At 41.0% G+C, this 127177-nt stretch overlaps 2 protein-coding genes and 3 long non-coding RNA genes across 10 annotated transcripts in view; 4 read left to right on the forward strand and 1 right to left on the reverse strand.

The window, feature by feature from the left end:
* Nucleotides 1–42222: 42222 nt before the first annotated feature.
* Nucleotides 42223–79411, forward strand: lztfl1 (leucine zipper transcription factor-like 1). 4 transcript variants are annotated; one of them, XM_082184019.1, is made up of 10 exons: nt 42223–42460; nt 43215–43339; nt 43442–43636; nt 62326–62383; nt 62885–62956; nt 63044–63109; nt 63441–63518; nt 65683–65841; nt 77979–78082; nt 78189–79411. In XM_082184019.1, exons 1-10 carry the CDS (start codon nt 42458–42460, stop codon nt 78205–78207), a joined length of 879 nt encoding a protein of 292 aa, XP_082040145.1. In that variant the 5' UTR covers nt 42223–42457; the 3' UTR covers nt 78208–79411. The 4 variants fall into 4 exon arrangements, with proteins under 4 accessions (XP_082040145.1, XP_082040146.1, XP_082040147.1 ...); XM_082184020.1 differs by having other exon boundaries at nt 65764–65841; XM_082184018.1 differs by having other exon boundaries at nt 42224–42460; nt 65665–65841.
* On the reverse strand, nt 65850–74708 carry LOC309509378. Its single transcript, XR_014209881.1, has 3 exons — nt 73861–74708; nt 67643–70731; nt 65850–66609 (listed from the first exon to the last, which is right to left on the reverse strand). It is a non-coding gene; the product is annotated as an uncharacterized lncRNA (long non-coding RNA).
* Nucleotides 79412–79957: 546 nt separating the features above from the next.
* On the forward strand, nt 79958–82856 carry LOC309509381. Its single transcript, XR_014209884.1, has 2 exons — nt 79958–81470; nt 82022–82856. It is a non-coding gene; the product is annotated as an uncharacterized lncRNA (long non-coding RNA).
* Nucleotides 82857–102471: 19615 nt separating this feature from the next.
* ccr9b (chemokine (C-C motif) receptor 9b) lies at nt 102472–106073 on the forward strand. 3 transcript variants are annotated; one of them, XM_082184012.1, is made up of 4 exons: nt 102544–102644; nt 102945–102985; nt 103724–103847; nt 104598–106073. In XM_082184012.1, exons 3-4 carry the CDS (start codon nt 103845–103847, stop codon nt 105639–105641), a joined length of 1047 nt encoding a protein of 348 aa, XP_082040138.1. In that variant the 5' UTR covers nt 102544–102644; nt 102945–102985; nt 103724–103844; the 3' UTR covers nt 105642–106073. The 3 variants fall into 3 exon arrangements, with proteins under 3 accessions (XP_082040137.1, XP_082040136.1, XP_082040138.1); XM_082184010.1 differs by lacking the exon at nt 103724–103847 and having other exon boundaries at nt 102474–102644; XM_082184011.1 differs by lacking the exons at nt 102945–102985; nt 103724–103847 and having other exon boundaries at nt 102472–102644.
* A 20234-nt stretch (nt 106074–126307) lies between these two features.
* LOC309508722 overlaps nt 126308–127177 on the forward strand; it is a 1570-nt gene continuing 700 nt past the window's right edge. Inside the window, exons 1-2 of the long non-coding RNA XR_014209692.1 lie at nt 126308–126889; nt 127025–127099. This is a non-coding gene — a long non-coding RNA (uncharacterized lncRNA). The remainder of the gene's footprint in view (nt 126890–127024; nt 127100–127177) is intronic.

The following is a 127177-nucleotide window of genomic DNA, read 5'->3' on the forward strand; positions in this document are numbered from 1 at the left end:
AGTCGTTACAATACATATATGTCCACATTTTCATAAAACAGCCTTGTTACATGGACATTGAAACATTCAGCGACATGTAAACATATTACATTTCAGTTATTTAACTTAATTTACCAATCTACCAACCTGAAACAGGAGAAATAAATGAGACAGGGCAAAGTCTGCGTCCGTTTCTCATCTCGCTCAGCAGAAAGAGAAAGACCGCAAAGCGGGACAAACTGACGTAACGCCCCGGGAGCACAATAAGCGCCACACTGCCCCCTGCTGACGAACTCCAGAATTACTCCTGATTTCTATATAAAATATACTAGCGCAAATAAATGGTAGAAACAGGTTAATTACCCCTGAACAAAGTTCAAAAACATTTCTTTATAAAATTACAAAAATTACCACAAATGTGATAACAATTTACTGGGCATCACACGCTCCCTGACAAAAAAAAAAAAATGGCTTCTGACATTTCCAAAAATCTTTATCTCAAAACTGTTTAACCCTTTTAACTCTTAACTTTCATTCTCAAATCTCTATTCAATGAACAAGCATAGTAGGTGGAATGTATGTGGCTGGAGCTTGGTAAGGATATGGTAAGTATGGTGTCTGAAGGTAATGGAGTGGATACGGATATGGCATACAATAAGGCGATATGTACGGAAAGAGTGAGTGCGCAGGTGTAGTGTGATGAGATGCTTCTATGACAGGTACATAAGGTGCTGTGTAACCAGTCATTGAATTAACTGTGGCGTGTGCCTGAACTGATGGTTCACCTAATGTCTCATATGTGAGGAAATGGCGTGGCCTTCTCTCACGAGCGGACCTTCTAACATCTGACTGAGTGTTTTCTACAGGAGGGGTCAAAGGTCGAACTTATGAGTCAGAGTCTTGGTATCCATTATTTTCTTCTTCCTCCACAGGTTCAGTGCATAAAGGTAGGTTTTCATCACCGTTGTGTCTTGTCTCAGTCGGGTTTTGTAAGTGTTCAGGTACAGTATGACTTTCTCTTCTTACAGATGTCGGTCCTGACCCCCGAATCTCTGGATACCTGGTGCGTTGCTCCTGGTAGATAACAGGTCTTTCCTCTGTCCTTACGATTGGTCTCCTTAGCCAGTATCCCGTGCCAGAATCAGCATCTGAATCATTTTCACTATCCTCACTCGTGTCTGCTTGTCTTTGAGTGTCTGTCATTCTGTCTTGATTTTGTCTGTTATGTGTTTTCTTCTCAGGGATAGGTCTGGTGTCAGATGAAGTAACCTCAACCGGTAAGTCGTTCACCAGCAACAGGAGATTACGGTGCAGTGTCCTGCTTTTCTGTTTGTTTCCAGTTTCAGGGCAGACAACGTACACTGGATTCTCGCCAAGTTGACGTTCGACTATGTATATAGTCTTCTCCCAGTACGCCCTTAGTTTCCCTGGTCCTCCACGTTCACTAAGGTTCCGGACCAGAACTCTGTCCCCTGGTTGCAGTACCACCCCTCTTGTCTTCTTGTCATATGTCACTTTTCCCCTTGCACTGGACTTTCTACTATTCTCACTAGCAATGCGGTAGGCTTCTGTCATCTTTTCAGCCCATTTCTCTGCAAATCCTCTAGGTGAGTATGGTTCCCTTTCTCCAACCAATCCAAACAGCAAGTCGACTGGGAGATGTGGGTGACGGCCGTAGAGGAGGAAAAACGGTGAGTAGCCGGTTGACTCGTGTCTGGTGCAATTGTATGCGTGTATAACATGCGGGAGGTGATCCTTCCACCGTAGTTTCTCACTATCAGTCAATGTTCTAAACATCTGGAGAATGGTGCGGTTCAACCGCTCAGCTGGGTTGCCTTGTGGGTGGTAGGGCGACGTCCGCGAGTGGCCAACCCCTGATAAACGCTGCAATGATTGGAACAGTTTGTTCTCAAATTCACGACCCTGGTCATGATGTAGTTTGGAGGGACACCCCAACCGGGGTATGAAATCATTGAAGATGCGCTCAGCAGCTGTTTTCCCGCTCTTGTTCTTTGTGGGGTATGCCTGAGCAAATCTAGTGAAGTGGTCAATTACTACTAGGATATATTCATATCCTCCACAACTGGTTTCCAGATGCAAGTAATCAATACACACAAGCTCTAAAGGGAAATTAGATGTGATACTGCCCAAAGGAGCTCGAGTGTGTGTTGTGGGTTTCTTAGATCTGATACAGGGACATCTTCGGGTGACATGGTCTTCAATTTCTTTCGCCATAAAGGGCCAGTAAAATCTTTCCCGAGCAAGATGGAGTACTCTTTCTGTGCCTACATGACCCATCTCATTGTGTAAGTACTTCAGAGCTATTGACCTGTGTTTCAGAGGGAGGACTAACTGCTTGTGCTGGGTCATCCTTCTGTACAGGAGGCCGTCTTCAAGGTGCAACTTACTCCACTCATGCAGCAGCTTTCGGGTGGCTCCACTTACAGTTTGGCGTATGTCATCCGTCAGTTTTGTGTTTGACTCCTTTAATTCAATAATCTTGCCTATTGCTTGATCCTCTCTTTGAGCTTTAACAAGATCATCATGGTTGATAGTTGGCAGGTGACAATGAGGTTGCGGAGGATTCGGGGAACGCATGTTAAGTGCTGCAACCCAGGCCACATCCTTCCGTTCTGCTGCCTGACTCCCATCCCATGTAGCACGTACTGCCTCGTTCGAGAGCTCCTCTGTACAAACCACCTCATATTTCCCCATGTCCAATGGGAGCCGAGACAGTGTGTCTGCATCTCCATTTGATTTTCCAGGCCTATACCTTATGTCGAACCGGAAGTCTGATAGTTCTCCCACCCACCGATGACCAACAGCGTTGAGTTTTGCTGTACTCATGATATAGGTCAGGGGGTTGTTGTCTGTGTACACAGTGAAATGGGGAGCGTAGTACAGGTAGTCCCGGAACTTTTCACACACCGCCCATTTCAGTGCGAGGAACTCCAGTTTTCCACTGTGCAGGTGATAGTTACGTTCAGCCGGTGTCAAAGTCCTCGAGCCATAGCCAATGACTCTCAGCTTTCCATTCTGGCGCTGATAGAGGACAGCCCCCAGGCCCTGGTCTGAAGCGTCTGTATGCAGCGTGAAAGGTAGGTTGAAGTCAGGATAGGCTAAAACAGGTGGAGTTATAAGGAGGTCTACCAGTTGCTCTAAGGCTTCCTGATGTTGAGGAGTCCAGTCAACAGGCTCTCGGGAAGGCAGCTGTGGGCGTTTGGTGGTTTTCCCACGTTTTGGAATCTGGGCTTTCCCTGGCTTGATTTGGAGCAACTCATAGATTGGTTTTGCGATCCTGGAAAAATCCTGGATATATGAGCGATAATATCCTAAGAAACCCGTCAGTTTCCTTACCTCACCAACTGTCTGTGGTGTCTTGCTTGTCAAGGTTTTGACTGCCTCAAAGTCCCTTGGGTCTATCTTGACACCATCAGCTGACACAAGGCGCCCGACGTACCTGACTTCTTGTCTGAACAGTTCACATTTTTCAGGCCTCAGTTTTACTCCATGTTGTTGAAGAGCCTGGAGCACTTTACGGAGAGCCTCCACATGCTCATCGAATGTTCTGGCATAACAGAGCACGTCATCCAGATACGGGATGCAGCACTCATCCCTGAGTGTGCCTAGCACCTCCTCCATGCTCCGCTGGAATGCTGCTGGGGCGTTTGAGAGTCCGAATGGGATACGGACCCATTCGTAGAGGCCCCACGGGGTGATGAAGGCAGTCAAGTGACGTGAACCCTCGGCGATGAAACCCTGATGGTAAGCTTTTCCCTGGTCGAGGATGCTAAACTAGGTATAGCCCCCCAGTGTATCTGTCAGATCTTGTATTCTGGGCAGCGGATGTCGATCAGGTACAGTCTTTTTGTTCAGGAGGCGATAATCAATACAAAGCCGTAGGCTGCCATCTTTCTTCATCACACAGACAACTGGGGCAGCATATGGGGACTTGGACTTGACTATCCAGCCTTTCATCAGCAACTCATGCACGTATTCCTTTACCTCTTTAAACAGTGGCTTCGGGACTGCTGAGTATGCTCTCTGCACAGGAATTTCATCTGTGAGGGTGATCGACATTTGTAGGCTTGGTAAACATCCAATATCATTGCTGTCACGTGCGAAAGCTCCGGCTTCTTCACACAGCATTCTGTTGACTTTTTCCCTTTGTATCTCATCAAGGTGACTGAGGTTGATGGAAGGTTGCCATGACGATGGATGGGCGTCCACAGGTGTTGATACAGCACTGTTGACAGTCACTGTGGGCTTGGGTGTTTCAGGTGAGTCTATGGCGGTCACTTTTTCAACGCAGTGGATGCTACCAAGTGCTGTCTTTCTCGGCAGATTTACTGTATGTTTAGTGTTGTTACCCACGGGTACAGCTACATAGGGTTTTCTTGGATTTTGTACCTCCAACAGACCTTCACCCACGTCCAGTTCTGTCACTTGCACATTGTTGTCATCCGGCTCAAATAGGAAGACTGTGTCAGATGTACTCATGTGTGGAGGAAGTTGGCACTTGACCCAGACTACCTGACCTGCTGGGATAACAATGTCCTGTCTGCCTGTCCGTAGGTGCCCGCACTGCACAGAGGGTTTGCTGGCTTGGATGAAGCTCACCATTAGCTCTGCCTTCTCTGCTGGTATACACAAGGCATTACAGAGTAGGACGACGAGGGTTGAAATCAGCTTTTCAGGTTGTTCTTGTATCATCTCTTCCAGCACGTTGAAACCTAGCAGTGGTCTCTCCAGAGCAAGACTGCTGACAAGAAAAGGCACAGTGATTGACAGATTAGGGTCCTCATTCCCCATCAAATTGACTGTAAGGGCAACCCACCCATCAAACGGGAGGACGTCACCGTTCACCGCATACACTCTTAACTCGTCTTCTTCGCCAATTATTTCACTGAGTGGTCTGACAGGAGTGTCAGGTAAATATCTACTCTTCCAGTCTCTATCAATCATGCTAACTTGAGCGCCAGTGTCTAGCAGAGCACTGACTGCTAATCCATTTAGGTTACAATGGGTGAGAGCTCTCCTTCCAATTAGTTTGGCTAGGCGTTCCCTTTTGCTGTGTGGTAAGTCTGGAGTGAATGGACTGGTTTTCTTGTTTGGTTGTTTCTGTTTCTTTTCTGTGATTTTATCTTTTGTGTGTGTTTGAGTCTTTTGTCAGTCTTTCATTTTCAGGTTGATCAATATAACAAGTGTCGGGTTGGGACAATCGCTGAGACCCGGTCACTGTTTGTCCCTCGGCAGAGACCGGTTCCAGTTTCCCTGACGTGTTGGTCTCTTTAGGCAACCCACTGCCCGGTGGCCTTCTTCACCACAGTGAAAACAATGAGGACAGTCGGGACGATTTTCTTCCACACACTTGTCACAGCCATATGGTTTCTCTCTCCTGCGGTCTCCTCTGCCTTTCCCATTGTAGCTGAACTGTCCTGCCACCGGTGTCTGCATTGACTGTCTCATGAGCTCAACCATACCTGTAAGCTGTTCAAGTTTTTCTGTTAACTGCTGGATCACATCTGTTTTCGGCACCTTGTCCTTTACACTAGAACACTGTGCAGCGTTGACTTCAGACTGAGCACTGTGCACATTTGTTAGTCTTTGGCGGGTGGCGGGACCTAGCCTTCGCTGCCTTTCACTTTCATCACACATTACCTTCTTCATCTGTTTCAGGATTGCCTCATCCGATACTCTGGTGTCTACAAGCAATGGCTTCAGCTCTCTGCGGACATCATCATGTTTATGACCTAGGCCCTGATACACGGTGTGGAGAAACACATCCTGCACTGTGCATGCACTGTACTTGACATCTGTGTCAGCATGTTTGGAGGCCAGCATGATCTTCTGCTTAAGTCCTATGACTCTGTATAGGAACTGTTGGGGTGTCTCAGTGTCTTTTTGTTTGGTGCACATGAGCTCCTGGAACAGCTCGGTGTTACTTTGCTCACCCAGGTGGGAATGGAGGAAGGCTTTTAACTCTTCTACAGTCAGATCATCCTTATTCATCAACATGTCTTTAAAAGTTCCTGGCTTGATGACTCTGAGGACAGCTCTTACAACCTCTGCATCACTGAACTGCTCCTTTAAACCATCTTCCATCTGCCGACAGACACTATTATAGCTGAGATCTGACCCCTGGTCCCCAATCTGACCCCCCTGAACCTTCAGTTCCCTGCGATGAAGGTAAGACAACTCTCTTAAGGAGAGCAACTGTCATGTGTCAATGGTGTCGAGTTTTCACTTAAACCTCTGGTGCCTGCTACATTACTACTCTGTGAGGGGAGTCCTATCTTTACAGATGACTGAGGTACAGACTGTGGAGTGGGTGTGTATTTGCACTGCATCATTTTCTTACTCAGCTCCTCACAACTAGTAAGTATTTTCTGCAGCTCTGTGTCATGTGCGTCACTAGCCGTAGAGGGTGTCACGTGGGTTGTACTAGAAATCCCAAAATCAGTAGCATCACTTCCATCAGTTGGGTTAACATTATCATTAACATGACTTACATCCCCACTGCCCGATACATCAATTGCTACTGCAACTTGTGAAGTACGACCCTGAATAACTGTGTTGATTACCTCCCTTAAGTTTAATAGATGTGCCATCCCAGAATCCTCTAACTCTAGTAAAGCCCCACTGGACATGAAACTGCAAATGTACTCAAAACAACCCTCCTCATCTGTAGGATTGACGCGAGACTCATCCGTTCCTGGCACTGCACCCACTGACTTGGCAATCTGGAACAGTTCATCTACGGAAAGAGTGAGCAGGGTCTTTTTGATGTCCCACACCAACCTTTTCCTCTCACTATCCGCCATAACTGCTTCCCAATTCCACGCACTTGGTCACCAAAGTCCAGGATTACAATTCACGCGCTGTTCTTGTCGAGTGGTGATTTCAGCACTGCACAGTCATCATTCGTTGTTCATTACCGGTAACCTCTTCATTAGTAGACAGGATCGATGTTATTTGTAGATTTCTTTCACTGGCTGCAGCTCGCTGGTTGCATCAGGTCACTTTTGGTCCGAGGTTGCAGTATCACTGGATCAGCTTCCGGCCACAAGATGGGAGTGATCCCGGACAACGAGCCCCCAATAAACTGTTACAGGTACCGGCTGGTATCATGTAAACAGCTTATATGCTCTCGCTCTGAAACAGGAGAAATAAATGAGACAGGGCAAAGTCTGCGTCCGTTTCTCATCTCGCTCAGCAGAAAGAGAGCCAAGAGGATTTATTACACAATCACAATTAAAATCCTACTTGGTTACAACACACAATGTCTTCTGATGAAATAGACAGTTTCAAAAATAAAATACAATTTGTCTTTTCTCAACTTTCAGCAATTACTGAGATATAAATTGTATTTGATTAAATAAATCAAAATGATAACCACTGTTACCTTGTAAGTTGTCTCTTTTCAACTTAATATAAAACCTAGCTTATGTTACCACTTGCATTTAATTCCTAAATGCATTTTCCATTTTCAATTAGCAATCATTTTGACTCTTCCACAATGCATGAGCTGACAAACTTCTAACTTGTTTTTAAACCACTTTTAGAATAACGTTTGGTTTTAACACTAGCTTTTCACATATTACACAATATCATACATTTCAAAACTATTAAACCTTACAAAAATGTTCAAAGAACTAAAAATAAAACTCTGTTCGACGTGACGTAAATTACAGATGACGTCACCGGGCGCGAAAGTACAACTGCTGCTATATATACATATATCAGAATCAGAATCAGAATCAGAAAGAGCTTTATTGCCAAGTATGCTTGCGCATACGAGGAATTTGTCTTGGTGACAGTAGCTTCCAGTACACATACAATATAAAGTGACAAGACAAGTGACAAGTAACATAGGTATAAATAAAAAATAGAAAAAATAAAAATAAAATAAAAATAAAAGATTATAAATTATAAATATATATAAAGTTATAAGGTGCTATAATGAAATGTCTGAGGGAAGTATTGCACATGTTTGTTCCACAGTAGGGGAACATTTAAGTGTTCATGAGGTAGATGGCCTGGGGAAAGAAACTTTTCCTGTGTCTGGTTGTTTTTGTGCTCGGTGCTCTGTAGCGTCGACCAGACGGTAACAGTTCAAACAGAAAGTGTGCTGGGTGTGACGGGTCCAGAGTGATTTTGCGAGCCCTTTTACTCACTCTGGATGAGTGCAGTACTTTGAGTGTGGGAAGGGTAGTGCCAGTGATTCGCTCAGCAGTCCGAACTATCCGCTGTAGTCTACGGAGGTCGGTTTTGGTAGCAGAGCCGAACCAGACGGTGATGGAAGTGCAGAGGATGGACTGGATGACAGCTGAGTAGAACTGTACGAGCAGCTCCTGTGGCAGGTTGAATTTCCTCAGCTGACGCAGGAAGTACAGTCTCTGTTGGGCTTTCTTCACAATAGAGTCTATGTGAGTGTCCCACTTCAGATCCTGAGAGATGGTGGTGCCCAGGAACCTGAATGACTCTACTGCAGTCACAGTGCTGTCCATGATGGTGAGTGAAGGGAGTGCAGGGGGGTTTCTCCTGAAGTCCACGATCATCTCCACTGTTTTGAGCGTGTTCAGCTCCAGGTTGTTATAACTGCACCAAAGAGCCAGCTGCTCCACCTCCTGTCTGTACGCAGACTCGTCACCGTTCCGGATGAGTCCGATAACAGTAGTGTCGTCCGCAAACTTCAGGAGCTTGACAGAGGTGTCTTTAGAGGTGCAGTCATTTGTGTAGAGGGAGAAGAGCAGTGGTGAGAGAACACATCCCTGTGGAGCACCGGTGCTGATGGTGCGGCTGTCGGACGTGATTGATTTTGCCCATTCTGACTAGCTGTTGTCTGTCTGTCAGAAAGCTGGTGATCCATTGACAGATGGAGCTAGGGACAGAGAGCTGGGTCAGTTTGGTCTGGAGCAGTGATGGGACGATGGTGTTGAAGGCAGAACTAAAGTCCACGAACAGAATCCTTGCATAGGTCCCTGGTTTGTCCAGATGTTGTAGGGTGTAATGCAGTCCCATATTGACCACATCATCCACAGACCGGTTTGCTCTGTAGGCAAACTGCAGGGGGTCCAGCAAGGGTCCAGTGATGTCCTTCAGATATGCTAACACCAGTCTTTCGAATGACTTCATGGCCACAGATGTTAAGGCAACAGGTCTGTAGTCATTGAGTCCTGTGATCTTTGGTTTCTTCGGGATTGGGATGATGGTGGAGCGTTTAAAGCAGAGAGGGACTTTGCACTGCTCCAGTGATCTGTTGAAGATCAGTGAGAAGATAGAGGCCAGCTGGTCAGCGCAGGTTTTCAGACAGGCTGGTGAAACACCGTCTGGGCCTGGTGCTTTCCTTCTCTTCTGTTTCCTGAAGATCTGACGCACATTATCCTCACTGATCTGAAGTGCAGGGGGGGAGGGGAGGGGGATGGCTGGAGGTGTTGATGGCTGTGTAGAGAGATGGTCAGGGCGGGTATGGGGTGTCTGATCGGGGGTCTCAAATCTACAGTAAAAGACATTCAGCTCGTTCGCAAGATGCTTGTTGCTGTCGATGCTGGGGGATGGTGTCTTGTAGTTGGTAATGTCTTTCAGGCCTTTCCACACTGATGCAGGGTCGTTGGAGGAAAACTGGTTTTCCAGCTTTTTGGCATAGCTCTTCTTAGCCACTTCAATCTCCTTTGTCAATGTGTTCCTGGCCTGATTATACAAGATCCTATCCCCACTCCTGTAGGCATCTTCTTTGACCTGACGAAGCTGTCTGAGTTTTGGTGTGAACCATGGTTTATCATTGTTGAATGATAAGTAAGTCCTGGTAGGGATGCATAAATCCTCACAGAAACTGATGTATGATGTTACAGTCTCTGTGAGCTCGTCCAGATCGCTGGCAGCAGCTTCAAAAACACTCCAGTCAGTGCATTCAAAACAGGCTTGTAAGACCTGCTCTGTGTCGTTGGTCCATCTCTTTACAGTCCTTATTACTGGCTTAGCAGTTTTAAGTTTTTGCCTGTAAGTTGGTAGAAGATGAACCAGGCAGTGATCGGAAAGTCCTAGAGCTGCTCTGGCGACGGAGCGATATGCATCCTTTGTTGTGGTGTAGCAATGGTCCAAAATATTATTGTCTCTGGTGGGGCATGTAATGTGCTGTTTGAATTTAGGCAGTTCACGTGTGAGTTTTGCCTGATTAAAGTCTCCGAGAATGATAAGAACAGAGTCCGGGTGTTGTTGTTCTGTTTCTGTGATCAGATCAGCCAGCTGTTGCAGCGCCGTACTCACGTGTGCTTGCGGTGGAATGTAAACACTGATGAGAACGAGCGAGGAAAACTCCCGCGGCGAGTAGAACGGCTTACAGTTAATGAAAAGCACTTCCACATCAGGACAGCACATCTTCCTTAACACAGTTACATCAGTACACCACCTTCTGTTGATGTAAAAGCATGTCCCACCACCGCGCGTTTTCCCCGTTGACTCCATATCGCGATCCGCTCTGAACAGCTGAAAGTCCGGTAGATGTAACGCGCTGTCCGGAATGGCTTCGTTCAGCCAGGTTTCCGTGAAACACAGAGCAGCAGAGTTGGTAAAGTCCTTGTTTTTGCGTGAGAGCAGAAGTAGTTCGTCCATTTTGTTAGGGAGAGAGCGGACATTCGCCAGATGGATGCTAGGCAGCGCCGTTCTGAATCCGCGCTGCCTGAGCTTCACGAGTGTGCCGGCTCGCTTCCCACGCCTGCGCGTCTTATACTGTTTCCACAGTGCAGCGGCGCAACCGACGACAATGTTCCGCAAAACGCCAGAAGAATCAAAAACTGGTTGGTGATCAGTTGGTGTGCACTGCCGAATGTTCAGCAGTTCGTCCCTGGTATAACTGATAGCGAATGACAAACATAAAACAGGACAAACTAACAAAAACAGTGTAACAACTGGAGAGCTCAACACCGAGGCAGCCATCCGCGGCGCCATCTTGGATCAATGATCGCGCCATCTTGGATCAATGATCGCGCCATCTTGGATCAATGATATATGTCCACATTTTCATAAAACAGCCTTGTTACATGGACCTTGAAACATTCAGCGACATGTAAACATATTACATTTCAGTTATTTAACTTAATTTACCAATCTACCAACCTGAAACAGGAGAAATAAATGAGACAGGGCAAAGTCTGCGTCCGTTTCTCATCTCAGGACCAGCGGGCAGCATACTAGAGGCACGCAGCTCGCAAGTGGTTTTCTCTAGAATACCTTGTTCTCCTGATATTTCAGTGCTATATTTTAGTCAAGGTAAGGCCATCTTCGATTCTCTTGTTCTTTTGTAAATTTTAATTTCACATAATCCTGTATTTCAGTTAGACGCATTGGCACTTTAGAGAAATAGCCGCGAACGAAACACATGTAAATGTTTATAGCAATCTAATTTGCACGTAACTTAAGCCCTTGCTCCTAGCACTTTAGATTTGACACATTTTGCCGTTATTGACTTAATTGCCCGAACGAAACAGCATCTGTAAGAATTGATAGATATAAATAGAAGGGCTTCAGATCACTTCAATAGGACCAGCGGGCAGCATACTAGAGGCACGCAGCTCGCAAGTGGTTTTCTCTAGAATACCTTGTTCTCCTGATATTTCAGTGCTATATTTTAGTCAAGGTAAGGCCATCTTCGATTCTCTTGTTCTTTTGTAAATTTTAATTTCACATAATCCTGTATTTCAGTTAGACGCATTGGCACTTTAGAGAAATAGCTGCGAACGAAACACATGTAAATGTTTATAGCAATCTAATTTGCACGTAACTTAAGCCCTTGCTCCTAGCACTTTAGATTTGACACATTTTGCCGTTATTGACTTAATTGCCCGAACGAAACAGCATCTGTAAGAATTGATAGATATAAATAGAAGGGCTTCAGATCACTTCAATAGGACCAGCGGGCAGCATACTAGAGGCACGCAGCTCGCAAGTGGTTTTCTCTAGAATACCTTGTTCTCCTGATATTTCAGTGCTATATTTTAGTCAAGGTAAGGCCATCTTCGATTCTCTTGTTCTTTTGTAAATTTTAATTTCACATAATCCTGTATTTCAGTTAGACGCATTGGCACTTTAGAGAAATAGCTGCGAACGAAACACATGTAAATGTTTATAGCAATCTAATTTGCACGTAACTTAAGCCCTTGCTCCTAGCACTTTAGATTTGACACATTTTGCCGTTATTGACTTAATTGCCCGAACGAAACAGCATCTGTAAGAATTGATAGATATAAATAGAAGGGCTTCAGATCACTTCAATAGGACCAGCGGGCAGCATACTAGAGGCACGCAGCTCGCAAGTGGTTTTCTCTAGAATACCTTGTTCTCCTGATATTTCAGTGCTATATTTTAGTCAAGGTAAGGCCATCTTCGATTCTCTTGTTCTTTTGTAAATTTTAATTTCACATAATCCTGTATTTCAGTTAGACGCATTGGCACTTTAGAGAAATAGCTGCGAACGAAACACATGTAAATGTTTATAGCAATCTAATTTGCACGTAACTTAAGCCCTTGCTCCTAGCACTTTAGATTTGACACATTTTGCCGTTATTGACTTAATTGCCCGAACGAAACAGCATCTGTAAGAATTGATAGATATAAATAGAAGGGCTTCAGATCACTTCAATAGGACCAGCGGGCAGCATACTAGAGGCACGCAGCTCGCAAGTGGTTTTCTCTAGAATACCTTGTTCTCCTGATATTTCAGTGCTATATTTTAGTCAAGGTAAGGCCATCTTCGATTCTCTTGTTCTTTTGTAAATTTTAATTTCACATAATCCTGTATTTCAGTTAGACGCATTGGCACTTTAGAGAAATAGCCGCGAACGAAACACATGTAAATGTTTATAGCAATCTAATTTGCACGTAACTTAAGCCCTTGCTCCTAGCACTTTAGATTTGACACATTTTGCCGTTATTGACTTAATTGCCCGAACGAAACAGCTGTACTCACTCAAGCGGTGAGAGCATTATCTGTATATCTGTGTAATTTGCACGCTGTCGCGGAAGCGTCAGCGGAAGCGTTCAGGCTCCTCGTGTGAAGACCGACTCGGGTAAAGACCAGCGACTCTACCTGCGCGACTCCACCGAGCAAGGACACCTGAAAGGCACTTACGTATCTCCTCTTCCCTTTTTCTTCCCTCTACTTATCTTATTGTTCACCTTAATCAACATGTGCTTTCAATACATTCCTGTTATCTCTCGGCAACGTCCTTTCATCACGCGCAATAGACAGCGCAATATTGCCAATCTGCGTCCCATCCTCACATACTCCTCTCTCTCTTTCCGTGGGTCTATGGAATTGTCAGTCAGCAGTCAATAAAGCTGACTTCATTCCAGCCTTTGCATCTCATTCTACTCTTAGTATCTTGGGGCTGACTGAGACCTGGATTCGTCCAGAAGACTCAGCAACCCCTGCTGCTCTCTCTAGCAATTTCTCCTTCTCCCACTCCCCTCGCCAGTCTGGGAGAGGTGGGGGTACAGGGCTTCTCGTTTCTAACAATTGCAAATACTCCACGCTCTCTTCTCTATGCAACAACAACTCATTTGAATATCATGCTATTACACTTACAACTCCCATTAAAATCCATATTGTAGTCATTTATCGCCCCCCCCAGGTCAGCTGGGTAACTTTGTAGATGAGCTGGATGTGCTGCTGTCCACTTTCCCTGAGGACGGCACCCCACTACTAGTCTTCGGTGACTTCAACATTCATCTCGAAAAGCCACATGCAACAGACTTCACCTCTCTCCTAGCCTCTTTCGATCTCAAACGACTCATCACCACAGCTACTCACAAATCAGGCAACCAACTGGACCTGGTTTACACACGCTACTGCACCACAGAAAACATCCTGGTGACACCTCTCCACGTTTCAGATCATTTCCTCATTACTTTCAGTCTACAACTCTCTACCCCTGCACCACCACCCCCACCACCAGTCACTTTCAGACGAAACCTGCGCTCACTTTCCCCCTCCCATCTTTCCTCTGCCGTATCATCCTCTCTTCCCCCACCCTCACAATTCTCATCTCTGGATGTGAATACCGCAACGGACACCTTATGCTCCACTCTAATCTCTTCTCTAGACATTATCTGCCCTCTCTCCTCCAGGCCAGCACGCGCTACTCCCTCTAACCCCTGGTTATCTGAGGTTCTTCGGGAACACCGGACCGAACTCAGGGCAGCGGAGAGGAAATGGCACAAATCAAAAGACGCATCTGACCTGAGTATGTATCAATCTCTCCTCTCCTCCTTTTCTGTTGATGTTCATGCTGCAAAATCTTCATACTTCCACAACAAGATCAACAGCTCCTCCAACACACGATTACTCTTCAAGACATTCAACTCTCTCCTCTGTCCACCTCCACCACCACCCGCCTCCTCCTTAACTGCTGACGATTTTGCGCACTTCTTCACCAACAAAACAACAGCTATCAGCAGTCAGTTCTCAGCTCCACACACACAGGAACCCAGACCGACCCCTTCCACAGCCAATACCCCTCTGTCCTCCTTTTCTTCGCTAACCGAGGAAGAAGTATCTACACTTCTCCTCTCCAGTCACCCTACCACCTGCCCGCTTGACCCCATCCCCTCACACCTTCTACAAGCCATCTCTCCCACACTTCTACCATCACTCACACACATCATCAACTCATCCCTCCATACTGGCACCTTCCCTACAGTATTCAAGCAGGCTCGGGTTACTCCACTGCTCAAAAAACCCACGCTAAACACATCATTTGTAGAGAATTACAGACCTATCTCTCTCCTACCATTCATTGCGAAGACACTTGAAAGAGCTGTCTTCAACCAACTAACATCCTTCTTGTCTCTAAACAACCAGCTGGATGTCAACCAATCTGGCTTCAAGAAAGGACATTCAACTGAGACTGCATTACTGTCAGTCACAGAAGCCCTACGGATCGCAAAAGCTGCTTCTAAATCTTCAGTCCTCATTCTCCTGGATCTGTCTGCTGCCTTCGACACGGTGAATCATCAGATCCTTATGTCCACCCTCTCATCACTGGGCATCACAGGAACTTCACTCCACTGGTTTGAGTCCTATCTCACAGGTAGGTCCTTCAAGGTCGCATGGAGAGGTGAGGTATCCAGAGCACATCAGCTGACCACAGGTGTTCCCCAGGGTTCAGTTCTTGGTCCCCTCCTCTTCTCCATCTACACCACATCACTGGGACACATCATACAGGCACACGGTTTTTCCTACCACTGCTATGCTGATGACACGCAGCTCTTCCTCTCCTTTCAACCAGATGATCCCACAGTAGCTGCACGGGTCTCAAGCTGTCTGGCGGACATCTCCACATGGATGAAGGAACATCACCTGCAGCTCAACCTGGCAAAGACTGAGCTTCTCGTCCTCCCTGCCAATCCGTCTCTACAGCACGACTTCACCATCCAGCTAGAGTCATCATTAATCACCCCATCAAGATCGGTCAGAAATCTTGGTGTAACGTTTGATGACCAGCTGACCTTCACAGATCACATTTCAAAGACAGCTCGATCATGCAGGTTTGCACTGCACAACATCAGGAAAATCAGGCCTTTCCTAACTGAGCATGCAACACAACTTATCGTCCAGGCCCTGGTCATCTCTAGGCTTGACTACTGCAATGCTCTTCTGGCTGGACTTCCAGCATGTGCAACCAAACCCCTACAGATGATCCAGAATGCTGCAGCTCGTCTTGTCTTCAACGAGCCCAAGAGGGCCCACGTCACTCCTCTGTTCATCTCTCTGCACTGGCTACCTCTCGCTACTCGCATCAAGTTCAAGGCACTGACGCTTGCTTACAGAACTATCACAGGCTCAGCTCCCTCCTACTTTCACTCACTCCTACGAGTCTACATCCCTACCAGACACCTACGATCGGTCAACGAGCGACGTCTCGTGGTTCCATCACAGAAAGCCACAAAATCACTTTCCAGAACATTCTCATTCACAGTTCCATGCTGGTGGAACGCTCTCCCCACCCTCATCCGGAATGCAGAATCCCTGACAACATTCAAAAGACAGCTGAAAACCAATCTCTTCCGTGAGCACTTAACCTTATAGAAAAAAATAAATAAAAAAAAATGTCCTTTCCCTTTGAAACATCACTTATCAGGCTTATGCTACTCTGAATAATACCTGAACTTCGTATTTTGAGCACTTCTTGCGTTGTTGTTGCTTTTGCCTCTTTATGATGACTCGCTGAATTTTGTCCTAATTTGTAAGTCGCTTTGGACAAAGGCGTCTGCTAAATGACTAAATGTAAATGTAAATGTAAATCTCGCTCAGCAGAAAGAGAAAGACCGCAAAGCGGGACAAACTGACGTAACGCCCCGGGAGCACAATAAGCGCCACACTGCCCCCTGCTGACGAACTCCAGAATTACTCCTGATTTCTATATAAAATATACTAGCGCATATAAATGGTAGAAACAGGTTAATTACCCCTGAACAAAGTTCAAAAACATTTCTTTATAAAATTAAAAAAATTACCACAAATGTGATAATTTACTGGGCATCACATTATTAGTTTATCAAATTTGGTATTTCTATCTGTATTTATGAAGCATAAAAAACTACTCACCTGTCTTTGCTGTAGTGACAGAAGATGGGTTTCTGTTTTCGGTCCGTCTTCGCCTTCGCCACCACAACAGCTGTTACGGGCAGCGGTGTTATTTTTTTGCTTCTTGGTTTATGCCACTGTTGTGGCAGGCTTGTGGAGGACTGGGCTGACACACTGTTAATATTTTGGGCTTTACATAGGTCCAGGGTATAGATAAGACCAACGACATGGGCGCAGAAACCTGTGGAGCTAACCACACGTTGTGTCGTTACAGCACACTACTAATGTTACGGTTAGCTAACACTTTGCTAGAATGACTTACTGAATGTGACGTTATAAATGTATACTGCTTTTGCTTTTTTATTATTTTAATAGTGAATAGATAGTTATATACCCAGCTTTACAGGAACAGTGTTGTTCTTTAATGTTATTATCCTCAGTCTCAATCGCCAGGTGATGCGGTGGTTCACTTTTTCCCTGTGACCTGTAGGCTATAGCTTTAATATTTATTTTGTTTTCATTTCGAGTCACGTTCACGTCCTGAATATATCCCTCGAAAGCATATTGTAGACCTTTCTGTCTGCTTCTGTCTGAAATCGAGTAATTTTTCCAGAAATGATTTACAATTTCCACAGGGAGTGTACAAATTGACAGCGGGAGCGCCATGGCTGGAACCGGTAGCTTGTCGGGCATAGCGACAGTAACTAAGGGGGGCGGGACTTTGCGAAGGGTGAATTATCCTGCCGTGTGAACCAGGCTTTACTCGCATAAGTTGCGCTTTACCCTTAAGTGGAATCCTTATGTTTGTTTGCCCAGAACCTAATTGTTTTACTTTATAAAGTTTTAAATATGAATATTTTTCTAACACAAACTCATGGCTTCGCTTCAGAAGGCCTTTATTAACCCCCCGGAGCCGCTTAGAGTTCTTATATAATGGATAGATGCACTTTTTTGAGCTTCAATCTGATGGTTGCAATGGTTGCAATCCACTGCCATTATGCAGCTTGGAAGCGTCAATGTGTTTATTAATATAACTCCGATTGTATTCGTCTGCAAGAAGAAAGTCATACACACCTAGGATGAGTAAATCATGGGCTAATTTTCATTTTTAAAGTGAACTACTTTAATACTATGTGTAGTTAGGATTCTGAAATAAGTGTAATGTTTCTCTACATATCAGAAATATACAGAGCCACTTATTAGGGGTGGAACGCTAAACAGAAGTCACGGTTCGGTTCATACCTCGGCTCAGACATCACGGTTTGGTACGAGTTTGGTACAATGGAGGAAAAAAGCAAAGCAAAACAAAAATGCAGAAGGCTTGTATGGGATAAAATTCCCGCCAAATATATAGCGGTCACGTATAAAAAAATAATAAGCGTGAATCAAAAATTTAAAAACACATGTAAAAATATATTGCACAAACTGAAAAAAAGAATGCAAAATGATCAGAATAGCAAACAACGTGGTCACGGATCAAAATATAATAAGCGTGAATCAAGAAATAACAAGCATGAATAAAAACTTTAAACACATTAAAAGTTATTTTGCAGAAAACTTAAACTTATGGTCATGCTTTCTTAAAAAGTATGTTTTCCTTGGTTTTATTACTGTGTTCTTTGTGCTTTCTTGCATTTTCTGCTCATATTTTACTCTTTTTGTACGCTTGTGCTGTTTTTCTCTTCGCTCTTCTTTCTATGTTCTGCGCTTGCTTTCCCAAATGTTGCAGTTCGAGTTTCATGTAAATTAGGGCGGGCTTAAGCGTCACCATTGGTCCACTAGTTCTAGATTGACAGCTACTCCTCTAGCCAATCAATCGAAGAGGGGAGTTGACGTCACACCAATGCGACTCGTGGCTACTGATGCTTATGTAGGAGTACAAGCTGTTTATGTTTGTACAATTTCTTCAATTCCATTATAATATACTAAAATGTTATTTTTCTAATACTTTTATATACTGTTCAATTTCTTATTTGTGCTTTGTTATGTGCATTTATTAAATTAATTATTTTCGCTTGGCATATGCACTTCATTCTGAGTAAATATAACAACAAAGAAGCACTGCTGCGCTCTCTTTTATTTCATTTTTCTTTAATCCTTACTCTTTTTCAGGAGTGCTGCACTTACTTATACAGGGGAAGACGGCAGTTCAATTTAACTTTACAAAGACTTTCAAGCAGTAAAGCTATCTGAACTCTGGACATGAATAATTAAATTCATCTTTTTTGAGATACATGAGAATGTTAATGTGCACACTGGTAATTGGTGTTAAACAATATTACTTGGCTCATGATGTCAATATGCTAAGGCTGCTGTAAGTAAAACATCCTGCAGTTATGAAACACTACAATTCGTTGCAAAAACGAAGTTAAAAACGGCCATTGTCTGAAGACTTTAGGACTTTGACCTGTCATCGCTACGCATTGCCTACCTTTTTTTATTAACCACGCCAAATTTGACAAGATTATTGAAAATGATTGTGTTACAGAGAAGATATACAGAAACCAGTTGAATTTAATACAGTGATTTATTACAAACGTATTGTGTTTACTTACATAGCTACATAATTGCATATTACTTTAGGATTAATGTTTTAAATATAGCTTAAAATTTGAATACAGCAACATCTCCATCAGCGATAGGTAACGTTGTTTCTAGAGTGCCGCTGTCCTGCAGATTTTAGCGTCAACTCCGATTAAAAACCTGACCTGTCTTAAATATCCTAAAGACGATGATTAGCTGGTTCAGGTGTGTTTGATTAGGGTTGGAGGAGCTAAACTCTGCACCCAGGACCGACATTACCCATCCTTGTTATTGATTAAATATGAAAGTAAAACGGCCAGTAGGTGGTGGCAAGTTACTGCTCGGAGAAGATCGACGCTCGCGGTGCCAGGTCCAGTGCATTAGAGGTGAATGATGGATAATCAGACAGGCATAACTGTAACAGGTCATCGTTAGGATGACGAATTTAACGATACCATATTGCCAGGTATACGTATATACCGGCAAAAGGTTGAGTTGCAGGCACACATGCAGTTTAAAGGTGTCCTGCCACGGACATTTTTTTGCCAACTGAGTTGACATTCATCTTCCCCTGTATAACAAGTAAGCATCAGTAGCCACGAGTCGCATTGGTGTGACGTCAACTCCCCTCTTCGATTGATTGGCTAGAGGAGTAGCTGTCAATCTAGAACTAGTGGACCAATGGTGACGCTTAAGCCCACCCTAATTTACATGAAACTCGAACTGCAACATTTGGGAAAGCAAGCGCAGAACATAGAAAGAAGAGCGAAGAGAAAAACAGCACAAGCGTACAAAAGAGTAAAATATGAGCAGAAAATGCAAGAAAGCATGTTTCTAAGTTCTAATTTTTCTGCAAAATAACTTTTAATGTGTTTAAAGTTTTTATTCATGCTTGTTATTTCTTGACTCACGCTTATTATATTTTGATCCGTGACCACGTTGTTTGCTATTCTGATCATTTTGCATTCTTTTTTTTCAGTTTGTGCAATATATTTTTACATGTGTTTTTAAATTTTTGATTCACGCTTATTATTTTTTTATTCGTGACCGCTATATATTTGGCGGGAATTTGATCCCATAGGCTTGTGCATGTCTCAGGCTGGACCACCAAAGGAAAATAAATTACTTAAGCCTTGTATTTTTTAAATAAGTTTTATTTATAAAGTAAGGCATAGAACCAGTTTATTTGTAGTGCACTGACAATAGTTTTATATAATTAGTTTATTAATTAAATTAATAAAAAGACAAAGACCTTGAGATATGTTTGGTAATTGTACCTGAATGAATTGCATTGAATTAATTTGCTACATTTCAGATTAATATATTTGTTTTCCTTAATTTTAATTAACAGTAACTTAAACACTTTGCAGTTTGAATGATGTCCTGTATTAACAAAATGACGGAGTATGTTTTTATGTTTACACTGTTCGATCGCACCCCTCACACACACACACACACACTCACAAATTTCAGTAAGCACTTAGCGACTTTTCGATCGCCTCTCTCTCCCTCACACACACACACAATATATTCCAGCATTGCAATCTTTACATCGCAGCCAGCTTCAGAGCTAAGGGGCTACAGATTAGGTGTCCCTAAAGAACCCACATATCTAACAGTAGTTCCGCATTACATTCATTAATTTGCACACAAGTTTTATTAATTTTTATACCGTGTATTCTCCATGTAAATTTATGCGCCGAACCGTGACGCCAGTACTGTTTCGGTTCAATACGAATACATGTACTGTTCCACCCCTCCCCTACCACTTATATTATCAGAAATTAGAGCTGAAATTGTTGAAAGATTTTGATCTCGATTCAAATACCCACGCAATATTTTCCTAAATGACAACGATTTGTCTTAAACCTTTGTCAAGTAAGATCACAGGGAACATTTATATCTGCGTTGGCGCTGTCAGTACCCACATTTACATGGAAATGTTTTGTTTCGATCAGAATGAAATCATTCTGATTGATGAATCTGAACATAGTTTTTACATGAATGCTAAGTCATCAGGTTGATGTGCATTTATAAGTCACAAGCTTCAAATCTGATTTAATCTTTTTGATGTGAACATAATATGCAGTTTCCTGCTGTTGTCACAAACTAACCATCCTCCGTTGTTTTAAAAAGCAGACTTATATTTACCTATTTCAGGTCCTTATTAGGAGACGCGGAGTACACAAAGCTTTGCCGTGTTGCTTATATTAATCAAGCAGTAAAAAAAACAATGCCCAGATGCCCAAAACAAGGCATCTGCAGATGAGAGTCCGAAACAAGCACTTGTTGGACAACGTTGTCCTGCACTATTTCACAGAATGATGAGTGGGAAGATCATTTTAGATTGACACAACAGTCATTTATTATATTCTTAAATATTACAACAACATCAGCTCTTAATTCAAATGATCACAGAAGTACTGAGATAAAAGTTTATAGTTCAGATATAAACACGGTCTACAGTAGCAATCAAAATAGAGTAAATCAACTTTTGCAAGAAACTTGACACTTGAAACTTTAATCATTCATTCTAGAGATTCGTTCAAAAACGCTGATTCATCCAGTAATGAAACACGTATTTTAGTCATTAAATCATTCATTCAAACTTTTTTTTTCATTCAGATTAAACATTTTAAATCGATTGCAGAAATTAACATTTGTCAGAACCTCTAGTAAATTACATGTTATGTTGTTAATTTATCTGTTCAGAATCGTGATCTCTGTCTGAAACACTAAAAGAATCAGATTCTCATTTTAACTTAATTCTAACTTGTTATTAAAACTGTGACTCTTAAGTCGAGCCATCCTGGAAATTTAAGAATCATCCACACCTGTGATCACCTCAATTATTTTCCAAAGAAGAATATTTTTTATATTTTTACTTTAAAAGCAATCATAAATCATTAGCAATAAAAAATAATTAAAATACTTTAATTATGCATAATTTTGTCGGCCCATTCTATCATGGACTGAGAATCTGATTGTGAGAAACTACCTAATATTAAAATGTCTTGAGACAAATAATGTATTATTATTTTTGTTTATAATTTTTTTTTAAGGGTTAACTTGTATCAATTAATTAATTGATGCTTTCAAACACATTGCATATTCATACTTTATAAACTGGTTTTATTAATACAAAATTAGTCTGAATAAATAAACAGTAATTCTCTGTTGATTTCCCAAATGCCCTTCCAGTGACATTCCAATACCATGACCATTCCAATTAAAGTTTAATGCTGTTTTTGTTTTTTTTATCCTGAGTAAAAGTTGTTATTCTTTCATAAGGTATTGTGACATGTGTAGTAAGTAACATGATTTCTCTAAAATCATAATCTCTAAAAAAACAAATTTGTTTTGCAGAGGCTCTTAAGAAGACTGCACAGATCAACTGGCAAGAAACTGAGAGGGAACTCTCAAAATAGTCTGGGACAAGAGATGGAGGAGGACAGTGTCCAGAATGCACAAATGACTGTCTGCAGTGTAAGCTGTACTGATACATGTGTAGTTGCTGCTTCTTCTAACTGTCCCCTATTTATTTCCTGTTCAAATGTTCAGTAACTTAAAAATAGTGGTCAAAAGTCAAGTTTGAGCTCAAGATTTTTTTATGTACATAATTTTCATTACTAAAACATCTATTTGCCAGATCAGGTCTTGTGTTCACGAAATGAAAAGAACAAACATACGGTCGCTTCGGTGGTTTCTTCAAATCCACCGGTGGTTTCTTTCTTTAACCACAGGCGAAGGGATTCCTCATTCTTCGGCGGGGGGTAACGTTAAATGTCGTAGGGCGCCTCGCAATTACATTCAGCTCTCGTACGCGTTCGATGATTAAAACACTTCTCCAAGTAAATCTTACTTTTGTACCAGTTATTATGACAACCTCTAACTGCACAAACAATCCCGGTCTTCCTCAAAGCCATAACGATGAGTTAGTTGTTACGAATACTTGTTTAATTAACCTCTACGGTGAAAAGTGAGTGACTGGAAGTGCCTGAAAGGAAGTCTCGCACAAAAAAACATCAACTGGCTGTGTCCGTATTTCCGTTAAAAATAAGGTGAATACACGTTGACGTGCAATTACATATGCAGAGGGAGCATGTGAAACCCGAGCTAGGGGTTCTAGCAGACCAATCACAGCCCTTGTGGTCCGCGTAGAATAGACGCATTACATTTTTGGAGAGGTGCCCGTCAGAGTACGCCAAAGCTACGGCGTGATTTTGACGCATAAGTTTAAATTGGGTTTAACGCTCGAGAACGTGCTCTACGCTACTTAAGAGAAGACCATTGGCGAAGTGCTGAAATATAACCTTATATGGAATCGTATCCTGAGCGTTTAATCTAATAATCATCATCGGATGTGGATTAGCAATCAAGACAAGTCTATATAAAGCACTTACCAACAGGCAGAGGCACAGACAAAATGGCTGAAAAAAATAAATAAAATAATAAAAACAAGCAAGAAAAGATACCTTTCAAAAAGATGAAATGTCCTTCTAGAGTGTTATGTATGTTATATACTTAAAGTGAAGAATAAGACGACACAGACACGAGGTGACTTTCACAGTAGGGTCTCCATTGTTTACTTCATGGTTTACTTGACTGAACTTGTGAATGACGTCACCCAGGTACGGGTAGCATAGCCATACAAAATACATGACATCCCCCCTCTTAAGTTTAGAACTATTCAGCTTGTAACCATTATTACATATCTGAAATAAACAGTTATACAACCAAAATATAATTTCTTTGTTTATGAGCAATCTTATGAACATTGAGCTCATTCTTTTAACTGTACAAATTATTCAAACAAAAACAAAACTCAGGTTACTACAGCGTATTTGTATAGTACAAACCACTGTTCAGTCCTTCTACCTTGAGGGTATTTTCACTTGTCTACCTGACCTGGTAATGTATTCATGTGGCTGAGACTCAGGCAATTCTGTGTTTTGTGTGTCCTTGTCAATTGTAGATGACTGAGTGTCAGTGACCTGTGAGTCCATCTCACTATAAGTGTCATTGACTGTGTTGTCTGTTGCTGTTGTTGTGAGACTTTTTTCTCCAGTCTTTAGAAGATGTTTTCTGTTTCTCCTGTATGTTTTCCAATCTGGAGTTTGTATGATGAAGGATCTTGGTTGCTCATGTCTTTTTACAATTACTGCAGGTTTCCAGACATCTCCTCGTTGCACTCTCACTCTTTCTCCTATGTGGACATCTGGAAGCAGTCTTGTTTGTCTGTCAAAATAGGCTTTTTGCTTGTCTTGTCTTAGTTTCAGGTTGTCTTGGATCTGTATGTTGCTCTTGGGTGATAACAAGGTGACTGAGGTAGGTATTTTGGATTTCAACCGATGTCCCATTAGTAACTGTACTGGTTAGTACCCAATACCATCCAATGGCGTGTTTCTGTATTCCAACAGAGCAATGTAGGGGTCACTTTTGCCACTCTGAGCTTTCTTTAACAAGCTTTTTATGGTTTGAACTGCTCGTTCAGCTTGTCCATTCGACTTGCGTGTCCTGGGCTGGACGTTCAAACTCCCACACTTTTGAAAAGTTACTGAACTCTGTGCTGGCATACTGTGGACCATTGTCCGAGACTACAGTATCTGGTATACCATGCCTCGCGAACATCGATTTCATGGCCACGATTACACTCTGAGCAGTTGTGTCAGACAGTTTGCTGATTTCTGGGAATTTAGAGTAGTAATCAACAGACAGTAAGTAATCTGAACCATTGTAATGGAATAGATCTGTGCCAATTTTTGACCAAGGTCTTCCTGGTATTGGATGTGATATCAATGGTTCTCTTACGAGAGGTCTCTCGTACTGCGTAAGTATCTTACGCTAGGGGAAAATCCCTTTTCCGCGAGATATTGAAGCCAAAAAATTATCCTTAATTTTGTATTATTGTAAAATGCGTTGCGGCAGCATACAGACATAGGCAAGACGGCTCGTGTGCCTATTGGCTGTTCTGCGGCAACTGCAGCAGCCTATCGAGCGAGGCCTAGCGTGACGTCAGACCCAATGAGGGTGCTTCGCGCCCACTGCGTCACGTCCCACCGAAACGGGCGTGGCTTAGGCCTATAAATCCAGCTCGCAGGCAGCTGATATCTGATTTTTCATCTCTTCAGCGAAGCACACGCATCGCTGGATCCGGAGAGAAGCCGCGCCGTCTGAGGAAGCATTTGCAGCGGGTAAAAACAGAAGTAGCACACCTACTTCGAGCCGAAATTTTAAACTATTGAGCAAAGGGGCCATAGAGCCGTTATCTCAAGCTCAGAGCGAAGGAGGGCTATACAGCAGATACTTCCTGGTACCGAAAAAAGACGGGGGTCTCAGACCCATACTAGATCTAAGGCAACTGAACAGAGTGCTTGCAAAGCGACAGTTCAGAATGCTCTTGACCAGAAAAATCCTCGCGCAGATTCGCAGAGGAGATTGGTTTGTGTCAATAGATCTGAAAGACGCGTATTTTCAAATACAGATAGCGTCACGTCACAGGCGATATTTGAGATTCGCCTTCGAGGGCCAGGCATATCAGTACACAGTCCTACCGTTTCGACTTGTCCCTAGCACCCCGTACATTAACGATGTGCATGGACGCAGCGCTCGCACCCCTCAGACTACAGGGCATGCGAGTATTGAACTACTTGGACGATTGGCTGATTCTAGCTCAATCTCACTCGGTGCTCATAGAGCACAGGACCATTTTACTCGATCACCTCGAGAATCTGGGTCTCAGAGTCAATTGGGCGAAGAGTTCTCTGTCCCCCAGACAGATAATATCCTTTCTGGGCACAGAACTGGACTCGCTGTCTATGATAGCGTGACTGTCACCACAGCGCGTACTAGAAATTCAGCGCACAGCGAGCTCTTTCTGCTGCGGCGCATCTGTCCCGCTCAAGAAATTTCAGAGGATGCTAGGTCTCATGGCCTCGGCATCATCAGTACTTCAGCTGGGCTTGCTTTGCATGCGCCCGCCACAGTTCTGGCTGAAAGCGCGAGTGCCGCGCCGAACGTGGGCTTCCGGTCTGCTTCGTTTCAAGGTCAATCAGAAATGCATCGCAGCTCTGAAACCTTGGAAAGCAAACGACTGGTACCAATCAGGTGTAAGCCTGGGGACTTCCTCGAGTGTGAAGGTAGTGTCTACGGACGCATCCACCTCGGGATGGGGAGCGCTGCTCGAGGGCAGACCGTTCTTCGGCCAATGGTCAGAACGGGAGAAGCTTCTACACATAAACTGCCTCGAAATGCTGGCAGTAGACAACGCGCTGACGCGTTTTTGTCCCCAAATACGAGGACACCACGTCCTGGTCCGCTCGGACAACATGTCAGTGGTGTCCTACGTAAATCGCCAGGGCGGCCTCAGGTCCCGAAACCTGCACAGGCTGACAGAACGCCTCCTGGTGTGGGCTCAGCGCAACCTGCTCTCGCTGAGAGCAGCGCATGTGCCAGGGCTCCTAAACGTAGGACCGGACAGACTGTCCAGGAACAATGTTCCGACAGGCGAGTGGTCTCTACACCAACAGACAGTCCAGCTGCTGTGGAAGAAATTCGGCAGAGCGGAAGTAGACCTGTTCGCGTCTCAAGAAAACGCTCACTGTCTGGAATTTTTCTCCAAGAGCAGGGACGCGCTGGCTCATGTATGGCCCCGCCATACATGAGCGGATCAGGGAAGAAGAATGCTCACGGATCAGGGAAGAAGGATGCTCAGTGCTACTCGTAGCGCCGTTCTGGAAAAACCAACCCTGGTTCCCAGTTCTGATGCAGCTAGCGAGCACTGCCCCATGGCCGGTGCCAGTGAGGAGGGACCTCCTCTCTCAGGCCAAGGGCTCGATTTGGCATCCGCGCCCAGAGCTGTGGTCCCTTCATGTTTGGGCCATCAACGGGTACCCGCTGACCTCCCAAGCGGAGTGTTAAACACGATCCCGCAGGCTAGAGCTCCGTCTACTCTACGTCTCTATTCCTCGAAATGGTCAGTGTTCTCCAGCTGGTGCACAGCTCGTGGTGTGTCGCCCCCAGACAGTGGGGTGACGGAGGTTCTCTCCTTCCTACAAGAGTTGTTGGACAAGGGCAGGACCCCTTCCACGCTCAAAGTTTATGTGGCAGCCATAGCAGCGTTCTCAAAAACAACGCTTGGTCAGTCAATAGGAAGGAACGATTTAGTCATCCGTTTCCTTAGAGGAGCTAAGAGACTGAATCCTCCCAGACCTCCCTCAGTCCCTGTATGGGACCTTTCTACGGTGCTGGAAGCCATGAAAGGTGACCCATTCGAGCCTTTACAGACGATTGATCTTAAACACCTGTCTTTCAAGACAGTGTTTCTTCTGGCTCTCGCTTCAGTGAAGCGCATAGGGGACTTACACGCGCTCTCAGTAAGCGTGACGTGCATGGAGTTTGGGCCTAATGACTCAAGAGTTATACTCAAACCTAAGCACGATTATGTTCCAAAATCCCTCAACACACCGTTTAGGGCGCAGGTCATTTCCCTGTCAGCCCTACCGGTCTCTGACGAGGAAGGAGACGCGAGCTTCCTTTGTCCAGTCAGGGCATTAAGAGCTTATGTGTCTCGCTCATCTGTCTTCAGACAGACGGAGCAGCTCTTCGTTTCGTTCAGCGGGCGTTCCAAGGGACTAGCCGCGTCGAAACAGAGCCTATCCAGATGGATAGTTGACGCCATTGCGCTGGCGTACACTTGCAAGGGTATGCAGTGCCCGTTGGGTGTCAGAGCGCACTACACGAGAAGCATGGCTTCATCGTGGGCCTGGTCAAGTGGGATTGCCTTGCAAGATATATGTATGGCGGCAGGCTGGGCCTCCCCGTCTACATTTATAAGGTTTTATAACCTAGAGGTTCCCGCCTTACAGGCCAGGCTGTTGTCGGTCTAAATATACCAGTACTGTCTGTTCTGATGCAATCGGTTCAGAATACTGTGTCTGCTGAGCACTGCTCGATGAGCACTGCTCGCTGATCGACCGCAAAATGCTTATGGGCAAATGAATAAGACCCACAATTTTCCATCAGTTCAGGCCGTACTCCGCCCTGTCTGTATGATGTAATTTGCGTCTGAGGGACGCTGCTATATGTGGAAGAGCGCGGCTCCGCCCCTCCCTCTTCCCGGACTCCCTGTGAGTTCCCCTGGTGATTATGCACTATATGAACCCCGGGCTTTCACCCTTGGGTCTTTGGTGTCAGATCCTAGCACGCACGGCGTTTTACATTGGGTCCCCTAGTGTAAGATACTTACGCAGTACGAGAGACCTCTCGTAAGAGAACGTACTCGGTTACTAACGTCACCTCGGTTCTCTCTAGAAGAGGGAACGAGTACTGCGTATCTTGCCGTGCATGCACACGCTCTGGTTAGCTTCGGCGATGAAAAACCAGATATCAGCTGCCTGCGAGCTGGATTTATAGGCCTAAGCCACGCCCGTTTCGTCGGGATGTGACGCAGTGGGCGCGAAGCACCCTCATTGGGTCTGACGTCACGCTAGGCCTCGCTTGATAGGCTGCTGCAGTTGCCGCAGAACAGCCAATAGGCACACGAGCCGTCTTGCCTATGTCTGTATGCTGCCGCAACGCGTTTTACAATAATACAAAATTAAGGATAATTTTTTGGCTTCAATATCTCGCGGAAAAGGGATTTTCCCCTAGCGTAAGATACTTACGCAGTACTCGTTCCCTCTTCTAGAGAGAACCGAGGTTACGTTAGTAACCGAGTACGTTCTCTTGGATTACTGTTCTTGTGTGTGTTGCACACTGGACATTGGGAGACAAACTCTTCAATCTGCGTTGACATGTTCGGCCAATACAGAACATCCCTGGCTCTTTCTTTGCATTTACAACTCCAAGGTGTGATTTGTGAATTTTCCTCAGCATTTCTTGTCTCAGTTTGTTTGGAACTATGAGCTTTGCAGATTTAAAAAGAAGTCCTGATGTGAAGCTTATTTCTTCTTTGAATGTCCAGTAGGCTTGAATCAGTTTCGGAACTTCACTTCTTTCCTTGGGCCATCCATCCATGGTCATTTTGCGCAGTAGTTGCATTTCTTGATCAGCAGCCGTTGTAGTGCGGGAAACACTTAGCTTTTCTTCAGACACAGGCAGATATGTTGTTATCCAGCAAAGCTCTAGCTCTTGACCAAGCAAGTCTTCTGTATGCTCATTCAGATATGCACGACTTAGTGCATCAGTAATGTGCATCTCTTTGCCTGGTTTGTAGGCTACCTTTAGGCTGTACCTCTGAAGTCTGAGAAGCATGCGCTGTAATCTAGGTGGAGCTTGGTGCAGTGATTTCTTGAAAATACTTTCCAGTGGTTTGTGATCACTTTCAACTTCCACTTCCTTGCCGTAGATATATTGATGAAATTTCTCACATCCATAAACTATGGCAAGTAGCTCTTTTTCAATTTGCGCATATCTTTTTTGGGCATCCGTGAGTGCACGCGATTCATAAGCCACTGGTTTTTTTATCTTGCAGAATGACTGCTCCGATGCCTTCTGAGCTGGCGTCAACTGAAAGTGTCACTGGTTTCTGTACATCAAAGAATTTCAGTGTTTCAGTGTTGTCAGCAAGCTCTTCATTTTTGTGAAGCTTTCTCTTTGCTCTTCCTCCCAGTGCCACTGAACGTCATCTTCTAACAGCTTTCGAAGAGGAGCACTGACATCAGATAAATTTGGAATGAATTTGGATAGGTATTGCACCATACCCATGAATCTCATGAGTGCTTGTTTGTTTTCAGGATGTGGCATTTGCACGATGGCTCTCACCTTTTCATCATCTGGCTTAAGACCTTCTTCTGAGATGATGTGTCCAAGATATTTTATTTTTGATGTTCTTATCTGGCACTTGCTTTTGTTTAGTTTTAGATTCCATTCTCTTGCTCTTTCCAGCAGCTTGATGAGTCTTTGATCATGTTCTTGTGTTGTCTCTCCCCATACTAGGATGTCATCAATGACGTTGACCACACCTTCAAGACCTTCTAACATCTGCGCGACCGCACGCTGGAAGACTTCACTGGCTGAAGACACACCAAATGGTAAGCGAAGAAATCTGTACCTCCCTATTGGCGTGTTGAATGTGCAGAGTTTCGAACTCTCATCATCCAGTTTTATTTGCCAGAAGCCTTGATTTGCATCTAGGACTGAAAATATCTTTGCTTTTTGGCATGCTGGATACCACTTCTTCCACTGTCAGTAGAGGGTAATGTTCACGTTTTATCGCTTTATTAAGGTCTTGTGGATCTATGCATATGCGTATCTTGTTTGGTTTCACCACTGTTACCATGCTGTTCACCCACTCAGTCGGTTCGGTTTCCTTTACAATTACTCCCATGCTTTCCATCTTGTGTAGCTCTTGAACTATCTTGTCCTTGAGCAGGGCTGGACTGGGACAAAAAATCGGCCCGGGCATTTTGGCCCAGACCGGCCCACTATATGATCATAAACACCACCCATCTTTGCACGCCCCTTAATTATATGCATACCAACTCCTATTCGTTAAAACCACTAATGCCATGTAATGAGTGAGTATAGGAACGAGTGAGAGTTAACAGATGAAATAAGTAAAAAATTGACATTTATTAATACAGTTGAACTATACTCCACAGTGGTGAATCCTAAAATAAGCTATAAGCTGCATTGGCATAGCAATACAAGTGTTTCTTACAGGATTTTTAGTAAAACTGTGGTGGGTGGACCTCGGTCCTTCTAGGGTGGTTCGGGGGAATGCTCCCCCGTGAGAAAATTTTGTGCATTTTAATGTTAAATTCATCAATCTGGTGCACTTTGAGAGTTCAAAATTAAAAGCTCCAACCCATATTCAGTGTGCAAATTAAACAAAGAAAAATTCAAACCTCTTTTAGTTACAGTCTATTTAGTATGTCTATTTACATTACACCTACTACATAATAATAGTTATAATATTAATCCAATGACAGTAATAGCCATATTTTGTCAAACAAATGCACTAAAAAATAAAGGAAACTTTCATAATTAGTTCTGTACCAATTTCTATACTTGAAAGAGATAAGCACAGGATCTTTTATTTTGACGCAAACTGCATCAAGCTTTTATTTTGGCGGAAAACATGGTTTACAAACGCCTCTCATTAAATTTCTAGTGAATTGCGTAATCGTCAACTATGCAGATGTGGAAATAATCTGTAACTGGGTTATGGATTCCTACACTCATGACATAGCCTAAGTGTTTTGAAAGTAGTTCTGCTTACCGCGGACTCTACACTTTCTCATCTCTCTCCTGATCCTCCTCACTATCATCATCTGCCACAGGAGCTGATGAAGGGCAGAAAACATATATTTTGACACATAAAGCGTCTGCTTTAAGGGCCTGGTTCTATTTTTTCACGCTATTTCTCTGCACATTCCTTGCGTTTCTTCTCTATCTCGCTGACTATTTTGACAGATACACACTGACATTGCTGCACTCTCGCTCACTTGTTTAAAGTTGTGATTGGGCCAGCCCAGTGTCAATCAAGAAAAGAACCAATGGGCCGCTGATCTACGTGTTTCATGGGCTGGTCTGTCAGAAAAAAAAAAAACTAACACTGACTTTTTTTGACCAATGCATTACACCGGCACAAACCCAGCGCCGCCAATTAAGCAAAACAAATGGGCCGCCGATGTACAAATTTTATGGGCCGTTAAAAAAAATATATATATAATAATAATAATAATAAAAATTATGTATGAGTATGAGATTTATCGGCCCAAAAAGCACGTCGGCCCACCGGGAAAATGCCCGGTATGCCCAATGGCCAGTCCAGCCATGTCCTTGAGTGCTACAGGAACCTTTCTTGGTGGATGAATCACTGGTGAGACATTGTGGTCTGTTTTGATGTGATGCTCAATTGGTAAACAACCAAGGCCAGAAAACAGGTCGTCAAAGTTTTTCAAAGGGTCATCTTTGATCTTTACTTCATATATTCTTCTCACCATGGGTTGTGCGTCCAAGAAGTGCAGGTACGTTATGTAGCGCCCCCAACAGTTGTTTATGGGGGAAGGCTAACCTGAGTTCTTTTAGATTTAGTAACCAATCAAATTCTATATTTATTTTTATAAGGGCAACTGATTAATCAGGTTGCTGTGGTTCTCAAATAAACCCGAGTTATAAAATGAAAATGAAATAACAATAGCAACAACAATTGAAACAAATAAAGCCCTTTACTGAATATAAAATAAAATAATCACACAAGAATATGAATTAGTAAACAACCAAAAGATGATTGACAGTGTAATTCCTAAAACTAATAGCCGGCAAAAATCTAATAATCCAATACAAAAAAATACCACAGTTCTCGTAGCAGGCCTGAATCGACGCTCGGGTTCGTTGTAGCCTAAAACTTGTGGCTGCTTCACTCCGTAGAGCACAAAAAAAAAAAAAAAAAAAGAATGCGCTCACCACTTGTGTGTTGCACAACAGCACCGTCTCCGTCGATCGCGTGCGTTGTCTCGGTCCCAATGCAGCTCTCTCGATGCAATCGAATGTCCCAGCCCCGGTCCGTTTAGTCAACAAACAGGCAGTCTCTCCTCCCACGCCGCGCACGCGCTCGCAGCCAGCAGCTCGCGTCAAACTTCAAACTGTCCGTAAACAAACTGAATTGAGCTCTTCGTCAAAGCACTGTTCAGCATTGAGATATCACCCGATAGTTCGTCAGGATTAGTCACCCTAATCTATCAGATGTTACCAGAGAAATTTGTAATTCACATATTCCGGTCTCTATTCCTCGTGCTCTTTTTACACTGTTCTCTTCGTCGTCTGACGTCATTCCTCTCTTCTTCGGCACTCGCACAACACAACCAGTAAGCCTATGTAACTTTCACTTTATAAAATAAAGTAAACATCTTACATGTCTTGTAACAATAACAATTTACATTTCTTTTTACAGAACTGGAAAAATATACAATATGAAAATAAACAAATTTAACAAACCACTGACTCAGGTCTATATTATCCAATTTTCCCATAGGTTACATTACCATCGGCCACTTGAAATTGAATATTATGCTTTTGGTTTCTGTAGGTGAAGGTAAGTTGAACTTGTCCCACAGGTGACATCTTGTGGCCAGAATATGTAATTAGGTGACAGGTGGATTTTTGTAGTTTTCTTCGAGTTTCCAGTGACTTGAACATATTGTTGGGTATCATATTACATGCTGCCCCTGTGTCTAATTTAAATGAAACGTTCTTGTTGTTTATTTTCAGGCTTTCAGTCCATTTGTCTTTTTCATTCTGTGTTTCAGTGGTGACTGTGTGCACATTTTTCATTGTTTGTGTTGTTTGCACATCAATGGTTCCAACAAAGAAATCATCTTGCTCATCACTTTGTTCAGCTTGTTCTACAGTCTGTATTTTCCTGGTGGAGACTTGCATTCTGCACATTTTCGCAAAGTGGTTTCTTTTGTTGCATGCTTTGCAAATTTGTCCATAAGCTGGGCATTTTTTGTATTCATGTTGGTAACCACATCTTGAACATTTCACATTTGCTTTGTGTTTCCATTCCATTCCACTTTCCATTGCATGCTGTTTACTTCTCTGTTCACTTTGCACTGTTTTTCCTCCTTTTTTCTTTATGTTTTTGACACTGCTTATTTTATTCACGTCTATTTCTTCAACTAGCATTTTCGTCTGATTTGACGTTAGCTCGTTGGCCCGGCAGGTGTCGATTGCTTTTTCCAACGTGAGGTCTGCCTCACGCAACAATCTTGCACGCACATTGTCGTCTCTTATCCTGCATACGATTCTATCCCTGATAAGTGAATCAGTTAGATCGCCAAATTCACAGTCTTTCGCCTTGTGTTTAAGATCTGTGACGTATGCATCAATTGTTTCTTCAGAACTTTGCGATCTCGTAAAAAACATATGGCGAATGTACGGCATATTCTTTCTGGGCTCACAATATTCTTTGAATTTCCTTTTTAGTGCATTTATTTTATTCACCTCTCCCTCCGTGAACTGGAATGTGTTGTGCACTTTAATGGCTTCTTCACCCGCAATATGAAGAAAAGTAGCACACTGCACTGTCTCTGATTTATCTGCCAGGCCACTCGCAATGAGGTACAACTCGAATTTCTGAAGCCATACCTTCCAATTCTCCGCCAGATTGCCGTGAAGAGACAAAGCTGATGGTGGCTGCAGTAGCGACATCTTTTCAGCTGTGCTTTTCTTTTCTTCTTCTTTTATTTTTTTGATCCGTCTTCTGACACCATGTTATGTATGTTATATACTTAAAGTGAAGAATAAGACGACACAGACACGAGGTGACTTTCACAGTAGGGTCTCCATTGTTTACTTAAAGCTGCAGTTGGTAACTTTTGTAAAACATTTTTTTTTACATATTTGTTAAAACTGGCATTATGTCCTGACAGTAGAATATGAGACAGATAATCTGTGAAAAAAATCAAGCTCCTCAGGCTCCTCCCAGTGGTCCTATTGCCATTTGCAGAAATACACCGCTCCCAGTAAGAAACAACCAATCAGAGCCAGGAGGAGTGTCTTAACAGTGTCAGTCAAGCTTGTGTACGCGCTGATCACACCCCTCTCTCGCACAGCGCGCTGCGCGCACCATCGTTCAAAATCAAGATTGCCGGTGTGCCGCGCAGCTGTGCTAATGGCGGACAAACAACCAAAACTGCCAATTTCTCGAGTGGCACCAGGGGCCTGTACCATGAAGCCGGTTTAGGTGGCTAGCCAGCTATGTTTCAGTTTAGTTTCCGCCAACCCTGGGTTTTAGGTACTATGAAAGTAGCTCGGCTTTAATCGGTGTTCGTTGCCATGGTATCTTACGCTGCACGGCTAACCTGCTCCGGGGCAGGTTATGTTCTGGATTCAAGATCTCAGACTGAAGTTTGACCAATCAGCTGAGAGCAAAGAAATATAGGTGACGTAACTTATTCCCAGTGTCTGTTGCAATGACTTCACCTTTTCTTCCAAATCCTGTGGACATCTCAGCGCAAATTGTTTGACGAGCACTTCGTAGAGAAAGTTTTTAGCCAGACAAAATCCCCTTGCCTTTCCTGATAGTTACTTGTATGAAAGATACAGATTTTCCGCGGAAGGAATGTCTTATCTTTGCGAACTTCTTGAGCCGCACATAAAGAATTTAACACGTCGAATTCATGCACTTACTGTACCGCAAATATTGCGTTGCGTTTTTTTTGTTGCAAGTGGTACATTCCTGCACGGTGGGTGACGCACAGAAGCTCGGGGAAAACACGGTTTGTCGAACCATTCGTAAGGTGGTCCTCGCTCTGCAGGAGTACATGAATAGTTTCATTAATAGTGTTCCCCGGACATTTATCGGCCATGTCCATAAAAGAGGGCTTTTATAAAATTGCCTTTAAGATATATTGATAGGGTGACATCACATGAACACATTTTATTTTTATTTTTTTTTCAAAAAGCAAATTGCACAAATGTACTATACAATATAATACATGTTAAGAATTATTTTAAATCTTTATTATTATTCTGTTAATCTTATGATAGGATTCCCTAGCTTTCTTAGTAGTACAAATACGTTCTATATTTATGTAAAATTATGTATATATGTATGTGTAGCCTATGTGTAATATAGCCTATAGCCTATTTTTATAATATATAAAAAATGTGCATGTATAATTTTTTATATATTACAAAAATAGGCTATAGGCTATATTACACATATAGGCTACACATACATACATACATAATTTTACATAAATATAGAACGTATTTGTTTAACTTACACATTAACAATCAGCAATCTTTCTCCAACAGTCTTCTCTTGCTTTGGCACCAGAGACCGTATTGTTTCGAGCTTGAAATACATATTTAAATTCATCGTAATTCTGAATGATTATCTCTTGCTCCTCCGCGGGAAATTATATCGCTCACGCTCTACCTGCGATTGGTTGTTCAGTGTCGACGTCACTCTTTTATGTGCACGCGCGCGTGGAGTAATCATAGCTTAAGGATCAAAGCCTGAGTTGACAGAGAAAGTTGATGAGCTGCATCATGGTACCAATAAAGCCTGATTGCATCGGTTTGGTTTTGTCAACTCAAAACTAATCCTGTAACCCCGAGTTTGTTCAGCTACCTTCATGGTACAGGCCCCTGCTCATACAACAAAGACAGGTAAACAGAAAATGACTGATGACGATAAACAAGCGCGTCAGAGCCCATTGACTCAGTGTCAAAACTATAGCCGCATAACATACAGATAATATGTCACACAGTGTGCTAAGCAACAATTGAAACCTGCTAATTCACTGGCTTGTCATGTTGCTAAAATAATGTACTAGCAAACCTTATTTAGCATTACACATCGCTAGAATAATTACTTAGATACTGTAACGTTACCATTATATTATCTTGCTAGCTATTTATAACTTATAGAAAGAGTGCAATGTTATGAAGACATTACATGCATTGCAAAATACGTAATGATTTGAGGACCAAGTTTGTAGTCAAAGTATGGGCAGGCCATAGTCAATGTAAAGCATATTGTTGATGTTTCGTCCCTACCAGTGAATGTGCGATAACTGTTTATCCGCAGTCATCACAGGCCCTGTTTACTAGCCTGCGCGTTCACGGCAGGCTCCGTCGTGGGGGAGGAGCTGTGGAGGGAGGGCTGTATCGCAGCAGAGAGCGAGGGGGAGTGACCTGTAAGCTGTGCTTGTTCAAATTTTCAGGCTAAGTCAACGTTTTCTAAAAGTTCCCTACTGCAGCTTTAACTGAATTTGTGAATGACGTCACCCAGGTACGGGTAGCATAGCCATACAAAATACATGACATAGAGCGAAACAAAGATGTTATTTTCAACAGATTTAAAGGACACCATACAAATTAGGAAAGAAAAAAAACAACTGGGAGGATATTGCAACCAAATTAGCTGCAACCAGGGGTGTTCAAAGATCAGGGAAGGCATTTATTCTTACATACATGGCAAGGGCATTGTCCAAAAGGCAGGTTGGCAGGTAGCTGTGGTCACACACAAGTGCAGAAATGTTTACAAAAGGGGATGGAAGCTCCTCAGATTCTTTTACAGTGTGAGAAGATGACATCTCAACAGCTGATAGGGACACTGTCTCATCCTGTGGTGCCACGTTCCCTGAAGTGCTTGGAGAGACACTGCATTGGACCATGAGACGGCGGAAAATGACCTGCAGTAGGACTGTTATTCCATCCCCCTAAAAACAAAGTACACACACACACACACACACACACACACACACACACACACACACACACACACACACACAAAATCTCCAGTTGTGTTCAGATAAACAATGAAAGTAATACACGTCTGTGATGGAATTAGAGGGAGTAAATTATGACAAATTTTCTATTTCTTTTAATCAAATTTTCCTTTTCTGTGAGAGACAGAGAGGTTTGAATATGACCTGGGCCATAAGGCTCACAGCTGTTCTGGGTTTAACTAGAACAAATACTCACAGCATTAGGCAGAGGAGGATCAGTCCCTTGGAAATGCTGAGAACTGTCCATTGAGGCTTTCCTCAGCTTTCCTTGAGGCTTATGTAGCCCTGGTTGCCACGGGCTAAAAAGGAACTAAAAATATAAACAAATCACAAATTATGTGATCTCTATCAGATCCTTATAATCTAGTGATAATAAACCTACTCTTTGTAAATGAGTCGTGAAACTGAAGACTGATGGTTTATCTCCATCCCTAATTCTGACAGTCTGACCTGTCCTGTCAAAGTCCTCCGACTTGAAGTGCCCACTGCATAGCACAGAGGACTTGCTTGCGGAAAAATCTCCCCTTCTAACAGCTACTTACCACTGTCTCCTCAATTGTTTGTCTTTGTGTGAGAAAAGTTAGCTAGCCATCTAATTACAGTAAGATTCACAATATCAGTCACCTAGCCGAAACGAGTATGTGTCATAAAAGTCGGTTTTAAGAAAATATAGATGAATATCTCAATTACAGGAAATTTATTAAAAAAAAATATATATATAAATAATATAAAATATAATATAAGCTAAACCTATAATATAAATCATGCAAACTCCTGTCTCAACTTTCACAGCTATCTAGTGATATCGCTAACTATTTTAGTTTGACTGACTCCGTCCGGTGGCCAACTACTATAGGTATAATTATATAATGATCAAATACAACCAGAAACAAATGTTCAGTCTTACATGTGAAAGGTAATTCCCGGAGACCTGTTTTCTATCTGTTATCAGTTTTCAGAATCAGATTGAGATTTATAGCCAAGTATGCTTACACACACTATAATTTATCTTGGTGACAGAAGCTCCATAGTACAGTGAACAGACAGAATGACAACAACAAGACACAGATAATAAAAAAAGTGGAAAGAAAAAAGTGATTTTATATATATACAGTAGACAAAATAGACAATATATACAGATTCATTCAATTCATTCTTAGCTTTATTCCACTGAGCAAGCAGAGTACAAACAGTGTTTTCAAGTGATGACATTTGAAAACAGCAAAGTACTGAGTCATCAAAAATAAATTAGCAGTGAAAAAAAGAAAAAAAGAAAAGAAAAATAAATAAATTGACAGGGGGGTGTTACAGGTCTACCAGGTTTCTACACTACACTTCCCATCACTCTCCTCTGTTCCCACCTGCATCTCCAGCGTCTTCATCTCCATTGTGTCCAGCGTCTCCAGTGTTCTTTGTTCCAGCCATCCATCTCACTCACGATCAGTCTCCATACCTGTAAGAAGAACCATTCCACTCATCGTCTGCACACCGCTGTCCAAAGTGTCATTGTTCATATCACTTACCTGCATTCTGTCTCCGTTCAGTGTTGTCAATAAACTCCTGTTAACTTCATTATCCATCTCTGTAGTCTGCTTCCGTAACAGAAGACCGGACCAATTACCGACAGACAACAATACGGGCATTCTCCTCAGTCCCCTCGACACGGCCGATGTGCTTCTTACCATCTCCCAGGACCACCGCCCGATTGAGACGTACATAGAGGAATTCCTCCACCTCGTTCACCAGGTGTCCTGGAAAAAGGCAACCCGGAAAAAGGCAACCCTCAAATCCCTCTTTTGGATGGGTCTGGACGATCCACTCTTCAGGCAGTTTCCATCTATTGCCACCACGTGTTCCTTGAAGGAATACATCGACAACATCTTGTGTGTGAGTGGATCGTCCTACACCATAGGAGAAGCAGATTCGGATTCCCTTTCCGTCATGGCTGCTGCCCTTCCAGAACTTTGTCCCGTCATGGCCAGTCTTGTCTCGCCGAGACCGCCCTTCCAGAGTCTCGTTCCTTCGAGACCACCCTTCTAGAGTCTCTTTCCGTCAAGGCCACCCTTCCAGAGCCTTGTCCCATCATGGCTGCCGCCCTTCCAAAGTCTCGTTCCGTCGAGATCACCCTTCCAGTCTCGTCCCGTCGAGACCATCCTTCCAGACATAGGCGGAAATCACGGGGGGGGCGGGGGGTTCAGGACCCCCCCATCTAAGGGTTGTCCCCTCCTTAAAATATAATTAAAATCTGTATTGTAAATAATATAATGATATATACTTAAAATAATTGTTTAAGTAGTAAAACAATACAAATGCAAACAGGGCAACAACAAAAAAACGTTCCGTCGAGACCACCCTTCCAGAGCCTTGTCTTGTCATGGCCGCCGCGCTTCCAGAGTCTCGTCTCGCCGAGACCACCCTTCCAGAGTCTCATCCCAAGATGGCTGCCGTCGCACCTGAGCCTTCATCCAGGATGGCCGCCACCGCGCATGAGCCATTGTGCAAGATGGCCGCCGCCATGCCTGAATTTCCAGTCTCTGTCCTCCTCCAGAGTCCAGCGGGGAGCCCGCCTGAAGGGCCGTCTCTGCCATGGCCGTTTTAGCTGGTCACCTGCTAATCCGACATCGCACCCACCTGCTTACACCAGTCTAGGCTCCAGGGCACCTGCCCCCCCTCCCCGGTTAGATCATCTACAGTGGGGGAGTACTGTTACAGGTCTGCCAGGTTCCTGCACCACACTTCCCATCACTTTCCTCGGGTCCCACGTCATTCCTGATCACACACACCTACACCTCATCACTATCATCATCATCACCACCACTATAAAGACACACTCTTCACCTCTGTTCACGGTCCGGTCTCGTTCATACGAAGAGGATTGGATTACCCTGCTATCGCTAAGCTTATTTCTCCAGCGTCTCCACTCCAGCGTCTTCATCTCCATTGCCTCCAGTGTTCTTTGTTCCAGCCATCTGTCTCACTCACAATCAGTCTCCATACCTCGCCTGCACACCGCTCTCCAAAGTATCATTGTTCATATCACTTACCTGCATTCTGTCTCTCCACTCAGTGTTGTCAAACTCCTGTTAACTTTATTATCCATCTCTTGAGTCTGCTTCTGTGACAGGTGGAGGTTAAAAATTTATAAATATGTGATATGTATTATAAATATACTGGTATACTTATCTACGACATTAGACTTTGTCTAATGTCGTCACTCCTGTGGTCGCTGTACTAATGATTTTATAATGTCTAAACAAAATCTAAACAAGGGACCCCACTGTCACAGGGGGACGAAGGGCCCTCGCACTATATTAATAGTGCAGCTCTAGTATGCCATAAATGTTAATCTTTTTTTCTGTTTGAAATTGATTTTTTTCAAAGACCGTTGTAAGTGCAACACTATGGAGGACGAAACCTGCAAAAACAATAAATAAATAAATTAATTAATTCATAAAATTCTACATAGAAAAATATATAAATACATAAATGTGCAAATAAATTCATAAATCCACATATTCCTGCATAAATAAATATATCAATAATTAATTAATTGTGCAAGGAGATAAATAATTAAATAAATAAAACGAATGTTAAGGAAATACATTTTTTTTAAAGGAAATGCTAAACTGAAAGTTTACATGCTAATGAGAGGGTGTCAATCAAACATCAGAAGGCGGTCTCTATGCTACACTGCCGGTGGCTGACACTGTTGAAAATAGTAGTAGGCTATGCTATCTGCTGATTATAATCTCTTCATCAGAGTAGATGCATATATACACGCTTTAGGTTAGGGCAGTAAAGTTAGTTTTAGGTTTGATATTCCTGCATATTCGCCTAGGCTGCTAAAGGGACCGTCTGCAAATTCCACTCACAGTCCATAAACGTCCAATCATTCATTCAAATGAACGATATTTACAATTATAGTAAATGACTTGTGGGAACTGACTTACTATATATGAGCTTCTGCCAATATCTTGCTTGTACAGTAAACTATTATTTTTATTATATTTAGAAATAAGCCTACTGCAACTCACCAAAAGTTTTTTTTTTTTCCATGTTTCAAAGGTTCGAGTATGTTCCTAGTGACTAGACTGACTTACTACAGGTTAAATTGTGCCAATACCTATCTTAATGTATGTACAGTACACAATTCTATTTTAGAAAAAAAAATACTGTAATTCGCCAAAAGGGTTTTTTCATGTTTCAAAGGTTGTAATACGTTCCTAGTGACGACTGTTAATTAGAGTAATTTTTTATGAAAAAAAAAATAAAAAAAAAATAATTGTACTGTAGATACATGAAGGGAGGTATTGGCACAATTTCACCTGTAGTAAGTGAGTCACTAGGAACATAAAAAAAAAATTAAAAAAACCTTTAGATGAGTTACAGCAATTTTCCCCCAAAAAATAATAGTTTACTGTACAAGCGAGATATCGACAGAAGCTCATACAGCAAGTCAGTCTTCCCCACAAAAAGATATTTGCATTTAATACCTAGTATATGAGCTTTTTTTTTTTTTTTCATGTTTCAAAGGTTGTAGTAGCCTACATTAATGACCAGATTGACTTACTATAGGTGAGATTTTGCATTTCTCACCAGTCATAAGAAATAAAGTCATAAGTCAGTCTGGTCACTAGGAATGTACTACAACCTTTGAAACATGAAAAAAATAAATAAAATAAAAATAATAATAATAACAGGTTACTGTATAGGCATACAGTACCTAACAAAAATATTTTCAATGGATAATGCTAGAATTACCCACTTACCCCAATTGTGGACTTTGCTACTAAAACAATTACCTACAAACTAAGCAAAAATCTTTGTTTTGTAAAAAGTTTTGCAGATTTCCGTGTGCAGCGCGCCCTCTGCCGTCTGCAAATCTCTCTCCAGTGTGATTAGTAACACAGCAACGCTGTTCCGTTTCCAAGCGCAACCTAAAAGCAAAACAGTACTCTTCTAGCTACCGTTCATTGCAAATCTTTCAGTCGTGAACATCATTCCCACTTTATTTTCATGTCTACTGATTATCGAGCCTTATGTTAACGCAATATATTTCATTCTAGAGTCGTTTATTTTCACTCCTTGTCACGATAAAACTCCGCATCACCCTGCTGTAATGGTAAGTAGCTTAGCCAGCTAACATTAGCTAATCTGATGGGAAACTAAATAATAAATCATAGCCTATGTGTGGCTACATTTTACCAGTTTATTAGCATACGCGTTATATCTGAATATTAAATGGATGCGATCTAAAAATAAGCAGTTTAAGAGTGGGAAAAGAGTGAATACTACTAGCCCGATCTAGAAGATGACACCAGTAGGTAATGTTTTCAGGCCATTGAAACCAGTAAATGCAATGTGAGTTTAGTGTAACATAATACTGATATATTTTCTTTATTATAAGCAATATCAAATCATAAGCTGTTCAGAAATCAGCGTAATTTGTGCGAAGGGGTTATATATAGGCCAGTGCAAACAGTAATCACTCCCCTATAATGTCATTATTGATATAATTAACCAGTAAAAGTGTTTTATTTAAATGCTGTTTTAATAAAAGACACCTATAGATAACAATACATTTAAAATGACTGAATTGGAAAATGCAACTATCACATCAACTCCTAATTTGCTTGTTTGACATAAGTGTATTCATTTAATTATGTGTACATTTTAAAATCTTTGTAAGTCAGCTTCAAGGTTGTTTGAATTTTACAATGATATAATATTCTTATAGCTCTTAGTACAGTGAGTTGGTGTTAAAGTGTCATTCAGCCAGAAGAGGGCGCTGTTTCTCTGTAGTAAGATTTCTGCCACAAACTTTGTCTGTAAAGCTGTTAGCCATTAAATACAATATCCTGTGGCTTTCCCTATAGGCTGATTTTGGGTTTAATGAGCTCCATCAGAATGAGGTGATAAACTACATGCGCTTTGCCCGCTCTAAACGGGCCTTGAGACTGAAGACAATCGACTCCTGCTTCCAAGACTTGAAGGACAGTAGGTGAGAGAATGCAAGCCTATGTCGTTTGTGTATTCACAATTACTCTCTTTCCATCTTTAAATGTTCTTCTCTGACTCCCCCCTCTCTACTTCCATATTAAAGGCTCATAGAGGAGACTTATACAGTGGATGAGGTGTCTGACATGCTTGACGGGCTGCAGGTGCTGGTGCGTGGAGAAGTGGAGATGGAACTCATAAACACAGCTCACACTAACGTGCTTCTGCTGCGACAGCTCTTTTCCCAGGCGGAGAAATTCTATCTGAGACTGCAAACAGACATTTCTGAGCTGGAGAACAGGTGAGGAAAAGGAAGAAACGATTTGTTGTTACTTCCATTTCATTGCAACTATTTAGAGGAGAAACAAACGATCTGATAATAGAAATGTATAGAAGTATAGTAAAAGTCTTTTTCTTCTCAAATAATAAAATAATTTTATAAATTTAACAAGGTTTCTGCGGTCCTTCTTAAAATGTCTTAAATTCTTTAAAAATAGTTAAAGGGCATATCGCAGATTTTTTTTGTGTGCAAAATTAATATATAACCTTGTATGAAAATACCATATGAAAAGTTAATGCAGGATTAAAATGTTTTACAAGACATGAGGGCACAAATTTAGTAGAAAAAGTGACAGTGTCCTTGACCGTTAAAATGTGTTTTTTTTTGTTTTTTTAATCTGGCATATTACGTAGTTTGCCGTGCTCTGCGTTTGCTCAGTGCAGAGTAGGTTGGTGTTCAGTAGGAACGATCGTGATTCAGTGTATTTTCCGTTACACATAGGCCTGTCGCGATAGTCAATAAATCAATTAATCGCACGATAAAAAAAATGAGCTCGATAATTTTTCCAGCCGCGATAATTCCATTTGCATGCTTGTTTGTTTTCCTCGTCTCTCTCTCTCTCTCTCTCTCTACCAAAGATACTGGATGACCACTCTCGGTTCCTTTAGCGTATTCATGGGTTTCATCAGGTCCCTTTCCACAGGTGTATAAAATCAAGCACCTAGATTATGAACGCAGACTGCATTGTGCTTGATTAATACACCTGTGGAAAGGGACCTGATGAAACCCATGAATAGGCTACGTGCACAAGCGCCGTGACGAACTTCTGCTATTGTCAGAAGTCGGCATATCAGTTTCCGGTTTACGACTGTCTTCATCGGCATCCGCTATAAACAAACAAGATGAGTGCTGCTGTTGTACGAAAAAAAGAGATATAATGTGCGTGACACATCTAAGTTTCTAAGAACTGTAGGTGGATCTAACGCCCGTTTCACACATACTCCCGTGTGCGGTGCAGGAGCAGCACGCGCTATAGTGCTTCACATATGATGCGTTTGCAGTGAATAACTGATCCGCGGCAGTACCACAAACACTTACTTACTATTTTTATTTAAAATCCAGAAGTTATGCTGCAACTTTTATTTAAAAAAAAAGTTTTGTCAGCATTGCGATTCTCTTTGTACACATATACACTCTTTAATGGACGCATGCACGTTTAAACACAATTTAAACAACGTAGGGCTATTATTCCATGCATTACTTATACTTATATTAAGTTGCTCAAGCAAGTGGTCAAATATTTAACTGTAAATTAACAAAAACAGCCGACTCTCATGTCTTTTCTTTTGCATTTAAATTTTAATAAAATAAATCTTGCATGTCACAAAGAACTTGTTTTTCCACCTCCACCAATGAGACGAGTGTTGTTCATATGTCACCTTGTTGAAGTAAATTGTAGTTTTCCTTGCTTTACCCAGGTCTTCTAAAAGTAAAAAGATGACTGTGAAAAATAGTAGTATATAATTAAATGCATTTATGGTGAGATTACTACATTTTATTTAATTAAACGCATTTATGGTGAAATTACTACCTTTTCAGGTCAATCTTTGTTCATTTTGACCACGAAACATGCGCTGTCACTTTAATTCAGCGCGTGCAGCACAGCAGAAATAGACTCGGTGTGGGAACGATCTCTGCACTGCTGTATACATACCGCAACTGGAACGGATCGACGGACTGCAACCGTGTGCAGTGTGAAAGCTCTGACCTGTTAACATGGGTACGTAAGAAGCACTGCTGTGTGTCACTTTGCTCTGCTTCAAGTCGCTAACCGCAATTTAAGCTTAAATTTCGCTGCACGAAACAGTCATTTTGGGCGACGCGCAAGTAAACCGGAAACTGATATGCCGACTTCTGACAATAGCGGAAGTTCGTCACGACGCTTGTGCACGTAGCCTATAGGAGGAGTGAACCCTCTTGTCAGTTGCATGGTCTTTGTGTGGGGAGGCGGCGCTTGTCAGTCACATGGTCTTTGTATGGGAAAGCGCCGGCGGGACTGCTTGCGGCGACTGCCGGGAGAGAGAAAAGACGCTAGTGAGTTGGAGGAAAAAAAAAGAAAAAGATGGAATTGGTTTCAAAGCCAAACGCGACAGCGAGCCCGATCTCATGAAAATGCCTATCTATACCACGAATATTATTTCTCGTGCCATTTATACGCCAAAAATAGTTTTTGCGTGCATATGATACGCACTTTATGGCGTGTAAAGCCTTGGTTATACTTTCGCCTGGCTCCGCAGCGCGAGTCACCGCAGACTGCGCGCGCACCTCCGCAAACGTACGAGGCGTTTATACTTGACGCGCTCGCCGTTGTACTATTCTGTGAAACGATAGGGGGCGACTCGAGTAATTGTCCTCTAAACCATCAGGAATCAGCGGTGAGAAGAAGAAAGCTACACACGTGACAATGTTTATTTTAGTATACCACCACCAATACCACACTACAAAAAGAATCGTGTAAAACCCAGTAAACCCTGAGATTATTACTCGTGACAATAAAACAAAATATATGGATATGAGAATGTGTATACAATATAACTAAATTAACAATCTCTAACATATTTTCTAATTTCACTAAACATTTCATTAAGTTTCGTGAACATTTTTATTAAACATGGACCTTTATGTTAATTAAAAATACTTTTTATGCTATTGAATGCTCATTTTTTTAATGTAAGCAACTAATTTAGACGTGCAAACTGGGTGCCGGTGTGGTGAAAAGTTTGAGCTCGGACAGATTCGGCTCGAAGTCGTTCATCTTCGGATGCGGCGCCGCGCGCGTTGTTACAAAATCTGCCGTGCACACCGCCAGGCGAAATGGGCCCTTGCGCACCCAACGCGTCGAGTATAAACCAGGTTTAATACGCACGCACTCCTCACCCCTAATCCTAACCAAGTATTTTCAGTGCGTAGCATATACACGCAATAAAGTGCGTGTAACAGTAAGTTACACAATCACTCGGGCGTTTAGTCGACAAAGTAACAGGAGGACAGTGCAAAATGGTGTGATATGGCCTGTTGAGGCTTTTTAAATTTTTTTTACAAAGGTCCTAACCGGCAGTTTTGCCTGTTATGGAATGTATCACTATTTATGTCTGAGCCTAATGTTTAATATTTTTTGAAGTGCAATTTTGTTTACATCCATTTTATTTATTGTTTTTGGTATTTATTCAAGTGAATTTTTTTGTTAACAGACACTGAGAGTCCATTGCTTTTATTGTTTTTGGTTGTTTTGTTCATTTTTTTGTGGATATTTAAAAAAAAATCCGTTTTCAATGTTTAATATTCTTAAGAAATAAAAGTTTATAGATCTTTGAAAAGGTGTACCTGCATTATTATGCCATTATCATTAAATTAGATGAAAATGGTCTCGAACGACAATATTATCGTTTATCGCAATAATTTCTTGGACAATTTATCGTCCAGCAAAATTTGTTATCGTGACAGGCCTACATTAGGTGTGTTTCAGCTGCGGCTGGATGTAACCGGGCGGTGAGAGTTGCCGCGTGAAGACGGGGAGGAGCTGAAAACGGAGATGTGAAGTCGTACACTTTATGCTTCCCGTAGTGACTGTTCACGTGGTGTTTGCATACTTTATCACAGCTAAAGTGAAATAAATGCAATATTTGTCAAATACACAAATGTTTCAGATATGTTTCCATTTAATACTTTATGTACTGCTAAATACAACGTCTATTTGTACAAGAATAAAGTTCAACAAAAGCCTATACTATTTAAATACCAATGTAGTGGGGTTTTATTTTGATAAACATGACACAATATTACATCGCGACTACGTGAAAAGAGATTTTACTGTTATAAAAACAGATTTGTGAACAGTAGTGGAACTGAAGGTGTTCGAATAAACACGAAACACACGTGATAGTTGTCATGTGGTGGATTCGGCCAATTGTGGAGCAGTTGTGTCGTCATCAGAGCTCGTGCAGCCGCTCTGGAGAAGCTGCGCAGAATGAATCAGCCGGCTGCTTTCGTGGTACTTTGACGGCATACGTAAAGTCATGTTTCGTCGGTGCTGTCTCAAGTCAGACACAACTTCTAACCGGCATGCAATCGGTCTGCGCAGCGCTGTGTGAAGTCGAACAAGCCTATTGTATTTCAATTTAATATCGTCATGGTAAATTATTGTGTTTGTGGCGGTTGCAGGTTGTCGAGTCCACAGGTTTCCTATCAAGAAAAAGGACGGTGCTATCTTCTGTGCCTGGAAGCGTTTTGTGCAGGTGAAGAGACGGTACTTCACTTCTGCATCTGCTTCGAAAAACGCGGTAGTGTGTAGCGTTCACTTTAGACCGGAAGATTATCATCCTGGCAATATAATGGAGTTCAACAGAGTCAGACACTGTACATTAAGTCTGGGGGTGACATTCTCCACTAAGGCCCTGTATGCATCCACCTCCCTGCAGCACTGACTTTCCTCATAAGCACCTATGAAACGAAAATGTGTATCGGGAAAATGTTTATCTCTCCCTCCCACTCTCTCTCTCCTCTGGTGATGAGAAACTGCTATATCATGTAACGTTAGTGTGGACGGATATTAACGAGTGTGACATACTCCTGATCAAAGCATATTAGTTTCTGTTAATGGTAAGTATCAATACTCCTAGATGACCAACACTAGCTTTGCTATTGCCTGATACATGATAATAATCTGTACAATATTCTGATCTGAGCATAGTGTTACATATCGTCAGCTAACGTATATATATACAGTCGTGCTCAGAATTAATCATACCCCTGGTAAATATGATCAAAAATGGCTGTAAAAAATAAATCTGCATCGTTTATCCTTTTGATCTTTCATTCAAAAAGTTGGCAAAATCCTAACCTTTCATTTAAGTAAAAGAATTGAAAGTGGGGGGGAAATCACATTATAAAATAAATGTTTTTCTCCAAAACACATTGGCCACAATTATTCATACCCTTTTATTAAATACCTTTTTGCAATCTCCTTTTGCCAAGATAACTGCTCTGAGTCTTCTTCTGTAATGCCTGATGAGTTTGGAGAACACCTGACAAGAGATCAGAGACCATTCCTCCATACAGATTCTCTCCAGATCCTTCAGATTCCCAGATCCATGTTGGTGCTTCTTCTCTTCAGTTCACTCCACTCATCAGGTCAGGGAACTGGGACGGTCATGGCAGAAGCTTCATTTTGTGCTCCCTAACACATTTTTGTGTTGATTTTGATGTTTGTTTTGGATCGTTGTCCTGATGGAAGATCCAACCACGGCCCATTATAAGATTTCTAGCAGAAGGTGTCAGGTTTTGATTTTTTATCTGTTGATATTTGATAGAATCCACAATGCCATGTATCTGAATAAGAAGTCCAGACCTCCAGCAGAAAAATAGGCCCACAACATTAAAGATCCAATGGTATATTAAATTGTCCACATGGGGTACTTTTTATCCTTGTGCGCACCAAACCCATCTAGCGTGTTTGCTGCCAAAAAGCTCTTTTTTTAGTTTCATCTGACCACAGAACCCTGTGCCGTTTGAAGTTCCAGTCGTGTCTGACAACTGAATATGCTGGAGTTTGTTTTTGGATGAGCAAGGAGCATTTTTCTTGAAAACCTCCCAAACAACATGTGGGGATGTAGGGGTTGTTTGATGTTTTTTTTTTTTTTTTTTTTTAATAGGCTTTCTGACCCCAAGACTCAAGTAATCTCTGCAATTCTTTGGCCACTCAAACTTTCATCCTCACCGTCCATTAACCTTTAATCAGTGTTTGGGGTCACACAGACCCCAATGGATTTTTCCTTCATTTTTTAAAAGTGTTAACTTCATCTCAGGGGCATGAAACTCTGGAACTTTTCCTAAATAATCTATCTAAACATGCACAAAAAAACTGGGCTTGATTTGGTTGTTCTAAAGGTGTGTAAAAAATTTTTTACCTTTTAAGGTGTTTGGGGTCAAAATGACCCCACATTGAAAATGAATGGGAAAATGAAAAAAATGACTTTTTTTTATTTTATTTGTCAAAAAAATAAAAGTAAATCCATTATAAATCTGAAAATTTCTACATAGAAACCAAGGTCTGGTCCTAGAGCATAAATAAAAAGTAGAGCGAACTTTCTATCTCATACACACACACACACACACACACACAAACACATAAACAAACACACAAATGTTATGTGTTTGCAACAGAGAGCATTTTTACAGAAATTGGCAAATAAAATAAACAAAACTGGCATAAATCTAAAAGAAATTACATTTAAATCAAGGTCTGGTCCTAGAGCATAAACCCAAAGTGGAACGAACTTTCTATCTCATACACACACACACACAAACACACACAAACACACACAAACACACACATGTATGTCACTGCAACAGAGAGTATTTTTATAGAAATTGGCAAATAAAATAAACAAAACTGGCATAAATCTAAAAAAATTTACATCTAAATCAAGGTCTGGTCCTAGAGCATAAACCCAAAGTGGAACGAACTTTCTATCTCATACACACACACACACAAACACACACAAACACACACATGTATGTCACTGCAACAGAGAGTATTTTTATAGAAATTGGCAAATAAAATAAACAAAACTGGCATAAATGTAAAAAAAAATTACATTTAAATCAAGGTCTGGTCCTAGAGCATAAACCCAAAGTGGAACGAACTTTCTATCTCATACACACACACACACAAACACACACAAACACACACATGTATGTCACTGCAACAGAGAGTATTTTTATAGAAATTGGCAAATAAAATAAACAAAACTGGCATAAATCTAAAAAAATTTACATTTAAATCAAGGTCTGGTCCTAGAGCATAAACCCAAAGTGGAACGAACTTTCTATCTCATACACACACACACACAAACACACACAAACACACACAAACACACACATATATGTCACTGCAACAGAGAGTATTTTTTTAGAAATTGGCAAATAAAATAAACAAAACTGGCATAAATCAAAAAAAAATTTACATTTAAATCAAGGTCTGGTCCCAGAGCATAAACCCAAAGTGGAACGAACTTTCTATCTCATACACACACACACACAAACACACACAAACACACACATGTCACATATGCAACATGGAACAAGCTTGTTGAATGAATGATTCTCTATGGCCCTCTATGGGATATCTTTGGCCATTGCACTTTAATTCCTTTCCTATAAGAAATAAAGTTTTTCAACTAACCTTTAGATGGCAGTGTTCTATCCCTAACACATTGAGCAATGTCCAGAAACTATTTATATTTAATTATGATCATCATTTAAGTGATTTTTTCTTTTAAAAATCATTTTTCATGAGCCAATTTATGGCCTAGTTATGTATTTGTGCAGTAAATAGGTAAAAAACTTCAACATTTCCACAAAAACACAGCATAAATGGATAGTTTAGAAGTAAATAAAAAAAAAGATATATAGTTTTCCATATAAAAAATTATATTTCCTTATGCAATTGCTCTTTAAAAGTTTGGGGTCAAAATGACCCCAAACACCTTAAGTGTTGTCCTTTTTTAACAGTGATTAAGGGTTAAGACAATATAGACACACGTCCTCTTCCAGGAGGATTCGTAACACCTTTAGTTGATTATAAATTCTTAATTATTGCCCTGATGGTCAAAATGGGGATTTTCAATTCTTTAGCTATTTTCTTACAGCCACTCTCTATTTTGTGATGCTCAACAATCTTTTGCTGCACATCAGAACTATATTCTTTGGTTTTACTCATTGTGATGGATGATTAAAGCCACACTAAGTAGAAATTATGTTTTTGTCAAACAGCGACCCCTAGAGTCGCTGTGGAATACTTGCACTGTCGTAAATTATATTATAACATTTTTACATGATTGCAGCTAAATCACAAGTAAATAGTCTATAGTCTAGGCCTACTGTATAATTTAATTTGTGTTGTTTTTATTGGGAATGTAAACATTACAAAATGCCAGATAACATCAATTAAGTTAAATGTACGTCGCATTATTTCATAACATTGGCCGTTATGATGTCATTAGACATGATTATTGCAATTTATCATAGTAGTTTGCAAATTGTGCTCGTTTACACTATTTACAACCTCTACGTTAGGCTTATTTATGAAAATTATGTGAGATATTGAAAGCTGTTCTCATGAAAATCGCAGGAATCAACGTCAACAGTGTCGTCTGATATATCCCTCAGGACTACGTGATAAATACACCTCACAACACCTGAGTTCAGCTGGCAAACTAATTCGTGAGGCATAGCTATCTGATTTATCAAAACGATTCCATTTACACCTGGTCACATAAATGTATTTTTGCGAAACGGATTTAAACTCGATCTTCAATTCTCGCGCTATATGCAGATTTAAAGGTCCCATGACATGCTACTTTTTGTAGGCTTTAATATAGTCATTAGTGGTCCCTAGTACTGTATCTGAAATCTCTTTCCAAAAATTCAGCCTCAGTGCAGAATTATAGCCACTACAAGCCAGTCCCAGAATGAGCTTCCTTCAGACAGGCCGTTTCGGTGTCTGTAGCTTTAAATACTAATGAGGAGGAGAAAGGCGGCGCAAGGTGGAGGGTGGGTGTGGCCTTGACCATGTTGCGCAACGGTAACGTGGCGTGCATGTTTACGTTTGATATAGCAATGGCACGAAGACACGCAGTCTTTCAAGCATTTCAGTTTGACCCAGAATCTGATCCAGATGGAGAAGCAACGGATGAAGAAGTTGCAACTCAGCGGCTCCAGCAGGACGTTTCCGAATGGTTAGTTTAAAATATTATGTCTGGATACGGTACTTTCTTCGGATGGTTTACAGTTATCATCATGTAGCTAACGCTAACCTACTGTTGCCTTTTCATGAGAGATCTGTAACGTCTGTATTTATCTTATTACAATTACATCAAGCTCTGCGATCTTGAAATGCGGATATCGCGCGCACCATATAACCAACAGGAAAACGGTTATCCAAATAACAAAGACGTGTACAACACTCGCGTTACAGTGGGTGTATTCACACACATAAACTGCATAGCTAATGTTTCAGCCACATTCTACGAGTAAAATCTAGGTAACCATAAACAGTAAAGCAACACACTTATATATCATTAGTTGACTTACTTGTCCGAGGTGTGTAGCTGAGCCAAAGAGAGTGATCCAGACTTTAGTTTCAGACGTTCAGCAAGCCCAGCTCTGTATTGACCCTTCGGTGTTCATTTGTACATCCAATTATTGAGCAATTGTTATGCTTCGCTCGCTCAAAAGCCATGATATCTCTCGTGGACAAACTAAAATCGCGCGCACGCGCGTTCTACTTCCTAGCTCATTTTCTCATGGGCGGAAAATATTCTCTGGGCGGGCAAAGCAAAGACAGGGGAGGTAACATTTCCTCCTTATGACGTCATAAGGAGGAGATTCAAGATCAGCGCATATGAGCCTCCATTTTCTCAAAGGCAGAGAAAGATAGCAAAAGCATGATTTACACCAATTGAAATTTTTTGAAACTTGGGGACCATATACAGGCTAGGGGAACTCATATTAATGTTAAAAAACCTCAGAAAGTGAAAATTTCATGTCATGGGACCTTTAATGGAGTGCACGTCACCGAGATATGAGCTGCATTTTATAGATCATCAGCTAAAATTTCTAAATCAAAGACCGCAATAAGAGAGAGCAGTAACAGCCCTGGTAAGATCATTTCGTTTCTTTACTTTTAATGATGAAGATTGTGTGTTAAGCGTCTGCGACTTACTTTCACTTTGATTTGCGATAGTTGGCACGTTGGCTTGATGCAGTTGCTCATCTGCGGTGATGCGTGTTCCAGCGCGTCGTCATATCTGGATATAACATATAGCCTATACAACGCTCTCACACGTTTTTTTTTAGCATTTTTGGGAGGAGTACAATTTACATATGTGGTTTCAACAACCATATGCATTTACACTTGTCCAGTTTCGTCTGGAATGCGTCTCAGATCTCCTCCTGAAGTGGTTTGAGGGATCGGATTCAAATCCGTCTCAAATGCGTTTCGGAGGGCATTTAAACCTGGACTTTTCACGATCGGATAGCTATCCGATCTGAGAAAATGCATGAAGTGGCCAGGTGTAAACAACCCCCATGACAAAAACATACGCACGAAAGCCGAAAACAAACGCTGGTTGGCCTCTCACGTCCAAATTTGACGAAGTGGTGGGGGAAGTGACGTATGCCGTAAAGCAGTCGAATTTTGTAGTTGTTTTTGTGCTCTTGTTACTATCCGAACACCGAAGTTACATAGGCTGCGTTCCAGTCCAAAGTTGTCATGCCCTTCACTTGCTAACTTCCCTCCGTCTCGTTCACTCGGATGTACGTCATTGCGAGTGCCCACTACTGGCGGAAACTGCAATGGGCTGAATTGGAACGTCCTAAGCCCTTGATCACTTGGAATCAGCTATGTAGTTGATTTATTATTTACATTTTTTTCCCTTTAAGAATTTGTTTAATGCAGCATCCAAATGTTTATATGTGTGTTTGGGTTGTTTTAAATAAATATATATATATATATATAATATATCATAGAGTTGTCTGTTGTGGTGGTGATAAAACGAGATCTGTGGTGACGTCACAATCGTACTGCATTGTGGGACATATAGGTGCCTGAAGTGTACATATGAAGTAGACTCGTTCCCTCGGTCAAAATCGAGGGAACGAGGGTCTGTCCATCTAAACTTCCCTCGTCCACTTCAAGAAGTGGAACGCACTTCAAAATGGCGGCAGGGATTCCCCCGAGGGGAAGTGCTTATGCTGGGTACACACCAAAAGATTTTTTACATCTTATAAGATTTTCAAAATGTGACAGACCACAAACATGAGGACAAAAAATCCTAGATTTAAGCGTTTTGCTCCTATAGTGTGTGGTGTGCCATGATGTGACAAAGACAGCACACCACACACAAACAGATTTTCAACCAGAGTCTCGACTATGAACACAGGAAATCTCGCAAAATATCGTGAGACTTCAGAATAAGCATGACGGACGATATGCAGGAAGAAATTGCGATAGTGTTTGGAATGATTTTCACAGAAAATTCACGTGAAAAAACCATTGTACCTACCATTATATATAACCTTTTATACAGAAATATATTCATTCTTTATTGTCTTTATTTATTCTTTATTGGATTTATTGTCTCTTTAGAAAAAGTTATTTAATCCCTCTAGTCTATAGAACCTCACTGAACCCTTAACACTCAGCTTTTTTTTTTTTTTGATTTTTTTTTTTTTGATTTTAAGAATTATACAATTACAGTCAGGGGGGTACAAAGAGTAAAGCCGATAAACAAACATAAAAAGACATATACATAAACAGTGACAAACTTAAAAGTTAAACAAAAATTTGAAAATGTTTACAGATTGAAACGCACTTTGCAGCTTTCTTATTTTTCAAACCCAATATTGTGTTTAGGTATTGTAAAATTTCTGCTCTTAAAATGAAAAACAAAGGCTTGTTTCCTCGAAATTTACACTTATGAATACTAAATCTTAACATTAAGCTTCCTGCAAGTGTGTGTGTGTGTGTGTGTGTGTGAGAATGACCGTGTCTTCCATCATCTCGCTTTCTGATTGGATATTGTTTCGTTTCACGTGATAATCTCCAGAGCGTGCGCGTGTTTGTCCTCGGAGTTCCCCCCACACATCAGGATTTCTGATCGTAAATATTAAACATGTTTAATATTTACGATTCGCGATCGGAGTGGCTCCGACGTTCTTCCGAGCAGGTTCGGACACTCTTAACACACCTCACACCAAGGGAAAATCTGATAAAATAATCTGTTAAACCATCAAGATAATCGGGACATAGCTCGGATTGTCGGAAGGGGAGAAATCGGCCCAAAATCAGCCCGATTATCTTTTGGTGTGTACCCAGCATTAGGGAAGTTCGCAAGTGCATGTCTAAAAGTGGACTGGAACGCAGCACTTGTGCCAGTAAAAGCGATACAGACCCTGTCAGGCTATGGCAGACGTGTCATTCAACCTATTGTAAGTCGATGTACCATCACAAGGATCTTGGAAATATATTATGAAGGTTGAAAAGTTACATAGTGTCGCTTTAAGGGAATTTGGCCTTTGTGTTTCCTCATATTTAAACTCCTGTGAAACAAGAAGTCATAGCTGGACACCCTGGTGTGCTAAAAAAGGTAAATATTAATGGGAATATACTTCAGAGATATTTTATTCATAAAAAAATCTAGGGGTATGAATAATTGTGGCCAACGTGTTTTGGAGAAAAACATTTATTTCATAATGTGATTTCCCCCCCACTTTCAATTCTTTTACTTCAATGAAAGGTTAGATTTTTGCCAATTTTTTGAATGAAAGATCAAAAGAATAAACGATGCAGATTTATTTTTTACAGCCATTTTTTATCATATTTACCAGGGGTATGATTAATTCTGAGCACGACTGTATCTATGAGCTAACTGGTCTCTCACCAAGACACCTGCCCTGTTCTCCACAGGTTCTCCTCACACCAAAACTCAATTTGTTTCCTCTGACCGTTGTTCTGTCTAATCCTGGCCTGTCCCTGCTCCCTTGGCCACATAGCAGGCTCATAATTGTATGGCTGTGGTCCGTCAAACGAGTAAACATTTACAATTTCCTCAGCATCCAAACTGTCATTGCAATCCATTGTTTTCCTATTGTTTAAATTGGCCGCACTCTCTCCCGTTACATCACTTCCAGTTTGGTATTTTTCAGATACGGAAGTAAAATTTTCTCACAAAAACGACTCAAGAAGTCTTAATAGCGTATATATTTAAAGAAAATTTTGTTTTCTATACAATGACTCACTGGGGGCTCTAACCAGCAATATGCCCTTTAATGTCCAGCCGTTATTAAACTTCTAAACGCTATGATTGAATTAAATAAAAATGTTCTCTGTATTGTCAGTAAGTAAAATGTGCTGCCTGTTGCACATTCAAGCTTGTATATCAGTCTTGTTTATAATTAAAAGTCTCACAAAATGCACAAAATCTTTTGTCTGGATATTTTTGGTATTGTACAATAATGATTGTACAGTAAACTGTATCTGACATTTAATTCAGCTTAAAATCTCCCAAGGCTGCCCTGTCACAGGAAGGAAAGACTTACTACATTATTTAACACATTTAAATGTATTAATTGGCTTTCCTTAAAAACATAATAAATAAAGTTTAAAGGGGACATATCATGCTAAATCCAATTTTTTAGCCCTTAAATGCATTTTGTTGTATATTTGGAGTGTTTAGAAGTACAGAAAAGTTGAAATTAGTCTCTTCAGGTGCTTCGTTGATATCTTTATATTCTGTTTTGGTCATAATTTTCAACCTGTTCCGATTTTTCTATTCTCTATTACGTTTTTTGAACTATTACGTCACAGTATTTGCAGCGGAACTGCCAAATAAGGACACCTACTCCCGGCCCAACACTTCGAGCAATCCTCCATTTTTATTTCTCGCTGTGATTTTGTAGTCTGAGCTCAAGGATGCAGAAGTTACGAGAGAGTAAGTCAAAATGTTCGGTTGTTGGATGTAGTATCCCACACGCTTCATTACACCATCTCCCAGCATCAGAACCTCTTCGAAGTGCCTGGTTGAGTTTTATTTTTAACGGAAATGTACCCATAAAGTCATTTTTGTGTGCACGAACGCGAAGCAGTTCAAGGATAACTACTTCAGCAACAACAGGGTTTTTCCTGCATTGAACTTGTTTTAGCGCCTGCCAAAGCGTTTTTTTTTGTCCCGCCAAAGTCTTATTTGATCGGTGAGTAATGTAGATGAACTGCCGCGCTTGTGACAGGGCGCATGTTTAAAGTCGACATGAAATCAAAATTGAACCTATTTACTTTGTTAGCTGTTAGCGGTTGAACCTATTTACTTTGTAACCTATTTACTAGTCTTGTGGTGAACAATTAATCCGTGCAAGTTAAGACACAGAAAAAAATTGTTTGCAGTGGTAATCTTTAATCAAAGTCTGAAAAGTTACTTCCGGTCTGGAATGGCGGTCCCTCTCTGATGACATAGGCTTGACGGCTTGGGTTGAAAAACGCTTAACCACTCCCCTTTAGTCTGCTATGAGCGAGAGATGGAGAGGAGGAGCGCTAGAGTAAAACCCGCCCTCTGTTCAATATTCCGTTTCACTGGGAAATACGTCACTACACTGGAGAAAAGTCGTTTGCAACTTCCGGTTCACGGGGACTTTAACTGAAAGAACGAGCAGAGAGAGAGAGACCCGGTCACACTCTCTCTCTTCCGAGCCAGGCGAAAGTGTAAACAAGACTTCGCCGTCTCCAAACTAGGCGCTGTCTTGCTCTCTCTCCCTCGCACATATTAATAAAAATAAATCGACACGGTGGTAAAAGGTCGGAAGACCAAACTTTCATGTGGAGCATTCGGAGATATTTTCTTCCTGAATTACTGTCTGAATTACTGTGTGAATTGTGCTAAATAAGTTGCCTTATCTTTTCTGAAAAGCGTTCCGGGCATTAAGCTGACATAAATCAACACTTTAATAAAACGAAAAAACTATCCAATGATGAAATGTTTTCTGTGTTGACACAAATCTTGGATGTCCAAAAGTTTCTGTGCCGCTAGATAATCGTATCTCTGCTATCAAACTACAAAAATGGCCGAACGGGGTGGAGTTGAACCGAGTGTCACCTCTGCAACCTGGAGAGGGGGCGGGGTATGAAGTGTCTCATTTGCATTTAAAAAGACCGCACCAAAACGAGTTGCTCTCAGATGCACATCAGAAAAGGGGTAGAAAAGGGGCCTGTGGAGCTATAATAATGAGGAATTCAGACCCAAGCATTACAGTTCCGCTTTATATAGACCACAAATGTATGATTTATATGTAAAAAGGAACGATTTAAAAGCATGATATGTCTCCTTTAAAATAAGGCTGTGGCAGGGGCCAACTAGCGGTAGTGCTGTGGTTGGGAATATATATATATATATATATATATATATATATATAATTAACTAAATTAAATGCATTTTTATATCAATTTATTTTTATATGCATATATATATATATATATATATATATATATATATATATATATATATATATATATATATATATATACATATACATATACACATATATATATATATATATATATTAAAAATTGTCTCAAAACATCCATTTCGTAACAAATTTCTAAATAATTAGAAAGTAAAAAACATTTGTTGCAAGTCCTTGATGCACTTCGATACCCTAGTTCTTCACAAAGTTATCTGGTTCTAGTTTGATAATAAAGGAGTGGATTGTTCATCATTAACTGACTGTTAACAAAATGACTGGCTATTCGCACTAAGTGCAAATAGCAATAGATTCTATTTACACCAAGTTAAAATAGCATATTTTCTTAGCGATAGATGCTATTTACACTAAGTGAAAATAGCAATAGATTCTATTTACACTATGTAAAAATATTTTCTTTGCAATAAGTGTAAATATTAGTTATGCTATTAATACTTATAAATAGTAGCAAATACCATTTGCAGCTCAGTGTTGTTGTACGTTATTTATGCAATAATACAATTTATTATATGGATGCTACCTTATTGGGACAATTAAGCCCTCCCTACTCCTACCCAATAAACATTTTATTATTAAACACACCTTAGACCTTTTATTTCCATTTTCTATTTTTTCTATATTTTGTTTTCATATTTATTGAACATAAATGCCTTTCAGATCTGATATGTGATGGGAAAAGGGAGTGGTGCGGACTCGCCTTTCTTCGTCGCGCCTTTCTTCCTCGCGCCTTGCCCCAACACTATAGCTATGTTGACAATCTAGTGACAACCTATCATCTTCTGTAATTTTGTCTGGCACAACCAGACGTCAGAGGGCAGAGTTAGTGTAAATGGCCTCTGCCAACAAGGCGGGCTATTTGCACAGTGTAAATAGCAAGCAAGCAAGCAAATATTATTTATATAGCACTTTTCCAAACAAATCAATACAGTTCAAAGTGCTTTACAGGCAAAAAAATAAACAATAAATACAGTAGATAGTAGACCCAGTAAGATACAAAAATAAGAATAAAGTTTATAAGGATTTATAAGGCATACAATAGTTAAAAATGAAGAAAAACATATAAAATATCTAAAAAGCATTATAAGATATTACAGGTAGGCCAGACTAAAGAAATATGTTTTTAATTTAGACTTAAAACTATTTATATTTTCAGCACGTCTTACTTCTTAAATACTTACTTAGCATAAATAGACACTCCGTAACAAAATTGTCTTGGTTTTGTAATTGTTTTTAATTTGACTCATGCTAACCACTAGATTGAATTAGAATATTTTGAAGGGCTTAGGATCGTGATCTCATATTTGTGACCCATGCACTTTTGCTCCACTGTCAGAGTCAAAACCACATCCTTCCTACTCCTCTGGTCGGGCCTCATGCTTAAAGGTCAGCTGAAAGTTAAACTTTCACTCTCTGATTTTTATGTTGATGATGAAGACATCTGAGAGGTCGTCAGGCTAGGACATCTGGAATGCCTAGTGGTCTTAAGGCCTGTTCGCACCAAGGACAATAACTATAACAATAATGATAAAGATATTTTTCTAAAAATCATTCTAAATACAAAATAATAGCAGAGTCCACACCACAACTATTACAATAACGGCACATAGAAAAGGTATTATTGAAATAACTTGCAGATTTTTTTTTTCCAGCTGATGAATGATAAAAATATTGACAGCCAATCAGAAATCATTCTGCTTTAGAGCTGGAGCATTTAAAGTGGCAGATGACTAAACTGTAGCACACAATTAGAATAAATAGAATGATATTGTCCACAGGTGTGGACGCTAATATAGTTATATTTATTTTTAGTTATCATTGAAATCCAAATTTTTCTCACTTTATTTATAAAGCACCTTAAAAAACACAGTGTACCAAAGTGCTGTACAGTTTCAAAGGAATTAAATAAAACAATAAAAATACAAAGAAAGAATTAATCAAATAAAACATGAGAAAGAGATAAAATATTATAAATGCATCTAATCCAAACCAATAGTCCTTACAAAGTAGCAAAGGCCTCATCAAACAAATTACGTCTTATGGGTTTTAAACATGTTACAGAGGTAGATGATCTGATAGACATTGGTAAACCATTCCACAACTTTGGGGGAGCAAATGAGAAAGCGCGATCTCCTTTGCCTTTTAAGCGTGACCGAGGAATTTCAAGGAGCAGCTGGTCTTGGGATCTCCGAGATCTCTGTGAGCAACGAAAGTTTATAAGCTCAGAAATATGTTTTGGTGCCAGTCCGTGTATAGGCTTTAAAAGTATACAAAAGCACCTTGTACTTTATCCTAAATTGAACTGGTAGCCGCTTTGAGGAAATGATGTTTAGAACCACTTTATCCACAGGGATACTTCACTAAAATTAAGTCATCATTAGGTGGTTTACCTAATGGTTGTTTGAACCCATTTGGTTTTTTCATTCTAATCCTCACACAAAAGCTATTGTATGACTTTCGAAGACTTGGAATATAGTGTGATAGGCTGCTTTTATTATTGTTTTTGTTGATAATGAGTAGAATATGAATTTTTGTCCTTTTAAAATTATGCACTGTGCAAATTGCAAATTATGCACTGTGGTCAGTACTGAACTAAATTTGACCAACAACAGTAAAAATCACAAACACAGTTCTGAGAGAGCTAAGCAGCAATCACACACGTAAACACTTTTTTTTTTTTTTACTTTTGTTTACTGTAACATGTCGCTTGTGCAGTATGATGGTGTTTGTGGCTAAGTGTGTTTTGTCTCCATTACTTGCATAAACAGCTGTATGCGTTTGTGTATGATCCTCCCTCCTTGGTACATCAGGGATGGGCCTCACACAGGGAAAACACCCATATCTGCATGTGTACACCGCAATCTTCACAGACCGCACGCACAGCCAAATGTTTTGCCTACCACAAACTGTTTTCAGAAGGAGAAGGAGGGGCTTTATTTTCCATTTAGAATCATGTAACTGACATGTACGTATGTGTTTTTTTAGAGGCTCTTCTTCTCTTTCCCTTCTTTGACTCCACCCACAACAGAGAATCCGAGCAGGTGCATCTGCTTTTGTGTCATTGATGTGTCTTTTCTGTGGCTTACATCAACACATAACATCAACTTAAATTAATTAATATTTTTCATACATCTAAAAAAGTACTTATACATTTTTCATTATTTATGTTTTCCTTAATGTCCATTAAAAGGTCCATTATGTATTTTGAGCTAAAGCAGTCATCCTCCTTTGAATATTAGAATTAAACGGACCATTTGACTAAAGTGATCAAGAAAAATTTATTTCAGCCACTCTTTCCTAATATTGATGTTCATTTTCCTACATAATGTTCAAAAGTATTCTGAAGAGAAAGACTGGAGAGAATGGACGGTCGAATGGGCTACTTTTATGATTGTTTTTGTCTTTTTGGAGCTTGACAGCCCTAGTCCCCATTCACTTGCGTTGTATGTAAAAGCAGCTTGGACACTCTGTTCAAAGTATCAAGGAAAAGTGTGATTTCTTATGGTTTGACTCCTTTAAAATTAATTATAACAAGGATAACGCTCATATATTGTGCAACATTCATAATGAATCCTTACATGTCTCTCATTCCCCCCCTTTTTAATTTCTTCTCTTATTAGAGAGTTACTGGAGCAAGTAGCTGAGTTTGAGAAGACTGATTTCAAACCTAACAGCAAGGTGAGCTCATTGCAGGTCTTGACAGGAGACTTCGGTCTCTGATAGGTGTAGTCAGTTATTAAGTTGTTTTATTTGTAGCAGCATGCACAAAATTCACACATTTTGCAGGTTAAAGTGTGACATACGCCTTTTGTCGTTCTAGATTGTCATGGTCACAGTTCTTAAGAACAGCTTGTCATGCTAGTCTAATGATAACAGCAAATATAAACAGTCAAAACATAACTTCCTTTAACATCTTGTGGCCATATAACTTTAGTTTCTGTCATGGTCAGAATCAAATGAAAAATTCCATGAAATGCATTGTTTATTTAGCAAATTTAGAAGTACATTAGATGAGCATATTTAAGGCTTCAAAGCTAATGAACCACAATGCTAATTCTGATGATAATTTTTTTTATTTCATATGTCCTAAATAAACAAAGACAAAAACAAGGACTATATTTTAAGAATGCTTCCCCATGGTGAGCTACTACCTTCAACATTTTCTTTGTGTGCTTTTAGGTAAATCAGGAGTCCAGTAAGCCAAAATTAGCACCGTTGAATGAAGGAGGTGTTTCTGAACTACTCCAGAAGGTCATTTCTTATTAAATTGGAACAAGTACACATGTACTGTAAATAAATAAACACTAACAGAGAAAGTCTTTAACTTTTTAATTTTAGGAGATTTCCAGACTACAAGAGGACAATGACAAATTGAAAGCTAGACTCAGAACTTTGGAATCTCAGGTAAAGAAATGATGAAAATAATAATAGTAAAAACCCAGAATGTCTTAGTATATTGGTAAACGTGATATATTCTGTGGCCTCAGAAAGTATTTGCACACTAAAAAACATTTTCTCATATAAAACCCAACAGACATATTTTTGTGAAATGTTTAGCTTTAAAAGTGAGCTTGTGCTGTGTTTCTTTAAAATAAAAACCACTTGCTTTGATATTTTGTATCTAATGCCATGCCATTCAGACATTTTTAATTGTGGCTTAAGAGTCCAAATAGTTTTGGGCACCACTTTATAGTACATTATTATCTCTCATGCCTGTATAATGATTGCTTTGTAGGCCATGAATGCTCTAGATGACAAGTCCAAAGCAGAGAGAGCCTTGAAAGCCCTTCAAAAAAGCCAAGGAGATCATCAGGTATAAAACACTTAGCCAAGTTGGCTATTTTAGCCTTCAGCTTCATTATCGGTAGACCTAAACTTTATTGTTTTGCAAATATATGTGGCATGGATTTGATTCCATTGTAGACATTTGGATTGTGTTTGAGCCTTTGTCAATGCCCCTGTGAACACACAGAGAGTGATTTCCCTTCGTTGGCATATGACTTCTCATATTTTGTTTTAGTGCTGGGCGGTATGACCAAAAATCCACATCACGGTATTTTTCTAAATTACACCGGTTTCACGGTAGGAATGACGGTTTTTTTTTGTTTTTGTTTTTTTAAGCATGACTGGGTATAAAACCCATTTTTCACTGAGTGAGAGAGGAAATACTGCAGTAGATTGACTTAGAATGCCCTATTTTACTGTCATGAGTGAATATTGTAGAAGAAAAAACCACACTAGTACAAAGAGGTGCCAGCAGGAGGCGCTTTAGGAGCGGCAGAAATAGCGGTTTCCCCGGTAACGGCTGTACACAAAGCAGCAGCGCTCATAAACGCTGCTTTATCAGGAAAGATAAAGAAAGATTCAATCGTAATAACAAAGAAACTTTTCTAAAGACCGTCAGTTCACTTCAGATACATTCATATAAAAACACCCGCGCCGCGTTTTGATTTTGAAACGTGCAGTGCTCATGTTTATTCAACGATGTCAATGCCAACCACAAATAGATTTTCCAAAAGGCTGTGTTGATATTGTGAACCAATGTATGGGAAACACTGTAATATAATTTGACAGCTATCAATTATAGTTTAACCTATCCATCTTCAAAGTCACGCTTAGTAACACGTGCATCACCACAGTGAAAAAGGACCACGCCGTGTTCCGATCGTTATTAAAGCGACATACACCGGTATTGCGGTAGTTTAAAAATTCATATCATAACAAAAATAAACACCGGTATTCGGTATACATGGATTTCTCGGCGACGTCATCACTGCAACCAGGAGGCAAAAAGACCCGCGGTCTTCGTACCGGAGTAAAGGGTTTAGGCATAGTGGTGGTGTTGTCGTTAAGTCAAAATGCCAAGGAGTTGTTGCGTAATTTATTTACATGCAGGCCTATCTGTTGTGTTTTATCTGCTCATTTAAATTATACACGTTGCAAGTAATTCCAAATCTAGGCAAATGGAAGAGTGGGACAGAAGGAGGAAGTTGTATGTTATATTCTTTCTATTCATAATTTGACGAACTGCACGTGACCACATAGCACGTAGTTGTATGCATCAAGGGATTTGTACGCTCTAATCATTTCTCTTGTATACACACTTGGTGTCTGAATAAGATAATTATATATATCAGGCCATACAATTGCTGGCCACTTCTTGTCATCCACAATCCAAAGATCGTCATGTATTGCGTAGGTAGGGATCCGGCAAGATCTCACCATTGCTGAGAGTAAGTTTTTTAATATATTAATCGCCACGGTCGGAGGTACTAAAGCTTCCCACAAAATCCATCGTCAAATCTTTGATTTACAGTAAAGTAACGTTATAGCCTATGTGTGCAGTCATGAAATGTTGCAGGTCGTAAAGTAAACAAGGTTAACTTATATAAAAGCAAATTCGGCTCTATAGATTCTGCACTGCTAACATTGGCTAACTTACTAACTTAGTCAAACATAATTCATACATGCATCACAGTATGTCCGGATTTTGATTCGTAAACAGTTGGACGTTTTACATAATGTTATATTAATATGAAACACAAACAAACAGATCCAACTCTGAAATTGCAGTTTATTATTGAGTCAACAAGAAATTACAAACAATGCGAAATCTACGTTAATTACAATGTTCTTTTACAACTCTGCATAACAGATAGCGTTTTTTTGCCTCCTGGATGCGCGCGCATCCGGTATTGTTTGTATACAAGAAACCCGTGTATGAACCGGTACACCGCCCAGCACTATTTTGTTTATAAGATTTTATTTCTCACCATTTCCGTTATGACTTTCTGTTTGGCTTCATGGGAACTCTGTGGTATGTGCTGTTTTATTTATTTATATATGTATCTGTCAAGTGCACAGTACTATATGTGTTGTAAAGTTTTTTTTTTGTGTGTAAAGTTTAGAAACAGCAGTAAAATTGACAAAATATTTACAGACCTTTTTTTCATTGGTAGTTTGCAATGTCTGCTCAGGAGATCGCAAATCTGGAAGGCACAGTTGCAGCAATGCAGGCTGACTTTGAAAAGACTCTGAATGCAAATGTTGCTTCTCAGAAAGACCTGCAAGACAGCCTGGTATCCGCTAAACATGACTTACTCCGTGTCCAGGAGCAACTTTCCCTTGCTGAGAAGGTATTAAGGCCACCACATTGCAAATTCTGATTCAGCGCTGAAGTGCTTATCAGACACTAATCTGAATTCTGACCTGACTGTTCACACTGAAATCACAATGCAAAAATCAGGTACAAATTCAGTATATTTCCACATATGAATGAAATCAGGGCCCGTATTTATCAAGCCTCTGAGTATTACTCCATAGAACACTGCTAAGAATTGAGTAAAAAAATTCTTGGCTCAAAGCTGCGCTTAAAAGTTAGTTATCAAGCATCTCAGTTGTAATTTATGTTAAGTGTAGGAATAAATCTTAAAGGATAATTCCGGTATTTAACACCGTCTATTTTGTAGTTTGTTTTGGATGAACTAGAGTGGTGGACACAGAAATTTTGACGATTGGTCCTGTCTCGACTTTTTGACTCTTTTAGAATCGCCTTTGACCGCTTCAGAGTGGCTGTCTATGGACATGCACGAACGTCCTTAAAACAACCCTTAACGTTCGTTTTCAAAACTGTGCAACTCATCGAGTGGTTAGTGGTGTTCGTTGATGATTAAAAACAAATATATCGGCGCAATGTATGATTTCAATCCGTGTTATTTGCTATAGTGGAACTATTTTTTCAGATACCCCACAACCGCGTATAAACTTCCGCTCGATATTTGAGTCTGAAGCGTTAGCACACTCCCGACCACTTGATGGCGACAACCACTTTGCCGTACAAGGACGCTGTACGGAACTCGGTGTCTAGCGCTAAGAGCACAGTTGCTCTGCTCACGCTAGCATAGCTGCCAACTCTCACGCATTCACCGTGAGACTCACGCAATTGACACTCTTCACACGCGCTCACGCCACACATCCATTTTCTCACGCACAGAAAAATCGCGAAGCAAAGAGGACACGGAGACCGACAGACTAGACAGAGCAGGTTACTTATGATATTAAAAAAATCTCAGCTCTCAGATTCTGTCACTTTTATTACGAAATTCAGACAATAAATACCGTTTTGGCGCTTGTAAATGTGACGCGACAGATCCCTAGCGGCACGTGAACCGATCATCTCTAGCTGATAGTAAATAACTTTAAACACGAATGAACACTGTTGAAAGATACAGTACAACTTACCGAAATGTATATTCCTCATACATAATATCGACCAATCAATCAAACAAAGGTGTCAATAAAACAGCTGGAGAACAATCATGTCACATAACATTTACCTCAGGAAAGCCATTTAATGACCATAATATAGGCTATAGCACGTTAGTTGCCTAGAAAAAAAGAGCTATAGAGAGTATTTGGCTAAATATGTGTACTATATTGCATATTTATTATATTTTTACTTATATCATTAAATAAAGTTGTTATTATAATAAAAAAAACGCATTATATTTCATTTGTGTTATTTTTTAACCTTAAATAATACTGCCAGCTGATAGGGCTCTCTGTATGTTTACAGCATTAGGTGAGTTGTTTTTTTCTTGAGAAAAATGAATGCCTATCTTGTGTAGCCTACCTAATATTTATCCAAATGAGTCAATATTAAATCAAATCACAATAACTGAATTGAATTGAAATAATAAAAAAGCGTAGCTTACCAGAAATTGAACCATGTAAACATTGTAACATGTTGTCGCTAAACCTAATAAAATTCAGTTTAGTTACTAAAATGTTTTGACAATCACAATACACTTATTGTGATGCAATAATTTTTTTTATTGAAAAAATAAATAAAAAACAACCCCCCCCCCCCCCAAAACATAAATCTCACTCCAAGCAAAACTCAAAAGTTGGCAGCTATGCGCTAGCCTTCTGAGAGACGGAGAACTGAGCAAAAAGACTACAACCAAATGTAAACAGCCCCCTTTTCCATTTCCGGTAGCGCAGTAATATCAACGAGCAATGAGTCCTCCAACAGAAATCAATGGGATTTTACAAAATGACAAATAAAACACGACAGAAACTGTATTTCGCTACGCTATTTGTTTTTAATCATCAACGAACACCACTAACCACTCGGTGAGTTGCACAGTTTTGAAAACGAACGTTAAGGGTTGTTTTAAGGACATGTTCGTGCATGTCCATAGACAGCCACTCTGAAGCGGTCAAAGGCGATTCTAAAAGAGTCAAAAAGTCGAGACAGGACCCATCGTCAAAATTTCTGTGTCCACCACTCTAGTTCATCCAAAACAAACTACAAAATAGACTCAAGGTGTTAAATACCGGAATTATCCTTTAAAGGGATACTTCACCTCTGGAAAGATGAATGTGTATTTAAAATAAGTAATTTATGTAGAAGAAATGTGAAATAATTTTTGAATTTGGAGCTTTCTAGACTGAGAAAAGCCAGAAAATGTATTTTTGGCTTATGTGGATGAAAGACAACAACTCCCAGAATGCACTTGCTTCGCTGCCCTAGGAGGCCACTCCCAAGCCACGCCTACCGGTAAGAGAGCGCAGTTGAAAACAGCAAGGCTAGGCTACTAGTGAGACTCCGTGACGAGTTTGCCCGGCTGGGATTTCGAGATCGCCCAAAATGTCCGGGATTCGGCTTTTGCGTTCTACAGTCGCCATTCATTATGTTTACTGTGGCGAGCAGGACGAGGCTGAGGGGCGCGGGAGAACGGCGCGAGCCCGGTGGCGTGATTACTGAGACGCACAGGTCTCGTATCTCTCACGGAGGAGCGGGAATTTTCTTAGCAATGTTAAAACGCACATCAACCGATCACTTGTTTAGCGTTCATGTAAACACTACATTCAGATTCACCAATCAAAATGAATTCAGTTAGATTGAAACTGCAGCCGCCTCCTGTTCCTCCATAGCCCTCAGCTGCTCGTCGCTATATTGTGGCTCATAAAGGTAGCCACGAACATCCGTTTCTACCATAACTTCTTCAAAATCCCAATCCTCCATATTGCATCTGTCTGCGTATTCAGTACCTTCGTCCATGTTTTCTGCAGGTTTCTGCCGGTGAAATCAAACGCACTGGCACTGATCTGTGATAGGTCTGTTAGCGCATTAGGTCCAAGCCGCTATGGGCGGGTTTGAAAGGGTGGGAACTAGTGCTTGTAGTCTCAACAGAAATCCCCCCCTCTTACACTTCCTCCGACAATGACGCAAAATGACGATTTTTGCGTCATTGTGGGAGGAAATGTAAGAGGTAAATACGGATTTCTCCCGTCTCAGGGGAAAATGAGAGAGTGTTGCACGACCATTCAATAGTAGTGTTGCACGGTGTACCGATACTTCAAAAGTATCGCGATACTCGGAAATTAAAAAGGTCACGATACCTACATTTATCAGTATCGATACTTAAAAAAATTTTTAAAAAAAACGCCTCCCTATGGACGTCTGTGTTTTTTTCCTGACGCACGCAGCAAAGAACCTACCGCTGTCAGTGTCATGTGACAAAACACTACAGCGAGATGGCTGCATGTGCGAGCACAAGTGGTCTATGAGGTGTGATTTGTGCACTTTTTGGCGATCGCTAAGCAAACTGAGAGGTGAACTAACGTGTATACGCTCGCCAGTCGTCTGGCCAAAATCCCATAGTAATAAGGCGTCAGACGTAAGATATGAGACGTTAGACGACACGGTCACGTGTTGGAGCTGCGCTCAAAGTGCGCGGCGACGTGGCGGCGACGGAGCTGAGAAAGGATTTTTTTTTACTTTGTGTCTGGATAACGTACGTGTGGACAAACGTCTGGATAACGTACGTGTGGATAAACGTCTGGATAATGTACGTGTGGATAAACGTTTGAATAACGTACGTGTGGATAAACGTCTGGATAAACGTCTGGATATTAACACTTAGGCTAAATTCTATTATCTTTCCTATTGTACCTTTTTAATTTGGGATATGATCATAACACAATGTTTTCATGTTTTTATGGGTTGTACTACAGTGTAGACACTATTAGTAATATATATCTCATTTATATATGTTTATTTATTCATTTATATATGTATTTATGTGTGTGTTTAAAGGTAATATTGCTGCCTATGTAAATCAAAAACAGAAGAAAGGTAAAAAAAAAAAAAAGAAAGGTAGCCTATAAATAATTTTTTTAACTGGTCATTAATTTACCTGTTAAACGTAATGTTTTATGGGTTTCTCTGTCTGTTCTGTATATGCTGCATGTCTCCTCAATCAAAACCATCTGATTCAGATCAGCTCATTAATAGGGACTTTACAGAAGAGACATGTAAAATGTGTGTTGCTGGGGTGACTTCAGGACTCAGGGTTGGTAATCCCTGTGTACCAGCCCAACAAGCATATATAGTCTGGAATAAATATGCAGGGCACAACACTGTTTGAATGTACTGTGAATGCATGGCCACGGGAAATAGGGGTTCTGAGGGTGCTGCAGCACCTCTGCTGACAGAACGAGAATTTAAAATGATATGACTTGAAATAAAGTTTTTGTTTTTCAACAGGTTTTTAATTTTCCACCTTTATTCATAAAATTGTTCAAAATATAATTTCGTTTTTATATGATGTCAAATGTGGTTTTGTGATTTTGAGAAATATATTTCAAAAGTCGATCTGACGTAAATGACGTGACGTGACTACGCTAAAATTAGAATATTCAAACGAGAAAACAAACTCCGCTAACTATATGAGGAGTCAGAAGAGAATATCTGATTTCTTTACAAATCCATCAGAATAAAAAAAAAAGCAAATCTAAAAATGAATCGGACTATGATATGATTTGTTTAATTGTCATCTTATGTCAGGTTTCTTAAATTAAATCAATAAATGAAATCAGAATGCAAAGACACTGTGTATGTTACTAATACAATGAAATCAGTAGCCTATCAATACAATCCATAATTGGATGGATATCCATCTTATTTCTCCATTTTATTTTTCGTGTTCGCATTTATGAGGAAAAAACAATGTTATGGGCTGAGTTTCCCGATAACGTTGTCTCTTAGAAGACTCTTAAGGTATAACTTAACTTATAGTGCAGGTTTGAGAAGCCCAGACTCACACCTCACACCCGCTCTGATGTGCACTTCACACATCCACCATCACCTCCTGCAACCCCTCTCCTCCCCCCTTCTGCCATCCAACCTGAGCTTAAGGTCTGTGTGGAGGACGTGAGCCGAGTCTTCAAAAAACAGAAGACTAGGAAAGCTTCAGGCCCAGACGGCATCTCATCTGCTTGTCTAAAAGCCTGCGCTGACCAACTGGCCCCAGTCTTCACGCAGATCTTCAACAGATCATTGGAGCAGTGTGAAGTTCCCTGCTGCTTCAAACGCTCCACTATCATTCCGGTTCCCAAAAAAACTAAAATCACTGGACTTAATGACTACAGACCTGTCGCTCTCACGTCTGTGGTCATGAAGTCGTTTGAAAGACTGGTGTTGGCCTATCTGAAGGACATCACTGGACCCCTTCTGGATCCCTTTCAGTTTGCTTACAGAGCAAACAGGTCTGTGGATGATGAAGTCAACATGGGACTGCACTATATCCTGCAACATCTTGACAGACCTGGGACTTATGCACGGATCTTATTTGTGGACTTCAGTTCGGCCTTCAATACCATCATCCCTGATCTTCTCACAGCCAAACTGACTCAGCTCTCCATGCCATCCTCAATCTGTCAGTGGATCTCCAGCTTCCTGACAGACCGGCAGCAGCGAGTGAGACTGGGGAAGCTCACATCCAGGACCCTCACCATCAGCACTGGCGCCCCCCAAGGGTGCGTTCTCTCCCCACTGCTCTTCTCCCTGTACACTAATGACTGCACTTCTAAAGACCCCTCTGTCAAGCTCCTGAAATTTGCAGACGACACCACCGTCATCGGTCTCATCCAAAATGGTGACGAGTCTGCTTACAGACTGGGGGTTGAACAGCTGGCTGTCTGGTGCAGCTATAACAACCTTGAGCTGAACACGCTCAAAACAGTGGAGATGATTGTGGATTTCAGGAGAAAATCCCCAGCACTCCCCCCTCTCACCATCATGAACAGCACTGTGGAAGCAGTGGAGTCATTCAGGTTCCTGGGCTCTACCATCTCTCAGGACCTGAAGTGGGCAAATCACATTGACTCCATTGTGAAAAAGGCCCAGCAGAGACTGTACTTCCTTCGCCAGCTGAAGAAGTTCAATCTGCCACAGGAGCTGCTGATCCAGTTCTACTCAGCCGTCATTGAGTCTGTTTTAAGCACTTCCATCACTGTCTGGTTTGGTTCAGCTACCAAATCGGACATCAGGAGACTACAACGGACAGTCCGGACAGCAGAGAGGATTATTGGTGCCCCCCTGCCAACCCTCCAGGACCTGTACTCTTCCAGAGTGAGGAAGAGAGCAGGTAAAATCATCACAGACTCCACTCACCCTGGACACCCCCTGTTTGAACTGTTACCGTCAGGACGGCGACACAGATCACTGGCCACAAGAACATCCAGGCACAGGAACAGTTTCTTTCCACAGGCCATTTCCCTTCTGAACACTTAACATGCCCCCCAAGGCATATGCCTGCAAGTGCAATACTCCCACTGTCTAGTGCAATATTCTCTTAACTCAGGTGATATTTATATTTATATTATTCATACTACTCAAAATACTGTAAATATGTTCATAATCTGTAACACAGCACTAGACTCCCACTGTCTAGTGTAATATTCTCTAACTCAGGTGATATTTATATTTATATTATTCATACTTCTCAAAATACTGTAAATATGTTCATAATCTGTAAATGTTTATTCAGACTAAACCCAACTGTGACCCCTTTTTTTTACTTTTTATACTATTTTATTTTATTTTATTTTTTTATATATTTTATTCTTAGAATTTGTATTACTATGTTTCTTGTTGTATTTGTATTTGTATATGTGCACTGGAAGCTTCAGTACCAAGAAAAATTCCTTGTGGGTGCAAGCACACTTGGCAATAAAGCTCTTTCTGATTCTGATTCTGATTCTTAACTGAAGGTATACCATTTCTAGGCGTGTTCCCCGAACTATACCTTAGGAAGCTGCTTAAGATATACCTTCTTACGTGCGACGTTACCGGGTGCTGTCCTGGCGATGGTGCTGAATCTGCTGATATCGACGACTCGAGAATCAGTTATTCTCTCGTCCAGGGGCTGTTTATCTGAGAAAGCGGTGTTCTTTATAAAAAAGCACTTTAGAAATAGTTGAAATTGCATTTATTAGGACTCATGGGATATTATAAAAAGTAATCCAAACTATAATAGCATTGCCTACATATTTTAAAATTGTATCATATATTGCTGCCATAATAACCATTTAAATTTGTATGTGCTTTCTTCTCTTTCCCATTTTTGTTCGCTGAGGTGGAGCTGCGATGAAATATTGTTCTTGTAAATACTTTCAAGCATTTCAGTAATAAAAGTTTACATCGTACGTACGGTGCTCGGCAGTGATCAAAAAGGATTTAAACAGTGAATTTTGAATCTCTTCTTGAAAACGCAGAGATGTGGATTCAGATGGCAATTAAATTACCACACGACCTGTTTGTCAAAAAACAGTAGGTACTAATTTGGCCAGGGATTTTTACGCGGGTTGGGTGAGAAAAAACACTGATATTATGGATTCGGACGGCACTAAAATCACAGACTTACCCCTGTAAATGTTTAAAATACCATACGAGCCCATAATAAACAATATCAGCGTCCGAATAGGACTTAACTGACAGTAGCCTATGCTTTCACTGGCCTTTAAAAGCGCTCTTTTATTAAAATACATTTATAAAATTGTATTATATATAATAATATAATTAAAATTCTAACAACAATCAGTGTAATGACAATTTTATTCTTTGCATGAAAACACTTGAATTAGCCTAACTGAACACTGTCTGTGTGTATTAAAACTTCAGAATTATATTCATATAGCCCTGCAACAGTGATAAGGTGAAGCTAAGAGTGGTCCAGACCAACCTTCCGAAAGTATGACTTACTAAGAACGTTTCGGGAAACACGTATTACCCATAAGGTACAGCTTAAGGTGTAACTTAAGAACGACGTAGCGTTAAGAAGGTTTCGGGAAACTCAGCCATGGACAGTTCTCCGTTACGGACGTGAGCGCTCTGAAAGCGGCACTAAAAGACTGCTTTAAAACGTTCACAGAGACCTCAAACAGAAAGCACAAAGCCTGTCTTTAAATTTAATTTTGTTTTGTATTAATTGTATCTTAATTTTAATCAATGTTTCATCAACCAATTGGCTGGATTTAATAAATAAGAATATAGCAGACATATAATCACGACACGGAGGCGCCGGCGCGTGAACTGGAGCTTGTCTCATAAATTAACGAGCATCTTAATTGAATCTTTGTTTTATTATTTTATTAGTTTTAACTAATTGTTAACTCAACAAATTTAAATAATCGCGTCAGCGCCTCCATGTCATGCAGTGCGCGCTCCGCACAAACACTTGGATATGCACCTAATAATAGCGAACATTTATCTGGATTAACCTTAGGTTAGGTTAGTGGTTCTCAACGGGGGCGTTGGAAGCAAGATTTTTGAAAGGGAGGCGTTGTGTTAATGTGTTCATGAGTTTAAATATAGCCTATAACGCAAATTTTTGTTCATTTGCTTTTATTCATTTTAAGCATTTAGTAATTTAGTTGTAATAAACACTTTAAGTGGGCTATTTAAAACGTGTTAGGACTATGTATTTGTTCAATTATGTTGTAAAACATATGCACAGACAGAGTGTGATATCATATTGTGTGTGCACGCGCATCTATGCACGTGAAAGAATACGTCAGCAGCGCTTAAAAAAAAAAGAATTTGTCCGCAGCAGCTCTACTCCTGACCGCAAGTCCACCGTCAGTGTTGTGTTCATCTCTATTGCATTACGATTGAAAGCCGTATCAATAATGTCAAAAATATGATGTGCAGTCAAGTTCGATTTGACCCCCCGATCCCCCCTAGAAGGCCCGAGGTCCACCCACCACAGATTTACCAAAACTCCTGTGAGAAACACTGGTATTGCTACACCAATGGGGTTTAAAGCTTGTTTTTTGAATGAATCACTGTGTAGTATAGTTCAGTTGTATTAATAAAAGATAATTTTGCACTTATTTCATCTGTTAACTCTCACTCGTTCCTGCTCGCTCATTAGTTTGGGGGTGGGGGGCGTTCAGGGACTTGGATATTGGATAGGGGGCACTGGCCCAAAAAAGGTTGAGAACCACTGGGTTAGGTTAACGTTAGAGCGAGCGGCCATGCCAGACGGATAAGTCCTTTTCATGTTTAACAAATCAAATCATGCAACTGCCTGGCTTGCCCGCCCTATTGGGTGCCTCTGCATATTTTATATGGTTTTAAACATTTACTTAATCATAAATTCTGAGTGTTCACATATAACTATGCCCTCATTCATTTGTATGATAATCTGTAAATGAGTGTTGTTTGTTTGGGCTGGTTACTATTGGGATGTTGTTAAAAATCCAACACCCCGATACAGATCCCATCCCCTTTAACACCTTTTTTAAACTAGGCATTTCATTTAGACATGTTTACTAAATGTACATGCTTGTAGGCAGTAAAATCTGTCAAATACCAACTGCAAGACTTAATTAATTGATTTACCTTTTTCTAACTGGCAGCCTTAAGTAATATAGCTAACACTTGTTGCAGTCCTACTAGGCCTATATTAAAACTTGCGTAAATATAATTATACTAATTAGGCTATTATTATTATACTGATTAATAGTGTCTACACTGTTGCCCAACCCACAAAAACATGAAAACGTGTGTGTTATAATCATATCCAAAATTAAAAAGTACAATAGTGAAGATAATAGAATATAGCCTAAGTATTAATCCAGACGTTTATCCACACGTACGTTATCCAGGCGTTTATCCACACGTTTATCCACACGCACGATATCATACGTCATTGGTCACGGCAAGGTACGCGACGATCGACACGATGATAGCTTAGTTTGCAAAGTAAATGCACAAATCACACCTCATAGTGGTCCACGACTCGTAGAAAAAGATGACGCGAGGAGTGACATATGGAAGTACGTTGTCTACCTTGCTCTGTTGCACGGTGCACCGATACTTCAAAAGTAAATCGGAAATTAAAAACGTCACAATTCCTTAATTTATTAGTATCGATACTTCTAAGAATGACCGCGTTCCAGATTTGTAAGGCCGGCGACACACTGGCTGCGTGTCGTGTCCGTTTTTATTTCGGCTCCCATGTTAACTGCCTGCGTGACACGCGTCTGGGCGCAGCTCAGCTCGAGACGCGCGGAAAACGTGTGCATGCTAGAAATAGAACTGACGCCTATTTTTCACGCGACACGCAAAAGCGTGTTGGAAGCGTTTCCAGGCAAAATAAAATAGGAAAAGATGTTTCTGTCATTTTGACACGAATACATATTAATAAATGACATTTTCATGTTTGAAAGTTTTGACATAAATACAATATAAATGTAATTGAAAAAAATATTATCGATTTTTAAATATTGCACCTCTCAATACAGAACGAATTATTCTGTAGCCTATTTTGCTGTCAACACTGCCGACGTTGTCTTTGCTGCTATATATTTATGTTTAACATTAAGTATAGGCCTTCCACAACTCTCTCCCCACATGTCAAATATATCACCAATGAGGCTTATCATATGTTACCAATATTAAACATTGTTTAATATAATCGCTGTTCATATTTTTATTCAAAGTTCAGAATCAAGATAAAGCTCTTATGTTTCTTATGATAAATGAGATAATGCTGCTAAATTTATAAAAATGTTTACCTTGAATGTCATTGCTCTAATTTATTTTTGATATTTCATATTTTGTTCAAATGTTTAATATATCTGCTGTTCATTTGTTCATTTATTAGTGTGTTATATGATTAGAATGTTGTCCCGGTTTTAAAATAAAGCACAGCAATGATATTTGAGAGTGTTTCTCCCTTTTCAGGAAAAGTATCGAAAATGTATCGAAATCGCAATACTTGACTTGGTATCGGTATCGAAACAATAATTTTGGTATCGTGACAACACTATTCAATAGTATGACTAGGTTTCTAACAATGCAAAGCTTAATGCAAATTAAGAGATGATCTTAGAGATGATTCACGACACTTTGCTGTGCCACAAACAGGATTTTGGATGATGACATTGGCATGGACCAATCACTGAATAGATTTCCTTATTTAAGAATATTCTCAGATAAATTCATATTGAATGGTGAAATTCCTAAGAGGAGTTTACACACATTTGACAATAAATAATTTTCAAGAGAATACATAATGATATCCAACCTGATCTCATGAAATGCGTCTCTATAGCACGCATTGTGTTTATCATGCAATTTATACGCGAAAATGAGTTTTTATGTTCGTATGATAGGTACTGTAAACCCCTTGGGTAGGATTAGTGGTGTGGGGTATGTGCGTATTATACGTTTGGGTAGGGTTATTGGTGTGGGGTACGTGGGTATTACACGCCATAAAGTGCGTATCACATTTTCGCTTATAAATTGCACGGTATATAAACAATTCCGTTTGATTAACTGCTAGTCGTCAAACATTCAAAACGTTCTTCCCCTCCTAAAAGATTTGCGCACGTCTCTGTCTCCTCAGTGCCATCACAAGCCCCTACTGGCTACTCCTAACCACTTGAGAGACCTCTCAAGCTGTTTTAAATAACTGGGAGAGTAAGAGTGATTCTTAGCTTTAAGAAATTTGCTAACTTGCTTTTATACTTAAGGTTGAAAGTAGGAGTAAATTTCATGAATTCCCAGCAGTTAAGACTAAAATGGTACTTTGAGAAGCTTGATAAATACGGGCCCTGATCACAATTGGAAATTTTATTCAGTTTTACTTTGGCTACTCACCTTAAAAAAACAGATGACAGTAAAAAAATCAGCTTCAGTCTCAATCTTTAAATTTCACTCAATTAATTAATTTATTCTGACAATAATACATTTTAATATATATAAATGTAATTATATATGATTATAATTAATTATTATACATAATTACACATTATTTAATATTTATATTTTTTATAACTTACAATAGCTGAAAAAAATCTTTAGAACTTTTAAGGTATCATAAGTCAGTGGTTCATAAATAGCAAATCAGTGGTTTATAAATCAGTGAAGCTTTATGCGTTTGATAATACATTTTGTGTTTATTTACCAATTAAGGAACTGGAAAAGAAATTTCAGCAGACGGCTGCATACCGCAACATGAAGGAGATTCTCACTAAAAAGAATGAACATATTAAAGATCTGAGAAAGAGACTACAAAGGTATAATTTCACTTCGGATGTTATGACCATCACTAAAATGTCATAAAACTTATTTGTTTTTAAATGACACATTTTGTGAATTTGTTGCATTTTATTCCCTTCACAGGTATGAATCAGATGAGTGAACATTTAACCCACAGGACACATATGAGGAGGTCAACAGAGGGACTTTTAATACATATTAACGGAAGTGGTCATTTTTGTCTATAAAGGTATACATTTCAAAAAGGCAAAGGACCAAAGTATGATCAACAAAAATGAGCTGAGATTCTTACACAGTTCTATGCCTTCTTATGTAATTCCTCATCGGCGAGATGATCACTACGTATCAGCTACAACTTGTTGTACAATTTAATGGTTTACAATAGTTTAGAAATTGTATTCAGACGTGACACAACAATTGCTTAGGTATTTATCACCGGTTCTCTCTGTATTCTTCATTGTCTACGGCTGGCTACCTGAGAGGTGCTTTTTGCAAGTACTTCCATGTTTTTGCACAGAAGATTGTGGGTTCACGTTACTAAAGAGGAAATGTAATGTCCAAGGCTTTGTTCTCACCTTTCCTAGAGGAATACAGCTTGACTCTGCTGTCAAATTCTTGTTTTTAGGTCCAACATACTTTGTTTTCAAAAAAGTATAGCAATTTTTTCATTGTTTTCTATTTTTTATGAATAAATGAATCTACTAGAACCTTTATCTGCTACCACAAGGACATAACCTAAACAACAATTTGTAGATTATAACATCTTGTAGGAAATATTGGTAATTTTGGAATTACCAAAATTGAAATGATGGCAATTATGCCAATATTGAATATTGAAATTATGGCAATTATGGTAATATTTGAATACATTGCAATTTTGATGAAATTGTGTATATAATTAAGAATAGTTCATTCTTTTGTTTTATTTGCCTGGCTATATACTTCATTAAAATATGTTTATTCCCATTCTGACTCACAGTGAGGCACTAGTCCACATACTTTGTTTTGACACTTACTCCTCAAATTATTGTGAATCTTTTAAGATATTCTGTAAACTCAGAGACCAGTGAAACGTATCTACATATTAACACTACAGGCCAATTAGAAGCTGAATGCAGTCTTTACGTCACTGGAGACACCAGTGCTTTTAAATATTTCCTGTATTGCGCATTCATTGTATATTTATATGCTATCCACAGTATATTTTTGTAAGACCTTTGTCCTTTCCCCTTCAATCAGTAAGGGTCACTGTAACAGCCATGTAGGAGTGATATTAATATTTCTAGTGATGTAATAGTGTGAAATGCAATGGTTCACTTGAGCTCATAAAGTTTGCTTTTGCAGCATTTTTGGTCTGATTTATGATTATTTATCATCAGTTAGTACTTTAGCAGTTGTTTGTAGACCTGGCAGTTACTAGTTGTAATTATCTGAATAAACAATTCACTTTTAGTTTAAATAAGGGTATATTTATGTGGCAGGTGAACAAACACCCATCACATGCATTATTTAATATTTTTTATTAATCTGTTTATTTAAATGTATTAAATTTATTTAAACATGCATCATTAAATCAGCTGTGGGTCACTTTGACATGCCTTACCAATCCGCCACGCATGCTATGGGACATGGGCTAAATTTAGCCAAAGTTGAAGTGGCCACAAATGGAACGGACTGAGGTGGCTTAACGATGAGGCTGCCATCATCAACCCAAATGTTCTTTGAAAACCCTTTAAAGCAGGGATGGGCAACTTCGGTCCTGGAGGGCCACTGTCCTACAGAGTTTAGCTTCAACCCTAATCAAACACACCTGAAAGCTAATCAAGGTCTGAACAAGGTAATCAAGGTCCTCAGGATTACTAGAAAATTACAGGCAGGTGATTTTTTTCAGGGTTGGAGCGAAACTCTGTAGGACAGTGGCCCTCCAGGACCGAAGTTGCCCACCCCTGCTTTAAAGGCAGTGATTTTCCTAGTTCGATGAAGTGAAGGAGATGATCTAAATTTAAGGCACTTCCTTGATGGTGGGTGCCCGCATTGAGACTGAGTTTAGCTCTATTCCCAGGAATGAGATACTCTGAGTGGGCTGCAGTACGCTCTTTGTGTATTGATTACAAGCCAATCATCCAGGTGATGTCATATAATGGGATGGCGGAGGTGACATCAGCTCCCTTGTCATACCTATTACTAGGTACCGGATCTAGTTGAACACGTGCAATTTAGCAGCGCAGATCTTAGAGGCACTACCTCTATTGTTCATTTTGTGAGAAGTGTGTGAATCTCTGCTCATGTTCTAAGCTGATACAACAGACATAATAACTGCATTGAAACCGGGCGGTCTGTGAATACTCGCTTATCACTGTCTTTTTTACATTTACATTTGGCAGGCGCTTTTATCCAAAGCGACTTACATTGCATTTCAAGGTTCACATTTTTACATTCTTATCAGATCTTGCTTTCCCTAGGAATCGAACCCATGACCTTGGCGTTGCAAGCGCCAATGCTCTACTGTTTGAGCTGCAGGAAAGCGTGCTTAGACAGAGGTTGAAGCACTTTGTTCTGAGTACCGAGCAGTTTGCTGCTTGAAGCTTCTTTTACTGTGTAAGTGAGTAGTACACTGTGACATCAAGGCAATTCCTATTGAGCAACTTTCTGTTGTATACAAGGCCATTAGCCTTTAAAGATTAAAATTAAGCCTTTTAGCGATTAAAGAAAGAAGAAAAAGACCCTGATATTGATAATCTTTGTTTATTTTAACTATTGAATTTCTTCATTTGCAAAATGGTAAAAGACAGTCGGCTCTGTTACCCAACATGAGAACGTGAGACACAGTCTGAAACCGACATGCAGATTGTACAGCGGCTGTAAGCATAATCAGCACTATACTCCCTTATGGAAACAGACACACAGCAGGTGCTTTATCACAGAAAGGCTATGAACGGCAGCAATGTTGGCGTATATATATCGGTTAGTGCCCAATGTGCCGCACAAGTCCTGAAAAGTGAAGCCAAAATGTTTCGATCACCCCCAGGTGGCTGGATGCAATATAGGTTAGAAACCCCGCCATCTCCATATAATCTAATGGGACGTGAGACAAACTCAGCTACCTTCAAATAAATCTTTTCCAAAGATGTTTCAAAAAAGTTTGGTTTTAGTTAGTTATTTGATGCTATAAAAAACGGAAGTGTGATGTCATGATTGACCGCTGAGATTGACAGCTTCTCTGAGCGAAGTAGTCACTGAGGCACCAACATATTTTTTCCCCTGGGATATTCTGGAGGATATTGAAGCTTTAACTTTAATTTCTACATTTCCGTAACTTGACTGTTCTGCAGTACTAACCGATTCTGCAGGAGTGTGGGTGAGGCCTTGATACCGTGGCTCCACCTCGCGTTCACTACTGCACTAGTCTCAGCCTCAGACGTCACGCCCACGGAACGTTGGCTAAACGTCTGATGCATATGGTACACTTAACTGGAAACACTTCAGGAATGTCGAAGTCGTCATCTGATTGGTTGAATTTTATCGGATTTCCGGGGGGCACGAGTGTCGCGTTTATTTTCGGTCCGCCGGGAAACAAATGTCATGACGCCAAAACCCCTCGTGGAAAAAGAAAGCCGTTGTTTTTACAACTGAGACAATGAGCGCTTACCACGATCAACTAAACGCTGTATTTTCAAAAGTATGTGAAGTTCGCGGCTCCATTGATGCAGTAAACTTGCACAAGGTTCTTGAATGAATAATTTATTAGATGCACGTCGGTCTGTTATTGTAGGGACATCAACATTATATTGTCACGCCCCTAAATATGACGCGGTACAAAACAAACTGTGATTGGTTGTGTTACATGTCAGTCAAACGTCCTCTTGGGCGGTCCTTGGCCAAGAAATGCTGCGATAGAGTCCAGACCTTCTGCCGTCAGTCTGAAGGTCTGGCTATGCGAGACTACTACTCCACAGACTTGGGCTCCGAGTTCACTACTACGCAGTCTAGGGCTCCAAGATGTCAGTGCCATATTGGGACATTGGCAGATTCACTTTTCGACATTGGAAGAGAGTGAAGGTGCGTCGTCCATCTTTTTTTACAGTCAAATGGTTAGTGCAAGCAGAACTACACAACCTTATGAAAACAGTGGCATAGCCAGTGTTTTATCATAGCAAGGCAATATAGTATATAGTGGTTCGTGTAAGCAACACCACGCAACCTTATGAAAGCAGCGGTACAGTTGGTGCTTTATCATAGAGAAACAAATAAATGGGGGCAGCGCCGGTGTACATAGTGGTAGTGTAAGCAACACTACACGTCCTCTCGTGCAGGCTGAGGCTGCCTGCTTTGTATACGACAGCTCGTCACTGAGGCCGGGGGGCTGGTTATATGATATGAACAAGTAAGCAGCTGCAGCAATTTGTGCCCTATACAAGGTAGAACGCCACGCTGAGGCTGCTTTTATCATAGGCACATTCTGAGAGCAGGGGGCATGCGGAACCTTTTTACATCATGTGATTGAATGAGTGACTCAAACATTTTGTGCTAATAAGGCAAAACGCCGCTCTGAGGTGCCGCTTTGCCGGCATGTTTGTTTGTTTGTTTTATTTGGATCCCCATTAGCTTCAGCCTAAGCTAAAAGCTATTCTTCCTGGGGTCCTATCTTCCATGGGACAATACAATTTATGACATCACATTACACACCATACACACAAGACATTACACAACATTTGAAAATACATATTGTACAGTTAACGCCATTGATCACAAAAATAATAAATAAATAATAAAACATAAATAAAAATAAAATGTCGCTACTCCGAATAGATCTATATCAAGAATAAGATAACTAAGAACCCTATAACAATATCTCCTTCAATTAAATTAATATTAACTATTTAAATTTCTTTGAAGGTAATATTTCTTAAGTAATGTTTTGAAACCATACAGAGTGTTTTGTTGTTTGATAGTATTTGGGAGAGAGTTCCATTCACACATCGCTCTGTACCTAACTGAACGTTGAATTGATTTGGTTTTCACTATAGGTCAAATAAAACTACCTCCTACTGCATGCCTCGTTGGATAATGATGTGTATCAATACTAAAGGATAGTTTTGTATATAAAGTGAAAGGTGTTTTGTTTGTTGTAACATTATATAAAAATACCATTAGTGAAAACACCAATCTATTTTTAACTTTAAACCATGAAAGGCTTTCATGCATTTTGTCAACATTTGATCTAAACCCACATGAGAGAGCCACACGTGCAGCTTTATTCTGAATCACTTGTAGTTTTTTTATATTAGTTGATGAAGTATTTGACCAAACCAGAGCAGTAATCAAGGTGTGAAAAAAACAAAGCATGAAGTGCTTGTTTAACGATCTGTGGTGTAAAATGTTTTGCACACCTTTTAATAACAGACAAAGTGTTACCCATTTTAGTTAACAATTTCTGAACATGTCTGTCCCAACACAATCTATTATCAATCATCACTCCCAAAAGTTTAGCCTCTTCTCTTTGCTCAACAGAATTTTGCTCTATGCTGAGTTCAAGTTTCGGTTTGGAAAGTAAAGAAAAAGGAGTTCCAACCACTAAACAGGTAGTTTTAGATACATTGAGAATCAGTTTGTTACTCCTTATCCAGTCCACCACTAACTGTAACTCTCTTTGTAGTTTTGTATTTAAATCGTTTTGTAATAAATTCCACTTTAGAACCTCTAGAACCTCTGACACTCTTGAATTTAAAGCTACATGTTTTACCTTCCATCATCTTATTTATCAGTGTATTTGATAAATCTGTCTTGTATGGCTGTGTAGTATTTTTAAGTTTATTTATTTTATTTATGAAATAATCATTAAGATGATTCGCTATATCACTTGGTTTAGTATAAAATTCACCTTCATGTTCTAAATAAGCTGGAGTTGATTTATTGTTTCCTCTTAATATATTATTCAGTGTATTCCATAATTGTTTACTATCATGTTTTATTTCTATAATTTTCTTAGTATAATACAATTTCTTTTTCTTCTTATTTGCCTTAATTACAAAATTTCTAAGTTTACAATATATTTGCCAGTCCGATTTGAATTTAGATATGATTGCTGCTTGTTTAGCTAGATCTCTCTTTCATAAGATCTTTTCATTCTTGATCCAACCACGGAGTGTTGACGTTTCAAACAGTAAACTTTTTTTATTGGTGCATGGTTTTCTACAATTGTCATTAAAGTTTGATCAAAAAGCTGAAATGCCTTCTCTGGATCCTAGAATTACCTCTGACCAGTTTATATTTCTAACATCATCTTCATATTGTAAATGATTGAATCTTCTAAATGACCTTTTCATTATTATTTTTGGACCCGATTTAGGAACTTTTGTTTTCCTTACAATTGCAATAAGATTGTGGTCACTAAAACCAACTGGCACTGATAAGCAATTTGAGCAAACTTGTAGTCTATTTATAAACATGTGGTCGATACAGGAAGCTGATCGAGTGCCATCCCTTTTTTTACACATTCTAGTCGGTTTATTAAAGGTGCTCTAAGCGATGCCACGCGTTTTTTAGGCCAAAACATTTTTTGTCACATACAGCAAACATCTCCTCACTATCCGCTAGCTGCCTGTCCCCTGAACACACTGTAAAAAAACGCGGTCTCTGTAGACACCACAGGCTCCACAAACGGCAACAAAAACAAACTGGGCTCAGCTGCACCACGAAACACAACAAACAGTGTTCCAGCCAATCACAGACAAGAAGTATTTGAGGGTGGGGTTTGGGGGGTTAGTGCGCGTACACATGAAGGGGGTGTGGAGGAGAGACGAGAGAGAAGCATGAAGAGGGAAGTTTGAATTATGGTCAACACACGACCAAAGAGACGATGTTCCGATGAACAAATTGCAAAGAAGAGGGACAAGGATAAGAAACGCGCGAAGTACCGAATTTACATCGGAAAAATCTTCGAAAGGTGGCGAGAACTCCGCCGACAGAAGGGCTTCCAATCCGACATTCAGTTGCTCTGTTTTTGCAGAACAGGTGGGTAAATCCATTTTTCTTTCTAAACAGACGTTCATGTTCGCCAAACCAACACAAGGATGTAATTAGCTAGAACGGTGAATACACAACATATATGTTTCTAGCAGCTAGCGATCAATCTCTATTGTAAATTCACAGTAGGGCGACAATTTGTGTGAATGATGTTTTCATCCACTGTTATGAATTTGAATGTTCATTTATAGGCTATTGACAACTTTGACTAAATTTGTTTACGACGCCGCCGTTGTTTATGCTCACTGGGAAACGCGAAGCTAACGTTATCTTGCTATTATTGTGTCCTTGTATGGGAGCTATAGTTATAACCTCAGGTGGCAAAACGATTTTAAGATAATGTTTCTCTTTTTCTGCATTCTGTTCTGCAATATATAAAAGCATTTATCTAACTTGGTGACATTACACATTGAATGAAGTATCAGTAAAACTTAACTTTGTAGTGTCTACTTTGACTTTCCTTTATGCCGGAAGGGAGGGGAGGAGGGAGGAGACGGGATGAGGAGGAGGGAGGCTCTAGCTAGCCTCCGTTTTGTTTGACAACAATTCAAATGTCAACAAGAAGTTACGACTCCCTGCATCGCTTAGAGCACCTTTAATTATCTGTGATAATCCACATGCTGTTGCTGTGCTCATTAATTTGATTTTCCTAGGACAGTCAGAAGAATTCCAATCTATGTTGAAGTCATCCATTAAGTAAGTTTCCAAATTCATACTGCTAGCATGATCTAACATATCACATATTTTGTCCAAATATTCACTATTAGCATTTGGAGGTCTGTAATAACACCCTATGAGTATTGGCTTTAGATGTTTCAGACTAACTTTTAACCAAATTACTTCAATACCAGAATACATTAAATCTGGCATCACTTGGACAGGTATATGATGTTGAAGATAGCAACTCCTCCTCCATATATATTCCTATCATTCCTAAAAATGCTGTATCCATCAATCATTAAAGTTGCATCATCGAATGTAGAGTCTACATGAGTTTCAGACACTGCCAATATGTGCAAATTATTTGGTTGCAGTATATCTGTTAAATCACTCAATTTATTTCTAAGACTGCATATATTAATATGGGCAATTTTAAGACCTTTCTTTGGTAATTTATGTAACATATTAAAGATCATATTTCTTTGGATTCATACTGTTAGATTCTATATCGGAGCAAAACAGTTTACAAAAAACGACTAAATTAAACCACATACATACTTAATTACCAGACAGCGTCGGTCCAATCACTTGATTGTAGTAGATGTCTCCCGATTTCTGATCTTGGAAGTATTTTGTGTCTCCATTAAATGTTATAATCAGTGTCGCCGGATAAATCAAACCGTGTTTTATTCCTGCCTGATGTAATTTAATTCTCAGATCTTTAAACAGATCTTTAAACTCTTGGACACTTCTGCTGTTAAATCCGGAAAGATTTTGACATTCATCCCTTTGAAATGTAGGACTTTTTCTTGCTTTGCTATTTGTAAAATAGCCTCTTTCGCCGCATACCTCTGCATCCTGATGATCATCGGTCTCGAACCATGTTTTGTAACAGGCCCCACTCTGTGCGCAATTTCCACTTCAGGTTTATAAAGCAGTTTATCTTTAAATACCTCATTGAAGAGGGACTCCATGAATTCGGTGGGTTTTCCTTTTTCCATATCCTTGTCGAGGCCAAATACTCGGAGGTTAAATCTTCGGCTGTGACTCTCCAACTTTTCAGTTTTATCTCTCAGTTCTTTGTTTTCTTTCTGGAGAGCTTTACACACACGCTCCGCTTCATCCATTCTGTCGTGCATGCCGGACAAGCCCGACTCCACATCAACGAGTTTGTCTTTACAATCCTTCAGTCCGAGTTTTAGTACATTAAACTGAGGTTGTAATTTAGTCATTGCCTCGTTTATTTCTTCCTTTATTATTGCACGGATCAAGGCAGCTAATTCAGCTTTATTCACCTGCGCAGCGTCGCTTTCCATTTCACTCTCAGCTGATCCTCTCCCAGCTGGAACAGGTGAGGTAACAATAGGGTTGGAGATAACCTGCGGTGCTTTTTTCCTCGGCATCCAGTGATCCTTTTCCTCGTCTTTACTGGACTGATTTTCCTTTGCATCAATAGTTCTTCATCAGGAGGAAACTTTGGAATCTTTAATTGTTTTAGGAGTTCAGCGTCCTTGGTGTTCCACGCGCTCACTCTCTGCAACCGGACATGACGTCACTGCTGTTCAATGTGGAAACATGTGACGTTGTGACAGCAATGTGAACCCCTTGCTGTTATAGCCGCTCGCAGCTCCACCACAATGGGTGGGAGCATTTGAAGCCATGTTTGTTTCTTGAAGAATTCGGTGAGAGGAATGCGGTCACTTAGTTGGCGTGACCTCATAACCTCAGTTCTTAAGGTTCACATCTGGTTGAAAAACAAACTCATGCAGCACTGCTTCTGAGATAAAATCACTGAAAGAAAAATTGTTGCAGGGGAGCAACAATCCGGCCACTGATATACACAGCGTATATCAACAGCAAGCTGTAGATGGATTCTTGAAGACAGTTCAGCTGTCTGAAGGAGAAAGATTCTGAGGCAATGACTATTCAGTGCCTCCTTATAAAGGCCAATTCATACTGCACCGACAGACACAGAACAATACCGACAGACACAGAACAATGCCGACAGTCACCAGATTACAGCACATCACTTATTAGACATTCTAAATCCAATTCAGCATATTCAATCGGTGAGAACAAGCTCCAACAGACACTGACAGGGGTTACGCACTGATCCGACAAAACCTGACGAAGTGTCCATTGCCTTCTGTTGGTGCAGTGTGAATTGGCCTTATAGCGCCAAGGCCCGCCTCCAATTGACCTATCGTAAGCCCCGCCCCCCCCTTAGTTACTGTTGCGACAGCTGTCAGTGTGAAAATCTTGTCCCAAGATGTTTTTGATGAATGTTGGACACAGAAAGACCACCTCTCATAGAGGAGCATTCATGTGGGACCTAACTATGCCATGGAGGATATATAAAAGATTTTAAAATAAATATGGCGGGTAACAACATTTATTTGGCAGCGAGGGTTTACAGATAACAATGCAAGCGGGAAAAGCCTCATGTTACAGTCATCACGATCACAGATGGCAACATCCAGGATCAACACTGTTCATGTACTGCAGGGTAAGATTAAATTAATTTTTCTTTTAACCAGTTTAATATGGAGAGACAATGAATTGTAGACCAGTCTGTACATGACGTGAGAACAGTTAGCTATTTAGGTTTGTACGTTAGCATGGACTCACTAAATTTAATTGTAACTTATAAGAGTAAGACAACCAGAAAATTAACGTTTTCGTCTTCATTGGGATTGGGGTTGAATCCTTAGGGAACCAGGTTACTGTGCCCACATCATTGGATTAATACTGCTTAATCCAAAGCAGACATTTTGCTCTGTCTTGTTTGGGTTTAGGAAATGGAATAAAATAAATTCCATTGCCCATCCTCTCAGGATAGCTGGAATCAGTGATACAAGTACCACAGATACATTGTTTTACCATTTTTGTAGCATAAACACCATCAAACCGATGAGAGCTTTTGGATCTTCCAATGTTTCTCTAGGCGCTGAAACCTAAATATGTCTGTGTTCTGGTCCCTATGCAACGGTTACGTTTGAGGGGAGGAGCTTACCAATAGGTCAATTTGTGTGCTTGAACATCATTAGCCAATCGTGCAGATTGGTGTAATTCAATAGGGCTTCAGTATTTCTCTGACACTGAAGTTTCCCTAAAGCATCAGCTGTACTGACACAATGTCGAGTGGACCGAAGTCAAAAGGGAACAGTAGTTATTCATCATTACTAAGCCCTTCAACCCTGTTACAGTAAGTTTGATTTTATACTGTAACCGTAATTTCTGGTAGTATTGCACCCATGACAATTCTATAATTTGTGCCAACTGTCTAAAATGCTAAATGTTCTCATGCTAATGTGCCATGTTTAGTAATCTGGCCCCTATCTCCAATTTGAAGCTACTTAAGGTAAATAGATTTTGTGGGTTCAGTTTAAGGCCTTTGAACTAATACAAACTAATACACACCACTGTTCATACATATATACTCATACAGAGCCATCAAAACCCACATGCACTCATATTATAAATCAGGAGAGCTGGGTTACTTGACAGCAGACTGTGGCTTTGAAAGTTTCACTATAAACATTCACTACAAACATCAAGGGGCTTACCACTTGGTACTCTTTTTAACCCTGCCAAAAACACTTAAAAGGCTTGAGCTACAGTGTGTGGTTTTATATCATGGTGTTCAGAAAGGCCAGTCTTTACCTCTGTGTGCCATTGTAAAGTCTGGAACACGTTTTTTACAGAATTACCCTTCACAATACAAAACACATGTGACCCATCAGAAACATAATAGCCATCATGCTTTCACAAAGGTAAACGAACACATGCATTATTATGTAAACAGGAAAATTGTGTGTCAGAAACATGTCAAGAAGTAACTAAATGTGTGCTCTAGCCCCCTGGTATGGTGAGACGCTGTACAGTTCAGGCGTAATCATGGGACAAGTTGTCAGGAGGATGCTGTTGCAACGGAGGCGTTGAGCACGGGCTGGACAGATCAGCTTTTTGTGCCTGGATGGATACAGAAAAAAGTGTGACACATAAACTGCCTGGAACTGAGAGTAGTTCATTTGGCATTAGAATACTTCCTCCCCCAAGTGCATCACTGCCATGTTCTTAGAAAATGGACAGCACGGATACACTTATGATGCCTGCAAAAGCCAGAGAGAACCCCTTCTATGTGCCAATCAATATCGTCTCTCTATCTGAGCTGTGCATGTTTCCAAGCGCAGGCTTAGTATGGCAGTCCAGCCCAGAGCTGTGGAACTTGCATGTATGGTCGGTCAGCAGAGCCTGCCAATATCACAAAACTCATCACATTGAGTACTGTGCACAGGAATGGACTCCTTTTTCTAGGTGTTTATATGCTCATAAATGGAGAGAGTTTATGAACTGGTGTGCAGCACAAAATGATGACCGGGTAAATTGTCCCATGTCAGCCATATTATAATTTTTACAAGAGTGCTTAGATTGCAGCTGTGCGTCTTCTTCGCTCAAAGTCTATGTCAGTGTTTCCCAAACGGGGTCATGATGAATAGTGCAATAGAGTCAGAGAAAGCACTGAAAGCTAGCTATCTTGTGGTTGAAATAGTAGCCATGTAAAAAAAACTCCACACAATTGGTTGCTGAGGACTGTGATCTTACCAAGTCAAGTCAAGTCACCTTCATTTATATAGCACTTTTAACAATATGGATTGTTTCAAAGCAGCTTTACAGAGATAATAGGAAATTACCGTAACAGATTGTTTAGGCTTTACAACAGCTCTAGAATAAAGTTATAGTCCAGCTAAAGTTAGTTTTGATTGATTGATTCTTTTCCGTTGCGAAGATCATTAGTTATAAACTTAGGGGCTGCTAACAACACCGTTCTAACAGGAAAATCCTTAACGCGCTCCGGCCGCCTATCCGCACAAAACAGTGCCTGGTGTCTCGAGAACACACTCCCTGAAATAGGTTTGAAGGTGCAAACGATTATCCGTTATCTCTGTGCAAACCTCAAAAACGCAAACCCACGAAAACGCAGATGCGTATTACGTGTTCAGTCCAAAGGCATGCGCGTTTGAATATATATGTGCGCAGGCGTGTAGTCCTTCTTTACAAATCAACCCTCAATAAACTACTTGTCTGACTTTAAAAATGTATAATACAGAAAAAAAAATTGTTGTGTCTGCGTAGCCACGCGAACCGGAACTATCCCGACCTCATTTTATCTGTACTGAGGTAAAAGGGAAGGGAAGGAGGCCTTCACAGGGGATGGACTGATTGACACTTCAGAACTGCGTTGTCATCGTGTCCAGGCGCAGGTCCTTAGATCTGGATATGGCCTGTATCCGGTGGACTGCGGTAAAGCCAATGCGACATCTAGTGTATATATCTATACCCGCCCGCGCTCTCAGATCATTTGGACGCAGCTGTGTTCAAGAGGTAAAAACGATATAAATACTGTTCGTTTTCTCACACAAACCGCTCATTTCGTGTCTTGGGCCATCAATGTGTACTTATGATGGGGAATTGTTTAATTTGGACGATGGGGAATTGTTTTAATTTGGACTCTGTGCATGCTCTTTGAGACAGTGACCATCGACCTGCATTATATGACTGACAGACAAGAACGGTTTGACCTAAAAATATCAAAATTGAAACTACTGCGGAAAAAAAGACACCTACATCTTGGATGCCCTTGAGGTAAGCTAAAACATACCAAAATTTTATTTCAAAGTGAACTATCCCTTTAAGCACCAACACTTCAAATTAATTATATTTGAAACTAGACTTCTTAGTAATTTTGAAAACATTACTATAAATGACTATCCTGACGTCGTCATACTCAGATTCTAGTCAGAATATGAGTCTGATACTGCTCCATTGGGCTGTGATTATGGGGCATGTTTCAACTGAACCAGGAAAGAAAATGCCTCTGCACTCAATTGGATAGACCTACAACCAATCAGAGCAACGGAGTAATTGACGTATGTTCTTCATTCATCTTTCCGATCGACAAATGCCTTGATCGTGGTTCTCTGTTCCTCTTTTAAAATTAATGCGCTGTCGATATCTTCTATAACAGATGCGATGGCGGAATCTACACATCTCAATTCTCCAGCGGCAGCCATTTTAGTTGTAAACGAATTCAACCCAAGCGCTCTTTGGTGACGTGGATGATTACGTTACTGTTGATCATCTGTCCATCATCGTATAAAGCCCGCTCTGACAATTTGATTGGTCCGAACAGCTCTGGTTCGAGGATAGTTGCTCCACAACGGATCAAGTCCAGACCGAACTTCCCAACCTCAAATGTTGTGGCCGGGGCTAAGTTCGGCTGGCATCCAGGCTAATAAATTACAGCAACATGTAACCCTTTGCCTGTCAGACGAGGTTCATGTTTATAACCGTAATCTTGTGGGGTGGACTCATTTAAAGTAATGTAATTGTTTGGTTTTAGCCAGGTTTCTGTCAAACACAGCACATCTAGGTTATAGTTTGTAATCATATCATTAAAAATAAATGCTTTTGGAGTAAGGGATCGAATATTCAGCAACCCAAGTTTTATCATTTGGTCATTTGTATTATATCTGTTTTTTATTTGTTGAATATCAATTTTTACCCTTAGATGGGTTCGGAAGTTTTTGGTATTTACTAATTCGGGGAACAGACACAGTCTCTATATGATATCTAGGTGAAAGAGGCTCTATGTGATGGGATTTATCTGTCCTTGGTGACGTGAGACGGCTGGCAGACGGTCGGTTTAGCCAGTCTGTCTGCTTCCTGTCTGAGCCCAAATTCATGTTTGAGCTCTAAGGGTGCTTTCACACTGGGCTCGTTTGCTGCAGTCCGAGCCCGAGCGCGATTGTTCCCCGGCACCCCCCGCAGCGTTGGTCTGGTTTCACACTCAAATTGATTCTATCGAACGCTGGTGCGTTTGCGTGCATCTTACGCCATCGCAAACGTACACGGCGCATGATAGAAAACAGAACACGGTTCAATATCTTGTGTTTTTTATTTTATTAATTTGGTGCTATTATGCACAGCTGAGTGAACAACACATGTTTACTGTGTGTGTGTGATGCATAAGGTGGTTTTCTACTGTTTGCAAACATTTGCAGCGTTCACATTAGCGATTTTTCATGCGAACCGTTCCCCGTTCCGAACTAAATTGCCAGTGTGAAAGCGCCCTAAGACTATGTGCCATATTACTAGAGAGAAGAGCAGCACCATCCCAGGAGGGATGAATACCATCTCTTTTCAAAAGGTCAGGTCTGCCCCAAAAACTTTTCCAATTGTCTATGGATTCTATATTATTTTGCGGACACCACTTAGACAGCCAGCCATTGAGTGAGGACAATCTACTAAGTATCTACTAAGGCCAGAGCAAATTACAGTGCCTGAAATCGTACTTGCGAGTTCACACACCTCTTTAACATTAATTTTGGCGATCTCCGACTGGCAGAGTCGAACATCATTAATGCCGACGTGAATAATAATCTTAGAGAATTTACGATTAGCATTAGCCAGCACTTTTAAATTTGCTTTGATGTCAGGCGTGCTGGCTCCCGGCAAATATGTGACTATGGTGGCTGGTGTCTCTATTTTCACGTTCTGTGTAATAGAATCGCCAATAACTAGGGCACATTCAACAGGATTCACAGTGGGTGTTTCACTGAGAGGGGAGAACTTGTTTGTTATGGTAATCGGAACGGAAGAGTGGTGTTTTGTCCCCGTGACTACAGCGTCTCACCGTCTCACTGTCTCACCGTCACCCAATTGCCCTGCTGCAGGGGCTCTACAGCCAGAACCGAACAATGTACAGAGTTCACTAAGCTAGTCGCATCCAAAGCAGTATCTAAAAGCCCTTGCACTCTTACAATTAACCTGCAAGTGACAATAAGAGGTCACATGACTCACTATGTTTGTTGACTGATCCTACTCACCTAAGGTTTGATGAACTCAAAGAGAAAAAAAAAGAGCGCACGGATGGCACGCTAACAGGCTAGCGAATTACTAGTGTGTTGTGCTAGCAATAACGATTTAGATTGAAGCTAGCGATGTCAGGTTAATGTGTGGTGTTGAGTAAACAACAAGGAATGATAGTAAATAATGATTCAAAACAGAAAGATATACAAAGCTTACAGACGCAAACCAACTCAACAGCAGCAACGAGGCAGACAGGAGCAATCAATCCTTTTGGAGTTAAGAATTTTACCAGCATGCAAAGCCATTGTCAACACCATGCAAGCAGCGAAAGAAATGGCAAAGGTTCCCCTATAAAACAATATAATTATCACGTGAATAGATGATCTTCAATGTTGAAAGTGTGGTTTAGGAAAAAATCTGATCCAGTGGGACATTTTCCTTGACGTGAAAGTGAAAGTGACAATAACCCATACTTGGAATTTGACCTCTGCATTTAACCCATCCAAGTTAGTGCACACACATTAGGAGCAGAGTAGTGAACACACACACTGCAAACATGGATACACACCCGGAGCAGCGGGCAGCCTGTGTGGCACCCGGGGAGCGATTGGGGGTTAGGTGCCTTGCTCAAGGGCACCTCAGTCATTTCCTGCCAGTACTGGAATCGAACCAGTAAACTTTGGGTTACCAGTCCAACTCTGTAACCATTAGGCCATGACTGTCCCAGACTGCCCTTGGCGCTGGATGAATCGACTGACTTAGTGGCTCTCGAATTTTCTGTAAAAAACAGTCCAAACTTTATTATTGCCATTTCTTCTTGCCTGTCGTCCGCCATGTTTGTTTACTTTAAAGTCACCGTTTGACCACAAGAGATTTTGCGAGATTTCCCGTGTTCACAGTCGGGGATCTGGTTGTTTGTGAAAGGAATCTGTTAGTTCAAATTCTACACTATAAGAACAAAGCTGTTAAATCTACGATTTTTTTTTATCGTCATGTTTGTGGTCTCTCACATTTTGAAAATCTGATAAGATTTTAAAAATATTTTAGTGTGGGCCAGCATTAAACAGAGACGATACTTTGTAAGTCTGTAACCAATTTTAGAGGCCTCAGGAAGTCAAGTAAAATGCCTAAATAACCCTACAGCACAATGGAGATGACTCACTCATTTTACTATTAATCAAACTAATTTAATTTGAATTCAATCATTAACATGTAAATCAGATATACAGTGGGGAGAACAAGTATTTGATACACTGCCGATTTTGCAGGTTTTCCCACTTACAAAGCATGTAGAGGTCTGTCATTTTTATCATATGTACACTTCAACTGTGAGAGACGGAATCTAAAACAAAAATCCAGAAAATCACATTGTATGATTTTTAAATAATTAATTTGCATTTTATTGCATGACATAAGTATTTTATCGCCTACCAACCAGTAAGAATTCCGGCTCTCACAGACCTGTTAGTTTTTCTTTAAGAAGCCCTCCTGTTCTCCACTCATTACCTGTATTAACTGCACCTGTTTGAACTCGTTACCTGTATAAAAGACACCTGTCCACACACTCAATCAAACAGACTCCAACCTCTCCACAATGGCCAAGACCAGAGAGCTGTGTAAGGACATCAGGGATAAAATTGTAGACCTGCACAAGGCTGGGATGGGCTACAGGACAATAGGCAAGCAGCTTGGTGAGAAGGCAACAACTGTTGGCGCAATTATTAGAAAATGGAAGAAGTTCAAGATGACGGTCAATCTCCCTCGGTCTGGGGCAACCATGCAAGATCTCACCTCGTGGGGCATCAATGATCATGAGGAAGGTGAGGGATCAGCCCAGAACTACATGGCAGGACCTGGTCAATGACCTGAGGAGAGCTGGGACCACAGTCTCAAAGAAAACCATTAGTAACACACTACGCCATCATGGATTAAAATCCTGCAGCGCACGCAAGGTCCCCCTGCTCAAGCCAGCACATGTCCAGGCCCGTCTGAAGTTTGCCAATGACCATCTGGATGATCCAGAGGAGGAATGGGAGGTGGTCATTTGGTCTGATGAGACAAAAATAGAGCTTTTTGGTCTAAACTCCACTCGCCGTGTTTGGAGGAAGAAGAAGGATGAGTACAACCCCAAGAACACCATCCCAACCGTGAAGCATGGAGGTGGAAACATCATTCTTTGGGGATGCTTTTCTGCAAAGGGGACAGGACGACTGCACTGTATTGAGGGGAGGATGGATGGGGCCATGTATCGCGAGATCTTGGCCAACAACCTCCTTCCCTCAGTAAGAGCATTGAAGATGGGTCGTGGCTGGGTCTTCCAGCATGACAACGACCCGAAACACACAGCCAGGGCAACTAAGGAGTGGCTCCGTAAGAAGCATCTCAAGGTCCTGGAGTGGCCTAGCCAGTCTCCAGACCTGAACCCAATAGAAAATCTTTGGAGGGAGCTGAAAGTCTGTATTGCCCAGCGACAGCCCCGAAACCTGAAGGATCTGGAGAAGGTCTGTATGGAGGAGTGGGCCAAAATCCCTACTGCAGTGTGTGCAAACCTGGCCAAGAACTACAGGAAACGTATGATCTCTGTAATTGCAAACAAAGGTTTCTGTTTCAAATATTAAGTTCTGCTTTTCTGATGTATCAAATACTTATGTCATGCAATAAAATGCAAATTAATTAATTAAAAATCATACAATGTGATTTTCTAGATTTTTGTTTTAGATTCCGTCACTCACAGTTGAAGAGTACCTATGATAACAATTACAGACTTCTACATGCTTTGTAAGTGGGAAAACCTGCAAAATCGGCAGTGTATCAAATACTTGTTCTCCCCACTGTAGCTTTTATCAAAATTATAAATATGCAGTTTGAGTTTATTCTTTGAGCATGAAACTAATCTAAATAAAGTCATATTAAAAAGTCACTTTATAAAAAACAGATATGGAAACTTCAGTGCTGCTTGATGCTTGAAACTTTAATGCTGCTTGATGCTGTTAAGGCACTGGGCCAGAGCCTGAAACTTCTAAATGGAGACATACACATACGAGAAAGCTATTTTGGCGTCTTAACTTTTTAATTTGTTTCAAACTAAACACACTAATGGTTTTACTCAATGCCAAATAAAAACTTCCGAGCATATGCCTTATCGTCAATACATCAATCTGAGAATCAAATCTCAGCACAGAGTGCACACAAGAAACAGGAAGTGGTTTATTGCTGCTGTGCTTCTCAATTTTATTTCCTTAGTGGCACAAGATTTTGAAGTAGGCAAATTCCAGAAAAAAAAAAACAATAATGAAAAATAATAGGGTAATTCTTAAGGGTAATTTTTGAAGTGCTCACGAATTCTGACCATTATTACTGCTCTTACGCGGTACAGTTCTCTGTACTGTGCCAAAAGACCACTAGAACTCTAGGGGATTTTTGAGTCACCAAAAACAACTCAGTTTTAGATACAGTGGCTTCACAATGAGCTTTTGTGCTAGTGGACACTTTCATGATGCGATTAGAAAGTGTTTTGGTGTGGTTGAATTTTATTTAGTTGTCTGGCCAGCAGGGAGTATTTATTATTATTATTATTATTATTATTATCTCTATTATAGAACTTGAACGAACTAAGTACATTTTCTAAATTGTGGAGCTAAATCCCTTTGGTTTGGGTACCAAGCAGTAATTTTAGTTTTTGAGTTTGTTTAGCGTTGTTAAATACAGTGATGGGAATAACGGCGTTATAAATAAACAGCGTTACTAACGGCGTTATTTTTTTCAGTAACGAGTAATCAAACTAATTACTGTTTCCTCCGTTACAAAGCTTACTGTTACTGTCAATAAAAATGCGGCGTTACTATAAGCTCACTGAAGCGGTTTTCATCCGAGTAGGCTCTCTCTCAGCCATAGGAGCTGCAAAGTTTTTTCTCTGGTGTGTGTGTTTATGAGACTGGACAAAAGCGAGGCGAACGCCGCGAGCGTGCTCGAGAGACCGAGTGTGTCCGAGAAAGCGCTCGGCAGTGCGCGAAAGAGATCGAGTGTGTCCGAGAAAGCGCTCGACAGTGCGCGAGAGAGACCGAATGTGTCTGAGCAGCATAAATACTTTATTTATAAATAAATTACACATTTCAGCATTAGAATAATCTCTGTAGCATGTTTTATTTAGTTTATATAACATAAACTCCAAAATAACCTGCAGGGAACGTTCAAAGAAAACATCTTTGTTTGACCGGTTGTGAACACGTGCGGCAAACACGACTAGAATTTGTCTAAAATAACCTCTGATGATGACGTTCGCTGTAGGTTATAAAAATAAACACCCAAAAGATTATATTTTATTATTATTATTTATGCTGGTACATTGTTCAGTATTATATTGAGAGAACTTTTTGTTAAACTTAGCCTACTATTGTGAGGAAGAAAATACCTCAAGTAGGCTATACAGTATGTCTACCAGTTGAGTTTTATAATTTTAATTATATGCACTAGTGTATGTGTATGTATTTTTTTTATTACTATTTATCTATTTTTGGTACATTTCTTTAGAAGCATCCTTTATTTTTAGACTTATTTGTTGGCCAGTTGTGGTCTGTGCAATAAATATTAAAAGTTCTAAACCATCTATTGTGTTTTGTTGTTCCACTATAGTAATGATAATATTTTAATATTTAAGTTAATAGGTGTCTCTCACATTGTCCCATAGCAACATTAATAGTGTACAATGTTTTATAATAATAAGATGTTATATTTAGTGTCCATTTCATTCATTTAACATTTCACATTGGGGGTATCCAAGACATTTCTTATATTTAAACTTTTTTTTTTTTTTCTAAGTAACGCAATAGTTACTTTCCCTGGTAATTAGTTACTTTTGCAATGATGTAATTCAGTTACTAACGCAGTTACTTTTTGTGAGAAGTAACTAGTAACTATAACTAATTACTTTTTTAAAGTAACTTACCCAACACTGGTTAAATATACTGTAACTTTCAAAAGCGGATGTTGACTACCGAGAGCTACCACTTTAGCTAAAGAAATAAGTACGGTGGCCGAGAGAGCTCAACGCGCTGCAACTGAAGAAGACACATGCAAATTGAAAAACATCCGCAAATTAAGAAAACATCTTCATCAGTTTTACAACACATGTGTGCTCCAAATACTCACACCACAAACAAATACAGAAACAGGCTGCAAAAGTTCACAACACAACCAAGTACAGAAACGCGCTACAAAAGTTCACAACACAACCAAATACAGAAACGCGCTGCAAATAGCACAGACCACAACGGAAACATTTCCTGGTTACTCCAATAAATGACGAACCCGGCTGGGACATGCTTATTGCTCGTGAGCATCCCTATGTCCTACTCCCTTCGAAGGGCAGACAGCAGAGCCCTTGAAGTGGGGACTTTGGAGTGAGCAGGGCTGCGTTTGTGTGCCATTATGTAGCCGTTTGGAACGCACTTGATGAAAGGAGCAACGAAAGACAACATAATTTCCTCATTATTTTCACCTGGGATGTTCCCATGACAACGCAGCACCATGTCCATCAGCTGAATAGCTGTTATTACCAGAATTTTCTGTATTTGGTTGTGTTGTGAACTTTTGTAGCGTGTTTCTGTACTTGGTTGTGTTGTGAACTTTTGCAGCGTGTTTCTGTATTTGTTTGTGTTGTGAGTATTTGGAGCACACGTGTTGTGAAACTGATGAAGATGTTTTCTTAATTTGCGGGTGCTTTTCTATTTGCATGTGTTTTCTTCAGTTGCAGCGCGTTGAGCTCTCTCGGCCACCACAAATAAGCCATGTTACAATTTTGCCAAAATGTCGCCACAGTCACAGTTTTTCCAATGAGCCCAGGTTGGTGAAATACATTATAAAGCAAATGTTAAAATCAGACAAAAACAAAAAACAGCTTGGTTACTTGGCAAACTTGATCTGTCTTCCAGGTCTTTTCAGGTCACAGCTGCTTTATGTGCACAAGGAGTAGGAGACCAGTGGTTCACAAATATTCTGTGTTTTCATTGCTCAGGTCTTAAAACGGTCGTTGGAGGCCATTGTTGTTTTACCTCAGTCTGTTTGTGGTTATGCCCTGTGCAGAACAGGTCTCGATCTCATACCAAATCTAGTATTTAGATGAGTCAGTGCATGCATGCCATGCGACTGAGCTTTCAGTTTAACTATTGTGAATAAAATGTGGCGTAACGACTACAGATAAGTTTCACAAGTAGTTTCTCACAGAAACAGTTTCTAACTCTAAATCTCTCTAACCTCTGACAGATACACACTGTACGATTTTGGCCACGATTTGGCCATCTGAGACAAATTTTGCAAATCCCAAAAGATTCCTCTGATCCTAGAATAAAATCAGAAGTTTTTAAACATTAGTTTCACACGTTCACCGATAGCCTATTAATGACCGTTGCGATCAAATTTGACCTCTCAGAAGACTTGACTCACAGTCCTGCAGTGTGACGTTTCCAATGACGACCGTCAAATTGTCTTAATTTTTCAAGACAAGCCATGAACAAAATTGACATTAGAAATTTCTTTGTAGTCTCCATTTCAATCCCACTTGTAATGCACCGCACTGTCACCGAACGTGTCATTGATTGATGATATAAAACTCTGAGTTTTCTTGTGTGCGTCTGTTTTTAATGCCTTGAATCTATTCTTTCTGCTAATCACAGGTGATTTCTTTTGGCTTATGCACACTTCTATTAGCATTGAACATGTCACATCCTGTGAGAACACTTTCCCAGACCCACTGCCCGGTCCCGGACATGGCCGTTTCATTCTGAGTCACTGTGGTCTAAACTGAGAAAGAAAAACGACAAACCTGTGGGCACGACACCTCACCATCTTAATACCATGTTGGGTTCCTTCGCAGAAAAAACAACGTTTTGTACCTGAAACTTTCAAATCAGGTTTTGGTGCTGAAACCCCTGTGCGTATGGGCAACTTTCACCACAAGCAGACTTGGCACTGTTTCTTGAGAAAAGTTAGAGCACTAGAAAAAGGTGACAACATTAGGTTACACCAGCAAAATACATTTTTAACGGGTCAGATCAGGTTTAAATAGCTAACAATTGTTGCAATGTTCTTACAACATATCTGCAATCCTCATCAACACCAGTGACCATTTAATCCTGAGTTGTATTGAGTAAAGATCTGTTTAATCCGTTTTTCAAAAGTGCTGTGCCTCATGACAGGAAACATACAGAAGGAACTAAGAAGGAAAACAAAGTCCAGAGAAGAACAAGAGAAAGTGGAAGTGAACATGGCCTAAGGGTTTTCAAACCTGTCCTGGAGCACCCAGGACTGCACATTTTATGTCTCCCTCATCTAACTGTAACGCAGGGTCAACATAGTAGGGATCCATGTGCAGATTTGTTGTAAACAGAAAACGAGGATGAACAAATAAGAAATGAGAAGGACCCAGTGCTGGGGGTGCTCCAGGACAGGTTTGAAAATGCCTGGCCTAAGGCCTTAACTCCAAATTGAATTTTCCAAATCTGTTGTATCTGACTGACTATTATATAGTGGTGTTATAAATAGTTGTAAAGGGGCAACTCAGGCTAGTTGTCACATACATAAGTTATCTACTTAACTGAAAGGTTCTGAGTAAAAATCCTATTACCCTTTTGTGGTTTTAAATGATGTTTTCAAACTCCTCAGGGTATTTCTATGAATGTCAAGGAGCAGGTTGTCACGTGGGTTTTATATGTTAAAAATGTACTCCAGTCTATTAATTATACGGTCATTTCTATTTATCAAAATAATGGTCTGAAAAGGGTCCATTATATATCAATGCTTTTACGTTACTCCGCAAAACTTTTCCACTCATAGTAAATATAGCCATATATTGCCATAATCTGAATCGAGTATTCAGACAGACAATGACATAAAGTGCAATCAAGGACATGACCAACACTGGACAGTTAATCTTCATGTGACAGCTGTTTATTACTGTTCACGTGACAGTTAACGGGTAATCAGTGCTCAGAGGTATGTTTAGTTCTAGAGAACGTTAAATCAAAACTCCCAATGAGGGGAATTCTTGTACATTACATGAATGTTAAATCTAAAAAATGTTGTTTCACTTTCCTCTTGTTTTTTATTTTGTTGGTTTCTTTTCCTCCTCTCAAAGCCCTAGTTCTAGTATTCCTATATTAAATTATATTGAACATACAAGCATAATAGGTGAGTTGACTTATTGCATTAGTTCAAATAGGCCTACAAAAATGTGTTAGTGTTTTAATCTGTTCGTTATCAATTACTAGTGACAACTGTTTGCAAGGTTTATTTACATCATTGTCATCGATTTTGATGTCACATTTAGTAATGTATTGTCTTGTGATGTGCTTGTTCCTCTTTTTAAGAGATCAGTTACCCTTTTGTTTACCCGATTGTTGTTGTGTTTCATGTTACATGTACCATGTGTCTCATGTGTAAGTCTTAAGGTATATAAATGCCATGTATCATGTCGATGGTATAAAACAGTATTTGCTCCACATTTAATCTGAATGATAATGAAAGCAGATTTTTAGTCTTGACAATTTAAGTTGAGTCAAGACATGTATTTAAATAATTAATAATCTACACTAATGAACACTTCTGTCTAATAAACACTTCATTAACTTTTTCTTCAAGTACATGTTGAAAGCAGCCCCAAGTCAGAAGGTTTCACCTTTTGAGTCATGGGGATATGTAATAACAAATAACGCATCTCCATAAAGCAACTTCAGTCAAATGACAAAGGATGGATGCAACAGTTCAGAGCAGAAGGCAACGTATCTGTTTTTCACCAAAATGCATTTTTTTTGTACATCATCTTTGCAGAACTGTCATATGACACCGACGTGTGGAGCCTCGGAAGGGGCCGACGTTACTATGCCCTGACACGTGACTTTGTGGTTTTATAAACAAGTTAAAGACAGCAGGGGAAACTTATTCATCACTGAACCGTTGTAATACTCTTGGTTATCTGTTGTGATTCTCCTGAGAGACAGAACATGGATGTCTCTACAACCTCAGGCTGTAAGTATCAAAAATCATTTTATTTTTTGTGTATATAACACATTGTTTAAAGACTTTAGGAATATTGGCATATTAGTTCATTATGTGAGACCTTTTAGCTGCTTTGGTCTTATTATGTGACGAATTTAAATCATTGAATCAATGTGATTCGAAAATATTCTTTGTGTATATATTGCCTGAGTGATTTGTGGTTACATTAAACAACACTTTGTTCATTCATTCATTCATTGCTGAAGGGCTTTGAAGAGACTGTTTCACTCTTCCATATATTTTCTAATCACATATTTTGTCTCTCAATAGATGAAAGTGATGCGTTTAATTTCACAGATTTGACAGACATGGTGAGTATTATTATATATATATATATATATATATATATATATATATATATATTATATTATATTATATTATATATATATATATATATATATATATATATATATATATATAAAATACAATTTTTACACTCAGTAAATATAGTATTATTTATTTATTTACATTACTGTCGTAAATGTGTTATATTTTGTGAATTTGTGTAAAAAAGTTTGATGACATATCTAGTCAAATTTTGCATCAATAACACTTTTAAACTTTAAAGTTCTAAAATGTCATCAAGCTATTTTGTCATAACGCAACTCTTCAAGTCAAAAGTTAAATGCCGCCCACAGCAAATGTTTTCAGTAAGCAGAGGTTAAGCTCTGTTTCTTTTAGTGCTGCATGCTTTTTTGGACATTTGATGTGTCAGTCAAGTGAAACTACTTATACTAATCCATATCTTTGTCCCTTATTATCTGATCCACCTCTTGGATTGAGATCATACAGACAGATTTGGCAGTTACCACATTGTGCAGTTTTTAAACAACACAATGAAAAATGTTTCCATGGTGTACGTCACATATCCTTTATCTGTTATCTGTATGTATGTCAGGATGGAACAGAATCTAGTGTTTGACATGCTCCGAAGGGGCTGTGTTTATGTCGACCCCCAGGGCGGGTGACGCTCTATCTGTTTGTGCACGCTTCAGAAATGGGTTAAAAGAGGATGTGGATGCGGTGTACTTGTGTGGTTTCTCCAATAGAGACACCTGCACCTGATCTGAGCTGCGGAACATGTTTCGTAAATTTAGATTGTCAAAGTTCGCAGGGGCGTGATGTCACACTGATTCACGCTTTACTGATCAACTGGATTACAGCTGCAAAATGGTGAGAGACTGTTGTACCACTGTAGACAGGAAGTGGCTGTCAGTTGAGTGGAAGATCTGTCTGAAAAGACAGTGGGAAACAAATTTCTAAGCTTCATAGTCAGCATTCTGAGAGGATTTAGATGAAAAACTAATAAGAGAATTTAAAGGAATATTAAACCCAAAAATCTTTTAAATGTCATGTCGTTTCCATCCCATATGACTTTCTTTCTTCTGTGGAACATGAAAGAAGATATTTTGAAGAATGTACATTCCACTCTTTACCATATAATGAAGATGACTGAAGGCTCTGTTGACCTCTAAAATTATGATGAATGCAATAAAAGTCGTTAACATGACTCATTCATATAATATTCCACGTCTTGTGAAGCTCAACCCGAAGCCATATAACTGCTGAACAGACGAAAATTATATTTAAATATTTTTTTCTCCGCTGTTAGCATCCATTACAATATGTGCCTTAAGACAAAACTAAATTATGTTGTGATGTTAATGGAACATGACTAATTGTGACACAGTTTAATATTAGTGAAAGTGCAAATATTTCAGAATATAGCGCAATATTTATTTTCATTACGGGAAAAACAAAGGCCATTATGTCCCTCAAAACTTCTCCTTTTGTGCTCCATGAAAGAACATTCCTTTAGATGATTGGTATGTTTTGTTTTTAAGTAAATCTGTAAATCAAATGAAATGGAAAGTGCACAGAATTCGAAGTCCCTGAATATATCCTTTTTTATTTTTATTTCAGACGACTGATACTGATGACTATGAATCAGACCTGGATGGAATATGTAACAAAGAACTAGTGCGACAGTTCAGTAAGACCTTCGAACCCCCTCTCTACTGGATCATCTTTGTTGTGGGGGCTTTGGGCAACCTACTGGTCGTCTGTATCTTCACAACTGTGAGAAACCGGCTCAAAACCATGACCGACGTCTACCTGCTGAATCTGGCAGTGGCTGATCTTCTCTTTCTTGGCACATTGCCCTTCTGGGCAACAAATGCCGCTCAAGGCTGGGTGTTCAGCCAGGCCATTTGCAAAGGAGTTTCTGCAGTCTACAAAATTAACTTCTTTGCCAGCATGCTCTTACTCACTTGCATTAGCGTGGACCGTTACATTGCCATCGTCCACGTAACCGAAGCACACAATTACAAAATCAAACGCATGCTGTATAGTAAGATAACTTGTGTGTTTGTGTGGCTCGCCTCTTGCGTCTTAGCTCTACCGGAATTTCTCTTCGCCAAAGTGAAAAATATAAGCCCCCAGCTCAGCTCCTGCGTCATGGTATACTCGATCACAGACAACAACCATACTAAAGTCTTGGTGTTGGCTTTACAGATCTGTGTTGGCTTCCTACTCCCATTGCTAGTCATTGTTTTATGTTACTCAGTCATTATTCGTAAACTCATGCTGGCTCGAAGCTTTGAAAAACACAAAGCTCTGAGGGTCATCTTTGCAGTTATGGCTGCTTTTGTTCTGTCACAGTTGCCATTAAATGGATATCTGATTATAGAAGCAGGCCAAGCCAACAATGCTACAATAACAGACTGTGAAGTCTCGCAAAGCTTAGATATGGCTGGGCAAATTGTGAAATGTCTTGCCTACACACATTGTTGCCTGAATCCTTTTCTGTACGTCTTTATCGGGGTTCGCTTCCGGAAGGATCTCTTGAGCCTGCTTCAGCGCATGTCCTGTAGCCTTGGACTGGCCGACAACAGCAAACTCCAACAAGTTCCCAAGAGGCCTTCTGTTATGTCCGACACTGACACCACCCCTGTTTTTTCTTTATAGACCTGTCTACTGTACTTACTGTATCGACAACTTTTTCAAAAGCTTTGTCTTCATCTACAGAGTGTGTCATTTGCATGGTAATGGCATGATAGACTTATTTTTCAGAGTTATAGGTCCTTATAACCACAAACATTATTGTTCAAGGTCTATGAAATGTGCTTTATCATGGTACTATTCCTGTATAGTTCTCTGGGAGTACATGATGGGATATTGTGGAAATGTATGTACATAAATTCTGTTCATGAGCTTTTAACCAGCATTTTGAGGATGATTCCTGTTAGAGCAGTATAATGTGTCCTAGAGGTATACTATTATGCTTTTCATACTTTTCTAGCAATGAAATGTTGCAAAAATATTGTAAAGTGTACATATAATTTGAGAATTTGTTGAGTGTAATGGATTTCATTTTGCATTAAAAAAGTGGGATAATAACACGTTGAGTTCTGATTTATTTTATTTTATTTTGTTTTATAAAATCTCTATTTACTCATGGGTGATTCATCAACTATAGAGCCATGCAGCTTTGGTCCCATGAACCTTTAGAAAACTCTCTCAAAATTATATATATATATTTTTTACATTCTTACTAGTTTAAATTGTCGACTTAAACTGTTGGTTGTAGAAGAACTGTGGGACAATCAACAATTTAGAAAAACTTTCACAATAAATATTGGAACTGTTTATGATTATTTCAGTATCAATCACGTAAATTCATCAGTTTCTCCCAAAATACAAAAGTGTCTAGTGAACTGGGAGAAGAGTAAAATGTATAGTTTCCTACACAATGTGTATATGCAATGAATAAAACACTTCAACAAATTATAGCCTAATTGAAAAGATTATTATTGCAGCTTCCATAGACATCAGTGTATGGAATTTGTAAATACAAATTAAATAAACTTAAACTTGTTAAATAACAAACTATACTGGTTAATTTATGACTGTACAAACAGATGGTGTGCCACAAGACACAACCACAAGAAATAAATGGCATGAATACAGCTTGCTGAAAGAATCTGACGGAAAGCTTGCTAAAAATCTTGCTTGGTTCTGAAAATAATTTATAGGGATAAATCAGGATTCAACCAGGGGTGAATTCAGGTTGATTGGGACACTTTTTGCCATTGAGATGACTGGAAAAAAGTATCCCAAATAACCTGAATTTACCCAGCAGGAAAGTAAATATATAAAAGTGTTTCATGTTTTATAAGAAACATGAAATTAAATGGTTATAATTTACTTCCCTTCCTGTCGTTCCAGACCGTATCATTTTCTTTCTTCTCTGGAACACAAAAGATAAATTTTTATGAATATCCTGGCCCTGGTTTAAAAAACATATTTCAATAATATTTCCCATACAAATGTTGCAAATTATATTTTCTGTTAATAATGATCTTGCTAATTATCATATGATTTTCAAGGCCCCCAGGTCTTGTTTTTGTTCAATCCCATGAAAGCCACATGGTGTTTTTTTTAGCTGTGTGTAACGTATTTTCTGTGGTAATCGAAAGGTTTCTGAATGTGGCTTCTGTGCACTGCCATGTCTTCACTATGACTATTATGTCTGGTGTGGATTGAGAAAACGTTGAATAATGAAAAAAGGTCTGGTTGCCATGCACGTTGGGTTATGGTAAAGCAAAAGTGACACAGCAGTTTCAGATGGTAAGATGCATAATGATACCATGCATGCAGAGTATATTGCAATGACATATCAGCTGCCACAGCAGAGATATGGAACTGTAGGAAAAGACCATTGTAACGCGGCCGGATCGCTGTAGGTTAATACTCAGCAGGATTTGATGCAGAGAGATACACCTTCATAATTTTGGTTCAACAACCAGAAGTCCATATTCACAGTGGCTGCAACAGTTAAAGAGAAAATGACTACATGAAACAGGTGTTAACTCTTTCCTCGCCATTGACAGAAATGTCCGTCATTTGTGAGACAACGCTTCCCCGCCGTAGACGGAATTTTCCAGCAATCCGTGTTTTCACTGTTATACAGTAGGGGGCGCTATAACACATCTTCTGAAAGAGTACTGTAACTACTGATCAAAACGTGCGAGGAAGATGCAGAAACAAGCGATGTCACATGTAATCATATGCATATGTAAAATAACACGATCAACAACATTAAACAGCATATAAACCAAAACTGTGTAATGTTACTGAATGAAATGTCGGCCCAGGATGAGCTAGGGGTGTTGATAGACTCAATCTACTTCATCTGGCTTTTGATCATCATTCTGCATCCCATCCAGACGTAGTCTTTGACAAAAACGTGATTTTCTCAGCTTGTTGCTCAAAACGTTGCTTTTTTTTTGAGACACTTACCCACATTCAAGTGTTGAAAAAAAAAGTAATGCATGAAGCTAGAATAAAACGTTTTTTATTTGTTCGAAAACAGAGGGTCTGTTATTTCTTTTGATAAATTGAATATTCGGATATTCATTCAACAAAATATTCTGGGGGCCATGAAACATAATCTTTGCGAAAATTACAAAAAACGCTGACCGTGGCTGGGAACTTTAAAAAAATGCTGGCATGGAAAAAGTTAAACAAGTGAGAACTTTCTATTTTCTTTCTTGCAAATAAAAACAAAAGGAAAATAATGAAAACTGATAACAGCAGTTTCAAATAAACATTTCACAAAAATGTGTTCTTTATAATGGACCTCTTGAGTTTAGTTGCTTTTTGAGGTAAGATACTATCTTATATATTAATTTCTATTCACTTATTTTGAATGCTATTTGTAACAATTCATAATATTTTCTCTTCCAATCAAATAACTATTTATTATTATTTTAAAACCTAATTTATTTATTTGTCCTGGAGCCAAATTAGCTGTATTAATTAATTTATTCTATGAATTAGGTTAATTAGATCACTTACTCGTTTAGTTAAAACTTTAATCTTCTCTAGTTAAACTTTTTTCTTTACCTTACCTCACCTTTGGAACCAATTTCACTTGCAGTGTTGGTCAAGTTACTTGGAAAAAGTAATTAGTTACTGATTACTGATTACTTCTCCAAGAAAGTAATCCAGTTACTTTACTGATTACTTATTTTCAAAAGTAATTAGTTACTTTACTAGTTACTTTACTAGTTACTTTTCAAAAACATGATGCACGAAATGAATACGCTATAAAGCAATATACCTTTCAGCCTAATTCTATTCTTTCTGCATATTCCATCATCTAAAATTGAATCAAATGAAACATTCTTTTTTAAAACTTGTTTTATTAGTGTCAGTATTTTAACTTTATGCACATTGCATCAATGACTCACTCATTAAGACGGTTGCCTGCCGCCTCCTACTGGCGGTTTATAAATATTATTTCTATGCACAAATAATATTTCTTATTTGTATATTCAAAGAATATTTTAAATAATCTCATTACATTATTTAATGCAGTTTATTTGATTGGTAACAGCCCTTTAGCATCTTATTATTCTATTTTAATTTATTGATCAAATTTACGAATTTTAAATGAAAGATGAAGCAAACGATTAGGGAAAAATGCCCTTTATAAAGGTTAAAATATCATACATATGCCGATTTATATATGTTAAAGATGACTGAACTGATGAGAATACTGATTCGGAATAAATTATATTTACAACACACACACACACAAAAAAAATCACATTTTTTTCCTGTTCAAACAAATGTTTTTACGCAGACAAGTGAATGACCGACCGAAGGACAAATGAAAAGGCTTAAATGTTGAGCCCTGGTATATATAAACCTGTCTTTAGGAAGCCATAAGTTACAGTGGCAAGAATAACTTTGTGAAACCTTTGGGGGTGGTGGACAGGGTTTACATTAAGACAGGAGTTTGCCTTAATCTAGTTGATCATGCATTTCTTTTCTTTTATTCCACAGCTGATGTGTGCAGTTTTTTTTATTGCTTGCATTAAAATAATTTTCTCTTGTTTTGTTTTTTAATTGCAGTATTTTTCTTCTGCCATTCATGCTTATCAGCTCCATGCAATCTTAAGCTTTTCTTGGTTCAGCTGCACACAGTCTGAAAAGGTTTTTTGGCAGTTTACTAAAATAAAAGAGCCATTCTAAGAGCTGTTGACTTTTCTACCTTAAGAACGTTAAACGAACAACTTAAAAAGGCATGACAAATCATAACATAAGACTGACATCACTCACAACGTACCAATTCATTATCCCTCATGAACAAATATAACGTCTGATGTTTGCATGCATGCATACCAGTTTACCATTACGACATCGTTCATGAATAAACATGACGTCTGAACACGGACAAACGGTGCGTGTTGACGCGTCAAAATTCACGCGTTTCGTTTAAAGACTTTTGAACGCGATTGCTTGCCATAGTGTTTACCACTGACTTCGCGGCGCTCATGTCATTGTCACTCACGAGTCACGGCTCACGTCACGAGACAGTCTCGCAGTATAACGCAGTAACGCAGCCTGCTTACGGGGAAGTAACAGTAATCTAATTACTGTTTTTGCAATTGTAATCCCTTACTTTACTCGTTACTTGAAAAAAGTAATCGGATTACAGTAACGCGTTACTTCTAACGCGTTACTGCCCATCAGTGTTCACTTGGAGTACCAAATGTAACACTTGTTACCCAATGTTATTCTAAATATAACCTTTGGATTGCTTCTTTTACAGAATCCCTTTTATAAAAAAAAAAAAGAAAAAAAAAAGAGAGAAAGGATTCACATGTAAGATGACCTTGTTAGCATCAACTAAATGCTCATTCAATTTTGATGTTCTTGTGTAATGCATACAGAGTGTCCAATGAAGAAGCAAATTGGAACTCAAATTCAGTCCCAATACGATTGTTAACTCTTTTTCTAGTTTTCCGCTCCTATTCTGTTGTGTTTCAGCACTCTGTTTGGTTTACAGAACAATATAGTCCTAGAAGTTGGTGTGGCACCGGAATAGAATACAGTTCTTGTTCACTACTGAGGTAAGTGTTCAGTGATGTATAAATGTATAGTCCTACTACTCTTGACATTTTAGTATATTACACTTCCTTTTCAGGTTCAGGCATATGATGGGTGGCTGGCCAGTCCTTGCACAGCATTTTGACACTTTTTTGCTCATCCGCTGGAACAATTTGGATCCGAGATTTCACCAGAAAAGTACAAAAACAGCTTATTCGCTCCTACAAACTGCGCTAGGCGCACACACCGACACGCAATGAGCGTCTGGCGACGGCGCACCAGGATTAAAAAAAGAGAACTACAAAACAGCATTTTAACCCTTACGAAATGTACCATAATCATTTTTAAGTAATAAATATCCATAATATCCAAATATCCAATGGTTCACAGCCGTCGAACTAGGTTGACAGTCAGGGCCGGAGTGGGGCCACTTTTCAGCCCGGGAGTTTCAGGCCCAAGACCGGCCCACTTTTTCCATGGTGGAATTCCAAATATTAGCACTTTTTCCAAATTGGATAAATGAAGCAACAGTTCAGCTCTTACTATTGTGTAGTTTGTATTAATGCCATGGTTCAACAAATAATGTAAAGGTTAAATAATAATTCACTTAGACTTTATAACATGCAATTGCGACTTTATTTCACACAATTGCGACTTTATTTCACGCAATTCTGACTTTATAACACGCAATTGCGACTTTATTTCACGCAATTCTGACTTTATATCTCGCAATTCTGAGAAATAATGACAGAATTGCGAGATAAAAAGTCGCAATTATCTTTTAAAATATTTTATTCTGTGGCGGAAACAAGCTTCCATACCTCCTGGCCTCTTCCTCCAACACAGTCTCACCCCAAAACGTCATATACTGACGGGTCTTGACCATACTGCAACATACGACGAAAAGGGTACCCCTTTAACGTCCATGTGTGACGATTCGGGTTATGGGTAGGTTTAGGTATGTGTTAGGGTACCGCTAGGAGGCGCTGCTGGTGCGCTTATGTCTGCGTCTCATATTGACGTTATAGGGGTACCCTTTTCGTCGTATGTTGCCGTATGGTCAAGACCCGTCAGTATGTGACGTTTTGGGGTGAGACCGGGCTGCTTCCTCCCATCCATCCTCCCCGACGCGTAGCTATCGTTACGGTAGGGCCGGCCCGCGATATTTTTTTCCCCAGGATGGTAGGGTAAGACTCATTAATATTCATTAGGGAAGTCATCCCTGATTGGTCTTAACCCCAGTGACGGTAGGTTTAGGGCGGGGTTAGGAGTAGGTCTAGGGTGGGGTTAGGGGTAGGTCATCAGACCCCCAGTGGCGGGTAGGTTTAGGGGTGGGGTTAGGGGTAGGTCATCAGACCAATCAGGGATGACTTCCCTAATGAATATTAATGAGTCTTCCCCTACCATCCTGGAAAAAAAAATATCGCGGCCGGCCCAGCTATCGGTAGGCGCCGGAAGTGGTCTAGGGTGGGGTTAGGGGTAGGTCATCAGACCCCCAGTGGCGGGTAGGTTTAGGGGTGGGGTTAGGGGTAGGTCATCAGACCAATCAGGGATGACTGAAAAATCATCCCAGCAAAAATCATCCCAGCATCCCAGCAATTGCACAGGGATGATGAAAAATATCGCGGCCGGCCCAGCTATCGGTAGGCGCCGGAAGTGGTCTAGGGTGGGGTTAGGGGTAGGTCATCAGACCCCCAGTGGCGGGTAGGTTTAGGGGTGGGGTTAGAGGTAGGTCATCAGACCAATCAGGGATGACTTCCCTAATGAATATTAATGAGTCTTCCCCTACCATCCTGGGAAAAAAAATATCGCGGCCGGCCCAGCTATCGGTAGGCGCCTGGAAGTGCCGCGGTAGCCTACCTGAGAAAACGTTTTGGAAAAGACGGGCTATGGACCCAACCAACTCTATAGGAGGGGAGGGGAGAACTCCCTCACATGGTACAACCCATGCAGAGGCTGTGCGCTGCGGTGTCAGAATGCGGAACGTGTGTAGCCTAATGTAACTAACGTGACAAATGTGAAAAAAAATTAAAAATCCTCGACCGGCCCAAAAGTGAAGCGGCCCACCGGGAATTCTCCCGATTACCCACCCCGGACCTGTTGACAGCCAACGCTAGGCGCCGCTAGATGCTAAGTATCGGGAAGCGCGGATTGAGTGAGAGCGAGTGGATCACGTGACATGAAGCAAGCTCGGTCTCTGCCTCAATGTTGATAATTCAAGACAGCATGAGAACTGACTGCGCATGCGCAAATCTACATAAACTACGTTCTATGGACCAAAGAGGCACTGCTAACCTCTGCCTCAATGGCCATGGCCTTGAATTTCCTGCATGAAACAATGGTTCTCTTACGAGAGGTACTCTCGTACTGCGTAATATCTTACGCTAGGGGAAATCTCTTTTCCGCGAGATACTGAAGCCAAAAAATTATCCTTAATTTTGAAATAATGTAAAACGCGTTGCGGCAGCATGCAGACATAGGCGAGACAGCTCGCGCGCCTATTGGCTGCCCTGCGGCAACTGCAGCAGCCTATCGATAAGGCCCTATCGTGACGTCATCACCAATGGGGGCGCTTCGCGCCCCATACGTCACGTCCCGCCGAAACGGGCGTGGCCTGGGGCTATAAATATAGCATCGAAAGGCTAGCTTACCGATTTTTCATCTCTTCAGCGGAGCTCACGCATCGCTGGATCCAGAGAGAAGAAGCCGCGCCGTGGAAACAGCATTTCAGCGGGACGAGTTCGGTACCTGGAGTCGCTGGCCGCGCCGCCTTCAACCACCGTTCCTGCTACGCTATCCGGCGTTATATCCTTTCATTGCTTTGTGTGTGTTCGCCGCCGCGACTCACACTCCCTTTCTAAAAGAGCAGAGCGTCTTTTTCAAGATGTCTCGTCCATCCTGTGGCTCGTGCCGAGCCCCACTCAGCGACGGGGACCGCCATGTCATCTGCGTTTCCTGCCTGGGTGAAGGACATGCGGCTCTAGCGCTCGCTGACGGCGGATGCCCTCACTGCGAGCTTATGCCTATGGCGACTCTGAGGACTCGCATGGCAACTTTCCACGAGCCTGCACCCCCCGCTTCGACGCCGCGCCGTAAAAAGCGCCGTGCTCAGCGGATCCCTGAGCCTCCCACCGAGAAAAGCTCGCCGGTGCGCCTGCCAGCTTCGCCGTCTGCTTCTCTCGAGTCTCTCACTCCCGGACAGTGGCCGCCGCTTCCGCCGGAGATGACAAGGAAGAAGCGGCAGTTTTCGAGGAGGACAACTGCTCTATCCTGGCTTCGGACAGCGAGGATTGGGCGAGCTCTGTGGACCTCGCCCCTTCTTCTGCCCGCGAGTCGTCAGGAAAACGGGCCAGCATTGAAGCTGAGCTGATGCGTCTGCTCACACAGGCCACAGAGAGCCTCGGCCTCGAGTGGTCCGCGCCCGCCGAGCCTACACGCAACCGTCTGGACGGCTGTTTTCTGCAAGGGGACCGCGTTTCCACGCCCTCAAGACCCGCCCCGTTTCTTCCTGAGCTTCATGAAGAACTGGCAAAGTCTTGGAGCGCCCCTTTTTCAGCCAGGCTACGTTCCTCTGCTTCGGCGGCATTCTCCGTGGTGGACGGTGCCAAAGACAGAGGATACCTCGCTCTCCCTCTAGTGGAGGAGGCGGTAGCAGCCCATCTTTGCCCGCCCTCTGCTGGACGGCGGACTAAGACGGCGCTACCTTCAAAAGCCTGCCGCGCTACTTCCACCCTGCACAGTCGCGCTTACACCGCCGCTGGGCAGGCTGCATCAGCGCTACACACTATGGCCACTCTCCAGATCTTCCAAGCTAACCTTCTCCGAAAGCTGGACGAGGAAGGCACGGAAGCAATCAACGTGGCGGATTTAAGGAGCGCTACGGACCTCGCACTCCGCGCTACGAAATCCGCTGCACAGGCCATAGGGCGGAACATGGCCTCTCTCACCGTTGCTGAGAGACACCTCTGGCTGACGCTTTCAGAAATGCCGGACTCGGAGCGCTCTGTGTTCCTCGACGCCCCCGTTTCTGCTACTGGCCTCTTTGGATCGTCCGTCAAAGATTTCGCGGACAGATTCGCTGAGGTACAAAAGACGTCGCAGGCCATGAAGCACTTTTTGCCAAAGCGCTCTAGCTCCGCATCAGGCCGCTCTAAACAGCCGTCTGCTCGCAGCTCGCAGCCACCGCCCCCCGCCGCCGCTTCACAGCGTCGACAGGCCCGGGACCAGAGACCACGCTCTCGCTCTGCCGGCCGCCGCCCCCCACAGCGTGGGACTCGGCCGAAGGTTGAGATGAAGCCCGAGGCCTCAAAGTCTTCCTAGCCAGCTTAGGAAAACGACGGTGTTCAAGCCCCGCTGCGGCCGGGTTTCCACCAAAACTTCCCGCTCGTCCAGTTCCATTACATGCGACTGTTCCAGTGTACTCTGCAGTAAACAAGTCGGTTGCATTACCCGCTTGCCTGTACACAAACGCCGTTTTCACGGCGACCCAGATAAATCCTGTAAAGAGCGTATTTTCTGGTATTCCGGCCACGGCCGACGGTGTTATGAGTGTAGTAAAAATGCCCACTGCCCAGTGCCCATTCCTACACACAGACACAGCCCGCCCCACAGGGCTCGCGCACATAAAATCGACTCATGTCGATTGCGCACAGAATGTAGTGAACGTGCCCACGTCCCAGTGCCCACAAACACTACACGCTGCATGTCTCTTGGTTTCTGTAAAAACGAAACCAACACACATACAACCGACTCAGGTCGATGGTGTTTTCAGTGCAAATGTGCCCGCTGTCCTGCGCCCACATTCACTCACAGACATGACGAATCCCTCGGTTTCCCCCACGCTCGCCGTCTCTCAGCTACCTGCCGTGAGAGAGCCGAGCGCGGGCGAACCGCCCGCTGTGATCAAAACACTCCCCGCCTCGAGCGCTGCAAATGCGGTGTCTATAATACAGCATACCGAAGCTCCCCGGTCGCCACTATGTCACGACCAGAGCTCCAATCTCATTCAACCCTTAGCTATGCACGCACATGCGTGGGCAAAGCTTCCCGGTGTATCAGAATGGGTGCTGAACATTATAAAAAGAGGCTATTCGCTACAGTTCGCTCGACGTCCCCGCCGTTGTGCGGTGCGAGTCGAAACCACGGTAGAAAAGGAAGTAGCAAGTGTACTTCGTACCGAAATTGCGAAGCTGTTGAGCAAAGGGGCAATAGAGCCTTTATCTCAAGCTCAGAGCGAAGGGGGGCTATACAGCAGATATTTTCTGGTTCCGAAAAAAGACGGGGGTCTCAGACCCATTCTAGATCTAAGACAACTGAACGTAGCGCTTTCAAAACGCAGGTTCAGAATGCTCACAACCAAGAAAATCCTCGCGCAAATTCGCCACGGGGACTGGTTTGTGTCAATAGATCTGAAAGACGCGTATTTCCAAATACAAATAGCGTCACGTCACAGGCGATTTTTGAGATTCGCCTTCGAGGGCCAGGCTTATCAATACACAGTCCTACCGTTTGGCCTGTCCCTAGCACCCCGTACATTCACGAAGTGCATGGACGCAGCCCTCGCTCCCCTGAAACTTCGGGGAATGCGAGTTTTGAACTACTTGGACGATTGGCTGGTTCTAGCTCAGTCACATACGGAGCTCATAGAACACAGAACCATTTTACTCGAACATCTCGAGAATCTGGGTCTCAAAGTCAACTGGGCAAAAAGTTCACTGTCTCCCAGTCAGAGAATATCTTTCCTGGGCACAGAACTGGACTCGCTGTCAATGACAGCTCAAATATCGCTACAGCGCAGATTGACTATTCAGCGCATGACAGAAACCTTCCGCCGCGGCACTATAGTCCCGCTAAAGAAGTTTCAAAGGATGCTCGGTCTCATGGCAGCAGCATCCACAGTTCTCCAGCTGGGTCTGCTTCGCATGCGCCCACTGCAGTTCTGGCTACAAGCGCAAGTACCGCGTCGAGCATGGACTTCAGGTCTCTTTCGTCTCAAGGTCGATCAGGAATGCGTCTCAGCACTGATACCCTGGAGAGCGACCGACTGGTACCAGTCAGGTGTAAGCCTGGGGACTTCCTCGAGTGTGAAGGTGGTGTCCACGGACGCCTCCACCTCGGGATGGGGAGCACTGCTCGAGGGCAGACCGTTTTTTGGCCAGTGGTCAGAACGGGAAAAGCTTCTGCACATAAACTGCCTGGAAATGATGGCAGTCGACAACGCGCTGAGGCGCTTTCGTCCCCAAATAGCAGGACACCACGTCTTGGTCCGCTCGGACAACATGTCAGTGGTAGCCTACATAAATCGCCAGGGAGGCATCACATCCCGAAACCTATACAGGTTAGCGAAACGCCTCCTGGTATGGGCTCAGCACAATTTGCGCTCGCTCAGAGCAGCGCATGTGCCTGGCCACCTGAATGTGGGACCAGACAGACTGTCCAGGAACAATGTTCCAGCAGGAGAATGGTCACTGCATCCGCAGACAGTCCAACTGCTGTGGCAGACATTCGGCAGAGCAAAGATAGACCTGTTTGCGTCTCAAGAAAACGCTCACTGCCCGGAATTTTTCTCAAAGAGCAGGGATGCGCTGGCCCACGTCTGGCCCCGCTGCCCGCTCTATGCCTTTCCCCCCATCACGCTCCTACCTCAGGTATTAGAGCGGATCAGGGAAAGCAGATGCTCAGTGTTACTGGTTGCTCCGTTCTGGAAGAACCAGGCTTGGTTCCCAGTTCTTATGCAGCTGACGAGCACTGCCCCATGGCCAATACCAGTGAGGAGGGACCTCCTCTCTCAAGCCAGGGGCTCGATCTGGCATCCTCGCCCGGAGCTTTGGTCCCTACATGCGTGGGCCATCAACGGGTACCCTCTGATATCCCAGAGGGAGTGTTAAACACGATCATGCAGGCTAGAGCTCCCTCTACGAGACGGCTCTATTCCTCAAAATGGTCAGTGTTCTCCAGCTGGTGCACAGCACGCGGCTTTTCACCCCTGGACTGTGGAGTGACGGAGGTTCTCTCCTTCCTACAAGAGCTACTGGATGAAGGCAGAGCCCCATCCACGCTCAAAGTCTATGTGGCGGCTATAGCAGCGTTTTCCAAACCAACGCTTGGTCAGTCACTAGGAAGGAACAATCTGGTCATTCGGTTCCTTAGAGGAGCTAAGAGGTTAAATCCTCCCAGACCTCCCTCAGTCCCCATATGGGACCTTTCTACGGTCTTGGAGGCCATGAAGGGTGCCCCATTTGAGCCTATCCAGTCAGTAGATATCAAACACTTGTCTTTCAAAACGGTGTTTCTTCTGGCTCTCGCTTCAGTGAAGCGCATAGGGGACTTACAAGCGCTCTCAGTGAGCGCGACGTGTATGGAGTTTGGGCCAAATGACTCGAAAGTCATACTCAAACCAAGGCACGGGTACGTCCCTAAATCCCTCAATACACCGTTCAGGGCCCAGGTAATTTCCCTGTCTGCCCTGCCGGTCTCTAACGAGGAGAAGGACGCCAGCTTCCTTTGCCCAGTCAGGGCGCTAAGGGCTTATGTGTCCCGCACGTCTGTTTTCAGACAGACGGAGCAGCTCTTTGTTTCACTCTACGGACGTTCTAAGGGACTCGCCGTTTCGAAACAGAGCCTATCCAGATGGATAGTCGATGCTATAGCGCTGGCTTACACCTCTAAGGGCTTGCAGTGCCCATTGGGTGTCAGAGCGCACTCCACGAGAGGCGTGGCCTCGTCGTGGGCTTGGTCTAGTGGGATTGCCTTGCAAGATATCTGTATGGCGGCAGGCTGGGCCTCCCCGTCTACATTTATAAGGTTTTATAACCTAGAGGTTCCCGCTCTGCAAGCTAAGCTGCTTTCAGTCTAGAAATCGGTACTGTCTGCCCCGAGTACGTCCGGCCCAGAATACCAAAATAGCGCGAGCAACGCTCGTTTAGATCGCGCAGCTCTATGGGCAATGTGTAAGACCCACTATATTCATCAGTCCAGGCCGGGGTCGCCCTGACTGAGTAAATACCATCACTATAACTGTTCTTATAGGATGCTGCATTACAGGAATGATGCTATTCTAGCCACTCTTCCTGGGCTCTCTGTGAGTCACTTATGATCATGTACTACATGAGCCCGGGCACCTGCCCTTGGGACTTTGGTGCTGGATCATAGCATGCACGGCGTTTTACACTGTTTCCCCTAGCGTAAGATATTACGCAGTACGAGAGTACCTCTCGTAAGAGAACGTACTCGGTTACTAACGTAACCTCGGTTCTCTCTAGAGAGGAAACGAGTACTGCGTATCTTGCCGTGCCTGCGCACGCTCCGGTTCGCTCCGGCGATGAAAAACCGGTAAGCTAGCCTTTCGATGCTATATTTATAGCCCCAGGCCACGCCCGTTTCGGCGGGACGTGACGTATGGGGCGCGAAGCGCCCCCATTGGTGATGACGTCACGATAGGGCCTTATCGATAGGCTGCTGCAGTTGCCGCAGGGCAGCCAATAGGCGCGCGAGCTGTCTCGCCTATGTCTGCATGCTGCCGCAACGCGTTTTACATTATTTCAAAATTAAGGATAATTTTTTGGCTTCAGTATCTCGCGGAAAAGAGATTTCCCCTAGCGTAAGATATTACGCAGTACTCGTTTCCTCTCTAGAGAGAACCGAGGTTACGTTAGTAACCGAGTACGTTTTAGGAGCAAACAATGGCAAAATTTGTATATTATATGTGTATTCCTGAATGTATTCCTTGTTACAAAAATTTATATTTGGAATAAAATAAATGCAATTAATAATGTGGTGAATTAATAAAGCTCTTGGAATTAATAAATGTTATGTCAACATTTCCTTTGGTGAGGCACTGCCTACCCTGCCTACCCTGACCGCACGTCCCTGAATCAAGACCAGGAAAATAGAAGTACAGAAGAAAAAAAATCACATTCTGCGGCTTGATCGGTAGTCAATAAATGTAACCGCTCAAGCATGCGAAGGGGAGGCCAACTTTAGGACTCTCTGTAGAAGGATAGCCCTCTTGCTCAATGAGGCGTCTACCTCCGGTCAGCCGCTCTTCCTTCACACCACCCCTGCAGGGCCACGGAGTAAGAAGCAACGGCCTCTCGTACTGGATACCGACACTGGCAGTGGCGAGCTTACGCTGGCTCAGCGCTCGCGTTCCTCCCAATCCCCAAATCAAATTGTAAGATTGGTTGGCTGGCCACATGGAGGACGATTCCCACCGCAGTGACGTAAATGTGCCCCCCAAACATAGAGGGTACGAGCTTCTCCGCATTATTTCCAAGGCAGATGAAGAGCCTGGTCTGAACAGGCGCCCTCCTACAGAGCCAGAATACAGCAGGCTGCTTCGTTGCCAGAGTGCCAGCCCCCAAAGGCCCATCCCTTTCTTTCCTGAGGTGCATGACGAGGTGTCCAATATGTGGCATGCCCCATATTCGGCACATGCCCACATCTCGGGCTTGTCACTTCTTTCTTCTGCAGATGGCGCTGATCTTTGGGGCTATTCTAAACTCCCCCCGATTGGGGAAGACATCAAACATACAAATATGCAAATAACGTCTCCTTTTTTCAGCTTTTAGCATGGCTCTAGTAACCTGGGTTACACCATGACAACATTACTGACACAAATATTTATAAATTATTTCATAATCACAGATTGGTTGTTTTTGTCCTAACAACAAAATATATGATGGTGTTACAAGACCTACTGTACAATACACATTATTATACTATATAAAAATACAGGAGTATACAGGTCAATAATCATGAAGCTTAATTTAATATTTCAAAAACTGGAAACACTTCTCATTTGTTAACATTAGTTAATTAAAAATAAATTAACAAACTAACAATGAGCAATATATTTTAAAACTTTTATTAACCTTTCTTAATGTTAGTTAAAATGTTCATGTTCATGTTAATTCACAAATGTTAACTGATACAACTTTTGATCTTAAGAAACGTATTAGTAATTGTTGAGATTAACTAAGATTAATAAATGCTGTAGAAGTATTGTTCATTCTTATTTCATGTTGACTAATGTAGTAAACTAATGTTAATGATGCATGTTAATGTGATGTAAATAAAATCTTATTGTAAAGTGTTACCAAAAAAATATATAGGCCCTATAAATTTTATTTCTCACTAAAGTGGTTAAAATTTACATAATTCATATGATCAATTTATCAATTTACTATATTCATTGCAATTTTTTGAAATGTCGTTGTGTGTTTTTCTTTGTGGTATTGATAACATTCTTTTTCCAAAGCACGAGACAAACAAGTATGATGTTATTGAGGTTTAGAGAGAGGCTGTATCCTGCAGCCTTCAGGTGAGACCACAGCTTCAACACTAACATCTCTCCATCTGCTTTCTCTCTGTCACACTCCACTGTCTTTCTATATCTTGTTCACTTTCTCACTCTCTCCGCTTTACTTTCTTCTCACGACAGGAAACTGTCAATCATGTCAACAATGTTCTGTACACATGCTAATGCTATACCTGTGCTTCTATGCTAACACCATACTGACAATATTTAGTGAATTACTGAAATATGTGAACTTTTCTAGAACTCCTTCTGGAGCCCATCCCTTCTGAACTGAACCTCAGAAATTTAGAAAGTATTTCTAAAATACTTTAGCACTTTTTGAAGTAGTCATCACAATGAGTAAAAGTAAAAAAGTGAGAATGCTGTACACCAGAAATGCTAACTGTGTTTGTTAGAGAACTGTCAATCAGAGTTTCAGTTCAGGTGTGTCTCATTAGTCTCATTAGTTCATCTGTTTGCAGTTTATTTAAGCCTTGTGTTTCTTTCAGTTCTTTGTCAGTTCTACGTTGCATTAAGTTTGTTGTTCTGTTCTTGTTCCTGAGAATGTTTGTGAAGTTCTGAGTTTGTTTTTGAATAACGCTACTGCACTTTCATCTCTGCTGCAACCACCTTGTAACAATCACTATGTTGCAGAATTTCAACGCCATCAGCATTGATTCCATGTGACAATATTAGATCTAAAGTATGATTACGACAATGAGTGGGTTCTGACACGTGTTGCCAATCCCAATGCGTTTTTTTTCATTATCTATATGGATATTAAAATCACCAACAATTAGGACTTTTTCTACAGCCAGTACTACCCCTGATAGAAAATCAGCAAATTCTTTGATAAAGTTTGTATGGTGGCCTGTGCCGATGATACTCAGCTCTATATCTCTTCGTGCCCCGATGAAACTTGCCAATTCAAGTGATAAAAATGATATAAAATATACAAATATTTTTATACTGATATAAAAATTTGAATGACTAGTCATTTCCTTCTACTTAATTCTGAAAAAACAGAGTTTCTAATGATTGGACAAAACCTCTGCAGGTACTAACCTAGAAAACTGTCTAACAATTGATGGCTGCTCTGTCAAGTCTTCGTCGTCCGTTAGCAACCTGGGTGTGCTCTTTGATACCAATCTTTAATTTGAAAGCCACGTTTCTAGCATCTGTAAAACCGCATTCTTCCATCTTAAAAATATATTTAAATTACGACATATGCTTTCAATGAAAAATGCAGAACAGTTAGTTCATGCGTTCATAACCTCTATGTCTATTGTGATCTCAAAATTTTGGCCAGTTGAAAATACCTAGAATATCAAAATAAACTGCTGGCGGTAGATCCTTTTCCTATTTAGCACCTAAACTCTAGAACATTCTTCCTAACATTGTCCGGGAAGCTGACACACTCTGTCAATTTAAATCTAGACTGAAAACACATCTCTTTAACCTGGCATACACATAGAAAACTATACATTCCTATTATTCAAATCAGTTTCATGATTAGTAGGCTGCATAAATTAGGTCAGCCGGAATTTCAGGGATGCGTTGTGGTCATGTCTAGGCGCAGGTCCTCCATCTGATCTGGATACGGCCCGGATCCGGCTGAATACAGTAAACCTCGGAATAAACAGAGAGACTAACATTAGCATAAATGCCATTCTTCTTATGATGTAACGAGTACATCGGGTGTTATAGGAAGTGTTCCTGGTGTCAGCAGAGACTGTGTCAACTAGACTATCCCCTGAAATAGGCTGATAGCTTGATAGCTGTCACAAATCAAGCCTCTGTGGTTCCTCCCACTCGCCACCAGAGGGCTCCATCTCCCGAATATTAACATTACACATTTTCACTCCATTTCCCATAACCCCATGCCTGGTACTGATTATCTGCGGGTATTACCAACGATTTCTGGGGTTTGCTAACTTCTACAGACGATTTATTAGAGGCTTCAGTACAATCGCAGCTCCCCTGACATCCATGACAAAGAGAGTAGGACGAAGATTAATATGGTCACCAGCAGCTTTACAAGCTTTGCAAGACCTCAAGAACCGGTTCACCGGTGCTCCCATATTGCATCATCCTAATCCCGAGCTCGAGTTCATTGTACAAGTAGATGCATCCAACACTGGCATCGGTGCTGTTCTCTCTCAACGCCAAGGCACACCTCCTAAGATGTTTCCCTGTGCCTACTTTTCACGTAAGCTCACCACCACTGAACAAAATTATGATATTGGGAACCGTGAACTGTTAGCCATGAAAGCAGCCGTAGAGGAATGGCGACACTGGTTGGAAGGAGCCAAGAATCCTTTCCTGGTAATCACTGACCACAGAAACCTTGAATATCTACGTTCCGCGAAAAGACTCAATCCAAGGCAGGCAAGGTGGGCGTTGTTATTTACACAGTTCAATTTCACAGTCACCTATCGACCTGGATCAAAGAATATCAAGGCTGACGCTCTCTCTCGGCAACATGAATCATTTCATCAACAACCATCCGACGAATCCATCATATCACCCACTCTCATCCTTGCTCCGGTTCAATGGGACATTCTTACAGTATTGACAGAGGCCCAAAGATCAGATCCACCTCCACCAGACTGTCCATCCGACAAGACACAAGACAAGACACCACCCTTACGCAAGAAGGTCACCCAACACGTTCATTCGTCACTCAGTTCTGGCCATCCAGGTATCACAGCCACCCTTTAACTCCTCACAAATCGCTTCTGGTGGCCTTCCATGCAGAAAGACACTATCTCCTTTGTCCAGAACTGTTCTACCTGCAATATATCCAAATCCTCCAAACAACTACCTGCCGGACTACTACAACCATTACCCATTCCTCAACGTCCCTGGTCTCACATCGCAATAGACTTTTTCACTGATCTCCCCAATTCCCAAGGCCACACCACCATACTCGCAGTAATAGATCGCTTCTCCAAAGCTTGTCTACTCATTCCCCTACCCAAACTGCCCACGGCTCTTGAAACTGCTGAACAGCTGTGCAATTATGTGTTCCGGTTCTATGGCTTACCTGAGGACATCGTTTCAGACCGAGGACCCCAATTCACCTCTCGCGTATGGTCAGCATTCTTCCGTCAACTTAACATTAATGTCAGTCTCGCATCTGGTTATCACCCACAATCCAACGGTCAAACAGAACGCCTCAATCAAAAACTCACACGATTTCTAAGATCCTACTTTCACCAGAATCAAGCAGACTGGAGTCGCTACCTGCTATGGGCTGAGTATGCACAGGACTCTCGCAAATCTTCTTCTGGCATGACTCCCTTTCAATGTGTCCTCGGCTTCCAGCCCCCTTTATTCCCATGGTCAGGAGAGCCCACTGAACCTCCCACAATCAATGACTGGCTACAAAGAAGTGAAGCTACCTGGAACGAAGACAAAAGGAACAAGCTGATCGCCGTCGTCCCGATCCCACATACCTTCCCGGTCAATGGGTCTGGCTCTCTTTAAGAGACCTTCGTCTTCAGCTGCCGTGCAGAAAACTCAGTCCCAGGTACGTGGGTCCTTTCAAAATACTTAGGCAAATTACTCTGGTTTCATTTCGATTGGCTTTACCCTCTAGTTACCGTATCTCACCCACTTGTTCATGTTTCCTTGCTCAAGCCCACTGCTGGTCCGAGAGGGGAGGTAGAAGAGGAAGTCAGTTACCAGGGACCCCCTCCCATCATCATAGACTGTGAGGAGGCTTATCAGGTGCAGGAACTCCTGGATTCCAGACGCTGGGGAGGACTGGGAGGGGTATGGCCCAGAGGAGAGAAACTCGACCCATCTCTTACTGCAGAGTTTCATTGGACCCATCCGGGAAAACCAGCCCCTCGAGCTCGAGGAAGACCCCGGCGTCGACCACCTCCTCACGTCAGGAGCCGCTCACAGGGAGGGGGCTTTGTCACAAATCAAGTCTCTGTGGTTCCTCCCACTCGCCACCAGAGGGCTCCATCTCCCGAATTTACATTACACATTTTCACTCCCTTTCCCATAACCCCGTGCCTGGTACTGATTATCTGCACACCTGCCACTCATCACCCAGACTGATTATCTGCACACCTGCCTCTCATCACCCAGACTATTTATAGTCATCACCTCCACTGCTTCAGTGCGAAGTCTTGTTTCACCCTGGTTGACATTTCTGAGCGGTTTCCCTGTTTATACTGATTCCTCGTTTACTGATCCTGGACTGTTTTACTCGTTTCGACCCTCTGCTTCATGCCATTGTGACCCTGCTTTGTTTGACTGGATTTATACTTTACTGTTTGCTGCCTGCCCCGATTATCTGCCTGCCCATCGACTACGATTGTGGACTGCCTCAGATATTTCCTTTGCTGGTGATTGACCCCTGCCTGATTGTGTTACGTTTACTATTACCAATAAAGATACTGCAAATGGATCTCAACAATACTGCCTCATCGCATTGATGAAACTGGAGTTGTCCAACGACTCAATTACTTCAATGGGGACTTCCCTGACGCTGATACATGTGAAGATCACAGCCCATCTTTTGTCCTGTGCCAGACCTCCTCTTGTCCGACGTGTATAGATGGACCATGGGCCAAATACATCTAGGCCTACGTTGGTGAACGGAGGATCTGTACATATACGATCCGCTGGGAGAGAAGCCAGCTTCTGAATCTGGAAGTGGCCACAAAGTTTTCGATAAAGGACACAACGGTACAGGATGTTATTCACAAGCCTCTTGCCTCTAGTTATCCATAGATCACCTGCACGGAAAGCTCCTTCGGTGAGCAAGCGTCCTTGATGTTGGGTTTGTTGGTGATAATGCAGTACCAATAAGGATCTAACATGGTGCATGCAAGGAATGATTAAGGGATTGTTTTAATCCTGATCCAGTTTCGCTGCTGAAATGCAACCTCCAACTCTCAGAAGGCCCTGTTCATCAATGAATGGATTCAATGAAGTTATTGGACTACTTTTAGGAAGATTTTTGCGCAACTAAAGCAACAGCTTTGGTGGAAGCATCTGAAAACCCCAAGCTTAACTCTTGCAGAATAAATTTACCTTGGATAGTTACTGGGGCCGCGGATCCTAAAGGGTCGAACAGACTATTGGTGGTCAACAAAACTCCTCGACGTGTGAATGGCTTCATTCCATCAGGTACTTGAAAAAGTAAATGGTCTGTTTTGAGGTCCCAGTTTAGGCCCAGACTGCATTGTATGGGAAGATTATCTGTGTCAAGATCCAGTGCCCGGTTGCATAAAGCACCTTAAGTTTTTCCCTTAAGTATGATACTTAAGGGGCGATTTCCCCTTACCTAAGAGAATAACTTAAGGGTGTTGCATATAATCTCTTAAACGGTTCTCTTAGGCAAGGGAAACATTTAAGTGTTTCACGACAGCAATCCTGGATTCACGTTACAAAAGTCTGTTGTTGCCATAGATACGCAAAACAACACTAGCACCAGCAGATTCATTAAATAAAATAAGCTATCAGAATGGATAAAGAAAACAAAAAAAGAAAGCCTAATTGGACAGAGGAGGATAAATGTATTCTTCTAGATGAATATGGTAAAAGAAAAACAATTTTGAAAAGCAAACTAAATCCCAATGTAACTGTGGCAAAAAAACAGAAACAGTGGGAAGCAATAACGGAAAAAATTAATGCACGGCATTTTGATGTGAAGAGGACGGTTCAGGAAGTCATAAAAAAATACGAAAACATCTCTGTGGTCGCAAAAAAAGAGCTGAGCGCTTATAAGAAAGAAGCCAATAAAACAGGTAAGATTAAGCAAGGCTACGCTTTCAAGATTGTATGCACCGCACCGTGGTGAAGAGTTCACTTTAATGCTGTACAGTGTTAAGACCTAACGATTACAAAACTGACCAACAGGTGGAGGACCCCCACCGGCTGAGTTGTCGGACTGTACTATTATGGTACAAAACATCATTGGAGCTGACTCACCTGTCCTGTCTGGCATCTGTGGCGGTTTAGAGAGTGAAGCTGAACCAGTGCAACAGTGTAACACAGAGTGAGACATTATTGTCCTGTATCAGCATAGAATATCTAACACTAGTGGGCTTAGAGGATACATTATTATTTTTACATCATTAGAGACATAATGTTATAGCATAATGATATAACTTGCCATTCCTTTCACACTTAGACCCTTACAGCACTCTGAAAAACAACTTCAGCACCATCAGATCGCCAGCAGAACGCCGATACGGGCAACCGCTAAGTAATGATTTATGTGTTAACTATCGCTTCAGTTAATCGCTTCCTATTATTAATCCAACGTAGAACAGCTTTGAAGTTA

Source organism: Leuciscus leuciscus (assembly GCF_965113295.1).
Source record: "Leuciscus leuciscus genome assembly, chromosome: 11".
Taxonomy (NCBI): Eukaryota; Metazoa; Chordata; class Actinopteri; order Cypriniformes; family Leuciscidae; genus Leuciscus; species Leuciscus leuciscus.

Excerpts from the sequence above, each read along its gene's own strand:
- ccr9b (XM_082184010.1), top strand. The coding sequence starts at position 102,620 with ATGGATGTCTCTACAACCTCAGGCT. Across the intron at positions 102,645-102,944 it reads TGTCTCTACAACCTCAGGCT|ATGAAAGTGATGCGTTTAAT; the intron begins GTAAGTATCAAA and ends GTCTCTCAATAG. Across the intron at positions 102,986-104,597 it reads TCACAGATTTGACAGACATG|ACGACTGATACTGATGACTA; the intron begins GTGAGTATTATT and ends TTTTTATTTCAG.
- lztfl1 (XM_082184018.1), top strand. Across the intron at positions 63,519-65,664 it reads AAAGCCAAGGAGATCATCAG|TTTGCAATGTCTGCTCAGGA; the intron begins GTATAAAACACT and ends TTTCATTGGTAG. Across the intron at positions 65,842-77,978 it reads AACTTTCCCTTGCTGAGAAG|GAACTGGAAAAGAAATTTCA; the intron begins GTATTAAGGCCA and ends TTACCAATTAAG.